Source organism: Bacillus rossius, chromosome 12 (genome assembly GCF_032445375.1).
Source record: "Bacillus rossius redtenbacheri isolate Brsri chromosome 12, Brsri_v3, whole genome shotgun sequence".
Taxonomy (NCBI): Eukaryota; Metazoa; Arthropoda; class Insecta; order Phasmatodea; family Bacillidae; genus Bacillus; species Bacillus rossius.
Genome location: NC_086339.1, coordinates 49,667,336 through 49,811,514, shown reverse-complemented (window position 1 = coordinate 49,811,514; position 144,179 = coordinate 49,667,336). Strand labels below are relative to the sequence as shown.

Here is a 144,179-nt window from a genome sequence, read left to right as displayed (position 1 = left end):
GGGGGGGAAACCATCTTGAAAGTTGAAGTTTCTCATATATTTGGATGTATAGTAATCAAGTAAGTAATAACATTTGGTGGTATAATATCCGTCTGATTAAAGTTTATTTGCTAACATGAATTCACAAATTAAACGAATCTCTGAGTACATTTGCTTATCTTTTTAAAAAAAAAATGCACAGATTGATTGTTTTATCATGAATAACCAGGAGCACACTAAAAAAACAAACGAAATTCTCGCCAATAATAACCAACAGCACACAAACAATAAAAAAAAACCATGTGTCAGTAATAACATGCAGCATGCGGAGAAAATCACCAAAATATTGTCGCGTAGCTCAAAATTATCATTAATTTATTTAATTAGTTTATTTGTTGAAAATACAATTTTAAATTCTTTTCGCTAGTTCGGGACTTGGTTTCCCTCACGCTAAGATGGGGTAACACCTTTGTTGGATTTGGGTTTGCGGGGGGGCTGGAAGAGTGCGAGTCTTGCACGTCTTTGTCTGGGAACGCAGGCGTGACCGCGTTTCAGCCAGGCCAGCTGACACGTTGTTTGCTGCAGTTCCAGAGAAACGCGGCGCAGACTTGTTTGTCGTTTTTTTTTGAGGCCAGCTGAGAGCGCAGATTGTGCGCAGTCGCCGTGCGCAGGCGAGTGTCGCAATCTAGCGGCCGGTTTTCTGACTACGTGGGCAACCTGGCGCGGCCGACCGCGCGGCCGGCTTGTTGTAATAACTTTACGTGTTTGTAAAACACAGGAAAACTTCCCGTCAGGATGTTTTCCCCGTAGGGGTTTTGCGGCCAAGAAAATAGCTTAAAAGAGATGTAAAATGTTTTCGCGGGGCGGTAATCCTGTGGAAGGCTGTCATGCTGCCCGGCCGCGCGGCGACTTGGTAATGGTTAGGTGAGTGCTATCGGAAATGGCGCCTGAGTGATGCCGGACTCTTAGCCTTCAGTGTTTCTTCGTAGTTAACTTTAAAAATTCTCGTTTGGTGTATTATTTGCTCTTATAAATAATTTGTTCTTAGAAACTTAGTGGTTTTAACGTGTAATACGTTGAGCACTACCGTTCCCTTTTTATTTTCAAGTATAACTCGGTAATTTGTTTGCATCACGATCCTTGTCTTTTCATGTAAATGATGACGTTATAAACTTAAACTAAATAATTTCTAAAATCCGTTTCAAGGTAGTGGATGTTCTTAATAAATTTTAAAAATGAAGTTGTGGAAGAGCTAATGAAGCTTGGTATCACTGGGTGGCCTGGAGGAAATTATTACGATTATGTTAATGTGTTAGTACTACTAAGAAAATCTTATATATGGTTTATTGTTTTTCTGTCGGAATATCTATAAGGCTGGTAGCGGACATGGAAGGTGCCTCATTATTTGTCAGCTTTATTTAATTGTTATAAATAAATGTGATTGTTCTATTGTTTTTAGGTTACTCTTATTTTTTTCTCAGTATCCTGATTTTCTATTCTTGTATAAGAATACACCTACTAAGATTCAATCCTCAGTGAGATGCTCTATGGCTAGTTAATGTTTTGAGTTTCTTATGTTCAGAGCTACATTTTTGAAGAATTGAACCCCCCCTCTGAAAGTGAGACGTGACAAATGGTGGAGGCGCCGGGTAGTAGGTATAAAGAATGTTGGGATACTGAAAAATAAATTAAGATAAGAGTGTTAGGTGTGGTCTAACATTTTGATTTATTTTAGTGAAGAAGAAGAGCATGCAGTGCAGCTGGTGTATTAAGATTGATGTGTTTATAGGATTAATTGTGTAATGATAATAAAATTTATTTTAGGTTATTTCAGGAAACCAGTGGGAGACCAGGGATGGCTGTATTTGTCTAACAATAATTAATTTAAGGTGAAATGTGAAATGTATGCTTAAGTTAAGGACTAATGAAAATAATTTAAGGTGGAGTCTATTAGGGATGGCTAGTAAATACACAATTGAAATATTGGATGACAAAGTAAAAAACCCTGAGAACAGTGATAGTAGTTCTTCGTCAGATGATGAATCATTGAAAGTGTTAAAAGATAAATTAAGCGACATAAAACCAGAATTGAAAGATCAGAATTTAAACATGGAGACAGGCAGGTGTTTTGTGGACCCGGGATATTTTTTTGGAAAGAGATGTGAGGAGGTTGAGGAATTTTTAAAACAGTTTCGCAGAGCAGCCAAGGTAAATGGGTGGAATGAGCAAAAATGTTTGTCATACTTGCCTACATTTTTGAGAGGGCCTGCTTTAAAATGGTATGACAGCTGTGAGAGCACATTGGAGAATTTAACTACATTTGAGGAATTAGCAAATAAATTAAGGGATGCGTTTGTGAGAGTGGGTCACATAGAGGACTTAGAGTTAAGATTGCAGGCGCGAGTACAAGCAGTAGATGAACCCTTCGAGTCATTTGTGTACGACATATTGAATCTTTGTAACCGACTTGATGCTAAGATGAATGAAGCTAGTAAGGTTAGATATGTATTGCGTGGGTTAAGGCCAGACATTGTAGAGAAAGTTATGCTTTTCCCAAACAATACTGTGGAACAGTTACTAGGTAATTTGAGGAATATTGAGGCAGGTCTGTATTACGCTAAAAATCATGAGAGGACACAGTGGGTAAATTCGAAACAGGAACAAGTACCTATCAGAAATCTTAAAGAAATTCAAACACCAGAAAGAGAATTGTCATCTATCAACACGAGAATTGAGGACAGTTTGATAGAGTTTAATAAACAATTAAAACAATTACGCGGGGAACTGGATACCATGAGATTACAGGCACAACCAAAGTCACAGTTTAGAACTCAGGGAGGAAATTACAAAAATAACAGTACACTAACACAATACCATCGAAATCAGAACAACAATTTTTTCAGGCAGACCCCAAGTAATTCATTTCCAAAAATAACTGACAGACCACAGTGGACCTCAGATGGTAGGCCGATTTGTTTAAAATGCAAACGACCAGGTCACTTGATACGAGATTGCAAAACGTCACAACAGGGAAACTAAATAGGGCGAGAGTCGGTCGGGGTGACAACTCGTCCCTTGTTAACCAAATGTCTCTTTTACAAAATGACGGTATTTTAAGTCAGAAGACAAAAATGTTCGGAAAAGAAATCCCCGTTTTTATCGATACAGGAGCTGCGGTATCACTAATTGAGGATAGATTAGTACCGAAAAGTTGTTGGAAATCCGCAGAACCAAGAGGTTTTACAGGAGTCTCAGGAAGAGTTCAGAAACTTAATAAGATGGCCAAATTAAGATTTAAATTAGGACAGTATGTTTATTCACATGCGGTAGGTCTGGTGGAAGCCCCAATAAAAGGGATCATTTTAGGATGTGATTTTTTAACCAAATATGGAGCAGAAATTTCTTGTAAGGGAGGCCAGAAAATGTCATTGACCATAACACGTCCTGATTGCTTCGTAAATACCACAAATACCGAAATAAGGGAGGTTAAAAGCCAAACCAAAGTAAAAAGAGACAAAATTCAAGTAGATCAAAACCAAAATCGGGTTAATCATAATGTAGGTCAGGATGGAACACAGGAGTTAAGCCAAATCGAGCCAGAAAATATTTTCAGGTTAGGTTGTGTGACAGTTCACAATCATGTTAGAGTAGAGCCAAGGATGCATCATCTTATCGAAATTAATTTTGAAGGAAATAATTTACCTGATGAGGTGCTGATAGAGCCTAAGGAGGATATTTACAACAGATATTCTGTACTTGTACCTAGGAGTATTGTAAACAGAAAACAGCATACTCACATTTGGGTTACTAATACTACTAACCAGTCAGTTACTCTTCATAAGGGAATGAAATTAGGATATTTAAATGAGTTTGAGGAAACACCCAGTATCGAGAACAAAGAAGTAACTAAGGTATTACAAGCTAGAGATAAAAATAATGTCGATTTTGATGTGTCTAAATTAAACATTAATCCAGAGTTACCAGAGGAACAAAAAAACAGACTGGTAGAGTTGTTGTATAAATATCAAAATGTTTTCAGTTGGGACCCCAGCCAGATAGGGAGAACAAAAGAGGAAGTAGTTTTTCTGGATACAGGGGACAGCACACCCATATCATCTGTACCTTATCGAGTTTCTCCTGGGGAACGGGAAATTATTCATAACATAGTACAAGAACACATTAAAAATGGGATTGTGAGACCCTGTGACACGAGTTGGTGTTCACCAGTTGTTCTTGTTAGAAAAAAAGACAACGATTATAGGATGTGTGTGGACTACCGTCGTTTTAACACTATTCTTAAGGATAATAAATACCCCCTTCCTCGAATAGATGATTTCTTAAGTCACTTGACTGGTGCTAAGTATTTTACTCACTTGGATATGAATTCAGGATACCACCAATTGAGAGTAGCTGAACAGGATCAGGAAAAAACTGCATTTGTTACCACCGATGGTACTTTTTGTTTTGAAACCCTTCCTTTTGGTTTGAAAACCGCTCCGTCAATTTTTCAGAGATACATGGATAAGACTTTGGCAGGGTTAAAGTGGGGTTCATGCTTAGTCTATTTGGATGACATTCTAGTAGTGGGCAGTACGTTTAATCAACATCTTGACCGATTAGAACAAGTTTTTAAAAGGATGCAAAATGCTAATTTAACCTTGAAACCGTCAAAATGTACCTTCGGTTATTTTGAAACCGATGTGTTGGGACATTTGGTTAACCATGAAGGGATTAGACCCCACCCTGATAAAGTAGTAGCAGTGAAACAATTTCCTACACCTAAGGACCAACGAGGGGTGAGAAGCTTTTTAGGCCTAGCTTCTTTCTATCGTAAGTTTATAGCAAATTTCTCTCAGATTGCGAAACCCTTGTCGACATTGCTAAAGAAAAATGAAAAGTTTATCTGGACCGACAAGCAAGAACAAGCATTCCAAATTTTGAAAGAAAAGCTGATTTCTTCCCCCGTGTTAGCTCACTTCCAGGAAAACCAGCCCATTGAAATACATACAGATGCTAGTACCTTAGGGATAGGAGCCACATTGTTACAAAGAATTGATGGAAAATTACAACCTATTGCCTATGCCAGTCGAACTCTCACGTCAGCTGAGACTAGATATCCTATAACTCACCTTGAATGTTTAGCCTTGATTTATGCTTTAGACCAGTTTCGGCCTTACATTTACCTGAAGCCATTCAAAATTGTAACCGATCATCATAGCCTATGTTATTTGAATCGTTTGAAATTTAATGCTCATAGCGCAGGAAGGTTAACCAGGTGGGCATTGAAATTGATGGAGTATGAGTACACTGTATGTTATAGTAGTGGAAAAACTCATGTACATGTAGACAGTTTGAGTAGAAATGCTGTCAACACAGGGACAGCCCTTGACGAAGAAAAATCCCTTGAGTTACCTGTTTTTGTGATGCATGATGTGGATTTAGCTAAGCTGCAATATTCTGATGTGAGTCTAAGACCTTTAATTTCTGAGTTGACTCAACCGTCAGGAATCGATAATAAGTTAAGCCGACAAGCGAAAAATTTTTCTTTGCTGAATGGTGTTTTGTACAAAAATAACTCTAACCCAAGTGGTAGAGACAAGCTATTAGTAGTCCCAGAAAGCTTAAAGGCTGAAATTCTGAGGGAAAGTCACGACAATCCCACTTTTGGCGGTCACTTAGGAGTAGTTCGCACCGCAGACAAAATTATACGTCGTTATTATTGGACCAATATGCTAAAAGAGATTCAGGCCTATGTAAGGAGTTGTAGGGGATGTCAGGGGAAAAAGGGAGTTCCTCAAAAGAAAGCAGGGTTATTAGAACCATTACCTATCTGTGAACCTTTCGAACGTATTGGTGTCGATATTTTAGGCCCTTTTCCAAAAACCGTGTCAGGAAACAAATACATTCTTGTTGCTATTGATTACGGTACTCGATGGGCGGAGACTAAAGCCACCCCCACTAGTAACGCCAATGACGTAGCTAAGTTTTTACTAGAAAACATAATTTGTCGCCATTCTGTACCATGTTCCATATTGACAGATAGAGGAAAAGTTTTTACTTCCAAAGTCGTTAATGAATTACTTAGGTTAATGGATGTACAAAGTTTGAAAACCTCAGGATACAGGCCAAACACAAATGGATTATGTGAAAGATTAAATGGAACAATAGCAATGATGCTATCTCAGTATGTGGCATCCTCACAACGTAATTGGGATGAATATGTACCCTTGGTCACTTTGGCATACAACACGGCGAGGCAGGAAACATTAAAATTTAGCCCATTTGTGCTCATGTATGGTAGAGAACCTGTATTACCCTCAGATGTTCAATTAAGTCAGCCTGTAGAAGATGAGGACAGCCTTCGACTGCGTACTCGTTGGAAGGAGATCCTGCGACAGTCCAGAGAGAATTTAAAGAGACAACAGGGTATCGATAAAAAAAGGTATGACCGCAGACGACGAGCGGTGACCTATAAGATAGGACAGGAGGTTATGGTGTACACACCTGTTCGAAAAAAGGGTTTGTCAGAGAAACTATTGCATAAATGGTTCGGTCCTTATGTTGTGGTGGACAAATTGTCTAATAACCTGTACAGGTTAAAGAAGACGAGTCGAGGCAGAGATGTTTACGAAGTTACAAACGTAGAGAGAATGAAAAATTTTTACAGTGTATAAGTTATGATAAGTTATGTAATAGAGATTTTTTTATTGTGGTTGTGGATAACTAAATAAAACAAAGAGAGAGAGAAAAAAAAAATAATTCGAAAGTTTTGTAACACTTGTAAACAAAAATTGAGCGTGTCTAATATTTAGTTTTGTATAGAATTTTTACAGAGTCTTAAGGCGTGATCATCTTCCGTACTGACGATGAGGATGCTACACATCGTCCTGGTGCTCCTGCAGCTGGGAAGCAGCAGACAACATCGACCGCTACCTGAAGGAGCAGTGGGGGTGGTTGCGGGAGCGCATTTCGAGCCGATACCTCAGGTAACATTGTACACTTCATCGGTACCAGTAAATTTTAAGGTTGCTTGGCCAATGCAATTAGATGACATTCAGGATAGTATCAAAGAAATCACTTCTTGTCCCTCCAATAGTTCAAGTGAATGGTGTGTTATTTTCAAAGAATTAAAACATAGCTTAATTTATACTGACATGCTAATTAATAAGGTAAACGAAGCAGCAGGGGATGACGTATTGGATTTTCAGTCTCAAGTTCGGGAAAGACGAGGGTTAAATTTCATTGGAGAGTTTTTTCATTGGTGTTGTGACATTGCCGTCAATAGTCAATTGAATAATCTTTTCCTAAATGAACAACAAATGTCAGAACACATAAACAAGATGGAATCACAAATTTTAAACACTCATGAGGCACTGGCAAATATGAGCAACACTATTTTTGTTATAAACGAGGGAATGACCGGAATTCTAAAAAGAGTACAATCAAAATTCACAAATTTGTCTGATTACTTAAAAGACCTCCGAGAGACTATGGTGACTAAGTTTTCAGGAATGGTTCAAGACATAGGACATTCATTCCAGTTTCAGGTACTGTTGGCCTCTCAATTAGCCAAACAAGCGCATACATTTACAAGACTAGAGATTCTGGACCAGTGCCGGTCAAATAAAATACCTGCCATTGTAGTTACACCAGCTCAATTGAAAGAGAAATTAAATATGCTAAATGAAATTCTTAATAGGGATGGTTATGCGTTGTCCATAAGTGTATCAGAAGTTCAGAAATATTTTAATTTACCCATTTGTAAATGTCAAGTCCACAAGGAAAATTTATACCTTCAAATTAAAGTACCAATTGTTAAACTAAATTCCAATTGGAGATTGTTTCAGTTCGTCGCAGTCCCATTTCAGTGGAAGAACTCAACTTGTCATTTGGATCATGCTCCGAATTTTCTGGCAGTGGATGGAGACCATCTAATCACTATTCAGGGTAGAAATTTATTAGATTGTAGACCATTTGAAGATAAATTGTGTTTTGTTCCCAGGTTCTCCGGAGATACCCTAGGTAGTGCTTTGTGTCCAAAGGCTCTTTTTCAGGGGATTACCGTTGAAAATCTTAGTACCACATGTGCGTTTCGATGCCATTCCGGAAACCAACTGATGATCACCCAGGCTGGACCAGAGCGGTACTTCCTAACAAACCCGTCAGGAAAATTAGACTTGCAATGCATGAAACATAACAATGAATCTTTATTTTTAGGAAGTGGAGACATCCTCGGAGCTGTAGATATAGAAGTACCGTGTGATTGTCGTTTGTATTTAAACCAAGAACTTAAAATTAACGAGTTGTATCCATGTGATGCGTTAACAAAATCTAAATTTCAATTGGTACATGTAATACCAGCTGCTTGGACGAAGTTACGTAAATTGAAAATTTTCCCTCATCCTACGTCAACACATACAGTTTTTCCATCCTTAATGGATTGTTTAGATGAAAATTGGCCAACTCTAATACCACATTTAAATTTTTCTTTGACAAAGTTTGAAACCCCTTTAGACCCGATTCATTTAAGAGAACCAGAAAACGTACCAAGATTTGTAATGAAAAACTTACAGAGTATTGCGCTTTCCATTGTAAGTAGTGTATTATTATTTATTATTATTAAAAATCCATATCTAGTAGGTATTGGAACGCTACCAAGAGTATCCGCCTTGGACAATGTTACTACCCTTGGCATAGAAATAAGTTTAACTGTAATTACTATATTGGTAATAGTTGGAATGTTTTTAGTTCTGTTATTAAAATATCTGAGAAATCGGAAACCCCTCAGTATGTCTGTAGAAATCTCGACTACAGTAGAAAATGCTGTTCCTTCTACCAGTGGAAAGGTAGAATTAAAAGACATACTAGCCAGAGATAATGGTTGTGTAGCTAAGTTATCCAGTGAAACTGGGGAGGAATTGAAAGTAACCATTTCCATTTGTGATGATCAGTAGTGAATGAATTTTGTTCAATGTAAAGCTTTACCTACGATTAGAAAAATTAGAATTTGATTAATGTTTATGTGAAGGGGCATGCGCCCATAAATAATTTTTATAGAACCAAATAACGATGGAGGGAGAATACCAGGTTCAATAAGGGGAATTATGACGTCAGGACTAATCATTGAGAAAGTGGGTGGGATCCTTTCCGTATTCCCATTTTCCACCATAACCCCCCCCCCCCCCCCCCCTTGTGTTTTTATTATTCAAGAAGTGACATTGATAGTTTTCGTCAATCGAAGAGAATGACTTTTGAGGCGGACTTGTTAAGGGCAATTTCGAAAGGAGTGCTGTGGTGCAGCTCCATCCAGAACTCTTGTCCCTTCTCGAGTTGGGAGAAGGCGCGTCGTTAAGGGTCAGCCAGATACCACGTGGGCCAGTTGGGAGAAGAGGACCTGCTTCTACCCATTGCTGCGGGCTGGTGCCCGTATCGTCGAATCGTGTGGTGATGCACGATTACCAGGAGTATCAGCGGTTTGGGAGTGGCCATGTCCAAGGACAGTGATTACGCATCGCGATAGGGTGTGGCCCCCCAAACAACAAATTTATCGAGAAGACTAGAATTATCCATCGTTTGAAACTACTGACCTGACGTTCAAAACAAAGTGTATAGCAAGACAAGGCCAGTGTAGTTATCAACTTTCAACCTACACGTGGACACAGTCAAGTTTTTGTTGTAAATTTTCCTATTAGGTACCTTACCTTATCCTTCCTCTACGAAATGTGGGGGGTAGGCTTTTCTTCAAGATGTTGAATATTGCAGATGAGTTACGAGTTTAGTTTTTGAATAGTTACTTGTTTTAAGAATCTTTAAAAGTTATTTTTGTGTTGATACCTGGTATGACCCTCCTTGGTTAGTTGTGTTGATCTATGTTGATCTCATGAATACTTCTTGATAAACACATGAAAATACGTCATTAACTTAAGTAAGATAATTTAATTGTTTGATTTGTTCACTATTATTTTGATGTTTGAGAGTTTTTTTTTTAGTTGTTTGTAATTGTATGACTCCTGATGCTGCTCATGTATTTTGTGTAGGAATGGTGTCGTGTACCGTGGATGACGAGCAGTTGGGATGAACGACGTCGGGATGAACCGGCTGGGAGAGGCAGAAGTTGGAGTGGGGTGTGATTCTGCAGCTCACAGTTCCGCTGGCTGTTCCTGTCTCTGCCCTGAGTTGGTGCATCTCTTCGCCGTATCCCTCCTGGCTGCTTGCTGTCCCAAGCAGTGCTAACATGTGAAATTTTGTAAAACACATTTGTCCTCCGAGAGGAAATTGTCAATAAGTGCTAGTAGAACTTAGAGTTGGTATTTATACCTAAACAACAACCACTGTAATCACTAATTTAAATTTGTAACTGGATCACATAGAAATGATAGGGACAATTGGTTTTTTTTTTTGAAGCAAACTTAAATATTCCCCAAGCATTGTTGTAAGCTTGTGGGGCACAAGCTCCTGCCGCCCGGGGTGATGTCGCGTAGCTCAAAATTATCATTAATTTATTTAATTAGTTTATTTGTTGAAAATACAATTTTAAATTCTTTTCGCTAGTTCGGGACTTGGTTTCCCTCACGCTAAGATGGGGTAACACCTTTGTTGGATTTGGGTTTGCGGGGGGGCTGGAAGAGTGCGAGTCTTGCACGTCTTTGTCTGGGAACGCAGGCGTGACCGCGTTTCAGCCAGGCCAGCTGACACGTTGTTTGCTGCAGTTCCAGAGAAACGCGGCGCAGACTTGTTTGTCGTTTTTTTTTGAGGCCAGCTGAGAGCGCAGATTGTGCGCAGTCGCCGTGCGCAGGCGAGTGTCGCAATCTAGCGGCCGGTTTTCTGACTACGTGGGCAACCTGGCGCGGCCGACCGCGCGGCCGGCTTGTTGTAATAACTTTACGTGTTTGTAAAACACAGGAAAACTTCCCGTCAGGATGTTTTCCCCGTAGGGGTTTTGCGGCCAAGAAAATAGCTTAAAAGAGATGTAAAATGTTTTCGCGGGGCGGTAATCCTGTGGAAGGCTGTCATGCTGCCCGGCCGCGCGGCGACTTGGTAATGGTTAGGTGAGTGCTATCGGAAATGGCGCCTGAGTGATGCCGGACTCTTAGCCTTCAGTGTTTCTTCGTAGTTAACTTTAAAAATTCTCGTTTGGTGTATTATTTGCTCTTATAAATAATTTGTTCTTAGAAACTTAGTGGTTTTAACGTGTAATACGTTGAGCACTACCGTTCCCTTTTTATTTTCAAGTATAACTCGGTAATTTGTTTGCATCACGATCCTTGTCTTTTCATGTAAATGATGACGTTATAAACTTAAACTAAATAATTTCTAAAATCCGTTTCAAGGTAGTGGATGTTCTTAATAAATTTTAAAAATGAAGTTGTGGAAGAGCTAATGAAGCTTGGTATCACTGGGTGGCCTGGAGGAAATTATTACGATTATGTTAATGTGTTAGTACTACTAAGAAAATCTTATATATGGTTTATTGTTTTTCTGTCGGAATATCTATAAGGCTGGTAGCGGACATGGAAGGTGCCTCATTATTTGTCAGCTTTATTTAATTGTTATAAATAAATGTGATTGTTCTATTGTTTTTAGGTTACTCTTATTTTTTTCTCAGTATCCTGATTTTCTATTCTTGTATAAGAATACACCTACTAAGATTCAATCCTCAGTGAGATGCTCTATGGCTAGTTAATGTTTTGAGTTTCTTATGTTCAGAGCTACATTTTTGAAGAATTGAACCCCCCCTCTGAAAGTGAGACGTGACAATATTGTCAAGAATAACCATCAGTACATGTAGAATACCAATAAAGTCTTGACATGAAAAAGGCTGAAGTGCACGGAGAAAATCATCAAATTCTCGTCAGGTAAAAAAAGCAGAAGCACATGAAAAAAAACCAACAATATTATAACACAGTAATGTTGAAGCACACGTAGAAATCTATCGAAATTTCATGTGAAAAAATAGGAGCACTCAGAGAAAACTATCAGGGAGAAGATTAAAAACTCATAAATTATCAATTTTTTTAAAAAAGTTCAATTTAAATCCTGCTAGAACTCTCATGAAGCTTAAGCAAAGAGTTCACAAGCCGAATTGTGCCAGAACTCTCATGTTGCTTAAGCTTCATGAGAGTTCTAGCAGGATTTAAATTGAACTTTTTTAAAAAAATTGATAATTTATGAGTTTTTAATCTTCTCCCTGATAGTTTTCTCTGAGTGCTCCTATTTTTTCACATGAAATTTCGATAGATTTCTACGTGTGCTTCAACATTACTGTGTTATAATATTGTTGGTTTTTTTTCATGTGCTTCTGCTTTTTTTACCTGACGAGAATTTGATGATTTTCTCCGTGCACTTCAGCCTTTTTCATGTCAAGACTTTATTGGTATTCTACATGTACTGATGGTTATTCTTGACAATATTTTGGTGATTTTCTCCGCATGCTGCATGTTATTACTGACACATGGTTTTTTTTTATTGTTTGTGTGCTGTTGGTTATTATTGGCGAGAATTTCGTTTGTTTTTTTAGTGTGCTCCTGGTTATTCATGATAAAACAATCAATCTGTGCATTTTTTTTTTAAAAAGATAAGCAAATGTACTCAGAGATTCGTTTAATTTGTGAATTCATGTTAGCAAATAAACTTTAATCAGACGGATATTATACCACCAAATGTTATTACTTACTTGATTACTATACATCCAAATATATGAGAAACTTCAACTTTCAAGATGGTTTCCCCCCCTCCCCTTGAGTTACAGCGAAGCCCCTCTTTTTTTCGATCGTGAGTGAGCATTCCACATCCCACAAAGAAACTGTTTTGCATTTTTTACATTACAACTAATAATGAATGATACAATATATTTTTTCCTGATGTACAAGAGAGTTTAAAATTGATAAATAGTGATTTAAGCAAATGTTTGTGTTCTCTCATTTATTAAATTGAGAAAAATATGTAATCGAAGGAATGTTAAGTATTTTGTTTGTAAATGAATTTTAGTCGACTTTTTTTGTTAATATATTTACTTTATCTCTCCCTAGATCATCTAAGCTTGTCAATGTGATATTAGTACAGCTTCATCGCTGGAAATGAAATATATACTATTTTATGTGTACAATCTTTTCTCTCTGTCAAGGAGGTGGCACGAGTCTAAGAACGAAGTGTGTGCCTTTTTTGTTTCTCTTCATGTGATGTATTACTTTGTTCCATAATGAAGGAATGAATGATCCTTTCTTTCTAAATCTAGCATTCTGTGATAGCATTCGCAGAATTGTGACTGAAAGGGCTGTCAATTGCGTGGTGATTTTCGTGAAATATGCAGTGTTTTATATTATTCAATTATTTTGAAATGCATTATTTTAATGTGTTTCACCGTCCTATGTTTACTGTTTCAGGAGGTCTACCTAGTCAGAGGTGAATCTGCATTAGTGAAGCGAGATAATTGCAATGCTTGCTAACGCTTCTAGTGCAGATTCGTCTCTAAGCGCAGGGGCTTGGACTGGCGTGCAGTCATCTCGTATTGCATATGTTAGGTGTGGGATTTGTGTGGTATCCAGACATCAGACCTATGGTTTGGGGAAAATGAAGATAATTGCGTAATAAAATCTTCTCGCATGCAAGGACTTGCACATGATATTTCATCTCTAAAATTAACTTTGAATTTTTTTTAATATTTAGCTCCTTTTCATAAACAGATGTAAGTCTTGAGTGGTTTTCAAAATATCGTACTTACTTCTGAAGCCATGCAGGGTGTATGTATGTATGTATGTATGTATGTATGTGTGTGTGTGTAAATAAGCAAGTGTCTGTATTTCATGTGCAATTTTTTCATAAACAAATTAGCATCTTTAGTAGTTATTTTAATCAATATTTCTAACCTGAAGCTTCGCACTTCGTATGTGCGGTCTCCTACCATGTAAATAATGCCTTGTGTAATAACAATTTTTTGAGGGGTGTGGGGTGTATGTTTGCTTAGTTAAACTGTTGCTGTTTTTTGATGGATAAAAGTATTAATTCTGAGTCGTTGAAGGTAACAAGGGCATTCCAGAGGCAATCCGTCAGCCCAATCATAGTAAAGAATCAAGTGTTGTCCGCTCGTTTTGTAGTATGGTTTCTGGTACCATCCAATCTACACAAAATTTAAATATTATGTGTTTTAATATGTTGCCTTTGTAAATAAAAGTACATTATTTGGGCAAGTATGTATTTCAACTCAGTGCACGCATGCGCACGCATGTGTGTGTGTGTGTGTGTGTGTGGTAGGATGGTTAAGCCTAACATGTAAATAAAACCTGTATGAGATAATATAATTTTTAATTTCTAGATGCAGTAAGAGCATCCTAGGATGAAATTTCTACCGTAAGGTTTAAGGGAAGTATATTTTTTTTTGGTCTTACAGAATTTTAGCGTAATGGTGAAGCAGCATCATTGTAAAAGGGGAAGAGAGGGAGATGTTTTATTTGACCAATGAAAAGAAAGCTTAAGGTAAGTCTCCTTAAATGTTTGTGAAAAGGGTTTGTTCCTGGAACATCAGCAAAATGTGTCATTCTGTGGATGTTCAACTGATTGTTCGCAATGAAATGCTAAAAATTTATAAACGAATGTTGGTCATAATAAATGTAGAATAAATTGTTAATGTTTTAGTTTTGTAATGTGTTCTTACTTTTAATAAATGTATTAAACATACCCGATTTTTTTTATTTCCTTGCATTACTAGTATTACCATTTAGCTACCTGTCTACCCGAGTGTCAGATTGGCGCCACGAAGTCGGTGACTAACGGGCCTGTTGTAGCATGCGCGTCATGACTGCAGCTAGAGTGCTTCGTGATGACACTTTGACGAGCAGTTGGTGGCAGGCTCAGACATTCATGAGCGCCTCATGGCGCCACAAAGTCGCGGACTAATGTACCAGTTGTGACATGCACGGTCAAGTCTATTGTTTGGGTCCCCTGGACACTGTGAGATGACATTCCTGAGTGATGAGTCACGATGCAGGCAGTGCCTCGCGCCCTAATCTCTAATCACCTAGGTCATTCGTAGTTTTACCCGAGTGTGGTTTCCCATGTTTGGCTGTCAGGTTACATTTCTACCACCACCACTCACAGACCTGCTACGACATGCACATGAGTCATGCTGGGTTTTTCCGAAGACAATGGTACTTCCATGTACTACATTCCTATTGGCGGATACAACAGAAATACTCTGTTCCTAATGTTTTTCCAAGAACAGACAGGTCCGAGGCTATAAAAGGCCAGGATTAACTGTCGGAGCTTCATTGTGTTCTTGGAGTTTGAGTGAGCTAGTTCGTGTGTGAGTTTCGCTGCTACCACGATTCCTACCGCCACCGATACATCATCTTCTGCAGCTCCACTTCATCGTTTTCTGAGGTATGCTACATGTTTCGTTAATATTTTTATGTTTCTCAGCTTTTTCGTAGGTTATCTGATAGCTAGTTTTTTCTCTGTACACTTATGTATGGGTAACCAGGAATTGTTTAGCTTAAACTTTTAACAGTACTTTAAATATTCTAGCATTTTTGAGTTGTGCATTAGTGTAGTTTTGAGGTTATGTAATCAATCATTTTGAGTTAACATTGAATACTTTTTCAGCTTTAACTTTTATGAGTAGGTACTTTAAATATTCTACCATTTTTAGGATTGTACATGAAGGAATAGCTTTGAGGTTATGTTTGCAACTTTTTTTATTTAGTAACATTACTAGTAGTTTAGGTTAGTAAGCTTGAGTGCTATAGCTTTAAGGTTATGTTTGTAACTTTTTTATTTAGTTACATTGCTATCAGTTTAGGTTAATAAGCTTGAGGGATAGAGTTTTGAGGTTATGTTTGCAACTTTTTCGTGTTAACATCTAGCTACATTGTATTCTTAATTCTTTTGTTATAGTTCTCCGTGCGTCGAGCTACCGTTGTGTGTTCCGTACGTTGAGACCAGTCTACCGAGTGTCGTGATGATGGCGTCTACCGTTCAGAAATGCCGTTTCTGCTCTGCTACATTCACGGCAGGCCACAACCGCTACCGGCACGAGCGTCAGTGTGCTGAGAACCAGCATCGTGACCACCAACAGTGCCACCTATGTGGAAAGATGGTCGCACGCAGCGATAAGATGCAGCAGCACCTTGCATCATGTGCTGGAGCTGTCGCTACGACATCAGGCATGCGGTGTAGCTTCTGCTACAAGGCCTTCGCCCGTGCTGATTTTGCAAGACGCCATGAGAAGTCGGCTTGCGGTCTTAACCCAAACCGCATATCACATACCTGCGACAACTGTGCTAAGGAGTTCGCCAGGGCTGATAAGTTAAAAGCCCACATCAAGGTATGCAAGGGGCCTGCTCCGCCTCCAACAAAGAAGCAGAGGATGGTAGCAGTTAAGCCTGCAGTTACGCCCAAGCCTTCGACCAGCCGAACAAAGGTGGTGACCGGGACTGGTTTGGCCAATACCCACGGCTTCATCACCGCCGAAGTGGGTTTCAAGGGTAACTTGAAGACGTACGTGGCAGAAAATACGTCAAGTTCTGCCAAGGATATTTGTACGTACCTGGACTCCATCAAGAACAAAATATACAACCAACTTGTGGAGGAGGTTGTAGAGAACGGACCTCTCAAATTCAATATCGTGCTCGAGTGCGCCTACAAAAAACCCGTAGATGCCTGTGAAGACAAGAGGGCCTTCAAAACCATGAATGTCCCCCTCTACGCAGTTCATGAGGTGGAGGCGGCAGTTACCGAGTTCATCTCTAAGATCTGCAAGGAGGAGGAAGACTACATGGGTAAGGGGTCCGGATGGACTTTGTCGGCCGTTAAGCGACTACAGTTGAGAATCAACAAGCTCGATCCGTTCCGTGCCAGCTCCTACATCGAATTACCTACTTCCATCAAAGACAAATACGCAGTGATAAATCCGCAAAACCTCGAAGACCACATGTGCTTTAAGTGGTCGATTCTTGTGAAGTACGTGGAAGGTGAGCATCCTGAACGTGTCAACCAGCGCTACCATGACTTGGAGGGGAAGTTCAACTTCAACAACACTGACTTCCCTACTCCAATCAAGCAAATACCACTGTTTGAAAAACAGAACCCCGGAGTCTCCATCAACATCTACAGTATCGACGAGAATCTGAATGTTGTTCCTGCACGAGTCGCTCCTGAAGAAAAAGAACATCATTTCGATCTTCTGCTCTTGGTCAATGACGATTCATCCCATTTCACCTACATCACTAATTTTTATGCTCTGGTTCGGTCCCAAATCACTACACATCATGATGCTATTCATGTTTGTAAAAGATGCTTCAAGCATTACGATGATCGGGGTAGGGTTAGCGGGCTCACTGGTCTTCAGTGTTTGGAAAAACACAGTGAGCTCTGCAAACAGCATGCTGCTGTTAGGATGGAGATGCCATCGCCCGATCAAAACGGCCAGCCACCTGTTCTGAAGTTCAAAAACTTCCATCACAGTGATAAGATGCCCATCGTGGTATATTGCGACTTTGAAGCTATTCTAGAGAAAATCCATACATGTCACCCGAATACTGATGAGTCATACACGCTGCAGTACCAAAAGCATAAAGCATACAGCTACTGTATTTACGTGAAAGCTGATAATACCATCATTCCTGCACACCTCACTTCAGCACTTCCATCAGAGCCTGAATTGTATCGCGGTTGTGACGCAGAGGATAAGTTCATATCCCGCATTGTGGAGATTGGACATGACGTACAGAAAATATTTTCTACGTCTGTTCCTATGACTCCGCTCACACATGCACAAAACACTGCTTTTCTGCAAGCAAGGTGTTGTTGCTACTGTGGAGGAAAGTTCGGAGGAACTGTAAAGAAAGTTCGTGACCACAATCACTTCACCGGCGAATTTATTGGGCCTGCATGTAATGACTGCAACCTTCTCAGGCGCAGACCGAAAAAGTTGATTGTGTTCTTCCACAACCTGGCATACGATCAGAACTTCATTATCAGGAAGTTGGGGTATGATAGTAAAGACATCTTCATCATTCCGAATTCAGAGGAGAAGCTGATAACTTTTTCCAAGAAGTTACATGATAAGTTCAGCATTCAGTTTGTCGATACGTTCCGTTTTATGAGTCGGGGTCTTGCTTCGCTCGCTGAGTTCTTGCCTGCAGACAAGTTTATAAGTACTACTGAGTTTTTCGCGCCTGATGAGTTGGAGTTGGTTACCCGCAAGGGTGTCTTCCCGTATGATTTTGTGGATTCTTTTGCTCGACTAGATGATACTCGTCTTCCATCCATCGATGATTTCTACAATAGTCTGACTGATTCCATGATTTCAGAGATGGAGTACGCTCATGCAGTGAAAGTCTGCGACAAGTTTCAGTGTGCTACTTTGGGGGAGTACGCTGACTTGTATCTAAAGACAGATGTCCTGATTTTGGCGGATGTATTCGAGAATTTCCGTTCCATATGTTTGGAGACATACAGCCTAGATCCGTCTCACTATGTTTCTTGTCCAGGGTTCGCTTTCGATGCGATGCTTCGAACCACAGGCGTACAGCTAGAGCTTCTTACCGATTATGATATGTACATGTTTGTGGAGGCTGGTATTAGGGGGGGAGTAGCGCAAAGCTTTAAACGTCATTGCGTAGCCAATAACTCCTACATACCTGAGACATATGATGCATCCAAGCCATCCACATTCCTGGAGTACATTGATGCAAATAATTTGTACGGGTGGGCGATGTCTCTGCCGCTTCCAATTCGGCATTTCCAATGGGCAGACACATCAATTGATGTCGTGTCTGTCCCAGATGATTCTCCTACAGGCTACATTATTGAGTGTGATGTGGAGTACCCTCCCGAGCTCCATGAAAGTCATAAAGACCTGCCATTTCTCCCCATAAATCAGTGTCCGCCCGGCTCAAATCAATCAAAGTTGATGACAACACTTGAAAATAAAGAGCACTACATTGTCCACTACAAAAACCTCCAGCAAGCGGTATCTCATGGGCTGAGAGTGACTAAGATACATCGAGTCCTGCAGTTTGAGCAGTCGGCATGGTTGGAGCCCTATATTCGGCTGAATACCAACAAGCGGAAAGCAGCAGCCAACGAGTTCGAGAAGGAGTTCTTTAAGCTCGCTGTGAACTCGACATTTGGTAAACTGATGGAAAATAAAAGGCGGAGGCTCAAAATGGAGTTGGTGTGCTCTGAGAAGAGGTTCAAGAAGTTGGTGTGTCGTCCGTCCTTCAAGGACCGTACAATGTACGAACCGAATTTGTCTCTAGTCCACCTTAATCACGAGACCATCATTTTCGACAAGCCAATCTATGCCGGACTGGCCGTACTAGATCTATCAAAGACTCTCATGTACGACTTCCACTACAATACCATGAAACCCCGTTACCATGACAATATTCACCTGATGTATATGGATACAGACAGTTTTGTGTATGAGATCCAGACAACAGACTTTTACTCAGACCTCAAAGCCGACCCTACACTGATGGCTAAATTCGACACCAGCTGCTACCCTTCCGACCACCCATGCTTCTCCCCCATCAACAAGAAAGTTGTCGGTAAATTCAAAGATGAATGTGGGGGAGAAGTGATGGAGGAGTTTGTAAGCCTACGGGCCAAACTCTACGCCTACAGGTGTGGTGGTAAGAGCGAGAAAAAGGCCAAGGGCATCCAGCGATGTGTGGTCAAAAACCACATAACATTCGATGACTACCTGGAAGCCCTGCAAGACCACCGCACAATGAGGGCAGGCGTTAGAGCAATTCGCTCCCATCAGCACATACTCTATACTGAGTACAGCAATAAGCTGGCCATAACGTGGGAGGACGACAAACGGCTGATCTGCGAAGATGGTATCCACACAGTACCCCACGGATATGTTGGAGGCGGCGAATAATTTTTTTTCTGTAAATAGTTTTTGATTTAAATAGTTTGGCAGTTTGGTAGTTGTTTCCATTTGTTGTATAGTTTTTCTGTTTTTGCTTTACAGTTTATGTTTTTGATTTATAGTTTCCATTTTTGTTGTAAAGTTTCAGTTTTTTTATTTGTAGTTTTTGTTTTTGCTCCATTTTTGTTGTGTAAAATATGTTCTTAATTTAATAAATACAATTTTACCTACATATTGTTTATTATTTTTAATATAGAACCTATATCCCACGAGGTACTGATACTTATAAATGTCTTACAGAATGGTGAAATGTAATTATACACAAACATTAAAATATCTGCTTCCATGCAGCTTTTAAAACACGAGTATGCAAACATGAACTTGTTAATAAAAGTGAAATTGAACGCAGACATTACAAATATCTGCTTCCGTGCAGCTTTAAAACACGAGTACGCAAACATGAACTTGTTTATAAAAGTGAAATTGAACGCAGACATTAAAAATATCTGCTTCCATGCAGCTTTTTAACACATGTACGCAAACATGAACTTGTTTATAAAAGTGAAATTGAACGCAGACATTAAAAATATCTGCTTCCACGCAGCTTTAAAACACGTGTACGCAAACATGAGAAGAGATTATTACTTGTGAGTTAGGACTCTGAAAATTTTTTGGCCAGCTAAGATGGAGTAATAAATGTTTTTTTAAATTATCATTACTTTAACTAACGCATCCACAACGATAGTATTGATAACATATATTTTAGTTAAAACCTATAAGTGATAAGACTTTAAGAAAAAACTGTCGGTTACAACAACAAAATGACTGTGGATTTTGTGGATTTTTTGGATTCTGTGGATTTTGGTCTATAAGGTTCATAACAATGTTGGTAGAGAATTGTAACTCGACCTTACATACACTAACATACTTTATAAACCTACAGCCGATGACGACATCCATCAGATGAAATCAAGATGGCAGTCTCCACTAAATAAGATGGTCCCTCCAGCAGACAACGATGGTATATATTTTTTTCCCTGATTTTCTAAGTTAATAATTATGATTTTCCAAGATGGTGGATGTAACGAAAAATTGTAACATGAATGAGTGGGGTGTTCGATGACGATGCCATTGTAACAGAGGGGTGGGGGTGCTAGATGATGTACTTGTAATTTAGAGGAGTGGGGTGTTCGATACGTAGGTTTTTAATTAAAATTTTATTAAATAATATTTTTTTAATTTTATTTTAAAATTTTTATTATTTAATTTTTTAAAATTTAAATTTGTTTTCATTAAAATCGGATAATAAATAAAGATTTTCAAGATGGCGGACGAAACTCAAAATAGAGGAATGTTGTAGAAAACAAAATGGCCACCGGACTTGATGTAATCCAAGATGGTCGCCGGAAGTGACGTAATCCAAGATGGTCGCAGGAAGGGACGCAATCTAAGATGGCCGCCGGAAGTGACGCAATCTAAGATGGCCGCCGGAAGTGAAGTAATCCAAGATGGCCGCCGGAAGTGACGTCATCCAAGATGGCCGCTGGAAGTGACGTCATCCAAGATGGCCGCCTCGAATCCCCGAATCCCCCTCCCCCCCCCCCTGTCCCCATATGAACCAAATACACCTACTAACGTTCATTCTGCAATTGTACAAAGTTTTTTCTTTGGGATAATTTTCCATGTATTAAAAACCTTTGTTTCTTTACGGCGAAATTCGTCCCGACCCGAGCCTACTTCGACAACCTCGCAGTAGTATACACCACGCGGCTCGGATCGCTTTAGCGGTCAGACACATGTACCAAGCTCTCAACAAATAAACTAATTTAAAGTTTAAGAACTTTGCAACTACTTTTATTTAATGTTTTCACATCGGGCTCTACGTGTTTTTGTAATACGTATTTTCATTTCTGCCCTTTTTTTCAGAACACCTCTCTTCTAATATTATTGAATAAATATCATATTTAGTCAAACGTAGTGAAAGATTTTTAAATTTAATCATTGAGAATAATGTTTTGAGTAAGTTTTGGTTTGCTATTCTGAAAGTATACTATAGTAATTGTTTATAGTGCCATATTGTTGAGTGGTCAATAAAGTATTATTTAGGACTTAACTTCTCGTTTTCGGTGTTCCGCGCAAGGTTTGCGGAGGTAAACATTTCAAATATTGCTAGAAAACTTGAATGTTACCTCTGTTTTAAATTTCAGTTAGGAGCAAATTTTACAAAGATTAAAAATCTTCGATGTCGTGGGAGTAAGAGTTGCCACAGCGCTTGCGGCTGTGGCTCTGTCGCAGTGCGTTGACGACATTGATAAGCTCGGGAGACTCTAGTGATCCTATAAATTAAGCTAGACTTTTGAAAGATATGTCCCTGTAAAGCTTAAGAACGATACAACAACTTTTGTTAAAGAAATATTTGCGTGAGACCCTTTATTTTTAAGTGAATTGTCTTTTTATTGCCTTGACTGATGTAAAAAAACTTATTTCATTAATTTAACATTTTTTTCTTACCTTTAATATTAACTTTTAGAACTTTATTCATTATAAATGTGAGTAGTAGTACTTTAAGATTATTTTCATATAGCTATCGAGAGTCTACGGTAAAAAGTGCGAAAATGGGAAGCATTTTAATGAACTGCTGCAAGTCGCTGTCATCTAGGACTTAACTGCAAATTTTCAGTGATACGCACAAGGTATACAGCGGTAAACTTTCGGTATGTTATTAAGCATAGTCGACTCTACCACTGTGCAAAAATTCAGCTTTGGACAAATTTTTCACAGGTTGAAACCTTTGTTTCCTGGGCTATATGGCCGCATCTCCAGGTGATTGTTCATCTCGTCCAGGAATGCCTGAGCTCCTCATCTGGGTCCTGGGCGCAACCCCAGGATCAGCCACGACCAGCGGCCTGGACTGCGACTCGCTCGCGGCTCTGCTACTCGCTGGTGACCCGGTACCAATCCCAAACTTCTCCCTGGACTCCGGGTGTAGGGTATCCACTTCTGATCAGCAAACGACGCTTTAAGTTGTGGTACTCGCCTTGGTCCTCAGGCGAGTAGGAACTCACTAGGCAGGTGGATAGTTAGCAGACCTGGTTCCAATCTCCAACACTCGCTCAGTCTTCTTGGTCGCTTTATCACGGCCGTTAGGTGTCACATGAAACCAAGCCTCACGTAGCCAGACCCACCGACGCTCGTGCAATGTAACTTAGCCTCACACTAGAAACTGAGTGAATCACTCCGACGGCAAGTAACTGTCCAGGGTAATGATGTGACCGTAGTTCACATATTACAAGACTGTAGGAAGATGTAAGTTATAAAAAAAATATTTAATAGCACAATAATTGGTTAAATTCACTGTTTATTTTACAGTTTATTTTCAGTGGTTGTGCACAATAGTTTTCTCTCAAAACCGCTCACTTGAAAAGAGAGTTATTATTAAAGTAATTATTTATTTAGAATCGTTAACTTGCATTAATGACTTCGGTTGTTTCCTAAAAATAGTTACATATTAGTCCAACACTATAATGATTTTCAATATTACACTTTGTGTCATACAACTGTCGTTGCTTATATTGTGACGAAATATACTAAATAACAGCTGTAGGTATTTATTCAGGTAGTGTTTTTGAAACAGAATAAAAATAAATAAATAATTGAAAATATATTATTTGACAAAAGCTTTAACTTAAGTTATTTTATAAAAGTTATAATGCTAAATTATCTTCAAAAACTGAAAAATAATTGAAATTAGAACAAAATTCGTGCTGCCTACTTCAGTCATCGTCGCTGTCAGTTGTATGTACAAACATATAAAGTAAATGTAAAGACGAAGTTAAAAAAGGAGGATTAAGAGTTTTGTTAGAAAAGCATATGGGTATAAATGTGTGTATGTGTTATGTTCGGAAAATCATTTATTTGATCGTTTTCAGTGAATACATGTACAGAAATTTATTTAGCAATGTTGAATTATTTTTTTTTTACAAACAAAATACATTTATGACAAGTTCTATGATAAAGTCAATGTTAAAGTCAATTATTTTTATAATATATTTTTTTTAATATATCAGTGATTTTAAAATATTAAGAGAATACATAATATTTTTCACGAATGCTACTGCAGCCATTCAACGTACCTACTCAGTTTATAGTAAAATTACAATAAAAATTCTAAAATAAACCATTTAAATAATACAGATATGAAATTTATAATGTAAGCCTTTGTGTTATCTACAAACAATCCTTGGTTTGATCTCTATGAATTAATAAATGCATTATACTTACTGGTTAAAGAGATTTATATTAAGTTAGTTATTTTAGTAGTACGTTTCTTTAAAACAAAAAATATTTTCCGGTTTAGTATGTATATATTTAAAAGTTTTTAATTCATTAGATAATGATTAAAAATTCAATTTAAGCATATTATGCGCAGATTACTTCAGTCATTTGCCACACTTTAGTGTTGGTAAAAGCATATACAGAAAAACTAACGACGCTGTTGAAAAATTTGGATAGTGAAATTTGTTAAGGAAGCATTCAGCTAAAATCTGATCTGTGTGTAATATTCAGACCATCCTATGAATTAATAAATGCATAATAATTTCCGAATGCAGAGGATTATAATTACTAAATATTTTTTTTAAGTACGTTTCTTAAACAAATATATTTTCTGGTTTATAGATGAATAAAAATTTCCCAATAAAATATAATTATTAGTTAAATATTCAAATTAAAAGAGAATGATTTAAAACAAATATATAATATTCAAGCAGAAATTTGCGCAGTCTACATGAGTCGTTCGGCGCATTTTTTTGTTGGTAAAAGTATAAAAAGAAGATCTCACGGCCTAGCATAAAATTGTGGATGGTACAAATTATAATAAAAGCCTTAAACTAACGCAAGAATAAAAAGTTATTTGTCGCTAATCCTAAAATTCATCCCTATGAATTAACATTAATAATAATTTCTGACTGCAGTGGTTCATGTTTGGTAATTGTTTATTTTTAAGTACTTATCTTTCAAACCCAAATATTTTCTCGTTTATTGCTGAGTAGAACTTTCACTTTTGTATGCTTATTATAAAACAATTTTTAATTTTTTATTGAGAATGAAGAAAAAAATTATTCAATTCAAGCACATTTCGCGCAAGCTACTTGTCATTCCGCGCACTTTTGTGGTGGTAAAAGTATATACAGAATTTCTCACGGCCCAGCTTAAAATTGTAAATGGTACAAATTGTTAAGAAAGCCTTGGTCTAACGCTGGAATAAAAAGTTATGTGTGGACAATCCTTAGTTTGATCCCTATGAATTAAAATTTATAATAACAATCTGGCTTCAGTGTTCCATGTTTAAATAGTGTTTTTTTTAAGTACTTATTTTTCAAACTTAAATATTTTCTGGTTTATTGCTCAGTAGAACCTTCACTTTTGTATATTTATTATAAATTTTTTTTTTTTCGATTGAGCATGAAAGAAAAATTTTATTCAATTCAAGCACATTTTTTGCAGGCTACTTCAGTCATTCCGCGCACTTTTTTGTTGGTAAAAGTATATACAGAATTTCTCACGGCCCAGCTTAAAATTGTGGATGGTACAAATTGTAAAGAAAGCCTTGGTCTAACGCTGGAATAAAAAGTTATGTGTGGACAATCCTTAGTTTGATCCCTATGAATTAAAATTTATAATAACAATCTGGCTTCAGTGTTCCATGTTTAAATAGTGTTTTTTTTTTAAGTACTTATTTTTCAAACTTAAATATTTTCTGGTTTATTGCTCGTTAGAACCTTCACTTTTGTATATTTATTATAAAAATTTTTTTTTTCGATTGAGCATGAAGGAAAAAATTATTCAATTCAAGCACATTTCGCGCAGGCAACTTGAGTCATTCGGCGCACTTTTTTGTTGGTAAAAGTATATACAGAATTTCTCACGGCCCAGATTTAAAATGTGAATGGTACAAATTGTAAAGAAAGCCTTGGTCTAACGCTGGAATAAAACGTTATGTGTGGACAATCCTTAGTTTGATCCCTATGAATTAAAATTTATAATAAAAATCTGGCAGCTGTGGTCCTAGTTTAGTTAGTGTTTTTTAAAATACTTACCTTTTAACCTTAAATATTTTCTGGTTTATTGCTGAGTAGAACCTTCACATTTGTATGTTTATTGTAAAACAATATTTTTTCTATTGAGCATGACGGAAAAAATTATTCAATTCAAGCACATTTCGCGCAGACTACTTCAGTCATTCCGCGCACTTTTTTGTTGGTAAAAGTATATACAGAATATCTCACGGCCCAGCTTAAAATTTTGGATGGTACAAATTGCTAAGAAAGCCTTGGGCTAACGCTGGAATTATGTTTTAATTTCGGACAATCCTTGGTTTGAGCCCTCTGAATTAATACATACTTATTGGTTGGTGAGGTTAATTTTTAGTTAGAAATTTTTTAAATTACGTTTATTTAAACAAAAAATATTTTCTGGTTAAATAATATTTTGGATATTGTTTTTTCCCCTCAAATTTAAGTTATTTTTATAGATTTCTGTCTTTTTAAATTTAAAAATGTGTCTCAATAATCTTGGGTTGATGTTTTTAAACAGAGGATTTTAGTGTAAAACCATCATGGATTCCAACAGTATGTATTTTGTTGGTGTTGGTCATATACATATGGAGCTTGACCAAGGTATAAAGATCCTGGTATTTTGATCAGTTTTGTTTACTGAGCTGTGTCGAGTGTGGGTAATTTAATGTGCTAGAATTGTTGGTTTTACGGCGCTCGATTTTATTGGAAGCCTGAGAATGGCAAAAAACAAAGATTATAATATGAAACTGATTGACTCAATTTACAATCAAGTCCCATCTTTCACTGATCTCTTTGATGAAGATACGTGGTACATATTTTGTGCGTGTTTCGTTGGTGGAACGTTTGTTCTAGCATTTATTATTTCACGCTTCGTTACAATTAAACCTGTCGATTAATTTGGTGCAGTACCATCATCATAAGTATGTGTTCATGTTCACCGATAATTATGTTGCCAAATGAACGTTCCTATCTTACCTTGTGCATTGCTTGTAGTTATACACTAACTTGTGATTTTTTTTTATGATTCATAAAACTAAGTATGGTTATAAGATTTATTGGAACTAGATCAAACTGGGCAAGTAATGTAAGATGATAAAATGGACTACCAAGTGAATTTTTGTATCAACCTTGCCGACTGAATATTTTTGTTATTTATTGCCTTGTATTACTGTACAACTATGTTCATTTTTTTGTTAGTTACCTTTGTATATGTTGATACAAATATATGATCAAATATGTAAACCTATTTTTATAAATGTCTTGAAATTTATCCAAAGGGTATTTTACAGATATAGGCCGAGATGAGTAAATTGTAACAGACGTGACATTTCTGTTAAAAAAAAAAAATTAGTAATTTCCAAATGTGTGTTTGAACTCTACAGACATTCCTCTATGGGGCAAAGACTTTTCTTCCTTAATTGACATTAAACATATCTTGTCTTTGAAAACAGTCTCAGCCATGCTGTATTCCTAAGGATCTCTGTGGAACTATGGGAAGCCTAAATTTCACAAAGAGTTGAGGACCTACCCGAACACGCCCGAAGACTTCACCTTCGGCCAATTTCTTTGTTTTTCTTAAACAAGATGCGCTGGAATTTTGATTAGTGAAGGCCCACTCCCTATGCTTAAGGACAGAGACTATTCCTATCTTGCAGAATCTCGTCACTGTTCAACTATGTAACTGAACTTAACAGAATTCAACATGTTTCAGGATAATATTTATTTTTGTATCTATAGCAAGTTTCAATTGTTTTTCCAAGAAAATTCAAAATCGGCTTTATATATTTACAGCTTAAAAATTTTATTTTCTTTCCGGGAGGGTGCCAGGCTAACTTATGCAGCTGTTGGGTGGGTCGTCGGCCCCAGCTTTGTTCACTAGGATCGTGGCGCTGGTTGAATTACTAACAAGAGGTCGTATCAAACTCCTCAGGCAGCATGGTTGGCTGATGCCTAACTTAGGTGAGGGGGCACTGGAAAATTACTGTCAATTTGTTCTTGCATTTATTGGCATGCTATGTGTTGCAGTGTTACACTATGCGTTATACCTTGTACTTTACCCTGAAAAAAGTTTCTGATTGCTTCATTATGTGCTTACGTTACATCTAACAGCAGTCTTATTGGGGATTTGCATTAAGTCAGCCATACCCGTAAGTTTTTGAATTATGAATCGAACAGGCTCTGCGAGCCGTGAATCTGCAAGTGCTTTAATGTCTTTGTTTGGGCCAGCAGACATATGCACGGCTACATTAGATTAAAAGTTAGAACGCTTACCTCTGAAGTCGGCCAGTTCCGTAATTGTCGACCCTGCGGCGTGGTCACGTGGCAGGGCTAAATCGAAGGCGGTTGGGATAAGCCCGGCTCCGCAAAGATGACCCAGGGATGTGTGGGTAATGAGAGAAAAAAGATATAGAGGTGAGAAAGTCTATAACACATTTATCACAATATTTCAAGACATATGTGAAAATGCTGTGTGTTAATATTGTGGTCATTTACTAAAAACTGGTTTCATTATATTTGTGAGGTTCATACTGTGCAGATATACTACATGACTATTTAGTGAATTGTATGTATTATGTTGGAGTGTATGTCTCATACCCTGTCACAAACAAAACTCTTACTGGATACAAGGAATATTGCATCTAACACTTTCATTAGTATTTATCAGAATGTACTACACTTCAACTAACCACTGCATGTAATATACTGGCATACTGAATTTATTTAACCAGGCTTTAACAAATTCTGTTGGCCAAAATAATAAACAATTACTTTTATGCACAAATTACTACATTCTGTTTCTCACCATAAAAGAAATTGTCCATAAAGGTACACACTGAGGTAGTTTAAAACAATAGCATATTTTTATACTTTGGAGTGTCACCTGATGGTATAATGTAAAGAGGAAATATTACTGTGTAAGCTCTGTGTTGGTAATGCTCAGTATAGAAATTCAGTAATGTATGAGACAATTGCAGCCTACATTGTCACTAAAGAATAATTTTTTTTTTGAAAAAAACAAACATAATTATTAAACTTTTTTTTTGGGTCAACAGTAATCTCTTTCCATTGTATTATTTTATCCGTAACATTCCTGTACAAAAAACCTTATCCATGTAGCTTTCCTAATTGTTCGTTGGTTTACTTGATATGTACCTACACACTGGGTGAATGTATCTTGAAAGTGATACCACATAAAAGGTTACATGTTACATTTAAATTTATGTGTACACTTTATAAATTAATTTATGTGCAGTGAAATGAAAAAAAATGAACACACATTGAATATTTGAACATTAATATTTTAAAGTCATAAAATCTTTCACTTTCTTTCTTGTACTAATAACTACAATGTGTTTTAAAGATAACTGACATGTTAAAAGGTAAAATTGTTTATTATGAACGTTCAGCAAAAAATCTTTACACTTTTCAGGGTGTCTACTGACCCTGGAAAACCTGGAAAAATCAGGGAATATTGTAATCAGGGAAAAACCAGGGATTTTTTTCAAAAATCAGGGAATTTTTGTTTGGTAGGTTGTAGTTGGCAATTTTTTTGTTTATTGATCAGGTTGCATTAACGTAGCATCAAGTGTATCCCTTCCCATTTTTATTTTTGAATGGCAAATAATGAACAGTTCCCACGTCCATTTTCGGATTCAGAAGTGGCGTCAAATCACGTGATACAAACTGGTTCAAGCTGGTCTGTTATCCTGCTGACGTACGTGCTGTGGCATGTGCTTCCCACGTTCGGATTATACGGACAGGTGCATTTAATTTTAAGTATCTGTGGATGCTCCCATCGTAAACTGGGCATTTTTGTTAGCTTTGAAAATACGTATCACAGACACTTTTGGTGAAGATTCGCCATAATTGCTAGAAATTGGTAGCTGTGGGCTTCATACGGTCCATGGTGCTTTCAAAACTGGAATTTCTGCTACACAATGGGACGTTGTTAGTTTTTTGAGGCACAGTTACTTTTTGTTTAAGCATGTACCTGCATGGAGGGCAGATTACATTAGAATAACTGGATCAGAGCTTTTTTCCAAGAAATTTTGTGCAATCAGATGGTTAGAAAATACTGCAGTTGCTGAGCGTGCCATGAAAACATTACCCCACCCAAAGAAATGTGTTAGTGAAGTTTCTATTTCATCTGTCTCTTTCAATGTAGTGAAAAGTGCTCTTGAAGATAGTCTTCTAGAAGTAAAATAGACATTCTTCCACTCTTTAGCATCAGAGCTGGAATTGTTTCTTACAATGTTCCAAAGTGAAGCACCCATGGCACTTTTTCTCTATGATTCACTGGTAGACATTTTATTAACTTTGGCAGGAAAGTTTGTGAAACCAGAGGTACTGAAGAGCTTTAGGGACAAACGCAATGTATCTCGATTGGATGTAGATAACCAGGAAAATCTATTGACTGCTAACAATATCAAGTTGGGTTATGCAATACGCCATGCCATCAAGAAAGAGAAAGTACCAGAAAAGTCTGTCCTGTTACTGAAAAACGATGTTAAGAATTGTCCAACGGCTATGGTAAAAAAACTTCAAGACAAAATTCCCCTGAAGTACAAACATACCAAGGGAATTTCCTGCTTATGTCCGTCTGTGGCTTTAAATTCGGGTGTTAGGAAACAGCGTGTGAAGTACAGTTTAGAATGTTGTCTTCGAAACAGGTGGCTATCAGGACAAGAAGCTGATTACATTGAGTGATCATATCAGTTGGTATGTTCCTCGCAAGATTCTGAAGCACTGTGGATGCTCATTCTTAAGGCACATACAGTAGCTGCTAAAACAGGCCTTCTAAAGTTTGTGAGGATGATGTTAGTACTTTCCATGGAAATGCATCATTGGAAAGAGGATTTTCAGTGAATTCTAATCTGCTGACTGAAAACTTGCAGGAAGAAACACTGATTGCACAAAGACAAGTGTACGACTTTGTTTAACGTTCTGGAGGTGTAGAGCATGTTGATATCAACAAGTCCATGTTACAGTATGTAAGAAATGCTAGTTCTAGGTGTAAGGAAGCCCTGCAAACAAAACAAAAAGAAAAGGAAGCTGCAGACAAGAAGGCAGAAAAAAGAAGAGTTGAATAGGAGATCAAGGCATTGCAGTTTAAGAAGGTTCAAGTGTTGGATTTGGCTCGTTCTGAAGCAAGTGCAATAGACGCAAAAGTTGAGTCACTGCGAAATTGACGGGAGCTTCCTTTTACTAATGTTTTTTGCAAAAGTAATTGTGTCAAATATTTGTAGCAGAATGTTTTATTTGCCATCAATTGAGTCACTTTGGCCACGTCTGGAAGAAGGTAATTTTTTTTACTAATTTAAGTAAGTTGAAATACTTTGAAACCCGTCAATGTATTGTTATGCAGTTTTATCAGTTTCGTGGAATGTCGTAATTGTGTTAAAGAAAACCTTGAAAAATTCAGTTTTAGACCTGGAAAACCTGGAAAAATCAGGGAATTTCATTTACTAGATTTGGTAGACACCCTGACTTTTCTTTCCATTCAAATGACAGCATTATTTTTTCCATATGAATCACCCAAGTTTGGTAAATTTTGAAGATATAGACAGTCATCAAATATAAGGTTGTAAAAAATACTCTTTATTTATATATAAAAAAATTTTATTTCACTTTCTTAGTTACTATCAATTAAATGGCAATGAAATAAAATTCTAAGTGAAATAAAAAAAGCACAATTAAAACAAAAATTTACAAAATAATTAATTTTCATTGAATGTCCAAAGAATTTAATCTACAAGAAAATGTTCTAATGTCTTCACATGCCAGCATTAAACAGAAAATAATTCTTCCTTTCTATGGGGTGTCCAAGGAGTTTAATGTTTCAGCTCATTTTCTAATTTCCTTACATGCCTGCTACAAACAGAAACAATTACAAGTACTGAGAATGTAGAGAATAAGTCATATGAAAGGCAATCTGGAGAAAAGTCCATAACAGAAACTGAAGAGCAATAAAGTAATACATAGTATTTAACAGAAACTACATAGCAGAAAAATAATATTCATGGCAACATGATACACACCAGATGGTCAACACATTTCATTTGGTAAGTACATATATGTATAATTTGATAAGCTCAATAGTTTTGGTATCTTATTTAAATGTATACTGTTCTTCATGTATTCACAGCTTTCACTTTTTTTTTTGTTTTTAATATTTGTCAAACATTCAGTTACATAAAAAATTGGCAATATTGTATACATCACAAAGAGTGATTGGTGTTTTAATGCTATGGCAAAATTAGCACCTACACACATTAATTTAAAAAAAAACTACTACTGCTTATAAATACAAGTGGTAACAATAGTTAACAGCACTTAGCTCTTAATGTTTCTCAGGTAGATGTGTAGAATATAAACGTGTGGTGATTGTAGTAGTGACTACATTTTGCGATACTGCATGCTGCAACACTAAATGAGATTAATGGCAGAACAGTAAATATTTTTGGTGTATACTTAAGACAAGCAGCCAGAAAAGTAGGTGGTTTATTTTTATGATTTTTTTTAAAATGTTATAGTAATTAAGTAGTAGTGTTTTGTGTTCATTGTAATTTTCCAGTTTATCAGATTTTTTTGAAAACAAGAAAATAAAAATTACAAAATACCTTTTGCTTCCTGAAATGCTTTTGAATCATTTTGTAAGACAGCACTGTGTTACATCAAGCAGTCTACCAATAGTTTTATAGTTTTAACATTCGTGATTGCGATATCGCAAGCGCCGCCATGTGCGAGTCCCTGCTGTGCTTGCAAAAAGCTTGCTTCAATAAAAAAAAGGGCCTCATAATCAGATTTTGTCACATATGGAGTGATGTGTTAGTTTCTTGCTGCAAGTATTGCTCTCTTGGGTAATGACTCAAAAACATATCAGGAAGTAAAAAAAAAGTTATAATTTTTACTCATCTTGCTTATGTTGATTAAAACAAACCTAATAAAATCTTGTGCAGTTTTAAAAACGATAAACTACTTAAAGTACCTCAACAGCCTCTTGGGAAATATTTCGATGCATGTCAGGATGTGAAAAAAAGGTTTTTAGGAATTTTTTCTTTATTCATTTAAAAGCTGCAAAACAATACAATTATTACTTTGTGCATTTTATTTGCTGTTAGGAGAGAGGTGGGTTATAATCTTACGTTGTGGCTTTTCCACAACTAAAAAAAAATTAGAAAAAAACTGTTTTTTGACACTAGACATAGCCTTGAATTTACCCTGAAAACAGACTTTTTATATTCCTACAGGTTAGCAAGTAACAAAAGTTTAAAGCTTACATTGTAATACCTGTGCATTCACACATACCTGTACGTTCTTAAAGTACAAACACTGGAAAAAAAACTTTTGGACGGAGGAGATTTATATGCTTCTTTTACACCAGACATATATCTTGAGAAATAACAATGAAATGTAATATATATTCAGTATGGTGTTCTATACTAGTACAGGTAGGGCTTGTACTTCAGTATAGAATATGATACCACAGGTAAAATATATACTGTAGTATGTTCTAAATCTTGAATAGGCATGGCCATAGCATAAAATACGTTACCAGAAAGCTAGTTTAATACACAAACATATTTTGTGCAAAACAAGCATTAGAATACTCCCCAACTAAAACCCCCATATAATCATGCTAGTCACATAATAATGCAGATATGGTAATGACATTAACATGCCATGTTAATGATGTCATTAATATGATAATGATATTGTGATACGCACTGGTCCCGAAAGTGAAATTGGTAAAAGTTCTGTATAACGTATTCAAATTCATCCATTGATCCAGGTGGCATGATCTTGTATACATTGTTCCTGTGGTACAGGTTGCTTGATATTTTGATTTGGTACATTTTAAGGGGGGCTTGGAGTCAGTCCTCCAAAACCAACCTCCAAACGGCGCTCAGAAGACACTTACAAAGGGCCCTGTGCTAAAACAGGGAGTGGACTTTAGGTGTGTTAAAGCAAGATTGATAAAGCAAGATAATATCACACTGTTTCATTTATTATTTCCTTATTTGTTTTACGTTTCAATGAAAAGTTTATCAAGTAAATATATATTGCACAACATATATAATTATCATATTATTAACCCTTAAAAACATAGAGAGACCTACAGCATAACATTATTATCTCTGGTTTACATGTGAGTACTTTTCACGCAGATTATAATTATACGCAAATGTTAACAACCATTAAAGAAGTGAACCCGCCTTAGGCGACACAGACCTCATAATGAACACGCGCGTTCTTGAGGCGAGACAGTCTAATGCAATCGTAGTCAACGACAAAAACCAGCTAACAAGACATGATACAAAAGAAAAACTATTAAGCTGAAGCCCTCAACATGAATTTAAATTAAAAGGCAATATACAAAACATGAGGTCCCAACACGCGCACGCGACACGACACGATTCAACATGGTAATAATCATCAAAAATATACGAACAATGAAAAAACTCTGAGCCAAAGGTAATTTAGAAGTGGCAGCCGAAATACAATTTAAAAAAAACTATTTTACATAATCGTTACTTTACATTCCTTAAAAGTGCCACAAACTGCTACTGATGTCGACAAACCTCAAAAGAGAAAAGAAAAACATACCATGCTGGTCGGACGTCCACGTCAGGGCCGCAACTAGGAGGGGGGGGGGGGGGGGGGGGGGGGGGAGCATGCGGGGCATACGCCCCGGGCGCAAAGCTGTGGGGGCGCCGAAATCGCTTGCATTGTAATTCCTACTACAACTGGTAACTGGTAAAAAGTTTTTTAACTTGCATGCCAGGAATGTCAAATCTGATTTACAATATAACGTCTCAACATATTTAATGAACAAGTATAGTGATTATACGGACTACTTTATGGACATAGTGGGTTCATGCATGGAAGGTACAGTAGCACAGAAACTGTTACATGCAGGTATGGAAAATGCTTAAATAGCACCATTTTTCCGTGGGAGGGCCCCTGGACCCCCTGCTTTATTCTTGTGGTATGTGCAAAAACAGAGGGGGGGGTGGGGTGCATGAATCCATTCATGCCCCGGGTGCCAGAGACTCTAGTTGCGGCCCTGGTCCACGTCGCTACCTAACTCCAAAGTTTTACATAAGAAATTACATTTCTTTAGCTAAGAACCCATAGCTGCTCTGATGAAGTGACCTGATTAACATATCAATTACTAAGAAGAAAGAGAAAATGCAGCGCCCCAGGAGGGAATGCGCATGCGCACCAAGCTTAAGGGCGGGTAACGACCAGCAAAATGTAAGGAGAGGGGGAATATGACGTCTCTAAGGGGAACGGAGGGGGAAGTGGGAGGGAGGGGTGACACCCAAGTCGCGGAAAAATATGAACTCGTGAAGACGAAGTCATTACACATTGAAAGAACATGGGCATAACTAACTTGTGATATTACAATTATATATGAATGTTAAACAGTTACAAAAGAAATTATTTCACGACACCTGAGATAATTTGTTTGTCTTGTGATGTTCTAGTATTTGTTATGTCCATACTCTTAACATTGCTTGTGTTATTCTTGGCAAGTAATCATTTCTTATATAATTTTTTTTACACTATAGGCTTATTTTTTGGGGTATTGCAGGAAAAATTATAAATTCATAAAGTGTTTTTTACTTCCTGACATGTTTAAAATTATTATTCTCTATGAGGGTTGTTTGATACTGCAAGTAGTTTAACATGTAGATAGGTTAGGATTAATTATTACAAATCTGTAATATTGAGATACTGCCCTTGGGTTAAAAATACAGTGAAATTTGTTAGGTTAGTAACATTATATGTACAGTGATTCTAAATACAGTGGAATTTACATTTGGTTAGCTTAGGATAGCGCCAATAAGAAATTCTGTTGGATTCTGTTGGATGTTACTAACCTAATCTAACCAACCAGTATACATTTTACAGTGATTTTATAAATATCTCACGTTGCTACTCTGAAAAAAGTTTTTCTAAATTCAGACTGGTTTTTGAGAAATCACTGTTTATAGGTTACATTACATTATCTCTGCAGTAAAGGGCCTGTCACCATGTTGATCTTTAATTGAGTTGCAGATCCTGTTGTTTTTCATACTCAAATTGTATATTTTTTGTTTGGATATTGCAATGCAGTAACATAAATTATAACATTAAAAAAGTTATGTGACTCCTTATTGTGCATTCCAAACCCAAAGCATTAGTCCTTGAGAGCGATATTTTTTAGCAGTTTATAGGTGCAAAATTCTGATTTTTTACGTGAGACAACACATAACCTGACTTATATAATAAATTTTCATTTTGTAACAAATGATTCCTTTTATACGTCAAGTTACATGCTATTGTAGGTAACTAATCTGCGCTTTGCGCCTTCATACTGCTATAAAAAATTCCTGTCAAGGGTTGGCGCTTTGGTTTGGATACACATTAGAGACTCGTAACTTTTTTAAAACTATGATTTACGTTTCATTGGGTTATAATATTCAAATAAAAAATATATACATTCTTATATATATTTATGGAAAACCACAGGATCTGCAATGCAATTAGAGGAAAAAATGGCGACAGCTGCTTCACTGCATAGGGTATCTAGTGTGACCTGCAAAATGTGGTTTCTTGAAAACCAGTAGGAATTAAGAAAAGCTGTTTACAGTTTTAATAGAGGAAGGTTTTCAGTGTCTGAAAAGGTATTTTCAGAATTTTATAATTTAATTTATGGATAAGCAGCAAAAAAATAAAATTACCTTTTTTTAAATTTAGCTAACCAACCATTCACATGATTTTACAAATTTGGTATTGTTTATACTTGCCTGCTTGAACATTAAACTACTGTTAAACCATTTATTTAATTTTTTTTAAAATATCTTCGGGAATTAGCGCAGTGTAATCGAAGAGGTTTACTGTATTGATGATTGATTTACTTTATTGATGTGCAATGAAGTTGTATAATTGTTGGACTGGTTAAGCAAATTCAAGCATCAAGGGTACTGATCAATGGTTTTTAACATTATATTTACTTAATGAGTCCATTGGTAAAACGTTAAAACACTGGAATGGCTAAATTTCCATCGACTGCTTATGTTTTTTCCTCATTCTCACTTGAAAACAATTACAGGGTTATACTGTAGTTCACAGTTGCAATACTTGGTTAGGTTAGTTACATAAGTGCTGTTAAATCACGAAAATGGTTAGGGAAAGGTAACTTCTTCATAACTACTGTAAAATGGTGTAAGCAATTCTTTAGGTAAGTTTACCTAGACTTTAAAAATAATTTATTTGGCAAAGTACATAGTACTAAGAATTACTATTTATCAAATTTGGTTTGTGTGGAAAAGTTGTTACTCTAGGAAATTTCTGAATCCATCTTTGTAGGAATATAAACTAATATTATTAGAAACAAAAATTACAATGTGTGGTATATTTGAATTTTCTAACACCCTCTGAACTCTGCAGTTATGCGATTACCGATAATATTGTAAATCATTGCAATATACATCCGACACATTTTGTATTGATTTCACAACTGTACTATGAAGTAATGCCATCGACTGCTGCAAAATAACATGCTGACATCTATTCTCATGTAGGCATTTTATTGATACGACTAAAATATGAGCATATAGGATATATATAGAATCTTACAAATTTTGGTAACCTACCTACTAAAACATGCATTACGTGAAATGAATTCAACTTGTAAACATTTTGCTTGAATCAAAGCCTAGATTTGCTTAAGCTAATAACAAGCAAATACATCACTTGAGGCCCTGAGAAACATACTTATAAAATTGTGTAGTTACTTGGATTGTTAAATACCTAGTTTTTCTGCAATAATGGGCATAACAGCTTAATTTTACAACTCAATGTTGCTGAAATTATGTTTCTGCATATAATTTTTTTTCACATAAATGAGTTTTTGTCAAAAAGGTACTTGGAAAAAAATATCTGTTTGAAAAGACAAAGAAAAATGTTAATTGTAGTACATAAATGAGAATTTACCAAAAGTATTGAATGTATCAAAATTCTAACTAAAATGGTTTTGAAATTAATTTATCATTCTGGTATGCCTAACTTTTTTCTTTGATACATTTATTTATCAGTTTCATTTCTCTTTAGTACAATATAAATCATTTAACTTTGATTTCTTTTTTGTTTCAGGCTTGTGGAGAACAGCTTTTTTTTATCTACTCTTTGGCTGGCCAATGTAAATAAGCAATGATTTCATGAATGCAGCGAGTGAGTTTATTTGATGTATTTTAAAATCACTGATAATATTTATTGATGTATTTTAAAATCATTGATAATATTTGTTTTGTGGCTGGAAGATGGTAACCATGGTGACTTGTGAATTTTTATGAAGAATTAATAAAAAGCAGTAAAAATTATTAATGGCTGTCAGAAGGAATTTTTTTTTTCAATAATCAATCAATCATCTACACTACAGTAACAATTTTCCTTAACTCAAATAATATTTCAATACACATCTTATAAAGTATTCATATATGTACAATATAGACCAATTTTGAGCTAGTCTGATATCAGTATATTATATTATTAGTTGTTATGATACGCCCTCCCTAAGCCCGATGTGCCTCATGCCGTCGCCACCCCTCTCCTCCCACCACCACCCTCTATTCAAACCTCCCGCCGCGTGCGTGTGTGTGTGTGTGCGTGTGTGTGTGCGCGTGTTGGGCACCCGGCAAGAGGCGGTGCTAGAGTCGGTGCGACGCAGCGCCCCATGCGGGCATCCGCAGAACTACCCGCCAATAGCTTTTAAACTTTAATAAGAAATAACACCATAACTAACGGTTGTTAATTATAAATAAGTGTACTTAAATTGTTTGCTTTTTAAATAATATTTGTTTGATTAAGTATGTTACCGGACGGCTGCCCGGTAACAAAGCGGGAACTTAACCCTTCCCGGCGGCCATGATGCTCTGGTCTCGTCAGTCTGTTTCCGTTCGCCGCCTGGAGTAGGAGCGGCCCGCGCACCTCGTCGACTTCATCTCTTTTGTTCACTGATCCATTAGTTTCCGTCGCATCTTTAAATAAATCTAAAACATTTTAACTTCTTCGAGGCCTGCTCCAGGTGGTAGATTCTTTCGCATAAATATTTGTTTTCCGTTTACGGATATTTCGTACGCGTAATACGTGATTGACTATCGAGGCCAGGCCACGCGGTGACCTGGTCAGCCTATAAACTGGTTATCACCTGCAACGGTGTTTTTTAGTACTTTACGTAAAACTCTTTTAACATTTTTGTAACGTGCCGTGTAATAAAATCGCTGGTAATAAAATCACTAGCTCAGAATGTGTGGTTCAGTGGTCACGTGTATAATTCCCTGAGTTCCGAGGCGTGTGGGACGCCTCAAGAGCCCACGAACATGACGCACGAGGGGGGAGATTAGCCTAGCCCCACACGGGTCACGTCACGACCCTGAGCCGAGAGTTCGTAGCCGGGTCCACGTGCCCGTCCACGTGGTGGCGCCCTAATTACTCCTTTTCGTCCATCCGAACCCCCCCCCCCCCCCCCCCCCCCCCCACGACAGAACATATACTATCAGAACTACCATTTGCATATAGTGCACGTATACATACATAACACTAGCCAACAACCATTAGAAAAAAACACTACTATATACACTTACATAAAAAACAAATCATAGACAAGTACAGGTTATTCACTATTATATTCTAGAGCCAATTCCAATAAGTGTATTATCAATAAAAGAAAATAATATTTTTTAATTAACAATATTTCAATATGAAGGAAAATCTGTATTCTGAAGTTCTTGTATATGTTTGGTATCAATCAATGTAAATTAATCAATCTTTGATAAAAAAAATCCCGAAAATGATTAATGAATTAAAAAAAAATTATTGCCAACCAGCTCTGGGTTTTGCATGAGGGTTCAACTTCTCTGACTTCTGAGATTACAGACAAGATTTTAATTAATAATACTATTGGCTTCATTACTAGATTATCTTTCAACCTATAATTTATTATTTGAATCAGTTCACTGAACTGAAATATTTGCAGCAATTTCTTTAAATGTTCATGAACTTGGATTATTTAAGATACAAATGTAGGTAGGCTTACTCGACCTTTAATGCTAGAAGATTGTAATCACATAGGGCTAATTTCACATTTACAACTAAGTCTTGGAGCTGATTTACATTAATATTTGTGCTAGACTTTGTAATTCTTAAAATTTTATTTTCTGCAATGTTCCAAAGAGCATTGCTCTATTTTGGAACAAAACAATTTAATCTGACAGTTTGTTACAACACTATTCTTCATAAAATAATTCACATTAGCCTGTATAATATGAATTAGATCTAACATAAGAACTACAAACTGCACATTTGCACTTAAAATATTCATCAAACAGTTAGGGAAAGAGATTAAACATAACATTTAACTCTTAAATCGTCATACTTCATTTTAGTTATCACACTTATGCTGGTATGTGAACGGGATCAGATATTAACACTGCAAATGCATATTTAACACTAATAATTATATCAAACACAAATGATATCAGTAACATCATACTTTATTTTTGGTGTTACAGTAAGCTTCCATAAAGGTTTCTTTTACTCAGAACATACATGAGAAAACTTTTCTTGAATTTAAACATTACAATAAATTTTTAAATAATGATTTGTACATAGTAAACCTTCAAAATATGATTTACTTCCAATTTTTGGATAAACACCATTGAAGTTTTGAATTGTTTGCCATGGAAAACTATGGAAATAAATAAACAAATAAATAACTAAAAATATAAAGACACAACTGAATCAGCTGTAGTTGAACATACAGAAACAGTGAGGAGAATAAAAATACAATAAAATATAATATGTTCACTAAAGGTATGCAATGGATGGAGGATGCCGTACATTAATAATAATTAGTAACAGAGAACAAACCAAATTTGTAGAGAAGAGACTTTTAACAGTAGTAGAATAATAAAATTCCGAAAAGGGCTGTTTCAAAAATTGCAAACATTCCTACACATAAGAAGCCCTTAATCTCAAAGACTTCATTCAGTATACTGGTCATTACCTGCTGCTTAAGATCTGTAAAGGTAAGGTAGTTAAATTAATGGGGGAAAAGGTAAAAAGCATTTGGTTTGTGGTCTTATAAATGTGGTCATTAGAGGCAAACATTAGGTCTCTGTGCTCACTTTTCTGTCACCAAAGTGATCTGGGTTTGATTCTCAGCAGGGTCATTAATGGATCTTTTGATAGTGGGGAACATAGCAAACATTGCAGTGGTTAGTTGGTTTCCTCAGAGTTCTTACGTTACTTCACCCATACATTCTGTCATTATATCATTAGCATTTTATAGCCCTTTAATCTTTTGTAATGAATTAGAGGTCACCAAGCTGAAAGCTCAATTCATTTCCTTCATTGACAGATATAAGGGTTGAGGATTTGAACCAAGCAAGATAAACATTTAAATGTTGCCTGCTTCGTCTTCTATAGAAAATTGAATTTAATATTTTGAATTGCTCCTGTTCAGACTGTATATTAGTGTGTGTTATTTTGTGTCAGTAACATTTATTAGGCCTGGACGTAATCAGTGCTTCTGAGAAGTCTCTGAATACTCAAATTTGTATTTCCCGCGCTGCTGTGTAGTGGCAGCCATTATTCAGCAATCTCTGCCAATAGTTGGCAGCCCTGGACTTCCAGCCGGAAGTCAGTCATATTTTTCATCATGGCAGTGAGTAGTACTATGGTGTAGCCTCACCGTTAAATTGTTGTGGTATAATGGCATCTGTAATCGTTTTCGTATACAGTCCACTGAGTTATCGCGCTATAACATTTTTGGTTCTCCGGGCCGGATCGTTCTGGTGTTAGAATTACCGTTTTTCGAGATTCGTTTGTGATTCGTGGCACATGCGTGAACATTACTTCTCGTGTCCGGGACCGCCTTTGTTCAGTGAAATATGTTATGTGAATTGAAGTGATTACAAGCCCGTGTTCGTTGATCTGGTTGTGTTGTACTTTGCTGCACGAACGGTGTAACTTAGTTGGTTCGTGCGTGCATTAAATTACCGCGTGTTCGCGTAAGCAATTTTGAGGTTAATAGCGGGAAATCACGTAAATAGTCTCATCATGAGTGAACTTAAAGCGCTGGGTTTGCGGCTGCAATTAGCCGAGGGACGGGTGAAACATAAGTGTGACTTAGCAAAAGCGGCAGCGAGTGACGCGACCAAGGTCCCGTTGCTTCGTGCCAGTGTGCGTGACCTACCGGACGTGAAGCGCTCCTACGAAGCGGATTTAATCGAACGTAGAAGCTTCGTCGGACAAAAGAAAGAATTTCAACAGTGAACAGCATCAGCGACGTTTGATAGACTTTGAAGAGCAGTACTACACAGTCATGGCTGCCATCGACTCTGTGAACAGGAAGCCTGGGTTATCACCCGGGCCTGAAGGCAGTGCTTCAGAACTCTGTAAGTTAAACGTCGCATTACCGAAAATCACACTTCCCAGCTTTTACGGAACTCCGCAGCAGTGGTCAAATTTCTCTAATTTGTTTTCCACATTAGTTTCAGACAACACTGCTTTGTCATCTGTAGAAAAGTTGGCATACTTGAAGGGTGCTCTTGTGGGTGATCCGCTTGGGATGATTCAGTCGTTACCCTTGTCGGAGGCAAACTTTAAAGTAGCTTGGAACTTGCTCATGGAATGCTATGAGAACAAACGCTTGATTGTGTCGGCACATGTTGAGGCCCTACTGCATGCACCTGCAGCCTCAGTAGACTCACCAAGTTCTCTACGGCGGCTGTTGACAGTCATTTCTGAAAATATCTCAGCACTTAAGGCATTGCAGGCCCCGGTAAACCATTGGGACATGATCTTGCTCCCTATACTGAGCAAGTGCCTAGACTCTAAGCTTCAGGTAGAGTGGGAGATGACATTAGGTCGTGAGTTTCCCAACATTAATTCCTTTTGTACATTTCTGGAAAGGCACTGTAGGGCCCAAAAAGTCGTTTGTGGTGCATCTCGTGCTAAAACTTTGGAGACACAGCCCTTTAAGCAGAAACCCCCAACCCAATCTAAGTACCGTACTAATGCTTTTCTTACTTCAACGCAGTCTTGCTGTATGTGCAGTGCATCTCATATGTTGCACCAGTGCCCTGACTTTCATAACCTGAACCCTCAGGATCGTTTTGCTGTTGTGAAGAAAGAAAAGTTGTGTATAAACTGCCTTGGTAAAACACACCTTTCGAAACAGTGCACATCTATTTCTCATGTCATAAATGTGGTATTAGACATCACACCTTATTGCATTTTGAAAATGATCATGTTCATGACAAAGTAGCACAGGTATCAGATGCTGACCAAGCTTCTTCTGGAGAAACTATATCCGCAGTCTCCTCAGTCACGTCAGCCGTTGCGAGAGCTGATCACACTGTTCTGTTGTCAACAGCTCAGGTGCAGATTTTAGATGCTGCGGGTAATCCAATTGTTGTTAGGGCCTTGTTGGACACAGCAAGTCAGGCTAGCTTCCTTACTGAGCACTGCATGCAGAAGGTGCGGCTACATCGTGAAAGAACCCAGTTACCAGTCAGTGGGTTATCAGGCACCCAAGTGAACGTTGCTACGGCTCGTGCTTCAGTTGTAGTCATGCCAGTTGGTAGCACTGGTCCTCAGTTCACTATTGATGTATTTATTCTTCCACGGATAACTGGTAATTTGCCGAGTGTGGTGGTATCGCCCAATGTACGCAAGGCAGTCTCGAGCTTAAAGCTAGCGGATCCCTCATTTGATACGCCTGGCCCCATCGACCTGCTTATCGGTGAAGATGTGTTTCCCCTATTGGTTACAGGGGGCAGCATAGAGGGCCCACCTGTTGTATTAGATTCAGTGTTTGGCTGGATCTTGATGGGAAGGGTAGCTTCTAAGCCAGTTCCTGCATACTCACAGTCCTTCACTGTCTCCTTGCTCTGTTCCTCCCCTCCATTGGGAGAAGTCATGAAGAAATTTTGGGAAGTTGAGGAGTACCCCACCATCAAGCATTATTCACCTGAAGATACGCGTTGTAAGAAAATGTTTGTCGAATCTCACAAGCGCATGGAGGATGGGCGCTACAATGTGTGTCTGCCATTCAACACCTCATCCCCTGAGTTGGGAGACACTCGTGCTCAAGCCATAAATCGCCTGCATGGTGTGGAGAGGCACCTTAAACGGAATCCCGATGTATCAGCAATGTACTCTGACTTCTGGTTGCAGGACACATGGAGAAGGTTCCTCCAGAACAAATACATTCAGTTCCATCATACTACATTCCTCTCCACGCTGTAGTTAAGCCTGACAGTTCTACCACCAAGTCACGGGTGGTGTTTGATGCCTCGGCTAAGGGCTCCACTGGGAGATCATTGAATGACTGCCTACTTACTGGTCCCAAACTACAGAAAGAAATAATTGATGTTTTACTTAGCTTTCGGTCCCATGCGGTAATATTCACTGCAGACATAAAACAGATGTATCGACAAATTTCTATCCATCAAAGGCACCAGGATTACCAACGCATTGTCTGGAGGTTTTGTGACACTGATCCTGTTCAAGACTATCGCTTGAAGACGGTGACTTATGGAGTATCTGCAGCCCCATACCTAGCTCTTCGTACAATACAGCAGCTGGCTAAGGATGAGGCTGCAACCTTTCTGCTTGCATCTAAAGTCCTGTTATCTGACATTTATGTAGACGATGTTGTCACAGGGTCCAGTTCTATTGATTCAGCCCTGGATGTTCAAAGGGAACTTATTTCTTGTCTTGCCAAAGGTGGTTTCAAACTAAGGAAATTCATGAGCAATCACCCTGCACTTCTTGATTGGCTTCCACATGAAGATGTTGAAACACCCCAGATGTTGAGCTTCGATCCTGATAGTCAGGCTATTGTCAAAGTCTTAGGACTACAATGGAGCCCAGCGTCAGACACATTTGCGTACAAAATTGAGGATAGCTCCAACCATGCCACAAAAAGAACCATCCTTTCGACGATTGCTAGAATATTTGACCCGCTTGGTTGGCTTTGTACGCCAAAAATTTGCTGCAGATTCTCTGGGTACAAACTATTGATTGGGACGCTGATCTGTCTGAGCTGGCAGAACGTTGGCAGAAATTCAGACAGGAGCTCCCTTGCCTCACAGCTGTTGCTATTCCTCGTCACCTACAAGGCTCTGAGGGTTGCGTATATGAAATCCATGGTTTTTCGGATAGTTCTGAGACAGGCTTTGCCGCTGTTGTGTACTTACGCATCATAGAAGCTAACAACAGAATCAGCACTCGTTTGTTAGTCGGAAAGTCTAAAATAGCACCAGTCAAGGTCCAGTCTTTGCCTCGCCTAGAGTTGTGTGGTGCCTTATTGCTGGCACGCCTGCTCAAACTTGTTGTTGCAACCTATCAAAAGGAGTTTAGTTTGTCATCAGTTACAGCTTGGACAGACTCTCAAGTGGTTTTGGCCTGGATTAACTCCTCTCCGCACCAGTTGAAAACCTTCGTGGCCAACCGAGTAAGTGAGCTTCAAGACTTGACACCCTCATCCTGGTGGCGACATGTATCATCTGAATACAATCCGGCGGACTGTGCCTCCCGTGGCCTTCTACCTACTCAGTTGCTAAACCACCACTTGTGGTGGACAGGGCCATTATGGTTACAAGAGCCAACTCAGTATTGGCCTCCAAAATCCCAACACGCTGTTGAAGCGGACCCAGCCCTTCTGGAACACAAGGCTGTGACGTTGGAAACAATGACCCACAATCGTGACTTAGAACATCTGGTAACCAGATTCAGCCGTCTTACCAAGTTGTTGAGGGTCACAGCATTTATGTTGCGTTTTATTCACAACTTGCGTACTTCCCACTCAGCACGCGTATATGGGAGCCTCACACCCTTGGAATTGAATCATGCGTTAAGGCTTTGGCTGCTTCGCACTCAATCTAGTTCATTCCAGGGGGACATTGATGCTCTTCGGAAAGCTCGTTGCACTTCTTCCCAAATTCGAAAACTAGTACCCTTTCTGGATGAGCAGGGATTGGTTAGGGTGGGTGGCAGACTGACAGTCCCATTTGAGCACAAACACCCATTGCTTCTGCCGAAATCCGATCCTCTGACTGATCTCATCGTACACCGTTATCACGACAAAAATAATCATCCAGGAGTTCAGACACTCAGAGGTATTCTGAGGGAACAGTTTTGGATCTTGGGTGACAAGGATGCCATTACTCGCTTACTGCGTACATGCTTGCGCTGCTTCAGGCAAAGACCCTCCTTTGCTCAACATCGGATGGGAGATCTTCCTGCCATGAGGGTTCAGCAGATCAAGCCCTTTTCTAAGTCAGGAGTCGACTATGCTGGACCATTTCCCATCAAACTTACTAGAGTGCGCAGGGCACCCATCTTGAAGGCTTACCTTTGTATCTTTGTATGCTGTGCCTCTGATCTATCCACTGAGGCATTTCTTGCTGCTTACAAGCGCTTCATTGGTAGGCGAGGAAGATCTTCAGACATTTACTCAGATTGTGGCACAAACTTTGTGGGAGCACACAATCACCTCAAGGAGCTTCAACAGCTAGGGTCGTCACCTGGTCATCGACAAGCCATCACGGATGCCGTGTCTCAGCTCGGTATTACATGGCACTTCAACCCACCTGCCGCTCCTCACTTCGGAGGCCTCTGGGAGGCTGGAGTCAAGTCTTTCAAAACCCATCTTCAGAAAGTGATTGGTGAGCAGGTGTTGACGTATGAAGAGTTGTACAGTGTACTGGTCCAGGTGGAAGCCACCTTGAATTCCCGACCGTTGTGTCCGTTGAGCAGCGACCCCAACGACGTCAATGCGTTGACTCCTGGTCATTTCTTGACATTGGAACCATTGGTAACATTGCCAGAGCCTGATCTTCAGAATGTTCCGCTAAATCATCTAAATCGTTGGCAGCTTGTGGAGCGGCTACAGCAGGATTTCTGACATCGCTGGCACAGAGACTATCTGCACACTTTGCAACAGCGACACAAGTGGCACAAACCAGCAACGCCTCTTGTACCCCATCAGCTCGTGCTGCTGAAAGAAGAGAGATCACCACCTCTTCAGTGGCGCCTGGGGCGTATCCAGAACCTTCACCCTGGAAAGGATGGTGTGGCAAGAGTGGCTACTGTGCGCACCATCACTGGATCTCTCAAACGCCCAGTGGTCAAACTCTGTCCCCTACCATTGTGTTGAAATGACGTTTCAAGGTGGGCGGAATGTTCAGACTGTATATTAGTGTGTGTTATTTTGTGTCAGTAACATTTATTAGACCTGGACGTAATCAGTGCTTCTGAGAAGTCTCTGAATACTCAAATTTGTATTTCCCGCGCTGCTGTGTAGTGGCAGCCATTATTCAGCAATCTCTGCCAATAGTTGGCAGCCCTGGACTTCCAGCCGGAAGTCAGTCATATTTTTCATCATGGCGGTGAGTAGTACTATGGTGTAGCCTCATCGTTAAATTGTTGTGGTATAATGGCATCTGTAATAATTTTCGTATACAGGTCACTGAGTTATCGCGCTATAACAGCTCCTGTGCTGCACTACTTCTAACTGAGAACGAGTAACCTGCACTTTTTAAGGCATCAAAGAAATTGTTAAAACCATTATCATTGTCTATATATCCCGGAAGTGTTATCTTTATCACTTTTGGTACAATTTTGCAATTTAACTCTTGCTAGATCAAAAAACGATGTCATTGTTCACGTTCAAAAACTGTAGCTATAGCCCACGCTTTTCTACTACCGAAGTTGCCCGATCGAGCGATGTACTTCGGAACTGTTCGGGTATGTTGATCTAAGCGGGTGAATCTTAGGCTGTCCTCCACCAACATGGTCGTGCTGTTATTAAAATAAAAACAAAGTCCCGAAGTTGGCCGAACGTGAAGTCTTCGGGCGTGTTCGTGTAGGTCCTCAACTCTTTGTGGAACTTAGGCTTCCCTGGAACTACAGGATCAAGTTGTCTCAAGTAAACAGAAGGCAGTGACAACAATCCAGCCAATCTCTAGTGGTAAACGGTCGCAGCTACGCTAAAGCACAATGGCTGCTACCTAATGTAATGTATAAATAGTAATTTCTCATTAACTAGTAGAAATTTTAAAACTTTTTATTTTTGAATAGAGGAATGCCTGTAGTGTTCAAAAACACGACATTTGGAATTCTATAATTTTTTTTAATGGGACCCTCATAATTTACCCCAAGATGATATCGCTTTATGGACAGATCAATTTTTTTTTTTTTTAGTTTTTGTTTCAGAATTGAATATAAATATGTTAAAAGTTCAGTTGGGGGGGGCATAAAAAGTTAAGGAAAAATCTTAGTAAAACAATAAAAAAAATTAATTGGAAATAATTTTTTATAACAAAGTCACAAAACATAATTATTTTCAAAAGTTTTATTTTATAGACCATTTTGCCTTTCACCCGTCCATATGCAAAAGCCAAATAACCAGCTGACCACAAAATCTCCATTGTCAAAAGACCTGGAGAGCTGAAATTGTGTACGTAGGTTTACCTTAGGCTCTAGAGGCTATTATTGGACAAGATTGTGAACTGTCTGGACTCCGTGGACTGCCCTGTGGACCCTCGCCTGAAATCCACCAGCTACTGGAGGTCTTTAATCCTCCACATTCCCCGAGTAGTGATTTGGCTGGATTATTGATAGTTTCAACAGGAATACAGAACACAAACCAATATGCAGCACAATGGTATATCAGGGTTCGTATGCCTCCTTAATATCATTAAAAAGTCCTTAATTTCACTAATAATTCTTAAAACTCATTGAGAAAGTCTGATAGTGTGCAAAAAAAAATGGATTAACGTGGGTATTTAAATGTTCTTTCATTTTGTACTTGGCAGTAAACATCATATGTCCAGTAAAATTTGTGAATTTCGGGTCACATGTTTAGATTTTACATGTGAAATAGTTGTTATTTTTTACTGTCTTTGAACTTTTAATTAAATGTGATTAGTGATCAAATTAAATGTTAGGGCTCTACATTTCAGATAGACACTATGCTTGGGTTAGATTATTTGTAAGAATTGAACTAACCAACAATACGCATAATTTTTTTCATATTATCTATTAACATTATTTTCTTGAGGTATTTTGTGATATTACAAATGGTTTTATATTCAAACTGTATCTATTAACATTTCATTGAGGTATTTTGTGATATTACAATATTACAAATGGTTTTCTGACTCCTGAAAGTGGTAATGGGGTCCTTATAAAATCCTTAATTTTGGTTTTCATAAGAGGGTACGGACCATGTATTTAAAACAAGTTGTGATGAGCCGATATGTAGAAAGAAAAAATACATGAGAGCATTACTTTGTAATAGAAGTTTAATATCACACTGCATTCGTGATTCAATCTCTCAATAAGGAAAAAAAAAAAAAAAACTGTACTGAAATGAAAACCAACAGTTACGATAAACTCTGAGCAAATTAAAAACGCCATCAGTGCAGCGCAATACGTCAAGGTCAACAGCCAGAATCCACGCAAAAAATTTGAACACGGGCGACTTGGTTGGAGTCGTATCACAGAAATATGCCAAACCATAGAAAGCCAGAAATGTTTCACAGTATTTCACTCTCAGTTTGAAGCACCAATAATGCTGCTACGGACCTGAACTTTGAAATGGCACCAGGACGTAAGCTAAGTATTCACATAGTGACATTGCAGCAACCATCTTAGCAGTATATGGTGCGGGAGAAACCACTTTCATCCCCAGCATTCCTTGATTTCTTTTGATTACCACTTCCTACTCAAAGACTGCAATTTCTTAAGTGTGCTTCGGAATGACAAACACTCAAGGGCAGTGTTTAAAAGTTGATGATCGGTGTGAATTTCAGGAATGACTTTTCTCCCATACTTGATTGTTTTCAGCAGTAGGCGTTACTGTGACAAATTCCCAACTTTGTACTTGTACATGAGTAACTACGTATGGTGGCCTCACCATGCTGTTTCTAGAGCAATTTAATAAAACCTGGCAATATGTAGACTTATTTATGTAGAATTACAGCTACATTGCAGAACGCACATTTTGAAGCACGAGTACATGAGCTACGTAGTCTGGAATAGCTTTATCATTCTCTCGTAACCTGCATGCTGATTTGCAATTTCCTTTCCATCCTTTGTACTGCACTATAGCAAGCTCAGACGTACACCGTACTGCAAAGAACAACCAGTAGAAATGCACTCTCTCGCGTGTAAATTCTCTCTAAATTACTTTCACTTACATCTGGAAGGCCATACCTTGCTTGGTTGATTCTTTTCGATAGCTGTGTTTGCATGTTGGACAAAGTACTCACAAAAACTGCTGCTGCTGTTGTGTTTAATGGTAAGTCATATTTTCACAGTCTTTTTCATTTCTATAATTTTTAAGTACAATAGCATCTGAGCTGTTAAGAACAGAGGCAACTTGTGCACAACTGCGTTACATAACTGTTCAAACAAGCTAGGAAACATGGCTTGTCAGAAGTGCAGGTTTATGCTAACTGCTGCATGAACTAGAGGTGGGTCACAGAGTATTCCTGATACTTTGTCACTGATACACGCCTGTATCAGGAACGGCAAACGAGTACACTATTCAAGTATCAAGTACTTTAGTATCAGTTTGAATTCGCCTTGAACAACACCACGGTCAATGTGCGCAGAACCCGATCACAGATGACGGTCACTTGGGCGGAGCTTGTAAAAAGGGGAGGGAGCGGCACGACGAATAAGGGATAAAGAAGGGAAAGAATGTAGGGGAGAAAGCGCAGGGGAAGGCGTTGAAGGAGAGGCGCAGAGCGAAATTGTTACGAGTCGTTTTGTTTATTGTCCTACTTCAAAGTACGCTCAGTGCGCAGTGCGTGCTTCTTGCGAACACTGAAGACTCTAGTTAGTACGCTAATAGCGATACAAGACCAAGGACACTGGTTCTAGATCCATCATCCTTAGGTGATAGATATGTGGATCCACGATCTAGGGAGCAAAGCTAAAACACTGTCTCGTTAAATAATAAAACTAATGAAATTTTAATATTAAAAAGTACATTAATAAAAGAAATAATATTTATATTTGTGCACTAAACAACTATGAAAATGCAAATAAATTCTCAGTTGACCCTAATAACAGATGTAATCAACATATGGACTTTCTTTTTTTGAAAACAATTAGTAACTAGTGTTTCATACATTAAAAATTTACAATTTTATCAAAAATAAAAAATAAAAAACAGATAGGTACATTAGTGAGCATACTATATCAATAGACATTTGAGTTACATCAGGCAGATAGCAGTGCCAATATCGATAAAAAAAAAACACTTTGCAAGTTCAGTCACTATTTAACAAATAGTATTGCATTATAACTCAGTTTTTGTTTACACAAATTACACTTAGCAAACTCATTATTTTCCGTGAAAAAATTCCACACAAATGAAGTCTTTTTCCTGTACTTATCCATTCCTTATTTCACTATCAAGATACTAACTACAAAGCATGACAGCCCGCAACAATGTACATGGTGGTAATTAATACACGGCCAGGACGAACTGCAGTGAATGTTGAACTGATTGATACTGGCTGTATCAGGAGGGCATGAGAGTAACAGAGGTAGAGAATTACCGGGCGTGATAAATAATGTATCAGAGGTACCGATACCTTTTTACGCTGGTGATGACGGCACGGAGGATGTGTAACCTGTAACGAGAATGCTGATACCTTGTTGCATCCTGGGACCGCTACTGCTCTATCTGATACAGAAGTATCAGATACTTGTAACTAGTACATTACTGTATCAGTATCAGGTTGAAACAGATACCGAAAATTGCTGTAACAACCCACCTCTAGCATGAACTATGTTATGCACATAATGATATGTATTTATGTACAATATTTATTTAGCAGCAGAATGCAGTAGCTTATAATGTTAAAATAAGTTGTTAGTGTCTATACTGACCACACAGTTCCATGTAGCGAGGTAACTTGATTCAGAATTTACAGTGTCGGGAACTTCACTAGAAAATATGGTTTTGTCTGGGAAAAATATCATTCTCCAGATTGTTTCCGTTAAAAGCAAGTTTATATGCGAGAGAAAAATATTGACACAAACCTCTGAATATAGTACTATATATTTTATTGTTACTCAAATGAACTCATTATATAAATTTAAAGTTTTTCTATAACTATGTGTGGTGATAAAGCCACAATTGAACATTTTTATGTTACTATGCAGGAGAGATTGTACCTGGAATTGTGGAACCATTAACATTATATAATTATTTCTAAGCTGCTTTTCTGTTAAATATTATTGATTTATTATTATTATTTATGATGTTACATTTAGCCTAAATGAGTCAGAAATTGATTTTTTAGGTCAGGAAAAGTGAGGAATTTAACCCTGCGTTACTCCTTCATTGATCTCTGCTTACAATGTCATAAGTAAGAGACAGATGCACGTCAGGAAACTGTGATTGGGGGGGGGGGGGGGGGGGATCAATCCAAGGACAGTCGTAAGGAGCTATACCAGCATTTGCTGGCGTGATTCAGCTAACTGTAGGAAACCAAAATCAGGATGGATCAACCAACATTGATGGATCAACCAACATTTTACTACAAAACAACTAGTATGTACCAAGAAATAACATGTGAATAAACTTGAGTGTGAACTTTCTCTTCTGTACAATAAGTACATAGTTCTTGAAAACAAAAATAAAAATTCAGACAAAATTAATTTAAACTGTTCATAAGTTTACTAATATAAGTTGACAAAAGTTAAGAACTATTATTAGCACTAGGACTAGTGTTGAATCTAAGGAATGGCTTGTGAACCCAACTTCAATGAATATAACAACAATAACAATAAAAATAGTTTTTGAAAAAAGCCAGCGACCCTCCCTCCCCCTTCTCGGGCTACTAGATCCACAGATCCACCGTGACCAGAACTCACACCGGAGCGGTGGCGGTGAAACACGACGTGCGATGAAACGGACACACGAGCGCGGCCTATGCTGCGTTCACCCTGCGGTGGCGGCCAGAATGCAGCAGGTTGCGTTAGTCCGCAGGCTGCCTGGTGTTTTGAGTGCAAAATTGGTGTATTGGTGTGATATCACACAATGACAAGTGCAACAGAAGCAGTGAAAGCAAACATTGTGTTATATGATATGTCAGATCCTGAGTACAAGAATATCAGAAGAAAAGATGTGGTTTGGAATGAAATCGGCAAAACGCTAGGAATAGATGGTACGGTTGCTGCTCATCTTCGATTACAGCTGCAAGAAGTAATGTTTCCTCTACTAGGTCCGGTCGGTCCTTCTATGCGCAATGCAGAGACTCGTGTGCAAATATCACTACCGCCACCGCTCCGGTGTGCGAGAACCTTTGTCCTGAAGTAGGAACTGAAGCAATAAACCACTCATCACATACAATGTTACAGAATAATGAAGTTTGTACACAAGCATGGGCATGGCATAGATTTTATTTCATCACATAGACTGCGAGTTTATAGGTTACATAAAATCTCAGTTTCACAATTTTTCAAGTATGCAAAATACTGATGTGTACAAGGTTTAAAAATTTAAAGATTCATATAAAAAAAGGCAGGTCACACAGTGAGTTATTAAAAAATGTCCATGACATATGAGCATAACTCTAGCATGTTTCTTGCTACAGAAACATTAAAATTGAGAATCACCACCTTATAATACAGAAAAATATTTATGGAAATGTAAAACTGGAACGTAATAAAATAATGTAAAACAGCTAAAATTTACAAAAAATAAAATAAAATAAATGAACTGCTTTAATAATGACAATTTTTTTTACCTAGTTTTCTGGTTTCTGGACTGAATTTACCCCAGAATAAAATTTTTGTACATTAAGGTTTAATAAATTAGCTTTAGTTTCAATACTTGAGTAAGTTTCATTGAAAAAATATATAAAGAAAAGGTTCCAAAAAATTTTTTTGTGAATAAAATAAAAAAAATTAATATAGATGATATTACATAACTATATTACTGAGAACTGCCAACTGCTTCTTGGTAATGTTCTTAAGGGACAGAGTATTGAAATTCAATAGCATTAAGTAAAAAAAAAATACTGATCAGGTCCCACACGTGTTGGAAAATTTGAATAGCAATTAAAAATTAGAGCAGCCGTCCAGCACACCGATGTGGAGGACGCTGCTCGGTCCTAGTGGCGACCTCATTGTTGCAGCTTGGCCTTGAGCGTCTCTGCGATGGCGTCGAGGAAGTCCTGCGTGTTGAGGTACATCCCCTCCTTGACGTTGGGCAGCCCGTGGATGCACGCTGCCAGGTCCTTGGTCATCTTCCCGCCCTCGATGGTCTCCACACACGCTGCCTCCAGGCTCTGCGCGAACCTGCAACATTTCCATCTTCTGTCAGCTGTCGTGTCCATCCTGGTCCCTAGGCCCGCTGTTTCCCTGGCATGAGTGCAGTGTAACAAAGTGCTTCGAGTGGTGCCGGCGGCCGGTGTGAGGAACGACAGTGTAATCCGACCCGGACCGCGTACTGTCTCTCACGCATCTCGTGCGTCCCGCTCGCCGCGCGCCGGTGCGTGGGAGTCAGTCGTAGATCGCCTCTCATCCGCGACGGACGCGTCTGAGCGCTGCTCCGTGCTTCGCCGCTGGCAACTCTCAAGTGGTTAGCCGTTTAGCAGCCAGTGCCTTGACGACATGGACAGAACTAAGTGGCGTCTCGAGGGGTCGCTGTTGCCCTGCCCCCTGCTGCAAGCCACGAGGTGAGAACCCGTCCACTCCCCGAGTTCCAGGCTGGCCGGCGCTCTCGTCACGACAGGGGTCGGAGAGGCAGGTGTCGTACATATTTCGACTGAAACTTGCAAGTATTGATGAAACCACCATCATAAGTTAAATCAGCTACGAAGCAGCACTCTGAATGATAGCGATTTTCCCACATTATATATATAAAAAACATTATATATATTTTTAACAGAAATACCAAGTATGAAATTTAACCCGTTAGATAACAAGAAACACTGTTTTGAAATGAAAATGGGTAGTAAAGATAGAAATTACGGCAGAGCAGTGATGTGACCTAGCAGCCAAGGTCAACAACTGCAGTCCACTCGAAGCTATCTGGCTCAGTTAACAGCCGGATTACAGAACGTGCCGAACCATACAATTCCAGATTGAAACGTTATAAACTGTATCAAGTATCAACACAAACGCAGCTTCCAGCATAGTTACATTTCTTTATTAGAATTTTCATTTTGTTTTCTTCTTGTGTACTACATTTCGAGCATAACATTGTGCTGTTAATGTGCAGTAAGATATCGTGAAATGAGGCAAACGGAGCAATGCAAATTCACAATTCTGTTGGCCACTTTGCTCACCAGAGCATCAGCTGCTCTAACATTCTGCAAACCTGCTTTATTTTCTTTCTCACCGTTTTACAACTTGTTTGAAATTTTAATCCAACAAAACTAGTGGGTCACGCAGCCTCTCCATGCTTTGTGTCATTCAAAAAACATACAGTTTTGTTTTGCAGAACAAGGTTCTCAGTAATGGAGAGAGTCAAACATCCAAAATATTAAGGTGTAAAAATAACAGTAACAGACAAGAGGCACAAGATTATACCATCATGATTATGAATATAATGATTCACAACTGCTAATAGTACGGCAATATGCATACAAAAAAAATATATATTTTATTTCTGTCGTAGTGTGCTGCCAATTAGTACTTTTTGCACAATTCTAAAGTTGTATTTTTTTTTAATATTCTGTCGCCAGTCGTTTTATTTTCTTGCTGCAAGAACTTAAACTTTTTCCTCCTCCTGTACACTCCCGCTTAATCTTTGTCAGACCTGTCCCCCCAATCTTTCCCAGCCCTAGATCTGATTTTGCAGAGTCTTTTGCGAGTCAGGTCAGTGAAACATTTTATTCCTGTCTTGGTGCACGAACGTCGCCTGTAATTCGCCTCCGAGCCGTGACAAGAACTGCTATGTCCTGCAAGCTATCATGGCAGGCGGTTTCTAAGACCTCGCCTGACGTGAGCACTCCATGGCATGCGCTCGAGTCATTTTTACCAACGTCCAGTCACACCGCCGGGCTCAGTAAAGCCTAGGTACCACTGTCATCGCAGTTTCCACCCCCTCCCCTTCTCACACTGTGCAGAGCACTGACCGGCCAAGGTCGGCCTGCCTCAGTCTCGACAATAGTCTTGGAAAGTACATGCTTATGCCCCCTAGCGACAGAGTTACGAATTATTTCCCTGGGTGTTTGAACGCTCGCTGAACGCCTGCCCCTGGCGTCTCCCGCAGTAAACAGTACCCCGTAGTTCCTTCCCAAGCCACCAGAGCGTGGGCCTAGTCCCGTCCATAAGTACAATGCTTTAGCAGCCGCCTCGTGTGAGTCGACCTCTACTTGGTTCAGACACACCTCAGTAGGTCGCGCTGACACCAGCCAGTATCACAAACTTCGAGATATCGAAGTCTGCTTTTCTAGACAAGCCCCTCGGTAATCTTCGGAACCTTTCGGTCCGGAAGCCGAAGCCTCCCCCCCTTTCTTTTGATTGACTTCGCCTTTTAATTACGAGTCGCTGCCACCCCAAACAGACTGCGCGCTGTAACTCCAGACTGACCACACCGCATCGTCGGCATCAAGAAGTCACTCCGGTCATCTTTTTTAAGATGTAATCAGCTAGGCAAGGGATATGATTCCCACAACTTTAGTGATTAGCATTTAGTCAGTCTGTGTACCTTGTAGGAGTAGTCATGTTTTGTTATGCATAATTAATTATTTCTCTTCTTTTAAATAATGGAAATGTCTGCGACAACCGCGAGTTCCCGAGCTCCGCACCCGGGCTGATCCTGGAAGCCATCTCCCTGTATGACAGGGTCCAAGGGCCAGATGAGGTTCCAAGAGCCGGATGACTAGGGCCTCCTGACGTCCAGTTAGCAGGTCCACTTCGCCTAGCAATCGTCAAACCGCTAGTCCTTCAGTTTTTTTTAATATCTTTAGAATAGCATTGAATCACTACGTTGAACAGATCGGACAGCCAGAAATGTTTCTTTCAGGACTTTAATTGCTATACGTGTGCTGGGATTGCCACTTATTAACCTGTATATTGTTGCTGATTATATTTAACTGTACAATTAAGGGTCATTTTCTAATGAGGGCCAGCCCATTCTTTTTAAAATGTAATTTTAAATCCATGCCAATCTAGTTGCAGAATCTGAATACATTTGTCAATCAATTTATCAAATATTATTTTATTGTGAAAGTAATCAAAAATTAAATAAACATAGAGGTACTTTTACCTGGACGAAATCATTATTTTGCCTTTGAAACTAAAAGATACACTAGTTACCCCAGTCATCAAGAGAGAGAGAGAAGAGTGAAAAAATAATAACAGAACTTGGTTTACTCTGTTATGACTGAGGAGTGTAACAGTAGTTAACTATATATATAAGTGACCCTTATTATGTATATTAACAAAAAAAAGTTTTTAGGTTCCTTAAAGTTTGTTCAGAAACATTTTGCATAAACTATCATGTTCTCATATAATTTTTGAGTTGAAAAAACTACTAATCAGCTGTTGTGGGAGAATAATAACTATAAATGCTAGGAACGCGAGAGAGCAGGTTCGCAGCTGGCCGTCGCCTGCACGGCCACGCGCGCCCGGCCGGGTTACAGGGGTCGTCGCTACCTCCTTCCCCCCTCTGCTCCCGCGCATCCTCCGGGCGCCACAGAGTACTTCAGCAGCGACGCCGGCCTCCGCCACAGTTCTTGAGGCAACAGAGTCTAACGACAGTGAAGACCGGTGATCTCCGCAAGTGCGGTGACGGAGTTTTGGCAACAGAGTTCGGCGAGAGTTCCGCGGTAAGTTCCGCGAGAAGTGCCGCGTGAGTCCCAGAGTTCTGCGAGCGAGGGGAAGTGCAACGTCGGAGGAGGGTGAGAGACCCCTCTCGAGAGTGTGTGTGTGGACAGGCGCGAGGTGAGGGGTGAACCACTGTCGAGCCTAGCTCCAGTGAGGAGTGCTAACTGTGAACTTGACAAGACATTGAGTGACTTGAGAATAAACATTTTTAAGTGAGAGTAATTGTTGATTAGAACTTTTCAAAAACAATTATTTATTATTAATGTAATCATTAGAAATTAATAAAACTGTAATAAAATTTAATTGGGCTATCCCTTATGAACCCAGTTTACCCCACATTATAAAATCTTAACAATACTTATTAACACTACCAGCAAAGTTATGATTTAATGCAAAATTTCATCGAGTTAAATTAATTCAAAAGAATTCAATTGAAGACCAATTTTTTACATGTGGTGTGCACAGTTTTGTCCAGGGTCTGCTATCCTGCTGCTATGCACTTGAGTTCACAGTAAAGATTGAGCAGTTATTAGAAGAAGTTCTGTAGTAAGCAAGGCAACTAATATAGCTGCGATCTATACAGGCGTGAGAAAAACTGTGGAGAGGATTCTCAGACATATCATAACACGCATAACTCAACAAAGATGCAACCAAGAAGCACCTTTACCACACGGAATTACCCAAACCTCCAACAAATCCTTTACAAAATTTTATTAGCTAAAAATTACATATTTTCTAACTGTTCATTCTATCAAAATATGTGCACTGGTGCCAGATTTAATTACTTTGACAGGAAAGTTGTTATAAATAGGAAGTGTTACCAAACTGACATCTCTGGCTAAAACATTTTTAGACTGGTTTACTTAAAATGGTGAACCTTTAGTTCAGTTACAATTTAGTATGGTATTTTATCTACAAGTGAATAATAAATTATGTGATTTGTTCTGTTTACTAAATAAACTTCTAAAATATTCATTAAAATTAACACTATGAACATAGTCTAACTTACATAATGTAAATTTCCTTTCAATAAGGTATATTTAAGTTGGAGTTTTTCACGGTACTCTCATTTTCCCCACTCATCCATCAAAGCTCCATTTACATCCAATTACGTTTCAAAATCTCTAATGACCTTATGTCAAAGGACATTAAGGGCCTATCTGAGCACACGTGTGGTGCGCAGAGATTCAGAAAAACCCCTGCAATTTAAAGACTGCTTGAGAAATCAAAGTGGGGTCTGTTTACCATAAAAATATTTAAGATAACGCTGAGGGCAGATAAGTAGTTCTGTTTTTGTATAGTCACGCCTCCAGGTCCTGTAGACCGCCAGCACCACACAAGTTTTCCTGGGAACCCCGGCCCGGGTCTGTGACCGGCCACTAACCCCGGCCAGGGTCGGCCTGGCCCCGAGGCCACCACACTAGTACATTAGTACATTAGTACATTATGCCACCTGGCGGTAGTTCCCCTCGGAGTACGAACGCCCATGAAACGCCTGCCCTCTGGTGTCTCCCACAGTAACCAGTACCCAGTAGTTCCTTCCCAGGCCACCAGAGCGCTGGCCTAGTACTCCATAAGCCCCATGCTGCTACCAGCTGCCCCGCACGAGTCGACCTCTACTCAGTTCAGCTACACCTCAGTAGGTCACGCTGACATCGGGCAGCACAACCACTTAGAGATATCCAAGTCTGCCTTCCATGACGAGCACCTCGGTAATGTTCGGAACCTTTCAATTCGAGAGCCGAAGCCACCCCACCTATCTTTCGTTAAAGACGCTTTTAATTACGAGTCTCGACCATCCCTAACTTACTGCGATTCAGGGTTGACTGCATCGAACCGGGCATCATCGGGACGCCTCGCCGTGTTTTTCTCTTAAGGGGCCCGCCTACCTGGGCACACATACGGTGTGCAGAGCTTCAGGAAAAACAACGCGATTTCTAAACTATTCAAGTTATCCGAGTGGGGCCTATTTACGAATAGCATTTAAGAGTTCGCTGAGGGCCGAAAAGTACTTTTAATTTCGGATTAAGTTTTTAAGCTGTATTTTTAGAAGCGTTAAAATGCCTGAAACGCGTATTTTCAGAGTAATTTTTAGGCATAAAACAATCAGTACAGATTCTTGAAAGCACTTAAGGGGCTTGCATAACACCTTTATCTTCATTTCTCCGCCATATAATGTTACGGTCACCGCTCAAATTTCACAGTTATCCTGTGACGACGAGACGAATGCGCGCCAGTTCAGAGCCTTGCGCTTAGAGGCTATACCGCGCTGGAAGCACCAGCGAGCGTCGCGCTTATCATCCCGCCTCACTAACACACATACACCCCTGACGAGGCGGGCCCCTTAAGATGTGATCAGATTATACAAGGAACGTTTCCCAACATAGTAGTGTTTAGGCGTTAGTCAGTCCACGTAATTCTAGCTTAAGTAGTAATGTATTATTTATCGTAGATTATTTATTTTTTTGAGAATCATGGATCATCCACGTCGCGCTCGCCTGGTCAATCATCGGGCAGACCCTGGAAGACATCACCCTGTTTGGTGAGTTTTTAGAACCACCCCTCCCCCACCAGTCATCGTAACTAGAAGGTATTTTCTGCATATTCCACCTACTGTCTGGGAATCAGTCATAAACATATGTTGTGCCGGAAATTAGGAATATTGGCACTTTTTTTTTTAATTGTTAATATAATTTTAAATTATTTTTTGAAATTTTATTTTCTATATAATTTGGTTTCAAAAGGGTGATTTACACTTTGTTAGGCTGGTGTACTCTATGTAGTTAAACTTTTCTGCAGTAGCCAGAGGCACCTTTTCTCAGGGACCAATCTGATCTTTTGCAAGTCTAAGACGTCGTTGGCAGCCCGTTTGACATTTCTCCCGCTTACAGTCACGCCCGGGGCCTGTAACATTATTTCCCTGCATGACTAAAACTGCACTCAACAACTCTGGACGAGTTGTTACCTTTTCTCAGAGACGAGCTTACCATAGCTTTTCCCGTCACGCATACATCTTAGGTTCTCTCCTCGAAAGTCACATTAGGATGCTCGTTCCCAGCATCGTTGCTTTTTTTGTACACCCCCACACCTCCCAGCTCCCTCCGGTTCTCAGAATTTAGCCCAGGATCATTGCCCTGACGTGAACCCCGCCAGGCATCGGCCGACTTCAAGGACGATTTGCCATAGAAAAAAAAATGTGCAAAGATGGACCACACACAACATTTAGCGGCTGAACTAGTAACTTATTCTCTTGTCGCCAGCTCGTGGAGCTGACGCCCGCGACATCTGGTGGCGACTTTGCTAACCTCCCCGCTACCTACTCCTGTAGGCCGCCAGAGAGCACCATTGACTGCGCCATTAGCCCCAGGCTGTAGCAAACGTCTCGGGCGAGTCGATCCCTATTTGTTTCAGACACCCCTCAACAGGTAGTGCTAAAATCAGCCAGTGCTACCAACTTCGAGATATCGAAGTCAGAGTTTTCTGTGATTCCCACTCGGGGAACTTCAGAACCTTTCGGTCTGGACGCCCTAGCCTCCCCCACCACCTTTTGGATTGAGCATTACTTTTAATCACGAGATGCGGTCCTTCCGCGTCAGCATGTCACTGTAGATTTAGGTGATGGGTTTCCTTAGGGCAGTGGGCCTTTGTCGCATATTTTGTTTTTAATTAATACTGTTTGGACTTTACAATTTGTTTACAGCAAGCAAGGTTGTTATAGATTATGCAATGAAACTGGGGAAGCAATCTGCCCAGGCCTACATTAAGGAACCATCCAAGCATTTGCCAGAGTGATTTGGGCGTCCGGGGAGTTGCCACCCAGAGACGAGTTCAGGGGAGGCAGGCCCCACACATTCAATAAGGGCTGAGTTCTCGCCCCAGGATAACCCATTGTTGAATGCATGCAGAGTTAAGTCTCACATCAACAAACATAAGTTCACTATTCCAGAGATTTTTTTTTTTTTTTAAACAATAAAGAGATCAGAATACTCTTTAACTCTTAACCACCTTACATACTGGCTGGGATTGGTTACCTTGACAGAAGTAAGTGTTGCTGTAAATGGGTTTAACATGTTTCGGTACAGCACCATGGAAAACCAAACTCAGGATGATCGGACTAGTAAATGAACAACGTGTCCTCTGGAATGTGAATCCAGAGTCTTATCAGGTAGCTGTGTAGCTTCATTTCGGCTTGCCCTCGCAAATTACCGCACATTTTGAACATTCAATTTTTCCTAGTTTTTCCTGTGTCATGTTGGAAATGAGAAGGGTTGGTTTGACTGCCATCCATTGCTATAGTTTTGGAATCACCTCTCTTTCCCATCCTTTTGCTTTCACTGAAGCCTGGCGTCTTTGCGAGTTGTTGACACTGCCATTATCACACTAGGCCTTGATGGCCTAAGGTTTAATAAGTATCTGCTTCAAGCATAAGCATAGATGCCTGCCCCCCCCCCCCCTTCCTGGATTTAAAAAGCCCCTCACTGAGGGGGCCTGCTTTAACTTTAAAAAATTGTGACTGTGAAATGGGATTGATAAACGTAATAAAAACTGTGTTTTATGGACATCTGTCTGTATATTTTTAAGTTTGCATAAAGACCAAAATATGGGCAGCATACAACATACAAGCACCCTACCCAGCAATGACTTGCGTTGGTTAAAACTCCTGGGCCAAACGGGCTACCCTTGTGAATCCTACTGACTTGCACCCTTGGGTTCAAGCCTTTGACATTGACTGGCTTGGTTTAGTTGCAGCTTTTAAGAGGTATCTTTTAATGTTCATACATATGTTCATTCTGAATGATAATTAATTTTTAATCGTAAAGCAGTTTTGTTAATTTATTAACTGTAAAATTTTTCATAACTTATCACACGTCTATAGTGGTGCTGGACTTTGATATAATCTTCACAAGTTATAAACGAAATTTTTTTATCTTTCTGTTTTTTGTCCGACAGTATAGCTTGAGAGGCAACAACTATAGCTTATGAGAGACATCAAGTGGTGTTTGTGTGATAAAAATTAAAATAGTAATAAGATTCAATGTTATACTTGTGTGCGAGTGTGAATCTACTTCATACCACCCTAACAAACACATACATAAAAGGTTACCAAACTAATTATTCTACTCAGTTCACTCTTTGTTACAGTTGCTACTAATTTTATCAAGAAATAAATATAAAGGGGTTTTACAAAATAACATGTATTTTGGTACTGTTACATTATGGCACAAATACAATAAAATTATCCAATTTTTTTTAACATATACACAATATGAATATCAGTACAAATACTTTCTTAAAACAAAATTATATCAGGGAAAATAATTGATCGTGAAGCTAGAGACAACCCAGTATCTACACTAAGAGCCTCTTTTAGTTACTATCCTTCAATGTAACTAATGGTGGATGTTTCTAGGCTTATGACACAAACACAGATGTTGTTAGCTAGCTGAATTTCAGTTGGCAGGTTCGTATATTGTCATATCCAGAACCTCTCGATACATTCCCATTGGAAGAACAGCAGCAGGTTTGCTGAAAAGAAATGTCTGCAGACTAAGACTCAAAGCTTCTGCATCAGGAACCGGAATTCTGCGAATTCTGTGGGAGCTGCAAAATCCTATAGCCAGGAACGTTCTCACCAGCATCAGACTCGTAATAACTGCTCAGCATAGTCTTCATCTTTAAGCACTACAATACGGTATCGACCGATGCAACAGGAATCACTGGGTTAGAACAGACTCCCTGAATCTGACATAAATAAAATCAGATGTCTATAATTTTTTATACTAGTAAAGAGCTATCTATGTCAAGCTAGGTACGAATCTTCTTGTTGATCGTGCAGGGCTCCGAGGATTTGGAGACCCTCATATACACGAACGACGGCTTCGTTCCTTCAATGGCGGATCTCTTCGCTCTATTTTGTTATAAAATTAACTTCTATCGTTTAGTTTGTTGTGGCAACCAAGGAACAAGGCTGCTAACAGAATTGACTGAATTGGAGGAATGAAACCATCGAATAAACAACCATAAAATAAACTGTACTTGGTGCATGAAAATAATAAAATTGAATATTCAACCAAAGAAATATGTAGACGAGTCTACAACAAAAATTAAAATATAACCAAATTAATGACTACTTGCAATGAGATGTGGTATGCCACTCTAGTTCACTTACATACATGTATCATCAGATCAAATTGTGGATTAATTAAAAAATAATAGTTATGATGATAAAATATGAGAACAATTACTGTAAACATGCTAACTGTTTACAAACTGTACTAAGCCACAAAGGAATAAATTATCACAAAAATCACTAGTATCTTGTCTTCTCAACCTAAATTGTGTCATGTCCTTGTGAGTGTGGTAAAGAGATAGCAGTACAAAGGTACAGTAATTTACAGGTATAAGTGGTTAAGTAGTTAGGGATAGTGCCTACAATAGACAGCTTCGTATAACATGACACACTCCAGTGCTCTTGATTGAGGGCTGTTCGTTGACAGTAATTTTAAGTTTTTGCCAGCTTTTTGTTTAACGCTGGTTTCATCAAGCATAATTTTACCATACAGACTCAAGTTTTTTAACAACAGAATATGTACATTTAAATTAATTCAGTATCAAAATAAGTAAAATATGCCATACCAGAAAAAAATGTTCTGAAAATTCAAAATACAGAGAATTAAAAAAAAAATATATATATATATATATATATATATATATATATATATATATATATATAGTTTGTCACAAGTAAAGTTTAATATTTAACATCCTGCCGTTTATAAACATTCAATTAGATCTTTAAGTGGTGTATAGTTTTACATTCTGTTCCAAGGTTACAATTTTCTAATATTGAAGGATGTGCTCATAATTGTGATGATAAAAATAATGTACCAATACATAATTAGGATATAATATTGTTACAATTTTACTGCGGGTTCGTAAATCATAGCCCAATTAAAGATTTTTATCAAACTCAGTTTTATTGATGTGAAGAGGCTGCGCCGTCTTCTTGAGGTCGTGTCCCCACTCCCCCCCCCCCCCCCCCCCCGCCCAAGTTGTGTGACGTCGGCGCTCTCCCACCTGCATTCACAGAGCCGCGACTGAAGCGCCATCTATGTTTTTTATATAAGGGTGCGAGGCACTAGGCCTCGGGTGTCGCTTATCTGTCGCCTTCCCTGCCTGCGGGTACTGGTCGTCTGGGCTCCGTCATGGTCGGTAATTGACTTCTCGTTGCTTCTTTGCTTGTTGTAGCCATGTTTGGCGAACATAACGTAACGGGCTCTGTTCCCAGTAATTTTTAGTCCATTTCTAGAGCTAACTATTAACCCTTTACATAGTCTTACGTTGGGAACAACCCGATACCTTGCCGACTATAAACGTTGCTGATATTAGCTTTGCAATGTGGCCCCGCGGGATTGCCTATTACTAGGGACCCCAGAAAATGGTAAATAAAACTGGCTCATTTCGGTGTAAAAAAAATGACAAAAGCGGTGCAAAAAATCGGTGTAAAAATAAGCAAGCGGTGCTAAAAATCGGTGTAAAAATTTGGTGAAATACATTAAATTAAAATTGAAATTGGCAAACGAGGATTGTTTTGTTTCAATTTTTTTTAAATTTTAATATTAAACATAAAATTCACTCAGTTGGCAAACACTAAAAAGTTTTTAGTGTTTCTAGTTTTCTTCTTGGTCTTGTCTCCTTTACAGCCACAAATGGTGCTTAACTACTGCGCACACACAAAATAATAAATTTTTTTTTAAAAATGCAATAAAAATACTGAACCACAGAACCTTGAACATATTTATTTAACCAGGTCCTCATGTTTGGGTCATCTGCTTTTTCCAAAGGTATGTTTGCCCCCAACATCATTTCAACAAAGTCAATTATAAATTGTTGTTTGTTTACAACTATGTTTTTAGAAGTTTGCAAAGTAGCTCCTATAGACGTCTGTTTTGCAGTACCGGTAGTCGACGTTGATGCCGCACATAATTTTTTTTTATGAGTTGCGCTAGAAACGTGTTTTAGGCATGTGTCTCGACGCATCCAGTCCACACGAACGTTGCAAAACTTACACATTATTATCTTATCCTTAACATCAAATATATAAAATCCTTCCTGCTTCATCTCTCGTTCTCGATCGAAAACCGTAACTATTTTCGGCATCTTAACACAAAAATAAGCAAAATAAGAATCTAGTTAGATGCTTGGAAATTAATACAGAGTAACCGAGACGTCATAAAAAAAAACACTACTGCAAGCTGCACCGTAAAAACATTTATGCCGTAGTGGCACGCACACGAAAAAATATTGTGTTCGGCCAGAATGAAACTATTATGTATGCGTAAATATTGTGTTCGCTTCTGTGCGCTAGAATTTTTGAGAACTAATACCAACTACAAGAAAATTGTGTTCGTAACGCTGCTACATAGCGGCAACGTAAATATACACGTTTTCCGCCATGTTGGAACTACAATCGATTTCGTTACGCGATATCAATACAATCGATAGTAAGATTATTTACAGTATCCGACCAATGTAAACATTCTTGGTATCGGAAATTACGTGGATTTCGCGGAAAGTTTCGTGTTTTGTGAAAAAATATCAGATTTCGTGAAAAAGGTGAAATAGTGCCCAATTTCGCGGTATTTCGTGTATTTCGCGGTTCACCATTTTCTGGGGTCCCTACCTATTACCGTGGCTTGGCGTTTTTCTTGTCGAATTTAGCCATGTTTAAATAATATCTCTGTTTTTGATTTCCTTTAGCAACGTGCCAAGTTAAACTTGCTAGGGCCCCTGTACTATCCTTGTTGTTCGTCGTCTTGCATGTATGAGACGTTGTCCTAACGTAATTTTTCTAGTTTGCTCTTATATCACCGTCTCATACGCCAAAGCCCAACCGATCAGGCTTGTGTAATTGCGCAGACCCACGACGTCGTGTTTAATGAAAGGCCTTTCTGTATGTTTTCTGTACTAATTTACCTTGTTTTACTGAGCCATTTTATATTTTTCAGCACCTGCGTGTGCTTGTAATTTACCAAGAAACTATGTATATAATTTTTGGAGTATCTAAGCTAGCAAGCGTAATTGTGTACTTACACATGGATACTAATGAAATACTTGGAGTTCGCATTACACGTTTCAGATGACTTATGTATCTGCTGTTTGTTTGAGATTGCCATTATAAAGACGTTAAAGTCACTCTACTTACCTTATTTAAAGAAATAAATATAATAATTGTTTTAAATGTGCCTATGATCTGATTCAACTCAACCTCAGAAGCTTCTGTGTGTTCCATCTAGCTGGAATCATTCAATTTAATCATTTCAATTTAATTTGGTGTCTTCGTGCGCAAGTTATTAAGGTGGTGCGTCTCGTACCAACCACACTGCAAAATTCTGCGCTACTCTGCTAGGCAGAGTTTCTCTTCGGTTGTGTATTTTGTTTCAGAGACATGGGCTCCCCTGAGACAGCTTGGATATATCGTTTGCGGAAAGCGGAGCTGGCGGCTCACCTCGAGGAGAACGGCTTGCCCGTCTCACCAGGTGACACCGTCATGGCGATGCGGGCGCGGTTCGTGCAGTTCCTGCGAGACGAGTGTGACGTCTCGAGTGGAGAACAGCTGCGGCAGACCCCGGTGTCACTTAGTCAGCCTGACGGCTCCCTGTTCAGTCACAAATTATTTTTCTCGTCCTTGAAATCCGTACCCCTTTTGGACGGAAGTGAGGTCAAGGAAGTGCTTGATTTTATTATTGCAGCCGATCGGCTTTATAAGCTAAATTTAATTTACTCTCAAGACATTTTGAAGGCACTCCGCAGTAAATGTGTAGGTAATCATATGCAGCTTTTGACTGACGTCATCATGCAAGGACAGGACTTCGAGTCGTTTAAAAAACAGCTGGTGCATTTGATATGCCCTACTAGAGTTCTAGACGCCTGTAAGCGAGACTTAAAATTCTGATTTCAAAAGCCAGAGGAACCTGTTCCAGAGTATGTGAACTCTGTCACCGCTTATGTGGACGTGTTGGGCATTGGTATGCCGGAGGGCGAATTTGTGCAGTTAAATCTAGGTAATTTTTCCCCTCGAGTTTTGCAAAATTGCGCCATGTTGGCTACGCCTATGACGCTTAGAGAGTTGCGGGAATGGGGCAGTGAGGTCCAGAATAGGCTTGCTGCCTTGGATAAATATCAGACCGAATTCCTGTCGCAATTGCTTGATGCGGTCGACCGACGTTTTCATGAGACTCGTGACACACGCCGGCCCTTGCAACGGTCTTTCATAAACGCCGCGAAACTTGACACATTGAATAACAGCTGGTCTGGCTCAGCCACCGGTGTCTACGGGTTTCCCCCCGCCCACCACACTCAGCGCGCGACCTTGAACAATGCGCCAGTTTACGCGGCCAGGGATCAGTTACCTGCGCGCCTCGCTGGGAGTGGGTTTACAGCCACGGCGGGCGGTCGCCCGCCCAATGTAAGCGCGGCGGCCAGTGCTCCGGCCTTGACATTGAATGAAGGTCACTGCCAGGCCTTGCCTGCATCCGGCGGCAGCGCCGGTAGATGCGCTAATTGCTGTGCCTTTGGGCATGTGACGGCAAACTGTAGCGGCTCTAGAGTGGATATTTCACGTCGCAGGTGTTTTCGCTGTAAGCGCATTGGGCACTACAGAGACCAGTGTTCGGAAAACGCAAATTGACAGGGCGTCGTTTTTTGAAAAAATCCCGTCCCGTCTCCTTGCTTGCATTATTTGCCAGTCCACATTAGGGACAAGTTTTATCCCGCACTTGTAGATACTGGAGCCACACGCTCCGTCATTAGCGAGTCTTGTTTTCGATCCTTGCTCGACCAGTATCCCGCCGCAGTAGTGCATGTGCTCGCAGAGCCCGAAAATACTATATGCGTGGCGAATGGCGAGATCTTGCGCTGTGAACAGTCCGTGGTGTTGCATATTAAAATTCAGGGTTTTTCGTGGAACTGGTGTTTTCTAATAGTTCCTGGGCTCTCACCCAATTTAATTTTAAGTTTGAATTTTTTAAGTAAGACACGTTGCGTTTTAGATCTTTATCGTCATGAACTGTGTTTTGGCTTTGCTCCGAAAGTCAAAATTCTTTTGCGCCATGAGTCTAAAGAGCCGATTGTGTTGTTTAGTGCTGAGTTTTCGGATGGGGTGCGTGAACGCGCCATTGCTGATTTAGTGCATAATTTTTCTGATGTAATAAGTCGGAAATTGGGCAAATGTGACTTACTTCCCTATAAGTTTCACAGGTTGTCCAGCAAATATCTGGTTTCAAATTCCAGTACATTTCCCACATTCCCTAAAGTATTCAAGTACAGGCTTGCCTATCCTTCTAAACTTTATAAGTTAAATAAAAATACGTCTTGTAAATGCATTGTCTTAAAAAATTTTTAATTGCCAAAAATCTTATGGTTAGAAAAAATTACTAACCTTAAATAATGGCACTTAAGCTTTAATAAATATTTCAGGTAATAAATATCTACTTACTAAAACAAATTAATTGTTGACCAATAAAAAAATATGACCATGTACACCTAACTCAAGTGCTTTCAGAAAAGAAGTGTAGCCTAGGCCTACTACTAAAGTTTAGGTTGTTAGTATGTTAAATAAAATACAGTTTAAGAATATGTAGAAGCAATTATGTATCTTAATTATGTTTTATTATCTGTTTTCAGTAAGTCAAAATGTACTCAATGACATACTTCTGAACATAATAGTGCAAGTATGTCCGCAGTTAAAAAAACTTCCTACTATGTACCATTATTAGGGCCCCACTTTCATGGTAAATAAAATTAACAGATTTCGTCATAAAAATATCTCGATTTCGTCATAAAAATACTCATTTCGTCATAAAAAACTGCTCTCTAAAATCATGGAAAAAAATGTAAAAATACAAAACCAATACATAAAAATAGAAACCATGTTACAATCATAATCCTTAAATTATACTAGTGATTTTGAGTTCCATAAAAGTAATTTTAACACTATCAGAGTTTAAAAATCATTAAAAGAATAGGCCTACATGAATAAAAAAACATGTGTTTCCAGAATTGACAATTCAGTCTCCTAAAGTATTTTGAATTTCTTATCTCCGCCGGGTTTAATGAAAAGAGGAAGTTGAAGAGCATAGAATAAAAGTATTTTCGGAATTTTTAATTTTTTTTTAATAAATATTGCCCAACTATGAAAATTAAAAAATTCAATATCTCCTTATAAAATTAAGTATTTGAAATTTCTTATCCCGGCAGGGTTTAATGAAAAGAGAAAGTTAAAGAGCATATAATAAAAGTATTTTCGGATTTTTAACATTTTTTTTCGCAAATACCTACCGCATAACTACATATTTACCGCCTTCACTTTAAAATTCGAGTGCACGATCGAAAACAGTCACTACTTTAGGCATTTTGAGCATACAAGGCTTACATTTACACAAAATATCTTTCATACGAAAGCGTCATGATCTATGTAAACAATAACATAGACTTGCCTTTGTTTTTATTCTCCTCGTGATATGGCCGTAGTAGTAATCTGTGCAGCCAGAGATTAACTCACACGTTTTACAAAACATTTTTTGCAGGCGGTAATTTCATTTTAAGGTATCGATTCTCATATTAAATAAACCGTAAATGGGACAGAGTCGTATGGAAATGTTAAACTGATGAAATACAGGAAGAAAACTATGATTTTAAGCGTAAACGTGATAGCGAAGTATACAACTCGATTCTTGAATCGATACTTTCGAACTCAAAACGTCTCGCAAAAGTCATATTTATACAGTTGGTACCGAAGCCATTATGTTTGTTTTGATACATGAACGAAGACGAAAAGTGGTTAATAAAGTAGTCTTTAGGTGGGAAATTTGTATTTAGGAATCTGTACTGATTTTAAAATGTTGTCTATGTTGTTATTAATTTAATTGACCTTTCCAGTCAAAAAATCGTGTATAAGTAAGCAGATTTCTGGTTAATTTCACGAAAAGGGTTTTTTGTGTGGAATTTCGTGTTTTAATTAAAATTGCTAACATTTCGCGTTATTTCGCGGTTCGCGAAAATTTCAGTGCCCTAACCATTATATATAGCGTATAGTTAAATCAACAGTATATCATTATATATATACTTATCGTAAAGTACATTTAATTTCACATTGAAACACAGCAATTTCATAAACATTTTTCCTCAGATGTAAACATGGCCATGTACACTGTAATTTTTCTAATCTTAAAACATTGATATTAAAATATAAGGAACTAAAATACAATCTCATGATTTCATAATCCTAATCTATATTTAATTATACATTGAATAACACCAATAATTGTAAGTAATAAAGAAAAGACATTTTTCAAGAGAACCTTGTAATGTTGCAGAACCCTGCCCTCCTAATTAAATAATTTTTCTGTTAAACTATTTTCATGAATGTAAATATTTCTTAAAAAGTTTTTCTAATGATATTTTACCGTTTGTTATATATTTTAGGGTTGATATTTTTCACTTGCTGTGTTTTAAGAAGGTATTTTGTATTTTATTAGACATTTTTATTCACTACTATTTTTTATGTAATTATTCACAAAGAAGTCGCTGTTCTAGATTTTTGCCTGTTTAGGCCTACTTTTTCAGGTTATTTTTAATGATTTTAATTTGGTAAAGAAATTTGTATTATAATTACTATTTGTAATGTTCATTTAACGTGTGGAATGGTTCTAGAACAAGGGACAGAGGCCTGTAAGTGGGAGTGAGAAAGGAACAGTGCTTCCCCGCCAACCGAGATAAAGACGGTAATTCCCCCCCGGCATGGGAACTGAGTGATAACTGCTCTCTCACGGTGTGGGAGAGAGAACGAGAATGGGAGTCCCCGATTTCGAGGTGAAATTGAAAAGAGACTGATCAGGGGAAGCCCAGAGTTCTGTGTGTAAAAGATTTTTTCATGTGTTGTAACTTGCTCTGTGATTGGCTGATATCTGTAGAGTGAATGAAGCGTGCGTGTGATTGGTCGGTGAGGTCATGTGACGTGGAGGAGACGAGTTCATGAGATCACCAGTCGTCTGTCGAACGCTGGACGAGTAGGTCGCGTTCGATGGCTTCTCGCTAAATTATCATGTAATTTGCGAAGAGATCATTTCACGTTGGTGGTCGGAGCCAGGCCTATATTTAAATCAACCTAAATTTCTTTTTTTTTGTTTTGGATATAACTTAATTAGAAATTGCGGCCACCTTCGTAGGCATGTTGGCTCGGGGCGGAATTCGTTTTCGCTGGGTGCGGTTCTCTTCGAGGTCGCACCATCTTCGTGTACTTGCAGTGAAACATTACTGAAGGACGATATTTTTTCCGGTAAATTCTCATCACGTGAACTACGAGCATCTGTTCGACGGGCATATGTATGTGGAATGAATGAGCAGCCTCTTTTGAAAGTGTTTGGAATCGTCTGTGCAACATTCTATTTAACAAAAAAAAATAAAAACATCAAAATTTGCAATCGGCGTTGAACTGTTTATTTTTGTATATAACGAACCGTTATAACCTCTAAACTTCAAAATTACTACAAAATATATTAAGTGGTAGATTACTATTATTGACAATCAGCCTGTTTAGTAAATTAAAGCATTCAGTTACTATATTTTATTACAACTATGCACACAAGGAAGTACCTTAAATCACAAATGTTGCACTAAATAATATACAACACAAAAATTAAGAATTCATGAAATTCCTTACCTCACCAAGTTGACTAATGCAAAATTCGACAAGATAGGCCTACTCTTTTTCCTTCAGAATTGTCTGTATAAAACTGATGATACAGCAGTTCTGTCCAAAGTTTAATATTAAATATGCAGACAAGAAAATAATATTTTAAAAATACACACACTTGATTAAAAAATATTTTTAAAGACTAAAATTACTTTTGTAGCGTATTTATTTGCTCTTCAATTTTTTGTATTTCCACCTGAGTGTCGGTTACTAACTTTCTTCTCTTTGATTCCAATTCTTTAATTTTTCTTGCCACCTTCACTTTTTTTTCTTGACGCTCAATCTTTGAATTTTCTTCTTTCTGTTTTCTTTCAAGAGCTTGTTTGTACCTCATATGGGCTTGTCTGTAGGAGTTTATCATTGCTTTTGTAACTTCTACTCTCTCTACACCACCAGCTACAGAAACAGCATCAAAAACACAACGCTGGGCGATGAGTGATTCCTCATTCATATTTTCAATGAGGCATTCAGTATTCACCGAGAAACCTCTTTCAAGGTGTGAGTTTCCATGTGAAAGTATTAACAGTTGCTGCACAAAAGATTTCAATTTTTCCCACTTTGAACCTCTAAGAAGCATCATCCAGAAAGAATCTAAACGGGTATCTGACTTATTGTAAGATTTCATCTCTGTTTTGATGAGTACATCATTACAAAATTCTTTGTAGTCTCTGGCAATATCATCTGCTGTATTAATTCCTGCTATCAAATTGCCTTCAGTTAAAATTTCCAAAGCTGAAGAAAGATAGCAGTCACCATTTCCAGCAGCTATAACAGCAGGATTCAAACACTGCAAAGATTTTGTGAGTGGAAATTTAAGTGGCGACCGAAACATAATTTTTGCCACAAGAAGCTGAAAGCAAGTTCTGCAATCTTTGCGAAAAAGTAAGAGCTCTTTCTGGTTGGCTCCATCACATTTCCTAAGAGCCTGTCGTGTAGCATATCCTAAATATACTTCTTCACATCTAAAAAGATTTTCTTTTTTCATTACATCTATATCCTTGAGCTGACAACTTTCAATAATGTCCCTCTTCACAAACTTGAACATAATGTTTTTCATCAAACAAACAATTGCCTTGTAGAGGAAAGGTGCTACTGGGGCATCTGTTTGAAAGTCCCTCAAAAATGGTTCCATTTCTGTGGCCAGAGACTGGAAAAGTGTTAGCTTGGCTAGAAGCAACTTGTCTTTTACTGAAGCAGCAATTATTTGGAAGCTATGACACTCTGGTTCTTTCTTACTTCCTGCAACACATGTGACATACTTGCGAATTCCAGGTAAAATTGAAATTGCTCTAGCTGCTACATTAGCATTTTCCAGCCACCTAATGCCACAGAATTTCAAAGGAAAATTTCTTTCGCCACAAACCTCTACAAAATCTGCACGGCGAGCTGGAACATCTTTAAAAAGATAGTATAGAGCACGCAGAAATTCAATTATATTCCAAGCAGTTCCTTTGATGCCAGCTTTGAAACTGTTGTGCATAACATGAAGGCCACATGAACCCATATCAAGAATTATAGGATCTTCTCTGCCTGGTCTTAATTCTTTAGCCATGTCCCTTTGCAACTTTAAATTTACGTTGGGGCCATCCATTGACAACTGCAAGATACAATTTAGATCTAAACCTTCCAAGGCAGCCTTCAAGCCATTCAACAAGTCAGATGCTGCAGTGTGTTCTAAAAACACTGAATACAAATATCTAGTGGTGATATGATTCTTGGAAGTGTCCCAATAGCGAAGAGATACATCCATCTGTTGTTTCTGGGCTACTTTATTCAGAGACTCATCAAAACCCACCACAAAAAAAATTAACATTTTTTACGTCATGCATTAATTCTTCATGGAAATAATATCCAAGCCCATACACTATTGCATAAGAAGTTTTCGACTTCTGGAATTGTATAGGGGCTGGCACTCGTGCGCTGTATACTTCTTGCTCGCGCTGCACTGCAGCAATAGAACAGTCACGGGAAAGAAGTGATCATAGCACTGCTGCATTGTTTTTTTTTGCCCTATATAGCGTCTATGCACGGTAGCCCATGGGCATAAGCGATCGTGCATTGCCATACACCAGTTTCCCGTTTTCCACGTAAATATTCCGTACATTCCCGCACAATCCCGAGCATTTACACAAACAAGTACATTTCCAGTACTTCCCGGAATTTCCCGATTACTGGACACCCTGTTTCACATTAAAGATGAAGTCCCCGTGCGGAGTAAAAAATTTCATAAAGTTTCTCCACTCAAATTGCAAGCTTTTCGTGATATTATTCAGAAACTTTTGTCTGCAGGAGTGATTTCGCCATCCAAATCAGATTTCAGTACACCTTCCTTTTTGGTTTCAAAGAAGAATAGTTCCGAGTGGCGCTTAGTCCACAACTATAAGCCACTGAATTCTAAGATTATTCCAGATTTGTGGCCCTTACCAACTGTAGAGTGTGCTCTCCAGCAAAGCTAGCATTTTTTCAGTTATTGATCTTAATCAGAGTTTCCATCAGTGCCTCCTAGATCCGAACTGCCGTCGGTTCACAGCCTTTTCCACCCCTTTTGGACATTATGAATACAATCGTATCCCCATGGGTGTGAGTTTCGGGAGTCAGGCACTGAGTCGTGTTTTGGAGCATATACTTAGTGATTAGAAAATTCGCTTCGTTTTCAATTATGTGGACGATATAATAGTTTATAGCAACTCTTTTGACGAGCATATACAACACCTTGCCGAAGTGTTCAGTCAGCTCAGAGCTGCGGGGTTGGCAGTCAACCCCAACAAAATTTCTTTGGCCAGGGATCATGTAAAATTGTTAGGATATGTAATTTCACAGGGTAGTTTACTTATGGACCCTGATAAAATCTCCCCTATTGTCGCCTTCCCTCGGCCTAAAAATCTTAAGGGCGTCCAGCGTTTCTTAGGAATGCTGGGATATTTCTCTCGTTTCATCCCAGACTTTGCTGCCATTTGTGGCCCCTTGAACATCCTTCGCAAAAAAGGTGCGACCTTCGACTGGGGCGAAGCTCAGGAATCCGCCTTTAAAACTATGAAATCGCGCATGGCAACCCCGCCTGTGCTGGTGCTGCCTGACTACGACAGGCGGTTCGCCGTGTATGTCGATGCGTCCTCCATTGCCCTTGGTGCGGTCCTGGGACACATGGAGGAGGGCAAGATTCTACCTATTGCCTTCGCTAGCAGGACCCTCTCTGAGTCGGAACGTCGGCTAGGGACTTATGAAAAAGAGGCTCTTGCTTGTATTTTCGGCCTTGAAAAATTTGAATCATATCTCGATTGCCGTGAATTCGATTTGTACACGGATAATCAGGCACTTAGTTGGCTGTGCAACCATCCGGAGCAGCTTGGGAAGCTGGGTAAATGGATACTAAGGCTACCTCGCTTTCGGTTTGTTATCCACCATGTGAAGGGTAGAGATAACGTGATCGCAGACACTCTGTCACGCATGTTCTCCCCTGAAGAATTTAATGTTGACGATGTCAACTCGTCCGCCCCCAAGGACTTCATTTCCGTTTGTAAGGTGTTCCTTGAATCTTATCTTAATGTCCAGAGTGTCAGCGAGAGGATGATTTTTGTGTACAAATTCGTAAGGATTTACTGAGTGGCGGGTCTGTCCCATTTGTAGAAGAGCGTGGCACAGTTTTCTTCACTGGAAATTCAGGTAGAGCACGCAAAATTGTCGTTCCCTTAAAGCTTAGACCCATGGTGCTCGCCTATTTCCATGCTTCCTTGATTGTGGCCATCTTGGCATTGAGAAAACGTTTCGGAGGATTTCCGCCTACTTGTATTGGCCTACCTTGCGTGATGATGTGCGGCAGTATGTGACGGGTTGTCGCGACTGTCAAATCTCGAAGCCTCCCCACAACTCCAAGGTTGGGCTTTATTGTGCCACTTACGCGCTCGCGTAAGGGAAACGTCTGTCTGTTGGTGTTAGTAGAGATTTTTACGAAGTTCGTAATGCTCTTGCCGCTTAAGAACATGAAGGCCACTTCCATTGTTAAGGCCTTGCGGGACCAAGTCTGGAAGTTTTTTGGTGCTCCCTCTATGCTCGTGTCTGACAATGCCAAATATTTTCAATCTAATTTGTATAAAGACATGTGTTTTGAGTGGGCGATAAAACCCATTTATAGTTCGGCCTATTTCCTGCAGGGGAACCAATCTGAGCGCGTCAACAAAGTGCTGAAGAGCGTCCTAACAGCCTTCTACCGGACAGATCAGACAGTCGGATGCCGATCTTGATTTCATCAATCTTGGCCTGAATTCGGCCAGCCATTCCGCCTCAGGTTTTCCTCCCTCTGTACCCTTCCTGGGTAGAGAATTATCACATCCCCTCCTGAACCTGTGGGGTCTGCCGCCCCTGAATTCTAGTTTGACGGAGGCAGAGTTAGATGATGTTGGATGATGTGGCCTGTAATTTGAATAAGTCTAGGAACGCAGTGGCTAGAGCCTATAATCAGAACAGGAAAGCTCATCGTTTCGCTGTTAAGGACTTAGTGTTGTGTAGGGCACATGTCTTACCTTCTCTTGCAGCGCAGCTCAACACGAAGCTGTTGCCGCCCTACTCCGGCCCCTTTTGCATTGTTAGGTTTTTAGGTGAAAATACTGCTCTGTTGCAGGACCTGAATTGTAAACGCAAATTTAAAAAGGTGCATGTGTCTCAGTTAAAAAAGTATGTTCCAAGCTAATTGTTTACAGGATGGTGCGTGCGCAGCTGCTTGTATTTCGTTTTGTTATTATGTAAATTGTTTTATGGATCCTTGAGTGTGTATGTTCTCGTGAGCGAGACTGCTGCTATGTTATATTTTGGTACTCATGTATAATATAATTATATTAAATTTATTATTATATTATATTATTTACTATATTAAATTTACGTCTTGGCTCGTATAAGTGTTAATTATTACTCATGCTCTATTATTCTTGTTGGTTATAAATACCATAATTATGTATATGCTTATGTTACTCTAAAATCCAGTGCACTGGTTGGTTGATAGTTAGTTTGTGTATTTTTTCTTGGCGGTAGCTTGGCGGCTTCATATCTGTTCACAGCCTGGGTTGGTCCTTCCCTTCCCCCCCCCCCTCTTCGCCCCATCTGCTGCGCTGCTTGTCGACGACACGTGACTAGCGATACCCGCTCTGCTACTTTGCCCTGCCCGAGAGCCCCGTCTTCGCCGATGACTGAGAGTGTGTGCCGCTCAGTCGCTCAGGCATGGATCCGCCTGGTCGAGATGCGACGTCAGTGGAGTCTCTTACTCGATGAGCGGAGCGGCTTGCCGGGACAGTCTTGAGTTCCAAGGAAGACGTAGTTCCTGCTCGGGGACGGTGACATGCTGGTTGCTGCACTCCAGGAGCGCCGTCCTTTGCCACTGCGCGCTGCAAGAGATACTGGATTGGTTCTCATCGAGTGGTGAACCCTCGTCGTGAGCTTCGTCGCTGAACACCATGTCTGTATACTTCGCTCATGGGCAGTTACTGTGAACAATAATTACTCCTGGAGGGCTCTGGGCACAATAGAAGCTTGATTTTTTGTGCGGGCAATAGCCTAACTTTGGGGGCGGGGTTGAAGAGGCTGCGCCGTCTTCTTGAGGTCATGTGCACCGATTTCCCCCCCCCTCCCCCAGGTTGTGTGACGTCGGCGCTCTCCCACCTGCATTCACAGAGCCGCGACTGAAGCGCCATCTATGTTTTTTATATAAGGGTGCGAGGCACTAGGCCTCGGGTCTGTCGCTTCGCTGTCGCCTTCCCTGCCTGCGGGTACTGGTCGTCTGGGCCCCGTCATGGTCGGTAATTGACTTCTCGTTGCTTCTTTGCTTGTTGTAGCCATGTTTGGCGAACGTAACGTAACGGGCTCTGTTACCAGTAAATTTTAGTCCATTTCTAGAGCTAACTATTAACCCTTTACATAGTCTTACGTTGGGAACAACCCGATACCTTGCCGACTATAAACGTTGCTGATATTAGCTTTGCAATGTGGCCCCGCGGGATTGCCTATTACTAGGGACCCCAGAAAATGGTAAATAAAACTGGCTCATTTCGGTGTAAAAAAAATGACAAAAGCGGTGCAAAAAATCGGTGTAAAAATAAGCAAGCGGTGCTAAAAATCGGTGTAAAAATTTGGTGAAATACATTAAATTAAACATAAAATGCACTCAGTTGGCAAACACTAAAAAGTTTTTAGTGTTTCTAGTTTTCTTCTTGGTCTTGTCTCCTTTACAACATCAAATGGTGCTTAACTACTGCGCACACACAAAATAATAAAACATTTTTTAAAAATGCAATAAAAATACTGAACCACAGTACCTTGAAAATATTTATTTAACCAGGTCCACATGTTTGGGTCATCTGCTTTTTCCAAAGGTATGTTTGCCCCCACCATCATTTCAACAAAGTCAATTATAAATTGTTGTTTGTTTACAACTATGTTTTTAGAAGTTTGCAAAGCAGCTCCTATAGACGTCTGTTTTGCAGTACCGGTAGTCGACGTTGATGCCGCACATAATTTTTTTTTATGAGTTGCGTTAGAAACGTGTTTTAGGCATGTGTCTCGACGCATCCAGTCCACACGAACGTTGCAAAACTTACACATTATTATCTTATCCTTAACATCAAATATATAAAATCCTTCCTGCTTCATCTCTCGTTCTCGATCGAAAACCGTAACTATTTTCGGCATATTAACACAAAAATAAGCAAAATAAGCATCTAGTTAGATGCTTGGAAATTAATACAGAGTAACCGAGACGTCATAAAAAAAAACACTACTGCAAGCTGCACCGTAAAAACATTTATGCCGTAGTGGCACGCACACGAAAAAATATTGTGTTCGGCCAGAATGAAACTATTATGTATGCGTAAATATTGTGTTCGCTTCTGTGCGCTAGAATTTTTGAGAACTAATACCAACTACACGAAAATTGTGTTCGTAATGCTGCTACTTAGCGGCAACGTAAATATACATGTTTGCCGCCATGTTGGAACTACAATCGATTTCGTTACGCGATATCAATACAATCGATAGTAAGATTATTTACAGTATCCGACCAATGTAAACATTCTTGGTAACGGAAATTACGTGGATTTTGCGCAAAGTTTCGTGTTTTGTGAAAAAATAGCAGATTTCGTGAAAAAGGTGAAATAGTGCCCAGTTTTGCGGTATTTCGTGTATTTCGCGGTTCACCATTTTCTGGGGTCCCTACCTATGTATCTGCTGTTTGTTTGAGATTGCCATTATAAAGACGTTAAAGTCACTCTACTTACCTTATTTAAAGAAATAAATACAGTAGAACCCTGTTATAATGAATCTGAAGGGAGTAGTATATATGTTCACTATAGAGGGGAAACTTTATATCTGGGAAAACTTTTATATTGGCAATACATGCTCAAAAGCATAATCTTAACTATACATAGGCCTAAGCCAAGAAAAGAACGAATGAAAATACTCAAAGCAACAGTTTTATCAGCAAATGCAGATATTATTTTTAATACACTACACATGTACAAACTTTCTAGTAATGGTTCTTCGACATCGGCGTATTTTACTTTTTTCAGGCGTTTAATACTCTGTGACGTATTCGCAGCTTGAGAAAGAAGATTGTTCAGCTTGTTTAATATTGTATTTAATGTGGATGTTGCAATTCCCAGTTCCTATGATATTAAGGCCCGTTCCACAATGACACGGAAACGGAGACGGAACACGGAAACGAAGACGGATTTCACGGAACAGAGCTTCTACAATAGCACGCAAACGGAGACGGATCCGTACGGACCTGCTCAGCAGTGCTGAAGTCTTCCGTTTACGTTACTCCGTTAGACCAATAGGAGCACGTTATTTATTCACTGCAGCTGTCAAGCTACAGTTGCGCGTTCATGCATGTTATTTATGATATTAGTTTTGACTAATGTTGGTGTCTTTTTTCTCGACTACTTTTTTTATGTGTGAACAACAAAACAAGATTTGTTTTGAATTTTGAATTGTGCACGTGGGTTTCATCATGACGAATTTTGATGAACTTTTAATTTTCATGGTTAAAGATATACCTGCTATATAGGTATAACAAGACGGAGAAGGACTACTTTACCACCGCCACAACGCAAAAAAAAAAAAAAAAAAATCGACTTACTACATTACCAAGTTAACAACCATACATTTCGATCTAACAGGTAGTTCACTTGATACTCGTAGTTTTCAGTTACGTCACGCTCGCTCTTTCTTATTGGCCAAGATTTCTTACGGGTCCGTGTATTGTAGAACGAGAAAAATACGGACGGAACGGAACAATACTCGGTTTTCGTCTCCGTTTCCGTCTGTTCCGTTTCCGTGTCATTGTGGAACAGGCGTAACACGTGTGGGACAGTGGGTTTTTTAATAATGTCTAGTTTATCTCGCACAGATAATGCCTTACGTTTTTTAACGTGTTTTTCGCCCCTTTTTTATGTACGTATTTCTTATTGAAGCACATTTGCAGCTTAATAACACGAAATTCTTTTTACCGTCAAAAGTAAATAAACAAAAAATAACGAGTCTGGCGCATCAAAGATCACTACGTATCGCTGTTGCTAAAGCTGGAACGAAAATTTCTTACTTTCTATGGAAAAAATTTAGTCCACAGAGTTCTATCTAGTGGTAGTCTTACGAACCTTACTCGATCAAAATGTCCGAAACGTGAACGATAAAAATGAGACGTAAAAATATTGAATTTGCTGTTATAATGTACATACGTATTTGTGTGGCGGTAATTTATGTTTAATTTTGATAACTTAATAAATGTACAAGCGTTCGCCCATTCTTTAACTATGCAGGGAAGACTATTTTTTATTTTCACAAAACTGAGCACCATTTCTGGCTACACGTAGCCTACCGAGGCCACTCGATTACGACTTGTTTATAATATGAACAGTGGACACTCGAGTAGCATATTGCGGAGAAAAACGTTAATGTGATCCAGAATAGACGTTTTGTGAAAAAAAAAACTTATAATTATATGAAAATATTTGAGATAAATGTGCATTATGTCGGTAAAATTTGTTCGTAGTACACGGGAAAACGTATCAACATTGACAAAAGTTGTGCGCTATATCCAATAAATTAATACATAACCTCACATCATTTTGCCGGGACCGAAACGGAAATTCACAATAAACGGGAATTCATTATAGGCGGGTTCACTATAAATGGGTTCTACTGTATAATAATTGTTTTAAATGTGCCTATGATCTGATTCAACTCAACCTCAGAAGCTTCTGTGTGTTCCATCTAGCTGGAATCATTCAATTTAATCATTTCAATTTATTCATTTCAATTTAATTTGGTGTCTTCGTGCGCAAGTTTGTAAGGTGGTGCGTCTCGTACCCAGCACACTGCAGATGGCCACTACTTTGAGCAGTTGCTCCGTTTTTTGGCACTGTACAGCATTCCTTCCCCTCCTTTCCCCTCCCCTCTCCAACTTCCCCTTCCTACCCACCTCTTGCTCTCTTCCCCGCCGCCTCACCAGCGCTCTCTGTCGGAGTGTTTTCCCGGCCCATATATTGCCCGGCCCCTACTGTACTCCTGGCAGTCGTTCGGTCTCTGGACTCAAAGGCTGTCACTGCGGCGATGGCTCTGCGTTCCGGTATGTACTCGGCTGTGAAACTTAACGTCTGTTTTTAAGTATTGTTCTTGCTTGCGCGTTGTGGCCGCACCGTCATTTTTTTATTGCTGCCCTGTTATATGTAATCGCCACCAATGTTTGGACCCTTCAGGTCATTTGATTTGGGTTTGTTTTGCTCATGCCGAGTACTGCCCGTAGCATGTTGTAACATTTCTGCGGCTGTATATGGGCATGCCACGATGGCATTGGACAATTCTTGTCAAGCCGCATTATAAGTTCTCTCTTGATTCGCCTTCAGCTTTTTTCGCCTAGCAGCCCATATTACTTGTTCTGCTACTTTACAGCGCTTTGCCACCATGTACGCTTTACACTTGCTTACCTTGTTTTATATGTGTGAATGATTGTATTTATTTCGCGTCCCGCGGGAGCGAATTAGAATTTGCCCCAATGAGAATTAAAAGCTGTTTTATAAACTGTAATCTTATTATAAACTTTTATAAGCTTGCATGAATAAAATTCTATTTTTGGTATTTCTATTTATATTTCTAATTATGGTATTTTTTCTAAAGCTTTATATTTTTGCTTTGCACCAGCTTCCCACTGTCATTGGGTTTTAATTAGTGGTGCACCGATGCGGATACCGATGAATCGTAATCTGCGATTATGGGTACTTCCCGATTAATCGTAATCGGAGATTATCTTAACGATTACTTTGCCGATTATCTACGTCCCGGCGTAATTAAGTAGGTTTTTACCTTGTAATATTTTGTTACACATTTAAGGACGAAATACGGTAATATTTGTATATATTACAAAATTCATCCAACTCCATCATATGATTACAGATATTTCGTTAAGTTTAATAAATCTCATTGCCTAGAACTATAAAAAATACATTTTTCCTACACGTTTATTTACGTTTCATCTTTTGTTCCGTCTTTTGTTTAGTGGCCTTGCACATTACCTATAGCCAGAGACGTAAAATAGATGGCACGCAATCAAAATACCACAAGCAGTTGCAGTGGATTCTATGACAATCAATCTTTTCAAATCGTAGTAGCGGTTCAAAATCGTGGTCCCGATACCTTCTAGAGTTTAGCACTGCGTTTTACAAACTCGTTATGGGCGTCTTTGGTAACATTATCCGTTGTGTTATTTGTATGTGATGTGAAAAGTGAAAAAGTATTTATAATTTTATATATTCAGTCAACATAAATAAAATCACATGTGCTAGAATTGGTTTTGAGTCATTTTTATATAATTATAGTGAGATGGCGAGTAGGGAGAAAAAAAGTGAAGTGTGGAAAATTTTTCTATAAACTCAAGTGAATAAAATAAAGCAACATGTTTACATTGATAAACGGTAATTTCTCGATGCAACCTTATGTGATAGTCGATAATAATGCTTGTTTTCCGCAACAAAAACTTACCCATTGTAAATTACAATTATTAGACTGTAGTTCAAGTTGTTGACAATAACAAATATAAATAGAAGTTAATTTAATTTACACTTTGCATTGACTTAATAGTGTATTTTATATATTTTTATACTGTTATTATAACTGTATTCTCAATTTTACCTAAATTCACATGGGAATAAAAAAATTTTGTGTGCATTATTACACTTAAAAAAATTTGTCCATTATAATCGGTAACTGAATCGGTATCTGCCGATTATTGCTCTCATAATCGGTAATTGAATCGGTAATCGGTAAAGTCATATCGGTGCACCACAAGTTTTAATGTAAAAACCCCCCTGTTTTTGTCTATGTTAGTTGTAGTCGACTGGACTTGTCTCCAATCGGCTTCAACTTATGTCACTTACAATTAATCTTATAAGATGGCAAATAATTAACTACACTTAAAGAAATGTCAATTCCCCAGTCACTCGTTCCACACGCCTCGCTGGGCCGCACCTCTGGCGCAACTCTCGCCGCAGCACCCATCGCGGGTCTCCGCCGCGGGACTCCGTCGTCACACTCCGCCGCAGCCGACGCACTTCCCCTTCGCAGAGATTCCACTCGACGACTCGCTCGCAACTTCGTTCGGGACTCCGCCGCGCCCGCGACTCTATCGCCCAGAAACTTTGCCGCGGGAAAACTCCCGACTTCACTCACTCACTCACTCACTCCCTGCCCTGGAACCTTCGTCCAAGGACTTCGCCACTCTGCCGCACTCGCGGCGCTATTGCCCGAAAGCTCCGCTGCGAGAGAACTCCCGACTGAACACTCCGAACTCCACTGACTCCACCAATGACGTCCTCTGGCATATATATAGGCCCTGGCGCAATTCCAGAACTCACGTGCCGGCGGCTTGTGTAACTCCGCAGCTGGCAGGTTTCGGATGTCAAACTAACAGTGTCGCGCGTGGGGAGCGGAGGGCTAGAGGGAGAAAGTGGCGACCCAGGTGCACACGGCACATCTCATGTCACGGCGTGCACCTGCGCGTGACGCGGCCTTGCTCACGTTCGTAACAATATATTGGGAGATTCAAATGGATGCCCTTTACGCATGTTTTTAACCAACCACTTACTTTGCCAGATCTGGAGTGTCGTCCAACTGTGCCCTGTGCTCCAACCCACGCGTCCACGCAAATATAGATGCCACAGGGTTTGTTGATGTTGGCAATCCTTTCTGGTGTTGTCTAGAACACAATCATAAACTGGTCAGTCACAATCACAAGCAGTAACATGGTAGGAGTAAAGTATATTTCTACATTTTTCAAAATATCTCAGCAGGGAAATGTACCTGTAGTGCCTTGTGACAGTCCCGTGAGCAGCTTCAGATTCGAATGTCCTCCCATTGGGTGTCAGCAGCACCGATGTCATCATGCCAAGGGAGCCTGCGAAAAAGCAAACCATCTGCAGTATTTCACGTTTTACAGTAAAGAAACTAGGTAAGTCGAAAAGCAAAACTAGAAATTATGTGAAAACAGGTTACCTATACCACACAACGAAAGGAAGTGTTGCAGTTGAATTCAGAACCACGCGTGGTTGCCAGGGCAGAGAGACTGATACTGCCATAACAGAAAACTTTCGAAAGCAGTGAAAAATCTATTTCTTGTGGCACTCAGGCTTGCGGTAAATGGCGTGCAGTGTACAACCAAATTTTAAATATAGATAATGCCCACTTTTTTTTCCACTAATGCTCTTGAATTGTTCAGTTTCATTGAAAAACAAATAATGTGAATAATAATCATATAATAACACAATCAAAGGAGGTGTTATGATTTATGCTGGTAAAATCAGGACCTCACTGTTTACGGGTGCATGACTCCACTGAACAGTTGTTTGTCTCTAGGTACTTGTATGCTTGCCTGAAGAAGCTCAATGGATTTCCCTTTCGTTCACTTCAGTAATTTTGAAAAAAAAAAAAAATTGGTAGGGACACAAAAAACTTAAGTGTAGTAAATCATTCCTTGCACAGAAATACTATAAAAAAAAAGCTTCCAGTATGTATGGAATTATGTTAATGTACCAAGAGAGAAAGTGTTACTGTAAGTGTACTATAACATGTGACTGAAAACACAAATTAATAGGAATAGGAAAATTTCCTAAATGATGAAATACCATGTAATATTATGACATTGACATGCATCAGATCTTGTCCAAGATTTCTAAAAAATAATAATAATAGCAATAAAACAGCAGAAAATAAAAATTGATACATCTTTAATTAGCATAGACAGCACAATTATCAAAATTATGGAAGACTTCACGATTATTAAACTGTAAATGGTGGCCTTACTAAGTGTTGAGGGAGGCCAGAACCTGGCATGGACTGGGGTATACATGAATGGAATAGATCAGGTATGCAAGGTAAATGGTTTCAGGTACACAGACATTTTATTCAAATTCAGAATTAATTCAAAAAACATTACGTTAACATTTCTGATAATGTTAAGTGAAAACAATGCAAGGCTGAATACATAAATTGAGAACAATTTCTGACCAAGCGAGTTAGTTGACAATTATAATTTTAATGGGTAAGCCGGCTACACTGTAAGCGATCAAAACAACGGATTGTCAAAAAGAGACAATGCGCAGTTAACTCGAAACACAAGCATTGCCACGAATGAAGTTAAATTCATTTTAGGTAGAATTACAAAACTACTGCAAAGTGCAGGTACAAGAAAGAAAGAATTTACATTATTCTTTAATAAACTTTAACAAACAAATACGTGCGACGACGTCTCAGGGGGAGACAGTTACAAACAAAAAAACTGAAGCGAAGATGAAGTTAATTTAATGAAAAATTCCAAACATGTTTTTTCTAGGTGGCGGCCGAAAAGGAATTTAGACAGAACAAATTCAAGAATAAATATCTCTACATTAGGGTGAGGGCCACCGCCTCACTGACGACTCAAACCAACTTACATTTCTCCCCTGAGGTCGCACACGCACGAAGTTCAACTAGAACCTCTCTGACTACATGCTAGTAGAATTACAACAGATCAGCTACTGCTGACAACCGAGCCTGACTAAGTAAACCAGTAGAAGAAGGCCCTCAACATTGTTGCAGCTTAATTTATAAGCTTGCGCCGCAGCGCACGCATGCATGCATTAAAAGGATGCATGCATTAAAAGGATTAGTTAGGTCTAATCACAAGCCAGCTATAAATATTATGTTCTAAATGTTCGTATCTTATGTACATTTTGTCACAGATAAATTCAGCTAGTAATGTCTTATTGGTAGATATACTAGTGTGACTATTGATTTATACACTATTGCAATTATCTTTTTTTTTTGTTTAAAGTTCATGGTGAAAGAGTACCCATATTTTCTTTGTAGTCCATCCTAGCATTTATTTTTTAATCACTACTGGTATGGGTGATAAAAAAAATGTAAATAACTGTTTGTTTTAAGTTTAAAATTTTATGAATAATTTGGGGTTTTCAATCATCCACACAATTTTTGCAGCTACTGTTTCGCAAGGTGCAAGTCAAATAACTTTGATTGCATGTTGTGTGTTCAAAATGCAAAGTATAATTAATGTTTTAATTGTTTACTAAAGGGAGCCACATACACACACACACACTAGTTCCTGACATTTTATTTAATGTTTCTGTACAGGTCCAGCGAGCAATGACCATTGTAATCTATGCATATTAACATGAGTACGGCTTACCGTATCCTTGAGCTACAATGTCAGACTGAACATCTCCATCATAGTTCTTTGTTGCCCACACAATGCCACCGTTAGATTTAAGAACTTGTGCTACCATGTCGTCTATAAGCCGGTGTTCATAGTAGATGTTATTTGCTTCAAAGTCCTTCTTGTATTCCCTGTAAAAAAAAAAAAAAAAACACCTACCTTGTATTGTTTGTAGATGCTAGTCAAACAATAAATCATACAAAGTTGGATTTAAATTTTTCAATATCCAAGGTTACTTTTTATTTCTAAAAGTAGCATAAGTTATACTGAGATTCCAGTAGCATACTAGTTTTTGTTACCATGGTGAAGAGGAAGTTAGTGTTGGTTTCTGTGTAATCACTCATGTGATCACTGGTCTGCAATAATTACCATCCGAGTGAAGCAGTACATGTTTAGTAACTACAGTCAAACCTCTCTGAAACGACCCGTCACGGTTCCCAGGAATAGGGTCGTAATAGAGGGGGGGTTGTAATAGATGTTTTCCTAAATTTTCAGTTTATTTCAACACCCCCCCCCCCCCCCCCCACCGCCACCTTTTCCCAAACCGCTACTCGCTAAGAAACCAGCCGTACAATGGCAGGATGCTGTCACTCACAATGCTAGACGGCTTTGCTTTAAACCCACTTCAACCTTCATGACAAGTCCGTCGCCCTACAGGCCACCTTAAAGAAAATATGTGTTAGTTTACATGTACGTTTTCTGCTTTCCGTAGTTAAATACACTAGAACACTGATGTCACGAACCCCGGATTTAACGAAGCAGTGATTTTACGAATACATTCTCGGGAACCGTCAAAAAATTGGACATTTTGACCAAAATGTGAAAATCGGAAGAAAAAATGAAAAAAAAAAAAAAAAAAAGGAAGATCATTAAATCTGTTAATTTTAACACACAGCGTATTTTTGTGTCAGCTTTGATACTTCCAATAATGTTCATGTAAGAATAACAAAAAAATAATGGGACATTTCCTTTAAAAATATGGCAGCAGTAGGTTCTGCAACGCGAGTGGGCGCACACGAAGCTCGCCCGGCTGGCTGGCTGGCTGGCGGCAGCGGCTTCATGACGCATAAGCTCACCCCTCCCACCCCTCGGTAACATTCTTCAAGGCTAGCTCATCCCTCCCAGACACACAAACCATCTAGTGTCCTCCCTTATAACACCACAACTTCGCTCCCCTTTGAAAAACCTTCAGTGAGAAAATGCTCACTTCACCCTCCCTTCTCCCATAAAATTGGGCTATTATGAATGGGGTACTAAAGCAGTGAGGGAGGGGTCAAAATATGTCACTTTTCACACCAAGTTCGAGTTCAGTCATCTCTGGCAAGGAATTTACAAGCTTTCAAACTTAAATATAAATGTATTTTAATAGCAAGGGTCCTATGAAAAGGAATATACAGAATAAAATCAAACTGCTGTCACCAAACAAAGCATAAAACGGCCCGATGCGTGGTCGCTTTGTTATTGCTCTCGCGAGAGGTGAGACGTGGAATGTTAGAAGAAAGATAAATCCGGGGGAGACAGACAGCAGCCAGTGTGTTTCCTGCGTGGGGAATAAGTGGCGTAGCCTTTTTTTTTATGCTGGGTGAAGCGACCTTCTTCTATCAGCTTGAGCTGTCAAAATAAACATCGCTGCGGCAGTTAAAACAAGTCGAGGCGGGCGTGATCCAGTCGGTCGCTGTGTATTGTCAACCGATAGTAATCAAAATCAAGAGAAATCCAGCGGGTAGCTTTGCCTTAACTGCGTACCACACTAGACACTCGCAAAAAGCTAAACGTAAACACGTTGCCACAAAAACCTTTATCTGCACCCTGCCGGCAAAGGGATGTGGAATGGGGGTTGTCAAGCGCTGACAGCGGTCGACAGGAAGTGGTATCCATTTTTAGATATGCGCTGCCTACGGCAGTACAGCACTCGGCAAGAGAAACGCAGTAACACGCTACAGTAGAATCCCGCCGATGCGACCCCCCTCTGATGCGTCCATTCCGTTTATACAACCATTTTTTGAGAAACCGTGAAAAATTTAAGCAGAGAAAGTCGAAAATTTGAGTAAAATCGGCTGAAAAACAAGTCTGTTACACTTTGTTGGGCGCTATGTGTTCACGTTTATCTTGGCGGGAGCTGTACTGTAAGCAGACAGGCATACAAAAGACGGCTAAAATTGGATACCACCCCTCTAGGCTATCCACGCAGCAGTGTCTAGCCGAGCTCGGCGCCTCCACTATCGCACGAAAAGCCGTCTCAGCTGTCGTGTTATCTTACCCGCGCTGTGGTAGCTTCTGCGAGAGCTTAAGAAACTCGTCCGGCCAGGCTGCATACGTGACGTGACGCTTACCTCTCCATCCCCTGCTAATTCCTCAAGGCTCATCCCTCCCAGAGCCACACACCATGTAAAACCCCCCCCCCCCCCCCTTCCCCACTAACATTTCAACACATTCCCTCCCTTATTTCAACCTTCTGCGTGAGAAACTGTCAGAATCCTCCTCCCCTCCCACACCACATGCGACAAAAGCCAGGTTATATAGTCCATTCTCCGTAAAATAAATATTTTTATGGGCTTATACGACTGTCCTTCGCCGTTAATAAATACTTTATAAGTTTAAGTTATTATGATACAATTTGTTTATTAGTCACACAGCAGTTTATGCTGAAAAATCACTAATACCTCGAATTTTATTGAATAGAAAAATTTAGCAGGGCCGTAAATATATTTATTTTACTGCATAGTTACTTTTCCATGTGCATTCCAACGTGTTTTTCTTCTTCTTTTTTTATGCTGCGAAGGGACGTGGGAAAGATAATTGCTTGAGCTGTCAAAATAAACATCGCTGACGGCAAGGGCGGGAGCACATCCTGTCGGTCTGTCACTGTGATTATCTACTCCAAAAACATGTCACATCATTTCAGGATAGCATTGTTCTTATATCTTTCGTTTATAGCCTAATGTTTTCTACCTGATCCACACAAGTTCCTTCGCCACGTTTTGAACAAAAATAACCACCAGCCGGCTAGCATAGCCGAACTCGCGTGATGCAAATTCATTTAGTGCAAGTATTTTATGTATTTGGATATATTTGGGGTGGGGTAATAATTGGCCCGAATTCTCTATTGCGACCATTCCGTTTATAAGTCCGTTTTTCCGGAAACCGTGAGGGGTCGCAACAGCGAGATTCTACTGTACTCACCACAAGAAACTTATTTTCTTCGGATTTTCGGCAATTTTTTCATGGTTCCTCGGAATCGGGTTGTAATAGAGAGGTGGTGGCAATAAATGGGGTCGCAACAACTGTACCAAGTTTAATTGGAACTGCCATATAATTTTTATATTTACTTATGTCTTGCTGTTGCTTCACAAGTATCTGCATGCACTATATAGAAACAATCACTTCTTAAGTGCATACATTCAAATTTAAATCAAACGAAATTCACTTTATGGTGCCCAAGACTAAATTTATACCATTTGTATGTACACACTGTTTCATGTAATGCATTTTAATAATATGACTAGTTTTTTTCTCTGAACTTGTATTCTAAATTTATATTTATAGTAATGTATGTGTATTCATTTATGTGCACACTGATGTGATCTATATCCCGGAGCACTCGACTGTATGTAGGATCCACAGACTAAAAGATATATGTAACTCTTTTTTTCCTACCAAACAATAGGTACTTACTTTTCATAAATTTCTTGGAACGTATCCTTAAACATCCCATCATACTGCTTCAGAATTGTGTTCTTAGTTGATAGTATTAGAGGATATTTTTTCTTCAGAGCTACCTGAAAGGAGCAAAATTTGATCACAACAATTTCACAAACTTTTGCAGTAAATGTTTTGAAAGGTGGTTAAATGTTGTGTTGCGTTTAGAACTTTAGATACAACTTGTGATGTTACCAGTAATACAATTTAAATAGATAATAATGTCCAGATTTCTGTGAAATGGAAATATTTAGGGATTTTTCATAGAATGATTGACTGTGGTCTTTTATATTGTTATAAAAGAAATTTCAGAAATAAAATACTGAAATTCCACCACCTATTTTACCATAGCTATTTAAATAATTTAAAGGGTCTAAATACTAAAAATATGTTAAAAATGTGTAAATGTAACATGTCTACGAACATGCGACAAGTTCGGTAGATGAATCAGCATCAAGTATGTCTACTGAAAAAGTAAAAGGCAGAAAACAGACTTTTTTTTCAATGTACACACAACCATAGTTTAATTTAAAAACAGCTTTTAAACTAATCAATAAATTTGATAGTAATATTGTGCCCGAAATTAGGTATTTTGACACTTTTTTTAAAATTGTTATTATAATTTTAAATTATTTTTGGAAATTTTATTTTTCTTTATAATTTGGTTACAATTGGGTGATTTACACTTTGTTAGGCCGGTGTACTCTACGTAGTTAAACTTTGTGCCAATAGACTGAGGCACCTTTTCTCAGGGACCTATCTGATCTGTTGCAAGTCTAAGACGTCGTTAGCAGCCCGTTTGAAAATTCTCTCGCCTGCAGTCACGTCCCCGGCCTGTAACATTACTTCACTACATGACTAAAACTGCACACAACAACTCTGGACGAGTTGTTACCATTTCTCAGAGACGAGCTTACCATAGCCTTTCCCGTCACGCATACATCTTAGGTTCTCTCCTCGAAGTCACGTCTAGGACGCTCGTTCCCAGCGTCGTTGCGTTTTTGTCCCCCCTTCCCCGTCGCAGCTCCCTCTCGGTTCTAAGAATTTAGCCCAGGATCATTGTCCTGCCGTTAAACCCGCCAAGCGTTGGCCGTTTTCAAGGCCGACTTACCATAGAAAAAATATGTGCAAGTATGGACCACACACGACATCTAGCGGCGGACATAGTAACTTCTCTTGTGGCTAGCGCGTGGAGCTGACCCCCGCGACATCTGGTGGCAAACTTGCTAACCTCCCAACTACTTTCCCCTGTAGGCCGCCAGAGTGCAGCACCTGACTGCGGCTTTAGTCCCAGGTTATAGCAGACGTCTTGGGCAAGTCGATTCTTTTTTTATTTCAGACACCCCTCAACAGGTAGCGCTAAAATCGGCCAGTGCTACCAACTTCGAAATTTCAGTCAGAGTTCCCACTCGGGGAACTTCGGAACCTTTTGGTCCGGACCCCCCAGTCTCCCCCTCCACTTTTGATTGAACATTTGCTTTTGATTACGAGACGCGGATCTTCGCTAGACACTTCGCGTCGCGATTCCAGACGGACCATTTGTGAACATCGGCGGATCGACGAGACGCACTACAAGACTTTCATCCGGCCGCAACTGACTATGTAGTCGATTAGATAAGGGATGCTATCCCTGTAAACTTCTTTAAGTAGTCCGCCTGTATAGTACAATGAATAATAGTTTTTTTTTTCTTTTAAATAATTTCTTTTTGAAATGAGGGAAACGTCCGCGTCTCCCGCGTATCCACGAGCTGCAGATCCGGTCTTGCTACAGTTTAGAAAATAGAAGCCAACTTCCCTGTCTAGTGAGTTACGATCCGCGACTTTCCCCACCCCCCTTACCTTTTGCAGGCATTCTCTGCTCAATTTGTTAACTGTCTGTGTACTAGTTCTGATCAGTTTTGATTCGGACTGTTCGCAGACAGGGTCCAAGAGCCGGACGCAGAATTGGTATTTTCACCACCCTTCCTCAACAACACACAGGCGCCCTGGCATCATGTTCATGACTGATCTCCGGGAAGCGAAGCACCGACCTCCGGTGCTACTGTATCTATAAACCCTTTTTTGAACTTTCTTGAATTACGCCGTCAGACTAAGTTCATCATATCATCATCATTTCTGACTTTAAGAATATATACTGGGATGGTTTAAACATATTTGTATTTTTTTTATTGATTTATGTATTTTTTTTAATGAAACCTTTTTATAATCTAAATTAGGGCCGGTCCATTTTTTTTTTCTTTCTTTCTGAATATACCTGAGAGCTCTTTAAGTACGTAATTGATATTGTATGTTAATATTTTTTTTAATAGCTGTTTCTTAAGTATGGAGTGATTATATTCAGACGGAATCACACCTTGTTTCTGTTCATTTCTCATATCCTTGTGAAACCTTAAAGATCCCCAGCACAATATTAAATCAGAAAATATGTTGAAAAACATACAAGATAAAAACAAAGTGTAATAAACCTGGAAAAGACCTTCACCATTCAGAAAAAAAATATATTTTTTTACACACATTCAAGCATGCACATATTGGCACAGTGTGCAGAAATTTAAACTTTATCTATATTTGTGTAAACTCAGAGTGGCTAGCAAACCTGGCATAAAAAAAAATCCCTAACTTTTTCCCTGAATTTAAAAATTAAAAATTAAAATTCAAAATTGTGACTGGTAGGCACACCTCACTCCACCGCTGCAACAGGCAACTATCAATTATTATTTTATCGCAATACTGTCAAGAAGACTTAAGTCAATGTGCAAGAAGTGCAACACATGAACACGGGTTGCACAGGAAGAGAAAAAAAGGGGGTTGCGAGGGAAGAGAAGAAAAAAGGAAACAATCATGGAACCAGTACAAATCAAATAAGTTTCTGCTATAACTTTAGATTTTCAGTAACCTCATCATTCATAAAAAAAATCCCTGACTATTAATAAATTTCCTGTATTTTCCATAATTTCCCTGTTCTCCCTGTTGCTAGCTACCTACAACTCTAGGCGACAAACACTGAAGCAAACAGCAAGACAGTAAAAAGCTCTCACCAATCATCCGGGAATGGAGAGCTAGGTGGCGTCAAGACACCGGACTCTCAATCCAGAAGACCCGAGTCTGAACCCCGGTGCAACCACCCTTTGTCTTTAATGTTTTCCTGAAGTCACCCCAGAAAATACTGGTGTGATTCCTCACAACATGCCAATGGCCGGTGCGCTGCCGAACCTCACCTGGAAGTTGGCCTGGGCGAAGGCGCGGATGGACTTCTGCGTGTTGTACATGCCCATGACGACCCCGGGCTCCTTGAAGGTGTACACTTCTCCCAGGGACGTGGTGGAGTTGCCGGTCTTCAGCACCAGCTCCACCTGAAACAGCAGGTCGGCGGTGCACTTGCGGTAGTGGGGCGGGAAGACAAGCTCTCAGGTGCTTCTGGTGCGGTATCACCTACAAGCAAACTGGCACAGTCTTCTCCTTGTGCATACCACAACTACCAAACTGAGCAGTAACCATTACATTAGGTGGTGGATTAACACTTTGAGTGCTATGGACGTAATTTTACGTCCTTCAATTTCTTTCGAGAAATGCGACGGACGTACTGGTACGTCCGTGATCTAAAAATACTTTCCTTTGGCCAGTCGTAGTATTACGTCCGCCGTTTTACCAGTAAAAGTTCTTTGTTCATTTTAGTTTTGAATTCCATCGCTAGATCGCATATGAATCGAAAATGTGGGCCGATAGAATCGATCGTTTTGCTTCGGCCAACCTGACAGTTCATTCTACGAATGCTAGGTGGCAGTGTAGTTCTCAACTGCGCGACGTTGATGAAATAAACACATTTGTTACAGCTTTCCGTACTATACATACTGGCTTACACATACATGATAGTTTAGTGCTGTACACAAATAAACGGTACAGTTTTCTGATAGTAGGCTCTTATGTTTGTAAGAATTGTTTTTGATATGAGAGAAGGAAAAATTCAAAACTTTTTTTTAAATTTTGAATATTACTATCTAAGTACGTTTTTTTTTTTTATTATTTATAATTTTGAATGGAGCATCTTTTGTATTTGTAAGCACTAACATGTATATGTTGGAATTATTTTGGGGGCTTTCCCTGTTCCTCTACCTGTAATCTGTGGGTTTGAAAAGTCCAAGGGGGCTTCCCTATCTTCAGTGTTCCCAAAGATAGTAGGTGTTACATTTATTAGGGATTTCTGTGTGTGAATAAATAAATATTGTGGTAAATAAACATAAATAAGGTATCAAAAATGTCAAGTGATACAAGTGAAAGTAACTCGCGAAATGAATGTGATGATAGTGATGTGGACCCAGATTTTTTTTTATCTTCAGATTATACAGATTCAGGTAGGATATATTTATGTATTGGTTTTTATGTATCGGCCTGATAGGGTTTTCAATTGACTGCGCAGATGTGCAATAAATTTATATAGAAAACTAAAAAGAATAGTAATGAAAATAATAAAAAGTATAATGCATGGTTTCAAAAATTTTATGTATGTATAAGCTTTCCTAATTTCAACAGTAAAAAGTATGAAAATTGCTGCGCTATGGTTTAGTAGAAATCATAACTTTAATATAGAATCTTACATTTCTTGGTACAGAAGCAATATTTGTTGCACATGCATATTTTGCTTGTGATCATGAAGTACTATAGTAATTGAAATTCATCATAAGGAAAATTTTCTTTGTTACATGGAAATCCTAATTCACTTTACTATTTTCCACAGACAGTGATGAAAGTGAACCTGAGAGTATCAGAAGTGGTTCAGTCCCAGGTGTTGGGGCGAAGCAGAGGGCGAAGCAGAGGTAGAACAGGCAGGCGGAGACCTGGTAGCAGAGGTACAAGAGGCAGCATAGTAAGAAGCAGAAGTAGAGAAAACAGAAAAGTACGAACAGATTCGCAAGATGGATGGACGGAAATAGATGTGTATCAGGGGAAACTGGAGTTGTGCCAGAAACAGATTTGGATGAACACAGTGCACCACTAGATTTTTTTTTCTAATTTTATAAATACAGATACAGTCAAACCTCTCTGAAACGACCCCTCACGGTTCCCAGGAATAGGGTCGGAATAGAGGGGGGGTCGTAATAGATGTTTTCCGAAATTTTCAGTTGATTTCAACCCCCCCCCCCCCCCCCCCCCAACACCTTTTCCCAAACCGCTACTCGCTAAGAAACCAGCCATACAATGGCAGGATGCTGTCACTCACAATGCTAGACGGCTGTGCTTTAAACCTTCATGACAAGTCCGTCGCCCTACAGGCCACCTCTAAAGAAAATATGTCAATAGACAGTTTATTTTTACTGGTTAGATTACATGTACGATTTCTTGCTTGCCGTAGTTAAATACACTAGAACCCCGATGTCACGAACCCCGGATTTAACGAAGCAGTGATTTTACGAATACATTCTCGAGAACCGTCAAAAAATTGGACATTTTGACCAAAATGTGAAAATCAGAAGAAAAAAAATTTAAAACAAAACAAAATGAAAGATTATTAAAATCTGTTAACTTTAACACACAGCGTATTTTTTGTGTCGGCTTTAATATTTCCAATAATGTTCATGTGAGAATAACAAAAAAAATAATGGGACATTTCCTTTAAAAATACGGCAGCAGTAGCTTGTGCAACGTAAGTGGGAGCGCGGGAATATCGTCTAGACAGGCTGGCGGCAGCACAGGCGGCGGATGCATGACGTCATACGGCTTACCTCTCCTTCCCTTGTCTAGACTTCAAGGTTCATCCCTCCCAGGCATACAAACCATCGTGTCTCTCTCCCCCTCCTACTTCAACGTCCTTTGGCATGTGAAACTGTCAACATCCTTCCTCACCTTCACCAAACTGTGTGCGACTAAAGCCAGGTTTGTATAGTCCAGTTCTGGTAAAATGAAAAATTTTTAAGGGCCCCCGCGACAGCCATTTACCGTTAATTGTTTTGATACAAATTGTTTGTTAGTTACACAACATTATTTCTGAAGGAAAATCACTGAAACTTCAAAATTTATTTAATGGAAAAATTTAGCAGGGCCGTAAAAGTATTCATTTTTGCCGCAAATGAACTATACTCGCCCTTCCTGCCGGACAACATTCTCGGCGCGTGACGCATGGCAACTACAGTCGTGTGCCGCGCACAGCCACGAAAAACCTACGCAATTTCCAAACTATACTATATATCCGACTGGAGTCTGTTTACGAAAAGCATTTAAGAATTTGTTAATGGTTCTTTTGAGATAAAATGGCTAAAAGACATGTTTTCGAAGTTTTAGGTGTAAAAAACCCGTTACAAATTTCTTGAAAGTATCATAGGGAAATGCATTACACCTTTATCTTTATTTTTCCGCCATATAATGTTATGGTCACCGCTCAAATTTCACTGTTATCTGACGGGAACGAGATGACTGCGCGCCAGTTCAGAAGCCTTGCACTTAGAGGTTTTACCGCGCTAGAACTACCATTGAGCGTCGATCTTATCATCCCGCTTCACTAACACACACGCTGACCAGACGGCGCCCTAAAGCTGATTAGAGGAAGCATGTAGAAATGCAAGGCAGGAAATTTTTCCAGCTTATCAACCAGGACCCGGGCAAGTCTTGACTATTAAGCTTTTCACATTAAAATATAAGAGACTTGTATTGTGTAATTTCGGTGTTATTTAGCGGTTTTTCTTAAAAATCGCTTTTTTCGCATTTTCCATATAAATTCGCGGAAAATTTCGCGATTTACCATATAATCGTGGCCCTAGTTATTGCTCGCGCGAGAGGAGAACGTGGAATGTTAGAAGAAAGATAAATGCGGGGTAGACAGACGGCAGCCAGTGTGTTTCCTGCGCGGGGAATAAGTGGCGTAGCCTTTTTTTTTATGCTGGGTGAAGCGACCTTTTTCTATCAACCCACGGGAAAAATTAATTGCTTGAGCTGTCAAAATAAACATCGCTGCGGCAGTTAAAACAAGTCGAGGCGGGCGTGCATCCAGTCGGTCGCTGTGTATTGTCAACCGATAGTAATCAAAATCAAGAGAAATCCAGCAGGTAGCTTTGCCTTAACTGCGTACCACACTAGACACTCGCAATAAGCTAAACGTAAACACGTTGCCACAAAAACCTTTATCTGCACCCTGCCGACAAAGGGACGTGGAATGGGGGTTGTTAAGCGCTGACAGCGGTCGACAGGAAGCACTCGGCAAGAGAAACGCAGCAACACGTTACTCACCACAAGAAACTTATTTTCTGTCTGTTTATCTTCGGATTTTCGGCAATTTTTTCACGGTTCCTCGAAATCGGGTTGTAATAGAGAGGTGGTCGCAATAAATGGGGTCGCAACAAAAAGGTTTTACTGTATTATCAAGCATATGAAAGAACAAACAAATTTGTATGCTCGCCAAAAAATAAACAATAAAAAACGTCTTAACCGAATCTCACCCAAAAGTAGATTAGCGAGTTGGAAGCCTGTATCTGTAGGAGAAGAAAAGAAGTTTCTTGCTATAATTATTCACATGAGCATTTCTGAACGCCCTGATATGAAAGACCACTGGAGCACTACACCAGTGGTTTCCTGAAACTTTTGACCTAATTTGATGTCAAGGGATAGATTTTTATCACTGTTAACAAATTATCATTTGAATGACAATGAGCACATGCAACAGAAAGGCGAACCTGGGTTTGAACCTTTGCACAAAGTGCGCCCACTCCTTGAACTATTGCGTCAGAAATGTAGATCATCATTTCAAGTTGCAGAAGACATTACAATAGATGAAGGAATGTGTGCCTACAGAGGCAGACTGTACTTCAAACAATACATGCCACAAAAACCCAGTCGTTATGGGATAAAGGTGTACATGCTATCCGACTCAAGGACAGGGTATGTTTGGAACTACGATGTGTTTTGTGGCGAAGACAATGTAGTTACCGATGTTGTCATGCGACTACTGGATGACTTGGCAGGAAAAAGGTCACACTCTATTTACTGACCGGTATTACACAAGCCCGTCCCTAGCTGTGCAGCTAGAAAAAGTGTAGACAGGACTGGTCGGAACTGTTAAAAAAAACCGGCTTGGTATGGCTCATGCACTTCGTACTCCAACTTTACAAAGAGGGGAGAAAATTTTTCGTAGGAAAGGAAACTTGATGGTGCTTTGTTGGAAGGATAAAAGGGATGTGTACATGCTCACCACACGACATGAGGCTATGATGATAACATATAATGACAGGAGGGGAAATGAGAAAATAAAACCTGCTGCTGTTGTCAGTTACAATGCTTTCAACCACAGATCTGTGAAATGGTGGAGGAAGTTGGCATTTCACATGATCCTTATTGGCATATATAATGTGAGTATTATGTACAACCAAGTAAAACCAAGAAAATTATCAATTACATCTTTTATGAAGCAGATTGCCAGTGACTTGGCTGTGTTCGAAGAGGACCCACAAGATGAGCCAAGTCGTTCTGGAGTTAGTTTGGCTAGACTCACGGGGAAACATTTTCTGGAGAAAATTACAGTTCAAGAAGGACAGAAAAAGAAACAAAAGAAGTGTAGAGTGTGTGCAGAAACAAGTAGATCAAGGACTGGCACAGCAATTCGCAAGGACACAACATGGCAGTGTAGTGTGTGCAAACTTGCAATGTGTATTGAACCTTGTTTTTCTTGTACCATTCAAGAAAAAACTATACATCATAATGTACTAATATAATACAATTCTGTAGGTGACTAAAGAAATATTTTGAAGTGGATAAAGGTGAAATTCAACAGACACATTGTGAATATTTATTTTTTATATTTTCTAAAAAAAGGTTATATTCAGACATGTCTCTAAAAATTAAACATTGAATATGTGTACCCATATATATTTTGTTTTGTAGAAGAAGTTACAAACTTTCAAAAAATGTTTAGTGCCCAATTATTATTAAAATAATATTTCATCAAAAAATTATTAAAAAAGGCTTAAAATGGCCAGTTTTTCTAGAAGGGAATCCATCATTAAGCCCAGCACTCAAAGTGTTAAAGAAGATAAAGGTGTAATGCACGTCCTTAGTGGTTTCAAGAATCTCTACCGGACATTTAACTCCTAAACATTATTATAAAAACACACTTTTAGCCATCTTCACTTGTCTAAAAATATTTTTTTTTTATAAATAAAATACCGAAACAGAACCACTCATCATGATAAGATTTTAAACAGCAAGGTTTCTTCTGAAACTCTCACACGGTACGTACGAGAACTTTGTTTAAACATTCACCCTTACAAACAATACCCTGATACATCAAAATGTTAATTTTAGATTGCTTAGTGAATGCTGGGTAGTGCAAGGTTTTCAATCCAGCTGTTCCTCACCACGGCCATGCCAAATTAGCGATTTTGACAGATTTTCCAACAATGTAGTTTTAACAAGAATACCAAAGAGAAAACGTGAATGAGTTTTCCAGTATCTGCCAGTGATGTGCAACAAATAACCTCGATAACGAGCAAATTCATGTGTTTTCATGTTGCAAATTCAATACAAGGCTTTGACATAAAATTTATTTTGAAATTCTTTAAAGTAATGCCAAACATGATAAATATATGGAAATGATGTTTTCAACTACATTTATAGACACAAATTACACATAATTTCCGCAACCGCCATTAGAATTCACTGCCTAGGAAGCTACGTTGACTATTGAATCATTTGATTAGCAGATAAAAATTTAAAAATTTATAATGATAAGGCTTAGATAAAAGCGAATAAGACATAAAAATACTAAACCCTGGCTGTGAAACTGATTTTCAACAAGGAATTTTGTTAAAGTACTGCCCATCTTGTTTAAATTCAACAAACAGTTAATACAATAAAATTTCCCTTTGTCTTTGTGAACATGGGTTCACACCATCGGCCACAGAGGGCAGCACCGTGGTTGTTCCTTGACGGCTGTCGAATCCACAAAATTACTCCCACCAAATGCAGTCTTCGAGAGCCAAGATATTACACATAAAATGGTATTTAATACATGTTGTAATAAGTTGCTCTATAGAAAGATAAAGTGCAGATGAGCGTTGGCCTTCTTCAAAGATCACTATGGAAACATAGCCCTTACAGGTGACCTGTGGCACAGAGCCCGCTACAAATCAGGTAAACTGCACTGGAATGAAAACAGACAGTAGCGATGCAGGCAGTGCAGCAATGCAACCTGGCGAACAAGGTCAACAGTCAGAATCCACCTGGAAATATCTGAATGTGAGCAGCTCCAACGGTGCTGAACCACAGAATGCTGGATTTACAACCTCTCACTGCATGGGGTATTTATGCTGATCCAAACACATCCAAGGGGTCCACCTAAAACAAGAATGCATTTGTGAAGTGGCCAGTTGCACCATTATAATTCAGTTGCGATCCTGTTTCATCATGCGGGTTTTTGATCATGGTTCAACCAAATTCCTGTTAAACGTCTGTGTTTTGAATGTCGATCGAAGATCATTGGCAACTTAAGGATGAACCGGCTGAACTGAAGTTCACAACAATAATCATGGTTTGACACAGTGTGAGCAGACATGTCAAGAATTAGTATGGTCTTATAAAAGGTTATTATTGCTATCAAATGTAATTTTTGAGAGTTATTTTCAAAACTTCAGATCATAAAAAAAATAGATTAATGAAAATTGCAGCTTTTTCAAACATTATATCCCAAATTAAAAATTCCACATTTTTAAGTGTTTCAATTGTTCATTGTTTTCTTTTAATTCTTTAATATGTATTAAGTATATAATTAATGATAATTACTTTTTATATTAAATAGAAACTTTTTTTTTACCACAGCATAATTATATTTTCTGACTATTTCAGTTTATAACAGATTTTAAAGACTTACTGTTTGTGTGCATGTCACAAATTATAAATAAAAAAAGGGGGTTGTCTGTAAAGTCGGTTTACGGACGATAATTTTACGCGATAAGGTCATAAGAAAACATTGAAGAAAAATTGCATTCTTTTTAATTTTCAAATATTATTTATAGTTTTTTGCATATTTAATTTAAATAATTTGTTTAGATATAATCACGAAAAGTTTGCCTCAACCTGTTTGATATTATAGAATATTTAGTCGCACGGTGGTCGCACGGTGGTCGGGCGGAACGACCGCTGCAGACGGCCGAGCCCCACTCACCGTGCCGGGCTGGTCGACCACCAGGTCGAGTGCCTTGTACTGGTCACCGTGAGCGTGCCTGCCGATCACGATCGGCTTCGTCCAACCAGGCACTATCTTGGGAATGTTCTTGCAAATGATCGGCTCTCGAAACACTGTGCCGTCCAGGATGTTACGAATTGTGCCGTTGGGACTCTTCCACATCTTCTTCAACTTGAATTCTGGAAACATATCGCAAAATATTTGAAAAATGTTCAGAAGACCAGTCATTACTAGAAAAAATAATTCTGCAACACAGCAGAATATTTACCATGAATGACCTCTGTTAATTAAAAAGACAATGATTTATGCGGTTTAAAAGACTTTATAACTAAACACTACAAGACTTTATTATTTTTAATTAAATTTTTTGTTTACTGATAAACATGAATATGGCTAATATGCAAGACGCCATCATTTCTGGCTGACGTTCCTCAGTTAAATGAAGATACACACAGGGCTGGCAGGGAGGAGGCAGTTTCCAGCTTTACTTAATGCCTGGGTTTATAGTGATGTGTTAAGTTAGTGGTACAAACAGATCACATTTACTGTTATGGACAGTGACTTTACAGTCTAGAGAAGGTTTTTTTAACTGTGAGGTTTTAAAAGTTTTACATTAAATAACAGGGAGGAAGCAAGACAGAATTATGTTTCTCTTAGTGGCTCTGGCCGTTTCTAAATGCACGATTTGTTTACTTCAATTGAATTGATGAATAAATTAAGACTTAACTTCTCGTCCACATCAGGGTCATTAGGGTGACAAGGGGTGATGAGACGAGAATGAAACATTGATGGAACGGGAGTACTCCAAGAAAACACACAGATCATGGCTTTTTGAAAATCCAATTTCGTCCTGCAGAGAATCAAACCTTTTCTTTCTGTTCCTCACCTTTGACTCGTTCCTCATCGGGGGTAATAGTTGCACATTTGATGCCTACGTCATGCTTGAGTATCGCATGGGCTGCGTCTATAGTGACCTGGTCATCTGTGGCATCTCTGTGTGGCAAACCCAAGTCAAAGTACAGGCACTCGATCTATAACGATACACAAAACAAGTCTTAACTTTAACAAATAACCTCAATATAATCAATTATGTTTAAAACTTTGTTTCACAAAGACAAATAATAACTATTTTTAATAAATACATACAATAAAACAAAAAGAAGAAAGTTACAACCAAGCTGCCAAACAAAGATGATACGGTACCTCAGCGGTAAAAACACCATCATAATATTAAACAAAAAAATTAATTGTTTTGACTGCCCCATTTAATCTAGAAAATCGGTTTCCAAATAATGGGAATATATTAAGTGGCCAAGAGTGGGGTCTAATGATGAAATGAAATGCATGAGGTAGGCCGTTGCTGATGGTGTATGAAGGACTCACGCGTGACTGCTTGGTTTGCCACCCCTCCTTCCCCGCTGCAGTGCGCCCACGGACGTCGGAGAAGGCTCTTTTGTTTCTCATCTCATTATAATCTATAGACTTACATGTAGCCTTTCTTAAAAAGTAGTTCCGCAAGTAGCTGTGATTTTCCAAACACAACAAACAGTATTTTTTTACCAGACATTAGCACAAAGACAGTAATGATAAGGGGTTTACGTGAAACAATTACGCACGGAGGTGGCAGACCACAGGGCCTCCAAGAGCAAAGTCAGCTTCGAACCACTCATGTGACGAATCAAAGCACATGAATTTGAGTTAATGGGTGGAGTTTGGACAGAAGGTGCGAGTTGCAGAACCCCCCACACAACTGTTAACAAGTGAATGTTTTAAAAATCATCATCATCGAGAATGAGCACGGTGGCTCAACGGGAAGATGCCAGACTCACGTTACGGAGGACACAGCTGTAAATCCGGGTCCAACCATACTTTCATTTCTGTTTTCCTCAGAGGAAAACACATCATAGCACTATCTTGTAACGTTGCAAGACCCCTGCCCTCCTAGCTAAAGATTTTTCTTCTAAACTATTTTTACGCATGTAAATATTTCTTAAAAAGTCTTGCCAAGTATATTTTTTACCATTTTTATGTATTTAAGGGTTGATATTACACTTGCTGTATGCTTTAAGAATGAACCTTGTATTCTAACAGACATTTTCAATCATTAATATTTTTTTATGTAATTATTCACAAATAAGTCGCTGTACAAGATTTATGCCGGTTTTGGCCTACTTTTTCAGGTTTTCATAAATAAGTTTAATTTTGTAAAGTAATTTGTATTATGATTGCTGGTACATAAGGTTCTAGAACAATGGATTTGGTGTGGGATGTATGAGAGAGAGGCATAAGATACCGGTAAGTGCGAGTGAGAAAGAAACGGTGATTCCCCAGTAAGAGAGATACAAAAGCTGGGATTCACCACTGGTCGTGGGAACTGAGTGATAACTGCTGTCTCACAATGTGGGAGAGAGAAGGAGAAAGTGAAGTACCTGGCTCTGTGTATGAAAATGGTTTTCAGTGTATATGTTCTGTATTCCTATTGGCTGGTGATTTGTAGAGTGAATGAAGCGTGTGTGTGATTGGTCGGTGAGGTCATGTGACTGCCCTCCCTGCGTGGAGGAACCAGTGCCATGACTTCGTCAGTCGTCTGTCGATCGCTGCACAACGAGGGCGCGTTTGGAGGCTTCTCGCCAAATATGTAGTAATTAATTATTAAATAGAAAAATTAACGTTGGTAGCTCGAGACAGGCCGAAGCTAGTAATTTAATCATTGGTTGTTTTTTGGAACTTTTCGGACAGTTTTTAATTAGAAATTGCGGCTACCGTCGTCGGCGTTTTGGCTCATGGCGAAATTCATTCTCGCTGGGTGCGGCCATGTTTGAGGTCGCACTGTTTTTCGTGTACTTACAGTAAGATCCTACTGAAGGACTTAATCTATTTTTGTTTTTGTTAATTTTTATCGCCCAAACTGCGAGCATTTCTCGACAGGCGGATGTACGAGTTGGATGAGTGAAAAAGATTTGGAAAGTGATTGGATTTGTCTGTTCAACATTCTATTTTGGAAAAATAAAACAAAAATTACAATCGGCGCTTAACATCTTTTTATTTTTTTATATAACGGACCGTTATAATCTCATACTTGTTGAAAAATAAAATCACACAGCCTAACCCCTAGCTTGTGCGTGGAAATACTTCAGACAGTAAAAAAAAAGGTGTTTGTCTGTAAAGTCGGTTTACGGACGATAATTTTACGTGATGTCATAAGAAAACATTGATGAAAAATTGCATACTTTTTCATTTTCAAATATTATTTACAGTTTTTTCCAAATTTAATTTAAATAATTTGTTTAAATATAATCACGAACAATTAGTTAAAAAGCCCGCCTTAACCGTTTGATATTACAGAAGATTTTCTGGTTGGCCGGTTCTTGCACGCTCGGCTCAGGCGGAACGTGACAATGAGTCATGTTGTTTCGTGCGTGCAGCCGGCGTTCATCAATTTATAAGACATTATCACGTCAAAAAGTGTCCAGTAAAACCAAAATTAACAGATGCAAAAGATCTCCACACATTCTGTTCTCAAGAGTGCAACAAGCCACTGATTTTTTTGAAATGACTGGAGACCTGCCAATCTCTCAGACCATTTTAATTATCCTAAAATCAGCCTACTAATTACAAATGCATGTGGAAACTTGAGAAGCGAGATATTAACCGAAAGATGCCATCTAGGTTTCAACAGTTTCTAGACCATAACCATTTAGGGTGTTTAGTTTTAATAAATTTGGCTTTGATAAAGCATAGGATATAATTTAATGGAATGCCTAAAGTTAGTGGTAACTTGCTTCTACAAATAATTTCCCTGTGAAGTCATTGAAGTTTTATTTTTGAGAATAACTAATAAATAATACTAGTGTGAATAATTGCACAATTCCTTTAAATAATTATCACATCACGTAGTAAATAATGTACATCAATTGTGAAATAGTTATTGATTATGACAGAATAAATAAATTAGGTTATGTACGTAATACATAGAAGTATTGATAAAAATGGATGATTGTAGAAAGGGGAGCTCACCTTATATTGGCTGCATTTGGTTGTAAAAAATGTGGTTTTATTGTTATATCTTCGGCTCCAGTCATTATAATGAGATAACATGTATACCAGTTTTTAAGATTAATGATAAGCTTTTAAAAACAAAAAGTTTCATCGAAATTGGTCCAGTAGTTCTTTCACAATACTCAAACAAACAGAAAAATATTCAATAATAATATAGATATTCAATAAAAAAATAATTCAATAATGACAATTTTAATTTAAACTAGTTTTAACTCAATAACAAAAAAAAATATTCATATCATAAGAGGGGAAAAATACATACGAGTTCTTATTGTATTGATATGATGTTACAGTTTTCAAGGTTTTGAAAATTTCTTAATATATGATATCTGCTTTAACAAAGATTTTCAATATAAAATGTAAAACATTTTTTATGACATAAAAACTTTAGAAACAAACATGGCGTCTCTTTCGGTACCTACATATTCCCCTTCAATAGCTGGCATTCAATATGAGAATGATATTTAGAAGTGAAGAAATGCCACTGGCTTTGATAGTACGCTGGTAAGCAGAGCTAACGCCAAAATCTGTTTCTCGGCACAGGTATATTATGACTAGTTGGTATGTAAGCAGTTTCCCATCAAGTTTTCTAGCATAAGAGCATGAGATTACTATGTTTATTTACTTAAAAAAAATTATTGCCAACATCTTTTATAACACAATAACATATTTAAAAGAATATTATTTAATGTGTGCATTTAATTAAATTGTAACACAGTCATGTCTGTACATGGAATAAATTTTAAAACTGTAATGGATTAAGTAGTTAATAATAGGTAATATCCAAAACACAATTTAAAAAAAATTATGTGGACCTTAAAAATTTTCTAAAATATTCACATAAAAATTGTGCAATATATTGGATAAAATTTTGCACAGTAATAAAATACATAGAGAAGTAATATTTAGGACATTTCCCATCCAAATTAGTTAAATAGTTCCTGCAGGATACAGAACTTTATTTTAGACACATCTCTCTGATGTTACTGAACAGAGTTCCTACATTACATGCGAGCAAAGACACTGACTGACATAGCTAGTGTCATGAGTATGTCACGTACTTTGGTATATTCACATAGATGGTTGGGCGACAGTGTTGTGTGGTTACTTGCAAGGATAACAACACTCACCTTGACGTATGGAAAAATCAAGCTCTCTTTTATTTTGGCCCAGATAATCCTCGTCATCTCGTCTCCATCCAGCTCCACAACTGGGTTCTTTGCCTTGACTCGCGTGCTGCCCGCATCTGCAACACCATGCATCACGGTCAGTCATCTCGTCTCCATCCAGCTCCACAACTGGGTTCTTTGCCTTGACTCGCGTGCTGCCCGCATCTGGAACACCATGCATCACGGTCAGTCATCATGTCTCCATCCAGCTCCACAACTGGGTTCTTTGCCTTGACTCGCGTGCTGCCCGCATCTGGAACAACATGCATCACGGTCAGTCATGATGTCTCCATCCAGCTCCACAACTGGGTTCTTTGCCTTGACTCGCGTGCTGCCCGCATCTGCAACACCATGCATCACGGTCAGTCATCTCGTCTCCATCCAGCTCCACAACTGGGTTCTTTGCCTTGACTCGCGTGCTGCCCGCATCTGCAACACCATGCATTACGGTCAGTCATCTCGTCTCCATCCAGCTCCACAACTGGGTTCTTTGCCTTGACTCGCGTGCTACCCGCATCTGGAACAACATGCATCACAGTCAGTCATCATGTCTCCATCCAGCTCCACAACTGGGTTCTTTGCCTTGACTCGCGTGCTGCCCGCATCTGCAACACCATGCATCACGGTCAGTCATCTCGTCTCCATCCAGCTCCACAACTGGGTTCTTTGCCTTGACTCGCGGCTGCCCGCATCTGCAACACCATGCATCACGGTCAGTCATCTCGTCTCCATCCAGCTCCACAACTGGGTTCTTTGCCTTGACTCGCGTGCTGCCCGCATCTGCAACACCATGCATCACGGTCAGTCATCTCGTCTCCATCCAGCTCCACAACTGGGTTCTTTGCCTTGACTCGCGTGCTGCCCGCATCTGGAACAACATGCATCACGGTCAGTCATCATGTCTCCATCCAGCTCCACAACTGGGTTCTTTGCCTTGACTCGCGTGCTGCCCGCATCTGCAACACCATGCATCACGGTCAGTCATCTCGTCTCCATCCAGCTCCACAACTGGGTTCTTTGCCTTGACTCGCGTGCTGCCCGCATCTGCAACACCATGCATCACGGTCAGTCATCTCGTCTCCATCCAGCTCCACAACTGGGTTCTTTGCCTTGACTCGCGTGCTGCCCGCATCTGCAACACCATGCACCACGGTCAGTCATCTCGTCTCCATCCAGCTCCACAACTGGGTTCTTTTCCTTGAATCGCGTGCTGCCCGCATCTGGAACAACATGCATCACGGTCAGTCATTTCGTCTCCATCCAGCTCCACAACTGGGTTCTTTGCCTTGACTCGCGTGCTGCCCGCATCTGGAACACCATGCATCACGGTCAGTCATCACGGTCAGTCATCTCGTCTCCATCCAGCTCCACAACTGGGTTCTTTGCCTTGACTCGCGTGCTGCCCGCATCTGGAACAACATGCATCACGGTCAGTCATCTCGTCTCCATCCAGCTCCACGACTGGGTTCTTTGCCTTGACTCGCGTGCTGTCCGCATCTGCAACAACATGCATCACGGTCAGTCATCTCGTCTCCATCCAGCTCCACAACTGGGTTCTTTGCCTTGACTCGCGTGCTGCCCGCATCTGCAACACCATGCATCACGGTCAGTCATCTCGTCTCCATCCAGCTCCACAACTGGGTACTTTGCCTTGACTCGCGTGCTGCCCGCATCTGCAACACCATGCACCACGGTCAGTCATCTCGTCTCCATCCAGCTCCACAACTGGGTTCTTTTCCTTGACTCGCGTGCTGCCCGCATCTGGAACAACATGCATCACGGTCAGTCATCTCGTCTCCATCCAGCTCCACAACTGGGTTCTTTGCCTTGACTCGCGTGCTGCCCGCATCTGGAACACCATGCATCACGGTCAGTCATCACGGTCAGTCATCTCGTCTCCATCCAGCTCCACAACTGGGTTCTTTGCCTTGACTCGCGTGCTGCCCGCATCTGGAACAACATGCATCACGGTCAGTCATCTCGTCTCCATCCAGCTCCACGTATGGTTCTTTGCCTTGACTCGCGTGCTGCCCGCATCAGCAACAACATGCATCACGGTCAGTCATCTCGTCTCCATCCAGCTCCACAACTGGGTTCTTTGCCTTGACTCGCGTGCTGCCCGCATCTGGAACAACATGCATCACGGTCAGTCATCTCGTCTCCATCCAGCTCCACAACTGGGTTCTTTGCCTTGACTCGCGTGCTGCCCGCATCTGGAACAACATGCATCACGGTCAGTCATCATGTCTCCATCCAGCTCCACAACTGGGTTCTTTGCCTTGACTCGCGTGCTGCCCGCATCTGGAACAACATGCATCACGGTCAGTCATCTCGTCTCCATCCAGCTCCACAACTGGGTTCTTTGCCTTGACTCGCGTGCTGCCCGCATCTGGTACAACATGCATCACGGTCAGTCATCTCGTCTCCATCCAGCTCCACAACTGGGTTCTTTGCCTTGACTCGCGTGCTGCCCGCATCTGGAACAACATGCATCACGGTCAGTCATCTCGTGTCCATCCAGCTCCACAACTGGGTTCTTTGCCTTGACTCGCGTGCTGCCCACATCTGGAACAACATGCATCACGGTCAGTCATCTCGTCTCCATCCAGCTCCACAACTGGGTTCTTTGCCTTGACTTGCGTACTGCCCGCATCTGCAACACCATGCATCACGGTCAGTCATCTCGTCTCCATCCAGCTCCACAACTGGGTTCTTTGCCTTGACTCGCGTGCTGCCCGCATCTGCAACACCATGCACCACGGTCAGTCATCTCGTCTCCATCCAGCTCCACAACTGGGTTCTTTTCCTTGACTCGCGTGCTGCCCGCATCTGGAACAACATGCATCACGGTCAGTCATCTCGTCTCCATCCAGCTCCACAACTGGGTTCTTTGCCTTGACTCGCGTGCTGCCCGCATCTGGAACAACATGCACCACGGTCAGTCATCTCGTCTCCATCCCGCTCCACGACTGGGTTCTTTGCCTTGACTCGCGTGCTGCCCGCATCTGCAACAACATGCATCACGGTCAGTCATCTCGTCTCCATCCAGCTCCACAACTGGGTTCTTTGCCTTGACTCGCGTGCTGCCCGCATCTGGAACAACATGCATCACGGTCAGTCATCTCGTCTCCATCCAGCTCCACAACTGAGTTCTTTGCCTTGACTCGCGTGCTGCCCGCATCTGCAACAACATGCATCACGGTCAGTCATCTCGTCTCCATCCAGCTCCACAACTGGGTTCTTTGCCTTGACTCGCGTGCTGCCCGCATCTGGAACAACATGCACCACGGTCAGTCATCTCGTCTCCATCCCGCTCCACGACTGGGTTCTTTGCCTTGACTCGCGTGCTGCCCGCATCTGCAACAACATGCATCACGGTCAGTCATCTCGTCTCCATCCAGCTCCACAACTGGGTTCTTTGCCTTGACTCGCGTGCTGCCCGCATCTGGAACAACATGCATCACGGTCAGTCATCTCGTCTCCATCCAGCTCCACAACTGGGTTCTTTGCCTTGACTCGCGTGCTGCCCGCATTTGGAACAACATGCATCACGGTCAGTCATCATGTCTCCATCCAGCTCCACAACTGGGTTCTTTGCCTTGAATCGCGTGCTGCCCGCATCTGGAACAACATGCATCACGGTCAGTCATCATGTCTCCATCCAGCTCCACAACTGGGTTCTTTGCCTTGACTCGCGTGCTGTCCGCATCTGGAACACCATGCATCACGGTCAGTCATCACGGTCAGTCATCTCGTCTCCATCCAGCTCCACAACTGGGTTCTTTGCCTTGACTCGCGTGCTGCCCGCATCTGGAACAACATGCATCACGGTCAGTCATCTCGTCTCCATCCAGCTCCACAACTGAGTTCTTTGCCTTGACTCGCGTGCTGCCCGCATCTGGAACAACATGCATCACGGTCAGTCATCTCGTCTCCATCCAGCTCCACAACTGGGTTCTTTGCCTTGACTCGCGTGCTGCCCGCATCTGGAACAACATGCATCACGGTCAGTCATCTCGTCTCCATCCAGCTCCACAACTGGGTTCTTTGCCTTGACTCGCGTGCTGCCCGCATCTGCAACACCATGCACCACGGTCAGTCATCTCGTCTCCATCCAGCTCCACAACTGGGTTCTTTGCCTTGACTCGCGTGCTGCCCGCATCTGCAACACCATGCATCACGGTCAGTCATCTCGTCTCCATCCAGCTCCACAACTGGGTTCTTTGCCTTGACTCGCATTCTGCCCGCATCTGGAACACCATGCACCACGGTCAGTCATCTCGTCTCCATCCAGCTCCACAACTGGGTTCTTTGCCTTGACTCGCGTGCTGCCCGCATCTGGAACAACATGCATCACGGTCAGTCATCTCGTCTCCATCCAGCTCCACAACTGGGTTCTTTGCCTTGACTCGCGTGCTGCCCGCATCTGGAACACCATGCATCACGGTCAGTCATCTCGTCTCCATCCAGCTCCACAACTGGGTTCTTTGCCTTGACTCGCGTGCTGCCCGCATCTGGAACAACATGCATCACGATCAGTCATCTCGTCTCCATCCAGCTCCACAACTGGGTTCTTTGCCTTGACTCGCGTGCTGCCCGCATCTGCAACACCATGCACCACGGTCAGTCATCTCGTCTCCATCCAGCTCCACGACTGGGTTCTTTGCCTTGACTCGCGTGCTGCCCGCATCTGCAACAACATGCATCACGGTCAGTCATCATGTCTCCATCCAGCTCCACAACTGGGTTCTTTGCCTTGACTCGCGTGCTGCCCGCATCTGGAACAACATGCATCACGGTCAGTCATCATGTCTCCATCCAGCTCCACAACTGGGTTCTTTGCCTTGACTCGCGTGCTGCCCGCATCTGGAACACCATGCATCACGGTCAGTCATCACGGTCAGTCATCTCGTCTCCATCCAGCTCCACAACTGGGTTCTTTGCCTTGTCTCGCGTGCTGCCCGCATCTGGAACATCATGCATCACCGTCAGTCATCTCGTCTCCATCCAGCTCCACAACTGAGTTCTTTGCCTTGACTCGCGTGCTGCCCGCATCTGGAACAACATGCATCACGGTCAGTCATCTCGTCTCCATCCAGCTCCACAACTGGGTTCTTTGCCTTGACTCGCGTGCTGCCCGCATCTGGAACAACATGCATCACGGTCAGTCATCTCGTCTCCATCCAGCTCCACAACTGGGTTCTTTGCCTTGACTCGCGTGCTGCCCGCATCTGGAACAACATGCATCACGGTCAGTCATCTCGTCTCCATCCAGCTTCACAACTGGGTTCTTTGCCTTGACTCGCGTGCTGCCCGCATCTGGAACAACATGCATCACGGTCAGTCATCTCGTCTCCATCCAGCTCCACAACTGGGTTCTTTGCCTTGACTCGCGTGCTGCCCGCATCTGGAACAACATGCATCACGGTCAGTCATCTCGTCTCCATCCAGCTCCACAACTGGGTTCTTTGCCTTGACTCGCGTGCTGCCCGCATCTGGAACACCATGCATCACGGTCAGTCATCATGTCTCCATCCAGCTCCACAACTGGGTTCTTTGCCTTGACTCGCGTGCTGCCCGCATCTGGAACAACATGCATCACGGTCAGTCATCTCGTCTCCATCCAGCTCCACAACTGGGTTCTTTGCCTTGACTCGCGTGCTGCCCGCATCTGGAACAACATGCATCACGGTCAGTCATCATGTCTCCATCCAGCTCCACAACTGGGTTCTTTGCCTTGACTCGCGTGCTGCCCGCATCTGGAACACCATGCATCACGGTCAGTCATCACGGTCAGTCATCTCGTCTCCATCCAGCTCCACAACTGGGTTCTTTGCCTTGACTCGCGTGCTGCCCGCATCTGCAACACCATGCATCACGGTCAGTCATCTCGTCTCCATCCAGCTCCACAACTGGGTTCTTTGCCTTGACTCGCGTGCTGCCCGCATCTGGAACAACATGCATCACGGTCAGTCATCTCGTCTACATCCAGCTCCACAACTGGGTTCTTTGCCTTGACTCGTGTGCTGCCCGCATCTGGAACAACATGCATCACGGTCAGTCATCTCGTCTCCATCCAGCTCCACAACTGGGTTCTTTGCCTTGACTCGCGTGCTGCCCGCATCTGGAACCACATGCATCACGGTCAGTCATCATGTCTCCATCCAGCTCCACAACTGGGTTCTTTGCCTTGACTAGCGTGCTGCCCGCATCTGGAACACCATGCATCACGGTCAGTCATCTCGTCTCCATCCAGCTCCACAACTGGGTTTCTTTGCCTTGACTCGCGTGCTGCCCGCATCTGGAACAACATGCATCACGGTCAGTCATCATGTCTCCATCCAGCTCCACAACTGGGTTCTTTGCCTTGACTCGCGTGCTGCCCGCATCTGGAACAACATGCATCACGGTCAGTCATCTCGTCTCCATCCAGCTCCACAACTGGGTTCTTTGCCTTGACTCGCGTGCTGCCCGCATCTGCAACACCATGCATCACGGTCAGTCATCTCGTCTCCATCCAGCTCCACAACTGGGTTCTTTGCCTTGACTCGCGTGCTGCCCGCATCTGGAACACCATGCATCACGGTCAGTCATCATGTCTCCATCCAGCTCCACAACTGGGTTCTTTGCCTTGACTCGCGTGCTGCCCGCATCTGGAACAACATGCATCACGGTCAGTCATGATGTCTCCATCCAGCTCCACAACTGGGTTCTTTGCCTTGACTCGCGTGCTGCCCGCATCTGCAACACCATGCATCATGGTCAGTCATCTCGTCTCCATCCAGCTCCACAACTGGGTTCTTTGCCTTGACTCGCGTGCTGCCCGCATCTGCAACACCATGCATCATGGTCAGTCATCTCGTCTCCATCCAGCTCCACAACTGGGTTCTTTGCCTTGACTCGCGTGCTGCCCGCATCTGGAACAACATGCATCACTTTCAGTCATCTCGTCTCCATCCAGCTCCACAACTGGGTTCTTTGCCTTGACTCGCGTGCTGCCCGCATCTGCAACACCATGCATCATGGTCAGTCATCTCGTCTCCATCCAGCTCCACAACTGGGTTCTTTGCCTTGACTCGCGTGCTGCCCGCATCTGGAACAACATGCATCACGGTCAGTCATCTCGTCTCCATCCAGCTCCACAACTGGGTTCTTTGCCTTGACTCGCGTGCTGCCCGCATCTGCAACAACATGCATCACGGTCAGTCATCTCGTCTCCATCCAGTTCCACAACTGGGTTCTTTGCCTTGACTCGCGTGCTGCCCGCATCTGCAACACCATGCATTATGGTCAGTCATCTCGTCTCCATCCAGCTCCACAACTGGGTCCTTTGCCTTGACTCGCGTGCTGCCCGCATCTGGAACAACATGCATCACGGTCAGTCATCTCGTCTCCATCCAGCTCCATAACTGGGTTCTTTGCCTTGACTCGCGTGCTGCCCGCATCTGGAACAACATGCATCACGGTCAGTCATCTTGCCCAGTGTCACAATCTTCAACATCTTCAAATAAGTACAAATATTTTTTACCCTCCAACAAGCATAATTTGTACTTAAGTAAGCTGATGCACTATCATGATGTTAATAGTCATGGAATTTTATCTCAAATAATGATTTTTGAAAAGAAAAGAATATTTAATTTATAATAGCTAAATATCAAACAAAAATATAATGAAAAAAAGGGGGTTGTTTGTAAAGTCGGTTTGCGGACAATAATTTTACGTGATGACGTCATATCAAATTTTTTAAATTGGTGATTTTAAAAAGCCCGCCTTAACCTGTTTGATATAACAGAAGAATTTTTGCACGGTGGTTGGCCGGTTCTTGCACGCTCGGCTCAGGCGGAACGTTTCATGCGTGCAGCCGGCGTTTATTGATTTATAAGACGTTATCACGCCAAAAAAAAAAAATCTGTTCCGAGGTATTAAATTTCACGTCTCTAGCCTTTCTGTCCAAGCGTAACGCGTACGACAGACATACAAACTATATTATTATTATGGCTAGACTATAGGGGTCTACAACTGAGCTACCACTTCACATCACAGGTGTGTCCGTGATAAAGGCCTGGCGTGTTGCCGTTGGTCCATTTATGCATAATTCAACAAAGTATAGAAAAATAAGCTAAATAAACAAAGCTAATGTGTTCATACCACATCAAAGGATTTTAATCCATTTTCTAATTAATAATAAATCAATTAATTAATTATTTTTTATTTCAGAATTTTGTACCGATTGTACATTTCCAAGAAACTAAAAATTTTGTCAATTACAATTATTTTGTGAACTTAGCTATTAAGTGATGATAGTCTACTGAAAATGATGTTGGGCCTTTTAAAAAACTAATTAAAAGTATTTAAAGTACAGAAAAAAATTGCATATAAAAGACTCCTAACTTACATACAAGGCTCTCTTTCAACAGTTTAAAATACTTACATTATTATCACACTATAATGATAAAAAGGTGGTTTAGATCCTACTTGTTCTGAATTTGAAAATTTTATATGTAAAAGCTATGTTTGGTTATTTTTATATTTAATTATTTTCTCGAAAATTATTTTGTCAATTTCCAGTGTCTTAATCGTGGAATGTTGTATACTATGTTCATAGGAAATTTTAACATAATTAAATGAAACATTGACTGGTTCCATTTTTAACATGTGTGTGCATCTAAATCGTGGAATGTTGTTTACTATGTTAATAGGAAATTTTACCATAATTAAATGGAACATTGACTGGTTCCATTTATAACATGTGTGTGCATCTTAAATTAACTCAAAGGAGTTTTACAGACCAAATCTAAAATATGCACATTAAGTGTAGAATGTTTTATACTATAAAGGAAATTAAAGGTACCTAACAGCAATGTTGATATTGGTTATTGTTGCATTTATGTAAACATTATTTTGTTGCAAATATGTAGGCACATAAGTTTTTTTATGCCTCTTTTGATTATGGCTAATTTTTTATATGTTGATTGTAAATACGTACCATAGCCTTAAGTTCTCTGCCATAACAAAAGAATATGCAGAATGCATGCATAGTTTAATAAACTAAATACTTGCCATTCCTGTTTTCAAATTTTAATTTGACACACAAAAAATTTGATACTGACTATTGTCTAACTGTAAACTCTGAAGAGAAAAGGTAGTTCGTGAAACCATAACCTTATGACACAAAAAAAAATTAGGTTGTGTGGATTCTGCATAAAACTGTCAAAATTGTAATATACAATACACATTTACAGTACAATGAATTAAACCAGACCGACAAACACAATGGAACTGGTAGAGAAGATAAAAATACAAGTTAAAAATGACTTTACAAAGCTTTTTGTCTCTCAAATTGCCATTATGCAATGTATCACACATAGAACCTGAAGTTCTGCTCTGGTTAATTATCAGTGTCCTTGTGACAAGGCTACGGATGTGTTATAAGTGCAGTATTACTTGTTATGTAACGTTAAGGACACAGAATGCAAACAAAGATGGCCTTGGAACAATCTTCACAGTTTACTGGCACAGTCAATATTTGAACATCAAATAATGTTCAGCTCACGTAATGCTGCAAAAAAAAAAAAAAAAAATGTACCTACCACAGCTAGAATGAAAGTGCACTATGCTGAAAGCCTGGAACTCAGTAATTTTTTTTAAGGTTTTTTATTACTACATTGAGACATGGGTGTAGCCAAGATTTTTTCAGTGGGATATTTTTGTATGAACTTCCACTTTTTAAAGCAAAGTACGTATTTTAAGTACACCTACAAAAGCAAGAAGTACCTCCATTTTACAGAATTTTGGGTAGGCACATCCCTACACCCTCTCCTGGCCAAGCCCCGACGTTCAGACATAAGATTGCATTATTGTTTTACTATACATTCAATTTTATTATCCCTATATGAGACACTTATGCAATAAATAGTGTTTGTAAGCTTTTCAAATTAATTTAATCATCACCTTTTACATATGGATTATATGTAAATCTATATGTACATCCATCCTTCCCATCCTTTTCAAAGTGCATAGATTGAGCCACAATAAATTTGCGGATTTTTTGGGGAGCAAAGTAGACTTGAAGCACATATACATCTGCTTCACAAGAAGTGTTCACTGAATCTAACCTGCCAAAGAATATGACCTTGTTATTAACCATTGAACATTTTAAAAAAAGGTTTTACAGTATGCATATAGTTGAGTTGAGTCTAACCTGGAGTGAAATGAATGTGTGCAATAAATGTGGCTCTACGCATGGGTGCAGCTGCCGCAAACCCAAGGCAAACACCTGGGATTGGTCAATGTTTGCAAAGACATGTTATCTGTACTACTTGCATCACCATAAACTTGCCCACTGCCTGCCTGACTAGTGGCACTAACCACCAGGGGCGTAGCCGGGGGGGGGGGGGGGGGGGTTAGGCCCCTTCTTATCTAAAAGCAGGTTAGCTAAAAGCCTGGGTGTCTTACTGCTATCACCGGCCACTGCACTGGAGGGGAAGAGTAAGCGAGCCCTACCGATTCTCCTTCCCTTCCCCTGCCCCTGTCACGAGCAGAAGCTATAAGGTTGTGACGCCGTGACGGGTCCCAAGCTTTCAAATATCTTACACCTACTGTATTTAACCAGCGCGGTAATTATAAGCAGGTGTTGACTGGGCTTCCAAAAGTGTAAGGATCGCTCTGTGTGTATAGAATTGAGACGACGACATTGTGTCATGTAACTCTTCAAGCTAAAGCTAATTGTTTCCAGGAATAGATCAGTTCTGCCGAAACCCAATCCTTTTTATTCCTTTTTTTTTTGTACTGTCGAGCTTCGAGCATGATTTATGATTTTGAGTGGACGTAAACAAGGCACTTGGATTGGTAAAAATATCTTTAATTAATTTCTTCATCACTCAAACAATTTTTTTTATTAAAAAATAAATAATATTTTTACCATTACAATATTTAAAGTTAAGTACAGAAAACTGCTAAAATAGCACTATTTTACACCTTAAAATCCAAATTTTTTTCCCGGACTCCCCCGTTTTAATAAGGGGGGGGGGGGGATCATGCTTCTTAACCCCCCCCCCCCCCATACACAAATCCTGGCTACGCCACTGCTAACCACGCACTGTAATAGCCAGTGTTCAGCACAAATAAACACACAGCAACATTTACAAAAATATAATACAGTCACAGCCATTGTGTTATGTTTGTCCTTGGCAGCTTGACAAAAGGCACAGCAAAATCTGTGACACTTTATGCATCTAGTAATTGGCAACAAGTTTCTAGTTTGTGATACGGATTCTTACAGTACATAATTTATGTATTCTTGCGATTTAATGGACGAGCGGTTTTTAAATGCTGCAAATAATATACAGACTTAAACAAGAAAAACAAAATAATGTTCCTTAAATATAAGAACAGCGTGGATTGGACTCAATTTGCAGCGTCGAATTTCAGGCGGAGACATTTTGAAGGTAAACGTGGAAGGAGAAAGCAGTCCGAGGCTCCAGCACATCAGCCAAATGAGTTGAAGAGACTGGCTGTTGGCCAGCCCTGAAGGGTTGCTGCACTACTTCAAGAGGGGAGGGGGAGCATGCATCAACTGCCACCATCTCTGGCACCGGGGGCTATGCCTGCGTGGCCACACTGAACAGCGCCTGTGCTGATCGCAGCACATTCTTCAACACCGGCAGAAGGTTGCTTTTCCCGTCGCACGATTGTGCGCAAAGGGACCTCCGAACCAATTTGCTGGTTGTGTCCAGATTTCATACCCCAGTACCTGATCCTCTAAACAACGTCTCGCCAGTCCAAACCGTCAATCCAAAAAAATAATTTTATCAGTCCATCAGCTGAGTGTCGTGGTAGACATCTTTGTTTGTACTCTTTGGTTTTTTTTTCCTTTTTATAACTAAAAGTGCAACTGCAATTGCAACATCCAAAGTTATATCAACGTCGGGTTCGTTACGCCATTTAAAACTCAAGAACGGCTGGACCGATTTTAATGATCTCTGATTTGTTGGATTCGTCTCCGCCCCGAATAGCAGAATAACTATTAAAATATTGATCAAATTCACAGAGAAAAAAATTGGTTGTCTGTAAAGTCGGTTTACGGACGATAGTTTAACGTGACAACGTCATAACAAAACATTGATGAAATGATTGCATACTTTTATGAATAAAATTGAATCATTTTTATTGAATTATCACTATTTAATATGGATACAAAGAAGGAGTGAAATGAAATCTACAATTTAATTGATAAATTTACTTTTATTTGCACTCATTAATTCAAATATGTTTATTACTTTAACGAAGAGATTATTTTAACTATAACTTTTATACATGTTTGCTATTTAACTTCTCCCAATCTGTGTTATTCTGTTAAGGATAGGACGATTATAGGAAATGTAGGTAACGAATGGGAGTGTTTCAAGTTTAATGTTCCTCGAAACTGTCAAATCGATGGTTGTTCCAATCGAGTGGAAGAGAGATAGATGCGGCGCAAGCGTTAAATAAGCGTAACGAGACACAGCGTAACGGGACAATGTGCGTAACGGGACACTTTTTCGTGCGTGTAGCCGGCGTTGATCGATTTATTAGACGTCACGTCAAAAATAATTTTTAAATAAATTAGGTTTGGAACGCCACCATATTCCACAACTGACAGAGCATGTCACGCAGGTTGGCCATAGACATACAAAGTTACAGACGTACAAACTGTCTGTGTTATTTCTCGATGTCCGCCAAGCAACAGCCGCGAAGCTATTCTAACGAAAGTAGAGAGAGGATAAGAAAAACTAGCTCTAATCCGTTTGTCGTCACCATGTTTGGGACAATTGTTTTTACCCATTTTGTGATTTATTGTTTGCTTTTATAATTAAAATTAATTAAAATGAATCACCCAATCACATTAACACTATAACTCTACCACAAAAAAATAATAATAAAGATTGACAACACAAAATCTATGAGAAACTCTTGGAACATTCCAGTGCCGCTGCCTGTCAGTATATAAGCTGTAAGACGAAAAAATGTAATTTTTTTAATTTTATGTTTATGATTTGTTTTGAAAAAAACATATAATGGGTACCGGTCGATTTGTTTATTTGTGCGAGTGTTATTAATAAATATTATTGTGCGAGTATTATTATTAACAATGCCGCGAAAAAGAAGATATCATTCCCAAAAAAGCCGTATTTCAATTAGGCTTCGGAACATCGCGAATCAATCCACTGAAGAACGAGAGATCGCAAGAGAAGAGCACCAAACACAAGAGCAAAGAGAGGCAGCCCGTGAAACGACTCGGTTGGCAATGAGAATTCGTCAAGCTTATCGGTGGAACTGGGAAGACATTCCTCATGACATTGATTTTGGCACCTGTTCGTGCAAGATCGACATTGCGGTAGCAGTTTCTTCTGGAATAGCGGCCACATTGTTAGAAGGATACCGTACGGCTCATACAGCGTTAAAATTGTCTTTAAACCTTCAAACTACTGAACAACGACATTTAACATTGCGAAACACTACGCAATGGTCAAAAGTTTTAGCAGCATCTAAAATCATCATCTGGGACAGATGCACAATGACGGGCATTGAAAGCACTTGACCGAACATTGAAAGATCTGCGCAATGACTCGAAATGTTTTGGAGGCGCATTGATTTTACTGTCTGGCGATTTCCGCCAAACACTGTCAGTCATTCCAAGATCAACTGTTGCATTACTGAACGATCCATCTTCTGAAGATTTCTCCAAGCAATTGCTGACTATCGGTAATGGCCGTGTGCTTGTCGACGAATCGAGCGGATTGGTTACATTTCCTCCGAATTTTTGTAAATTTCGTCTCATCGAAAGACGAGTTCCCGAACATCATTGCTAACCACAAAAATAACAAATCGTTGAGTGAGCGAGCAATTTTGGCGGCTAAGAACAAATATGTGGATGACAAACTTAGTAATTCAGAATAAAATCGTTGGTACTCTGCATTCATTCAAATCCATTGACTGTTTAACAAACGAAGACGAAGCCACCAACTATCCAACTGAATTTTTAAACTCTTTGGATGTGCCTGGCTTACCACCGCGCAATGTACAACTGAAGGTTGACTCGGTAGTCATCATGCTTCGAAATCTAAACAAACCAAAATTATGCAATGGAACGCGTTTGGTGATAAGAAAAGATAATGTGATTCACGCGATGATACTCAAAAGAAAATTCATAGTGAGGAAGTTCTCATTCCCGAGGATTCCGATTATCCCAACCGATATGCCCTTGCATTAGCCATGACGAATAACAAATCACAAGGCCAATCCTCAAGTGTTTAAGGTCTTAACTAGAACATGCATGTTTTTTTCTCATGGTCAATTGTACGTGGCATGTTCACATGACGGCAAACCATCCACTTTATTTGTTCTTGCGCCTGATAACAAAACGAAAAATGTTTATCACAAGGTGCTTCACTGAAGAGAATCAACCTGAGTGCATCCCATGCAGCAAAATACATAGCTTCATTAAAGGAAATGTCTTGCTGACACGCCATTGAAATACTTGATTTTTGTACTTTTATTGAATTTTTAGTATTTATTTTATTACGTTAATAAAATCCTAAATGACGTATAGCTAAAAGTTAACACGACATTCATTGACTGTTAGGCGGTACGAAGTTCGCCTGGTCAGCTAGTTCAACATAAATAACACATACAAAGTACGGACATACATTACCGATGCACACAAAATTACAAAAACCCAGGCTGATTTCAGCTCATTACAACTAATCCCTAAGAAATTCATATAAGTAATGGATAAATAATATTTAATAAACGAAAAGTTTAGAACTAAACCGAAAGTTTTGAACAAGCCTAATTATGAGCGTAGATTGAGGGTGGGGGTGGGAGGGGGGAGAAGTCCGGATTTAAGAAGCCCCTCACTGAGAGGGCCCGCCTGCAAAAGCGTGACTGTGAAATGGGTTTCATGTCTAACTATGGAAAACTCTCTCTCTCTCTCTCTCTCTCTCTCTCTATATATATATATATATATATATATATATATATATATATATATAAATTAATATTTCGTAACCTAGAAATGCTATCTCTCTGGTGTTCCGTGCATTGTGGAAGCAACAGACGCGGTAGAGAATGTTCCGTGAGATCCATATCAGTTTACGGGTCTATGACCAGGATGTTAGCCTGGGAACCAGCTGGTATCCATGTAGGGATGGGTAGTTCGCGAACTACCAGTTCATTTGGAACTGTTCTGACGAGCGAACTAGATGACTAGTTCGTTGTCACCAAAAACAATCGTTCTTTCGTTCTTTGCGTGTTTCTCTTCTCCTACTATGTTTGGTCCTTACTGCGCATGCGCGAAAGATCCCTAGGTGACTAGTTCATCCTGGGACCACTACTGCTCTGATACAAAAGTATCGGATACTTGTAACTAAGTACATTACTGTATCAGTATCAGGTTGGAACAGATACCGAAAATTGCTGTAACAACCCACCTCTATTCCTGGCATGGGCGCAAATCTGTAGGATTTCCAGGGGGGGGCCGTGAATTCTGTGGTTTAAGAATTTTGCACTAGAGGTCAACCGAAACAAGTCTTCTTGATGATAAGCTCGTATGTTATACACTTTATTTTTACGTAAGTGATATTAACAATAAAGCGGAGCAACATATGTTTTAGTAATTATTAATTAATGACTATAAGAAGTGATCTCTCAAACATGTTTGAATAATTTCCTAACCTAAATACATAAAATATCCATGAAAAAATCTATAAAAATAATATACGTGAATATAATGCAAATAGATACACCCCACCCATACATTACCATTTTCCAAAAGTGTGTATTCTAATTTCAGATCTTGAAGCAAAATGTCAGCTTCACCGTAGAGACCGATTAAGTTGCTAAGAAAATCAGTAAAAATTTAATATTAGGGTAACAGATCTAATTAAAATCATCTCAATCTGACGAAGTTTGAGATGTAAAGAGTGGGGTTACATTTTAAGGCTTCCGTACCCAAAGGGTAAAACGGGACCCTATTACTAAGACTCCGCTGTCCGTCTGTCTGTCTGTCCGTCTGCCACCAGGCTGTATCTCATGCACCGTGATAGCTAGACACAACAAATACTAAAAGTATAGTAAAATAAATATTTAAGGGTGCTCCCATACAACCAACGTGATTTTTTGTTCGTTTTTGCTCGATATTGAAAATGGCAACATGTAGACACTTGAAATATTCACAGAATATTTAGTTATATATTCACTTTAAAAATAAATGATTAAATTAAAATAAAACAAATATTTAAGGGGGGGCTCCCATACAACAAACGTGAAAACAGAATAGAATTTCACAAATGATATATTTCTGTTGCCGCTATAACAAGAAATACTAAAACAGAATAAAATACAACAGACATGATTTTTTTTGCCGTTTTTATAGATAATGGTACGGAACCCTTCGTGCGCGAGTTCGACTCTCACTGTGTCGGGTTTTTTTTTTATGCCACATCACATAATTACTGCGATTCAAATGCTGTTCGTGAAATTTTTTGTTCACAGTTTTTGATGCGCCCAAAAACCCAAAGCGCCAAAGCTAATAAACAGATCAACATCAAATGAACGATCGAATCATATTAAAACCCTTAAAAAATATATTATTTAGTAAAGGCATCAACCAGGTAAAAAAGAAAAAAATAACTTAATGACACAAATGAAACATCACGGAGATAGAACTATGAAATTTATCCTACAGCTAATTGAACCACATACATTTCTCGGCTTATATTTAGTATAATCAGTATTTTGGCAGTGAATTATTTAATTAAAATATGCCGCTTGATTAGGTATTAAAGAGACGCGTTTGCTTCCTTATTAACTTAAATACGAATGTGTAAATTTAAATACTTCTTTCTCATTCTTACTTCTGTTTACTCGTGCAGTGTTGCAGTTATCAAATAACAAATATTATAAAGTGATTATCGGCCATGAATTGTGAAAATTATCGTTTGATAATAAAAGAGGAGTGATTTTAAATTCCATATTGACGAGGAAAAAATGTTTCCCTGTATATTCACATGTAATGTACAGAGCAGCTAGCCTTACAGAACGGAGATGAGCTAAAAAAATTCCAGAAAATGGTATATAAGTTTAAGTTCGTAAATAAACTAAATTCTGCTATAATTACTGTTAAAGTATTAAGTTGTTTATTTACTGGAAAAAATAACGTTACATAATCACTTAAATAAAATATATTACCTAACTAATAGTCACTACTTATAAAACAATCAAGCTTACCAGGTGAGAATCAGATTCTGTTTTCCGTTTCTTCCGCGTCACGAACTTATCCATGTTGATGTTTGCCAAGAAAGCAGAAGACTGGCGCACACGAGAGCAAAACCACTTTAAAAACAGACTACCTGAAACCTATAATACTGTCGTGTCAGAGGACAAGGTAGTGTGGGTAACAATGGGGAGGAAATGCTAACGGAACCCTACCCTAGCTTCGTCCTTTGGAATGAACGGTTTCTAGGAATTAAGGGTTTCAAAGTTCTCACTGGAAAACTCCATACGCAGAAGGGGTAAGGGAAAATAACTACGGAACTCGAAGGTAGGAATGTAAAGCATGTCAAAGTGTCTGTCGTCGTTGTAAATAATAATCTGATATATATGTTGTGTACACCATTAACTTTAAAATCACGAAGTGGGCCCCCCCAAGGAGGGGCCCATTAATTCCAGGGGGGGCCCGGGCCCCCCTGGCCCCTCCGGGATCTACGCCCATGATTCCTGGTACCGCTACTGCTCTGATACAAAAGTATCAGATACTTGTAACTAGGTACATTACTGTATCAGTATCAGGTTGGAACAGAAACCGAAAATTGCTGTAACAACCCACCTCTACTAATTCGCTGTTACCAAAAACAATCGTTCTTTCGTTCTTTGCGTGTTTCTCGTCTCCTACTCTGTTTGGTCCTTACTGCACATGCGCGAAAGATAAACACCCCCCCCCCCCCCCCCACAATCATACCACTGTCACCCAATATGCCACGTCTTTCTTTCTTGCTTTCTTCCCTCTCTTACGTTTGTTCTTTATTTGGTCTCGCTTCGTCAGTTCCAAGCAGAGACGTTCCAAGTACTGATCTGAACTACGAAGACCGAAGAGAAAGGGAGTACATATACACACTGAACTAGCTAGTTCAAAGACATAGATAGTTCACACAGTAAGTTTATTTAATTGTGTAGTTAGGCTGTCGGTCATTATTTTCGTTTCGTTCTTTCTTGCGCAATGATGTATCGTTTGACGATCGTGAACTCTTAATTTTTATCTAATATTCTTTAGACATTTACATTACATATTGGCATTAAAAAACGTGTCACGTCAATAAGTGTAATTACGTTAAATTTCAGATAGCCTATACAATCTGAAATTAAACTTTAATTACACATAGACCACACATTACAAAACTACACTAAAATTTAAAGAAACATAATAAAACTTACCTAATACGAAAAAAATCAGCTTAGGTTGTCACAGATGAGAAAACACTATACTATTATTTTGTTTTGTACACATGTGAAAATAAGCACTTTACTTGCAGAAAATAAATTATTACACATTCAAAAATGTAAGAAGTGTGTGAAAGAAAAACAATATGATAGTCGCTCATTTGTAATGGGAGATATTGTTTACAAGCATCGGATTACTGTGTGCCTCTTTTATTTATAGAAAAAGAAATGCCCATAAAACAAAACGTCTGTAACGATTGTGTTGGTGTCATGTATGGAATATTTTGTTTAAACATTGGAAACCGCGATACAGTCCGCGACCGATGTAGTTCAATAGAACGGTTCCTAAAGAACTAGTCTTTGAAGTGACTAGTTCCGAACGAACTAGTTCTTTCCAAAGAACTATATTTCCCATCCCTATATCCGTGTCGTCGGAGCGGTTTGTCCCAGAGGCAGAGCGTGTACGTGGCTCTCGTTCTGAATGACCTTCGCCAGCTGGGAAGGCCTGGGCGCGATAAGATTGAGAAGCGAGGATGAGAACACATTCAAGATCAAGATAACAGGGTAGGAGACTTATGTGCTTTTGAAGTCGCTCTTGGCAATGCTCTTTCTATGTACAAATCTCTATTTCAAATTTCATTTTTAACAGCAAGCGCTTAGTGATAGTACTTGACTTCACGCACATTAATTACCATAAATTTCCTTTCGAATCATGACACCGAATTTTATTATGTGACGGAACAGTACCACGGCGGAGTAAAAAATATTTTTACGTAAATATTTTTTTTCTCCATGCAAACGGAAATCCACACCACAAAATAGAAAACCCTTTCTTTAAAGGACGACTGAAACCCACCATGGAAGGAAACCGAACTCCACTCACTGCTGTCTAAGCTGGGTTCAGAACCGAGCTCCACTCACTGCTGTCTGTGCTGGGTTCAGAACCGAGCTCCACTCACTGCTGTCTGTGCTGGGTTCAGAACCGAGCTCCACTCACTGCTGTCTGTGCTGGATTCAGAACCGAGCTCCACTCACTGCTGTCTGTGCTGGATTCAGAACCGAGCTCCACTCACTGCTGTCTGTGCTGGATTCAGAACCGAGCTCCACTCACTGCTGTCTGTGCTGGGTTCAAAACCGAACTCCACTCACTGCTGTCTGTGCTGGGTTCAGAACCGAACTCCACTCACTGCTGTCTGTGCTGGGTTCAGAACCGAGCTCCACTCACTGCTGTCTGTGCTGGATTCAGAACCGAGCTCCACTCACTGCTGTCTGTGCTGGGTTCAGAACCGAGCTCCACTCACTGCTGTCTGTGCTGGGTTCAAAACCGAGCTCCACTCACTGCTGTCTGTGCTGGGTTCAGAACCGAGCTCCACTCACTGCTGTCTGTGCTGGGTTCAGAACCGAGCTCCACTCACTGCGTTCTGTGCTGGGTTCAGAACCGAACTCCACTCACTGCTGTCTGTGCTGGATTCAGAACCGAACTCCACTCACTGCTGTCTGTGCTGGATTCAGAACCGAGCTCCACTCACTGCTGTCTGTGCTGGGTTCAGAAACGAAATCCACTCACTGCTGTCTGTGCTGGGTTCAGAAACGAACTCCACTCACTGCTGTCTGTGCTGGATTCAGAACCGAACTCCACTCACTGCTGTCTGTGCTGGATTCAGAACCGAGCTCCACTCACTGCTGTCTGTGCTGGATTCAGAACCGAGCTCCACTCACTGCTGACTGTGCTGGGTTCAGAACCGAACTCCACTCACTGCTGACTGTGCTGGGTTCAGAACCGAGCTCCACTCACTGCTGTCTGTGCTGGATTCAGAACCGAGCTCCACTCACTGCTGTCTGTGCTGGGTTCAGAACCGAACTCCACTCACTGCTGTCTGTGCTGGGTTCAGAACCGAACTCCACTCACTGCTGTCTGTGCTGGGTTCAGAACCGAGCTCCACTCACTGCTGTCTGTGCTGGGTTCAGAACCGAGCTCCACTCACTGCTGTCTGTGCTGGGTTCAGAACCGAACTCGACTCACTGCTGTCTGTGCTGGATTCAGAACCGAACTCCACTCACTGCTGTCTGTGCTGGGTTCAGAACCGAACTCCACTCACTGCTGTCTGTGCTGGGTTCAGAACCGAACTCCACTCACTGCTGTCTGTGCTGGGTTCAGAACCGAGCTCCACTCACTGCTGTCTGTGCTGGATTCAGAACCGAGCTCCACTCACTGCTGTCTGTGCTGGGTTCAGAACCGAGCTCCACTCACTGCTGTCTGTGCTGGATTCAGAACCGAGCTCCACTCACTGCTGTCTGTGCTGGATTCAGAACCGAGCTCCACTCACTGCTGTCTGTGCTGGGTTCAGAACCGAACTCCACTCACTGCTGTCTGTGCTGGGTTCAGAAACGAACTCCACTCACTGCTGTCTGTGCTGGATTCAGAACCGAGCTCCACTCACTGCTGTCTGTGCTGGATTCAGAACCGAGCTCCACTCACTGCTGTCTGTGCTGGATTCAGAACCGAGCTCCACTCACTGCTGTCTGTGCTGGATTCAGAACCGAACTCCACTCACTGCTGTCTGTGCTGGGTTCAGAACCGAACTCCACTCACTGCTGTCTGTGCTGGGTTCAGAACCGAACTCCACTCACTGCTGTCTGTGCTGGGTTCAGAACCGAACTCCACTCACTGCTGTCTGTGCTGGATTCAGAACCGAACTCCACTCACTGCTGTCTGTGCTGGGTTCAGAACCGAACTCCACTCACTGCTGTCTGTGCTGGCTTCAGAACCGAACTCCACTCACTGCTGTCTGTGCTGGGTTCAGAACCGAACTCCACTCACTGCTGTCTGTGCTGGGTTCAGAACCGAACTCCACTCACTGCTGTCTGTGCTGGGTTCAGAACCGAACTCCACTCACTGCTGTCTGTGCTGGGTTCAGAACCGAACTCCACTCACTGCTGGTTGTGCTGGGTTCAGAACCGAACTCCACTCACTGCTGTCTGTGCTGGGTTCAGAACCGAACTCCACTCACTGCTGTCTGTGCTGGATTCAGAACCGAACTCCACTCACTGCTGTCTGTGCTGGGTTCAGAACCGAGCTCCACTCACTGCTGTCTGTGCTGGGTTCAGAACCGAGCTCCACTCACTGCTGTCTGTGCTGGGTTCAGAACCGAGCTCCACTCACTGCTGTCTGTGTTGGGTTCAGAACCGAGCTCCACTCACTGCTGTCTGTGCTGGATTCAGAACCGAGCTCCACTCACTGCTGTCTGTGCTGGATTCAGAACCGAGCTCCACTCACTGCTGTCTGTGCTGGATTCAGAACCGAACTCCACTCACTGCTGTCTGTGCTGGATTCAGAACCGAACTCCACTCACTGCTGTCTGTGCTGGATTCAGAACCGAGCTCCACTCACTGCTGTCTGTGCTGGGTTCAGAACCGAGCTCCACTCACTGCTGTCTGTGCTGGGTTCAGAACCGAACTCCACTCACTGCTGTCTGTGCTGGGTTCAGAACCGAGCTCCACTCACTGCTGTCTGTGCTGGGTTCAGAACCGAACTCGACTCACTGCTGTCTGTGCTGGATTCAGAACCGAACTCCACTCACTGCTGTCTGTGCTGGATTCAGAACCGAACTCCACTCACTGCTGTCTGTGCTGGGTTCAGAACCGAACTCCACTCACTGCTGTCTGTGCTGGGTTCAGAACCGAACTCCACTCACTGCTGTCTGTGCTGGGTTCAGTACCGAGCTCCACTCACTGCTGTCTGTGCTGGATTCAGAACCGAGCTCCACTCACTGCTGTCAGTGCTGGGTTCAGAACCGAGCTCCACTCACTGCTGTCTGTGCTGGATTCAGAACCGAGCTCCACTCACTGCTGTCTGTGCTGGATTCAGAACCGAGCTCCACTCACTGCTGTCTGTGCTGGGTTCAGAACCGAACTCCACTCACTGCTGTCTGTGCTGGGTTCAGAAACGAACTCCACTCACTGCTGTCTGTGCTGGATTCAGAACCGAGCTCCACTCACTGCTGTCTGTGCTGGATTCAGAACCGAGCTCCACTCACTGCTGTCTGTGCTGGATTCAGAACCGAGCTCCACTCACTGCTGTCTGTGCTGGATTCAGAACCGAACTCCACTCACTGCTGTCTGTGCTGGGTTCAGAACCGAACTCCACTCACTGCTGTCTGTGCTGGGTTCAGAACCGAACTCCACTCACTGCTGTCTGTGCTGGGTTCAGAACCGAACTCCACTCACTGCTGTCTGTGCTGGGTTCAGAACCGAACTCCACTCACTGTTGTCTGTGCTGGATTCAGAACCGAACTCCACTCACTGCTGTCTGTGCTGGATTCAGAACCGAACTCCACTCACTGCTGTCTGTGCTGGGTTCAGAACCGAACTCCACTCACTGCTGTCTGTGCTGGATTCAGAACCGAACTCCACTCACTGCTGTCTGTGCTGGGTTCAGAACCGAACTCCACTCACTGCTGTCTGTGCTGGGTTCAGAACCGAACTCCACTCACTGCTGTCTGTGCTGGGTTCAGAACCGAACTCCACTCACTGCTGTCTGTGCTGGGTTCAGAACCGAACTCCACTCACTGCTGTCTGTGCTGGGTTCAGAACCGAACTCCACTCACTGCTGTCTGTGCTGGGTTCAGAACCGAACTCCACTCACTGCTGTCTGTGCTGGGTTCAGAACCGAACTCCACTCACTGCTGTCTGTGCTGGATTCAGAACCGAACTCCACTCACTGCTGTCTGTGCTGGATTCAGAACCGAACTACACTCACTGCTGTCTGTGCTGGGTTCAGAACCGAACTCCACTCACTGCTGTCTGTGCTGGGTTCAGAACCGAGCTCCACTCACTGCTGTCTGTGCTGGATTCAGAACCGAGCTCCACTCACTGCTGTCTGTGCTGGATTCAGAACCGAACTCCACTCACTGCTGTCTGTGCTGGGTTCAGAACCGAACTCCACTCACTGCTGTCTGTGCTGGGTTCAGAACCGAACTCCACTCACTGCTGTCTGTGCTGGATTCAGAACCGAACTCCACTCACTGCTGTCTGCGCTGGGTTCAGAACCGAAATCCACTCACTGCTGTCTGCGCTGGGTTCAGAACCGAACTCCACTCACTGCTGTCTGCGCTGGATTCAGAACCGAACTCCACTCACTGCTGTCTGTGCTGGATTCAGAACCGAGCTCCACTCACTGCTTTCTGTGCTGGATTCAGAACCGAGCTCCACTCACTGCTGTCTGTGCTGGATTCAGAACCGAGCTCCACTCACTGCTGTCTGTGCTGGGTTCAGAACCGAACTCCACTCACTGCTGTCTGTGCTGGGTTCAGAACCGAACTCCACACACTGCTGTCTGTGCTGGATTCAGAACCGAACTCCACTCACTGCTGTCTGTGCTGGATTCAGAACCGAGCTCCACTCACTGCTTTCTGTGCTGGGTTCAGAACCGAGCTCCACTCACTGCTGTCTGTGCTGGATTCAGAACCGAGCTCCACTCACTGCTGTCTGTGCTGGATTCAGAACCGAACTCCACTCACTGCTGTCTGTGCTGGGTTCAGAACCGAGCTCCACTCACTGCTGTCTGTGCTGGATTCAGAACCGAACTCCACTAACTGCTGTCTGTGCTGGATTCAGAACCGAACTCCACTCACTGCTGTCTGTGCTGGGTTCAGAACCGAACTCCACTCACTGCTGTCTGTGCTGGGTTCAGAACCGAACTCCACTCACTGCTGTCTGTGCTGGGTTCAGAACCGAACTCCACTCACTGCTGTCTGTGCTGGGTTCAGAACCGAACTCCACTCACTGTTGTCTGTGCTGGATTCAGAACCGAACTCCACTCACTGCTGTCTGTGCTGGATTCAGAACCGAACTCCACTCACTGCTGTCTGTGCTGGGTTCAGAACCGAACTCCACTCACTGCTGTCTGTGCTGGATTCAGAACAGAACTCCACTCACTGCTGTCTGTGCTGGGTTCAGAACCGAACTCCACTCACTGCTGTCTGTGCTGGGTTCAGAACCGAACTCCACTCACTGCTGTCTGTGCTGGGTTCAGAACCGAACTCCACTCACTGCTGTCTGTGCTGGGTTCAGAACCGAACTCCACTCACTGCTGTCTGTGCTGGGTTCAGAACCGAACTCCACTCACTGCTGTCTGTGCTGGGTTCAGAACCGAACTCCACTCACTGCTGTCTGTGCTGGGTTCAGAACCGAGCTCCACTCACTGCTGTCTGTGCTGGGTTCAGAACCGAACTCGACTCACTGCTGTCTGTGCTGGGTTCAGAACCGAACTCCACTCACTGCTGTCTGTGCTGGATTCAGAACCGAACTCCACTCACTGCTGTCTGTGCTGAGTTCAGAACCGAACTCCACTCACTGCTGTCTGTGCTGGGTTCAGAACCGAACTCCACTCACTGCTGTCTGTGCTGGGTTCAGAACCGAGCTCCACTCACTGCTGTCTGTGCTGGATTCAGAACCGAGCTCCACTCACTGCTGTCTGTGCTGGGTTCAGAACCGAGCTCCACTCACTGCTGTCTGTGCTGGATTCAGAACCGAGCTCCACTCACTGCTGTCTGTGCTGGATTCAGAACCGAGCTCCACTCACTGTTGTCTGTGCTGGGTTCAGAACCGAAGTCCACTCACTGCTGTCTGTGCTGGGTTCAGAAACGAACTCCACTCACTGCTGTCTGTGCTGGATTCAGAACCGAGCTCCACTCACTGCTGTCTGTGCTGGATTCAGAACCGAGCTCCACTCACTGCTGTCTGTGCTGGATTCAGAACCGAGCTCCACTCACTGCTGTCTGTGCTGGATTCAGAACCGAGCTCCACTCACTGCTGTCTGTGCTGGATTCAGAACCGAGCTCCACTCACTGCTGTCTGTGCTGGATTCAGAACCGAACTCCACTCACTGCTGTCTGTGCTGGGTTCAGAACCGAACTCCACTCACTGCTGTCTGTGCTGGGTTCAGAACCGAACTCCACTCACTGCTGTCTGTGCTGGGTTCAGAACCGAACTCCACTCACTGTTGTCTGTGCTGGATTCAGAACCGAACTCCACTCACTGCTGTCTGTGCTGGATTCAGAACCGAACTCCACTCACTGCTGTCTGTGCTGGGTTCAGAACCGAACTCCACTCACTGCTGTCTGTGCTGGATTCAGAACCGAACTCCACTCACTGCTGTCTGTGCTGGGTTCAGAACAGAACTCCACTCACTGCTGTCTGTGCTGGGTTCAGAACCGAACTCCACTCACTGCTGTCTGTGCTGGGTTCAGAACCGAACTCCACTCACTGCTGTCTGTGCTGGGTTCAGAACCGAACTCCACTCACTGCTGTCTGTGCTGGGTTCAGAACCGAACTCCACTCACTGCTGTCTGTGCTGGGTTCAGAACCGAACTCCACTCACTGCTGTCTGTGCTGGGTTCAGAACCGAACTCCACTCACTGCTGTCTGTGCTGGGTTCAGAACCGAACTCCACTCACTGTTGTCTGTGCTGGATTCAGAACCGAACTCCACTCACTGCTGTCTGTGCTGGATTCAGAACCGAACTCCACTCACTGCTGTCTGTGCTGGGTTCAGAACCGAACTCCACTCACTGCTGTCTGTGCTGGGTTCAGAACCGAGCTTCACTCACTGCTGTCTGTGCTGGATTCAGAACCGAGCTCCACTCACTGCTGTCTGTGCTGGATTCAGAACCGAACTCCACTCACTGCTGTCTGTGCTGGGTTCAGAACCGAACTCCACTCACTGCTGTCTGTGCTGGGTTCAGAACCGAACTCCACTCACTGCTGTCTGTCCTGGGTTCAGAACCGAACTTCACTCACTGCTGTCTGTGCTGGGTTCAGAACCGAACTCCACTCACTGCTGTCTGTGCTGGGTTCAGAACCGAACTCCACTCACTGCTGTCTGTGCTGGGTTCAGAACCGAACTCCACTCACTGCTGTCTGTGCTGGGTTCAGAACCGAGCTCCACTCACTGCTGTCTGTGCTGGGTTCAGAACCGAACTCCACTCACTGCTGTCTGTGCTGGGTTCAGAACCGAGCTCCACTCACTGCTGTCTGTGCTGGGTTCAGAACCGAACTCCACTCACTGCTGTCTGTGCTGGGTTCAGAACCGAACTCCACTCACTGCTGTCTGTGCTGGATTCAGAACCGAACTCCACTCACTGCTGTCTGCGCTGGGTTCAGAACCGAAATCCACTCACTGCTGTCTGCGCTGGGTTCAGAACCGAACTCCACTCACTGCTGTCTGCGCTGGATTCAGAACCGAACTCCACTCACTGCTGTCTGTGCTGGATTCAGAACCGAGCTCCACTCACTGCTTTCTGTGCTGGATTCAGAACCGAGCTCCACTCACTGCTGTCTGTGCTGGATTCAGAACCGAGCTCCACTCACTGCTGTCTGTGCTGGGTTCAGAACCGAACTCCACTCACTGCTGTCTGTGCTGGGTTCAGAACCGAACTCCACACACTGCTGTCTGTGCTGGATTCAGAACCGAACTCCACTCACTGCTGTCTGTGCTGGATTCAGAACCGAGCTCCACTCACTGCTTTCTGTGCTGGGTTCAGAACCGAGCTCCACTCACTGTCTGTGCTGGATTCAGAACCGAACTCCACTCACTGCTGTCTGTGCTGGGTTCAGAACCGAACTCCACTCACTGCTGTCTGTGCTGGATTCAGAACCGAGCTCCACTCACTGCTGTCTGTGCTGGATTCAGAACCGAACTCCACTCACTGCTGTCTGTGCTGGGTTCAGAACCGAACTCCACTCACTGCTGTCTGTGCTGGGTTCAGAACCGAACTCCACTCACTGCTGTCTGTGCTGGGTTCAGAACCGAACTCCACTCACTGCTGTCTGTGCTGGGTTCAGAACCGAACTCCACTCACTGTTGTCTGTGCTGGATTCAGAACCGAACTCCACTCACTGCTGTCTGTGCTGGATTCAGAACCGAACTCCACTCACTGCTGTCTGTGCTGGGTTCAGAACCGAACTCCACTCACTGCTGTCTGTGCTGGATTCAGAACCGAACTCCACTCACTGCTGTCTGTGCTGGGTTCAGAACAGAACTCCACTCACTGCTGTCTGTGCTGGGTTCAGAACCGAACTCCACTCACTGCTGTCTGTGCTGGGTTCAGAACCGAACTCCACTCACTGCTGTCTGTGCTGGGTTCAGAACCGAACTCCACTCACTGCTGTCTGTGCTGGGTTCAGAACCGAACTCCACTCACTGCTGTCTGTGCTGGGTTCAGAACCGAACTCCACTCACTGCTGTCTGTGCTGGGTTCAGAACCGAACTCCACTCACTGCTGTCTGTGCTGGGTTCAGAACCGAACTCCACTCACTGCTGTCTGTGCTGGATTCAGAACCGAACTCCACTCACTGCTGTCTGTGCTGGATTCAGAACCGAACTCCACTCACTGCTGTCTGTGCTGGGTTCAGAACCGAACTCCACTCACTGCTGTCTGTGCTGGGTTCAGAACCGAGCTTCACTCACTGCTGTCTGTGCTGGATTCAGAACCGAGCTCCACTCACTGCTGTCTGTGCTGGATTCAGAACCGAACTCCACTCACTGCTGTCTGTGCTGGGTTCAGAACCGAACTCCACTCACTGCTGTCTGTGCTGGGTTCAGAACCGAACTCCACTCACTGCTGTCTGTGCTGGGTTCAGAACCGAACTTCACTCACTGCTGTCTGTGCTGGGTTCAGAACCGAACTCCACTCACTGCTGTCTGTGCTGGGTTCAGAACCGAGCTCCACTCACTGCTGTCTGTGCTGGGTTCAGAACCGAACTCCACTCACTGCTGTCTGTGCTGGGTTCAGAACCGAGCTCCACTCACTGCTGTCTGTGCTGGGTTCAGAACCGAACTCCACTCACTGCTGTCTGCGCTGGGTTCAGAACCGAAATCCACTCACTGCTGTCTGCGCTGGGTTCAGAACCGAACTCCACTCACTGCTGTCTGCGCTGGATTCAGAACCGAACTCCACTCACTGCTGTCTGTGCTGGATTCAGAACCGAGCTCCACTCACTGCTGTCTGTGCTGGGTTCAGAACCGAACTCCACTCACTGCTGTCTGTGCTGGGTTCAGAACCGAACTCCACTCACTGCTGTCTGTGCTGGGTTCAGAACCGAACTCCACTCACTGCTGTCTGAGCTGGGTTCAGAACCGAACTCCACTCACTGCTGTCTGTGCTGGGTTCAGAACCGAACTTCACTCACTGCTGTCTGTGCTGGGTTCAGAACCGAACTCCACTCACTGCTGTCTGCGCTGGGTTCAGAACCGAACTCCACTCACTGCTGTCTGCGCTGGATTCAGAACCGAACTCCACTCACTGCTGTCTGTGCTGGATTCAGAACCGAGCTCCACTCACTGCTGTCTGTGCTGGGTTCAGAACCGAGCTCCACTCACTGCTGTCTGTGCTGGATTCAGAACCGAACTCCACTCACTGCTGTCTGTGCTGGATTCAGAACCGAGCTCCACTCACTGCTGTCTGTGCTGGGTTCAGAACCGAACTCCACTCACTGCTGTCTGAGCTGGGTTCAGAACCGAACTCCACTCACTGCTGTCTGTGCTGGATTCAGAACAAGAAGAAGAAGCCTCTGCGGAAGACTTTGATGACCACGTCATTTTTGGAATGCTTTTAGAACGATAAATCTGCTGAACATCGCCTGAAAATATTCCATCACCAAGCATACGCTACTCAAAATGCAAAGCCAGCAAGTAACGCCAAAATCCCGATGAAATAAAAAAAAATACCCGCGAATTCATTTTAGGTAATATTTAATATTTAACTATGCGTATATCAACTTCATAGGTTAATTTTGCACAACTTTTATACCAGCACATAACCGAAAATAACACGTTCGCCATGTAGGAATATGTGGAAGGGACTATCAATTGATAAAGCGCATTCTGAAACCATATAGCTAACGCTAACCACCATCATACTCACGCGCGCTGTTGAAATCAGACTAGATTATCCAACCTCCATACGTAAATTGTTTAACGTGTATTCAATAAGCTCGTTGACGAAATGTTTCTCCCGATCTTGTGGACGTCAATGCAGCGCCGTGTCACGGACAGTCGTTGATCAGACCAATATCCAAGTGTCGCACGAATGCACATCGACACAAACATCTTGCAACACGACGATACCGTTCAAAACACAGCTTGCGCAGCCAGCGAGCCAGCTGACAGTAAACATGTTTTCCTGAAAGCCGCCAGCCAAGCTCTCGTAAGCTTCCTCGCTTTACAGAAATTTAGTCAAACTGATGTAGTAAAGACACTTTAAGGATTAAAAAAAAATAGCCAGTCATGGGGACTGACAACAGAAGTGAAAACTTAAAACTTTGTTTTTAAATGTGTAATATGACATTTCTACGTCAAATGTACGTAAAAATGTTTGTGGTATTATACCAGTACGATGTAAGCATATCATTTATCCTAACATCATTTTTAAGTCACAACATATGTCAGTGGTATGTAAAAATTACGTAATAATTCATTACCTAGCTATGACTTACCAGTGATGTCAGACCTAGGTCATGCATTCACGTGGTTAAATTAACTTCACGTACTGCTACTACAGCATGTCGGTGATGCGAACTCACAAGATTTTACCCATCCAAAAAAGAGTCCAACACGCACATGATACAGTCGAGTAGATACAATGTATTAGTGTATATATGCGTATACATGTACACAGGTCGCTGCGATTCGCCAGTCTGGCGCAACACGTCACTAGCATGTCGGTGACGCGAACCCATAAGTTTTGCTCCAACCAAAAATCGCTCAGCGCGGCTAAAGAAGTTTTAACAACTGTAATGAAGGAGAAGATACAGCACTATCCCTCGGTAAGTAAATATAAGTTAAAAGATAATCAATGCCAATAATTTTATATTTTGAAAGTTCGCCGTAACCCCCATTGAAAATTATGAATTACATTCTGTGGCTTAAGGGGCCCCCAGTTGCATCAAAAGTTAGTGAACACTATAGTTATTGGAACATGATAGAACATTATTTATTGACAGTACGAATCTGAAATGGTTTCTCCCACGAAAAGCAACTACTACAATTCTGGTTATAGTTTTAAATTATTAATTTTATGTATCAAAATGTAAATAAAAATAATCAAATGTCAAAATTTGGGTCAATTTTGTACTGTTTGGGAGAATGAAAGAAAGAATGTAAAGCTATAGGCAGAAAGGTAATTTTTTTCTGAATAAATTGAAGTATTAAAAACCTATAGTCATAGCTTTAAATGCCGAGATTTATTTTCTGTATGTTTCTGAAAATATTGGTAGTTTTCCACCCGTCTCGTGCTGCAGCTCGGCGAAGCCCACCGCTCATTGGGAGGGGGGGGGGGGGCAGGGACAGGTCGTGTGCATGCGCTGGGAGGGAGATAACGGTAACGAAAACAAAAACTCATTCCATGTTTCTTGGCTGTCAAAATCGTAACAAATTTGAGAATTTTTTAATGAAAGGTAAAATTAATTAATATTTTCTGAAAGAAATTAAAATAATTTCTTGAAGTAGCCAGTGGCATTGCAGTTAAACCTAAAAAGTTTCATTTTTTTTTCAATAAATTCAATTCTCCTTATTTGTACAACCCAAAAACGTTAAAATTGTAAATTTAGCACCAAATTATGCAAAAAGTGTGCGCTGTATATATTTTTTCATTTCGTGAAAGTTAAACAATTGAAAAAGTCTACAAGTTTATCTGTAATTACTGTAAATATAAAATCATGACTTGAAATGGGAGGCACCCCCTTAAGGACTCCGCCTACCCGGGCACACACGCGGTGTGCAGAGCTTCAGGAAAAACAACGCGATTTCAAAACTACTCAAGATATCCGAGTGGGGCCTGTTTACGAAAAACGTTAAAGAGTTCGCTGAGGGCCGAACAGTACTTTTGATTTCGGATTAAGTTTTTAAACTGTATTTTTAGAAGAGTTAAAATGGCTAAAACGCTTGTTTTCAGAGTAATTTTAGGCGTAAAAAAACCAGCAGATTCTTGAAAGCACTTAAGGGACTTGCATTTAGGGTTACCAGACACTGATAACAAAAAAGGAGGACATTCACCTCGCAAAAGGAGGACATTTCACTAAAAAGGACAATTAATTTTTTTAAAAACCCATGAATTAATTTCAATGGAGTACGATATTTTACAATGTTTTGGCATTTAATACAGTTTCAGTATAAAGAATCAAACAAACTACGCATGTACAGCATATTAATAACACGTGCTTCTACATGTGCTGCTACCTGTCAAGCTGTCATAGAACTACTTACTAGTGGGGTGACTGCGGACAGCACATAAGCGCGCACCGCGCGCTTCACTCAGAGTGTAACTGCAGGAATTATCTCACTTTATAAAAAAAGCCGGATATTTTGAAGCATTGAGGAAAATCCGGCCGGACGCAAAAAAATACATAAAAAGGAGGACATGTCCTCCTTTTGCCGGACGTCTGGTAACCCTACTTGCATTACACTTTTATCTTCATTTCTCTACCGTATAATATTCTAGAGTTGCATCACACATTGATGCTCTGAATTGCTGCAGCTATTTCAGCAGCTAAATCTATAAGGTGGCAAGGGCATCCAATAACAATTAAGTTTGGCATTTCTTGCTTCAGGTCACTAGCTACGTCACTTTTGTTACCAATCATCACTGGTGCGTTATCTACACTTAGAGCTAGACAGTTAGAAAGAGGGATGCCATTTTCTTCCAAATCTCTAAGAAGAAGGTTGCCAATATTTAACCAGTCGAATCACACTCTAAAACTGGGACAGACAACAGATCACTCACCATTGCAGATGTCTCTTTGTTGTAGAAAGTAACCACGATAGGATACAGCTTTGCATCACCCTGATTGCTTCCATCCGTCGCCACTGAAAAAACTTCACTTTTCAAGATCTCAACATTAGTTGCATGAGTTTCCTCTTCCATTTCTGCAATTATAGCTGATGTGTTCGTTCTTGCGCAGCTGTATTTTTTTTTTTTTTTTGCAATTTTGCTGTCCGGGAACATTTTCCTGAACGAGCCCGCGTGATCAGCACAAGTTATTGGCAAATGGTGTTCCACGATAAAAGACGTAACCAAACATTCTGCACGAATTATACAGTTCTCAGACGTATCAGAAACAAAATTCAGCTTCTTATGTGAATCAATGCATTTTACGCTATCAACAATTTTTTTTTGTTTGGCAGTGTTTAAACACGTCGTTTATGGCAGCATGCGCGAGTGAAAAATCACAACGGCACGCAACACAATACGCATAATTTTCACCTTTACGAGACGATATGATGTGCGGAAACTCTTCTGCATATAACTTGTTGAAAGTTGTTTTGTAGTGTTACTTCACGCCGCACTGCTGCGACATCATAAACATAGAATAAATACGCTAATCCACTACATAACCAACAACACATCTAGAAACAACGGCCGCCATTTACGATCAAAAGCAACTGGTCGAAAAACGCAACAGGTCGAAGTTATTCGATCTTGAATCGAAGTCGCAAGCGATATATCTCCGACCAATCTAATGCGATACGTTTGTATCGATACAGTTACAACCTATTGACACGAAAACGTACACGGTACAAAAAAAAAAAAAACGAAAAATTGTGAGGAAGGGATGTTCCATCGTGAGAGCGTGACATATATCTACAAATAGTGAGCCTCACGCCAAAATTGTGAGAGTTGGCAGCTACTTGTGTATTTCCACGAAAATAACGTTTTAAACTTATTGTTAGTAATATGTAATTATAGACAATATTTCATATATAACAAAACATTACTAACCATTTTAAAATTAGCTGTATAAACAGTCGTAATGTTCAATAAAGATTATGTATACTTTCAGACTTATTCCTACACACGATTAAGTAATAAAAGGTAGGAAATACATTATTTGTTTAACAGCAAAGTACGCAATAAAATAATTGAAAATAATATTAACTAAAATTGATTTATCCAAAAACCAAAAATTAAATTAATATTGCCGATACATTACAACATGCAAGAAATAACCCTGAAAATACATTTAATTAAATGGATTATTTTGCGTTCAACTTAACGCCTCATCTAGTTATAATAATTCTTGCATATTTGCTGTATGGTACGCTATTTCCGATTAACGGGCCTGTATAAGTTAAATGATTTTGTGATCAAGTTTCTTGCCTGTTGCTTCAGCTGCAAGCCGGAACGGTATGAAATACACGAGTTTACATACACAACATTGTAAATAAAGCTACATATTTATGAGTTATAAACAAAATACAAGTATTCTGGTTAACATAGAAATTTGTCGAAGTCCCGATGTCGAGGGTCAACTACAGGGAAGATCAACAGCTAGAATAGCTCAGTAAGACGACGAAACCTTCTACGAAATGTCGATATATTATCAGGAAAGTCAACTAGTTCATATACTTTGAGCCAATTTTAAAATTTGCTACAGTTAATACCTGGAAGTACTTATATTTCTTGTTTTACCAAGCGAAGCAATCTCTAAATTAATTGCTAACCGAGGTATATATAATATTTCAACGCAAAATCCAAGAGCGAATTTGGTTACTTTCCTCATGCTAGGTTTTAAAACATTTTGCGAAAGTTAATTAAATTAATCAGAATAGTGTCGTTTTGCTGTTCCCGCATGCAATTAACTTGGCGAATATTGACTTTTTTTTAAGTTAACATGAAATACTATAGGATTTTCATGCGATAATATTATGATAATCGTGTGTGTAGTTTTAAGAAACAATCTTGCGATTTGTATTCCACTCCACGTAATGAATGATCTAAATGTAATGTTATGAATGCCGTTCATTCGTTTCGTTTTTCTGTGATCCGTAGGGTCTGTGGTTAAAACTGAATACATGTGCCCTTCCTCTTTGTTAACTAATGTGGCTTAATTGACATGAACACGTTTGAACATATGTATAAACTATTACTTAAAAATTAAAGATTTTATTTTTTTAAATTTATGTTAGTGTCGTACAGACATTAAAAATATTATGCAGCATTCCTTAACTTTTTGTCTATTGAAATTTTCTCGTGTGTAGTGTAATTATTAACACAAAAAAAAATCATAAATCATGAACTGTAGTGTATTATATCCAGTAGGCGTGTTGCTGTAGTTAAATTACATTTTATCACAAGTGAAACATACATTTGAAATGTTGGCGTTCAAATATTCCTGAAAGGGTATGTATGATCTTATAAAGCGCTATTAACTTTTTAGAAAATAGTTTGTTCAATTTTAGCAGGTTTATAAAAATAATCTTAACTACATAAATACAAAAAGCTGAATTTCTGTGAGCAACCTAAAACTTTATCCAGTTTTAGATGTTAAAATTAGCCGTGCATTCTACTTTGCTTATACTCTATTCTAAATTATTTTACGGATGTATGACTAACGTCTTGACACTAAGCTGAATGCCTTAAATAAATAAGGTACACATTTTCGTATGATACGATACCAACTAGTGACAGTTACGAAACAAAAATGTTTTGATAATTTGTACAGAAAAACCAACAATAGCAGTGAAATATTTAGAGGTGTCGCTGGAGATATTTTTTTCAGACAAAAAAGTAGTTCTCATGAAACATCAAGAAGCCATTTTTTGAACCTTATTTGACAACATTAATACCGCACCAAATAACTACTTACACTAAAAATTAATTCCAGCTATATATTCACTGAATCCTTGAGCACAACAGTCAGTGCTGAGTTCTTCCATGCCACCTGAAGTCCTTGGATCACATGTGAACTCAGGTGGACTTCAGCGTGACTGAATAAGCATGACGTCTGAATCCACCTGCAGTCCGTTTATGCAACATCTAAAAAATGAATACCGCACATAAATAATCTATATAAAAGATCGTAAATGGATCCCAGTTCGTTTATGTTCAAATATTAATCATATTGTGCATAATTAAAGTCGTTTTAAAAATATATATGCTGAAAAATCAAATGGTAAACATGTAACAAGTGCCAGAAAACAGTAAATTGCCGTGTCCGTAAAGTATATTGTGTAACTAAACACGATCTGAGACCTAGAATACAAAGATGACAATGTGCAGTCGGTGCGCACATTTTGTTGCCGGTATTATTTAGTTATTTACAGAATCAACTAATAGTCCGTGGTTTCAGGGGCGTAGCCAGGGGGGGGGGGGTTAGGGGTTCAAAATCCCCCCCCCCTTAGCACCAAATCTTTAATTAACTTAATTTCTTATTTATCACTCAAACTAATTTCATATTAAAATTAATAACATTTTTACCAATACAATATTTCAATTGAAGTACCGAAAACTACTAAAATAGCACTATTTCACACCTTCAAATCTAAATTTTCCCGGGGGAGGACCCCCGGACCACCCGCTTTAATAAGGGGAGGGGGGGGGGCATGCTGCTTAACACCCCCCATACACAAATCCTGGCTACACCACTGCGTGGTTTCAAAACGTCGAAGGTTACTTAATAAAGTTTATTAAATCACAAAATTTCTCCAACATTTTTATTTTCGAAATAATATTAAATGAAGAATGTGTTTTTCACTTATAGTCACATATTTATAAAAATCTTCCGGATCGCGACGAAAAATCAACTTTACAACGTATAAGTTGTTTGCAATTCATGGATATAGTCTGGGGCACAACACTAACAGTATAAACTGACGAAAAGCAAGCACGGCGACTGTTGGTGCACGCAGCGATAGGCATGACCTTGTCGGCAGATCACGCAGCAACTGGACTCCGCAGATACAATGACCCTTGCTTCTTCCCCTCCCCATCAGAAGCTCCGCCCACCCACTAGCTGTAGCCACTAGAGATGTAAAAGTAACGAAAAAAAGCGTAGCTGGTAATTGCGATATGCGCGTATCGCATAGTTTGTACGGTCCAGTGACTTCCATTACCAATACACTTTTTATTATTCTATTTTAACAATGTAAAATAACGCGTTAAAAAAGTCACAAAATTAACCTTGGTGCCGGGCATGTATTTTAACCCCTCCCCCACAATGGCCCTGCAACTTTCCCTAATATACGCAGATAGGCAGTAGCGGATCCAGAGGGGGGGCTAAGGGGCTCAAGCCCCTCCCAAAAGCATCTGGGTCCACTATTGTTTTAGTGTTTGCCTTGAAAAACGCCTAGCCTCAGCTGGGTCAAGCCCCTCCCAAACCTAAATCCTGGATCCCCCACTGCAGATAGGCTACTATAAATCTAGGTACTACCTGTTTATACTTAATTAAATAATACGACTCACATCCATACGCGAATGTAGATAGAGCTGCGCACCGTCGCCACGGTGAAGAACATCCCCTCTACCCTCTTTCCTACACA

The 144,179-nt window shown here is 40.5% G+C and overlaps 3 protein-coding genes across 3 annotated transcripts; 1 reads left to right on the top strand and 2 right to left on the bottom strand.

Annotated features, from left to right (window-relative positions):
• The first annotated feature begins 753 nt into the window (after nt 1-753).
• On the top strand, nt 754-9,607 carry LOC134537924 (uncharacterized). Its single transcript, XM_063378889.1, has 2 exons — nt 754-903; nt 6,802-9,607. The coding sequence occupies exon 2, from the start codon at nt 6,846-6,848 to the stop codon at nt 8,931-8,933; it is 2,088 nt and encodes a 695-aa protein (XP_063234959.1). The 5' UTR covers nt 754-903; nt 6,802-6,845; the 3' UTR covers nt 8,934-9,607.
• A 43,793-nt stretch (nt 9,608-53,400) lies between these two features.
• Nucleotides 53,401-107,495, bottom strand: LOC134537923 (isocitrate dehydrogenase [NADP], mitochondrial-like). The gene is made up of 9 exons (XM_063378887.1): nt 107,349-107,495; nt 103,046-103,190; nt 102,139-102,338; nt 94,214-94,348; nt 90,972-91,075; nt 87,270-87,427; nt 84,890-84,983; nt 84,675-84,785; nt 53,401-54,318 (listed from the first exon to the last, which is right to left on the bottom strand). The coding sequence occupies exons 1-9, from the start codon at nt 107,478-107,480 to the stop codon at nt 54,144-54,146; spliced, it is 1,254 nt and encodes a 417-aa protein (XP_063234957.1). The 5' UTR covers nt 107,481-107,495; the 3' UTR covers nt 53,401-54,143.
• A 1,762-nt stretch (nt 107,496-109,257) lies between these two features.
• On the bottom strand, nt 109,258-112,269 carry LOC134537978 (exported protein YdbA-like). Its single transcript, XM_063378997.1, has 17 exons — nt 112,185-112,269; nt 112,006-112,077; nt 111,833-111,901; nt 111,654-111,725; nt 111,478-111,549; nt 111,305-111,373; nt 111,129-111,197; nt 110,940-111,008; nt 110,764-110,832; nt 110,588-110,656; nt 110,412-110,480; nt 110,236-110,304; nt 110,060-110,128; nt 109,884-109,952; nt 109,620-109,688; nt 109,444-109,512; nt 109,258-109,337 (listed from the first exon to the last, which is right to left on the bottom strand). The coding sequence occupies exons 1-17, from the start codon at nt 112,267-112,269 to the stop codon at nt 109,258-109,260; spliced, it is 1,209 nt and encodes a 402-aa protein (XP_063235067.1).
• Nucleotides 112,270-144,179: the final 31,910 nt, after the last annotated feature.

Excerpts from the sequence above, each read along its gene's own strand:
- LOC134537923 (XM_063378887.1), bottom strand. The coding sequence starts at position 107,480 with ATGCATGGTGTTGCAGATGCGGGCAGCACGCGAGTCAAGGCAAAGAAC. Across the intron at positions 103,191-107,348 it reads TGATTTTTCCATACGTCAAG|ATCGAGTGCCTGTACTTTGA; the intron begins GTGAGTGTTGTT and ends GTATCGTTATAG. Across the intron at positions 91,076-94,213 it reads TCGCCCAGGCCAACTTCCAG|GTAGCTCTGAAGAAAAAATA; the intron begins GTGAGGTTCGGC and ends TGCTCCTTTCAG.
- LOC134537924 (XM_063378889.1), top strand. The coding sequence starts at position 6,846 with ATGAGGATGCTACACATCGTCCTGGTGCTCCTGCAGCTGGGAAGCAGC.
- LOC134537978 (XM_063378997.1), bottom strand. The coding sequence starts at position 112,269 with ATGCATGGTGTTCCAGATGCGGGCAGCACGCGAGTCAAGGCAAAGAAC. Across the intron at positions 111,009-111,128 it reads TGGAGACGAGATGACTGACC|ATGCGGGCAGCACGCGATTC; the intron begins GTGATGACTGAC and ends ATGTTGTTCCAG. Across the intron at positions 109,953-110,059 it reads TGGAGACGAGATGACTGACC|ATGTGGGCAGCACGCGAGTC; the intron begins GTGATGCATGGT and ends ATGTTGTTCCAG.